The following is a 144,179-nucleotide window of genomic DNA, read 5'->3' as shown; positions in this document are numbered from 1 at the left end:
CACAGCAACACAGCATGGTTATAGCCAACACAGTGCGGTTATAGCCCACACAGCATAGTAATGCCCACAGCCACTCACAGCATGGTTATAGCGCACACAGTGTGCTTAACCCACATAGCGAGGTGATAGCCAAAAACAAAAAATTATTGCCCACACAGCAAAGTTTTAGCCCACACAGTTTGGTTATAGCCCAACCAGCATAGTTATGGCCCACAGCCACAACCAGTGTGGTTATAGCATAAACAGTGTGATGATAGCCCACACAGCACGATTATAGTCCACAGACTGTGGTTACAGCCAACACAGGGTGTTTATACTCCATGGTTATAGTCAATAGAGTGAGATTATAGCCATTGACCACAGATAGCGTGGTTGTGGCTGACAGAGTGTGGTTACAGCCCACACAGCCAGGCTATAGCCAGCACAGTTTGGTTATAGTCCACACAGCAAGGTTATAGCCCACTCAGCGTGGCTACACTGTCATTATAGCCCATACAGTGTGGTAATTGCCCATACATTGAGATTATAGCCCAACCACAGCGTGGTTCTACCCTGCACAGTGTAGTTATACCCCACACAGTGTGGTCTCAGCCTCAACAGTCAGCCAAACAGCCAAAACAGCGTGGTTCTAGCCTACATAGTGTGGTTATAGCACACACAGTGTGATTATAGCAGATGGTCACACATAGCATGGTTATAGGCTAAACAGCAAGATCACACACGGTGTAGTTATCGCCCACATGCTATACCCCACACTACATGATTATAGCCCACACTACATGATTATAGCCCACACAACATGAGTATAGCCTACACAAAGATGATTATAGTCCATACAACATGCCTATAGCCCACACAACATGATTATAGCCCAAACAGTGTGGTTAAAGCCCAAATAGCATTGTTACAGTCCACACAGTGTGGTTATAGTCCACAGAGTGTGCTTATAGCCCACACAGAGAGGCTTATAGCAGATGGTCACACACAGCATGGTTATAGCCTAAACAGCGAGATGATAGAGTGTGGTCATCGCCCACGTGGCATATTTATACCCCACACAGCATGCCTTCGTCCAGGAAAGGCTGCAGGTCCGGACGGCCTCAGCCCCAGAGTGCTGAAAGGATGTGCCACTCAACTGTGTGGGATTTTCCAGCACATCTTCACCTTGAGCCTGAGCCGGATGGTTGTCCCCGACCAGTGGAAAACTTCATGCCTGGTTCCTGTGCCCAAGAAGAAGCATCCCAACACGCACAGTGACTACAGACCAGTGGCCCTGACGTCACATGTCACTAGAGAGGCTCGTCCTTAAGCACCTCCGCACAGTCGTCGGACCATCGCTGGACCCCCTGCAGTTTGCGTACCAGCCCCATATTGGAGTGGAGGATGCCATCATCTACCTGCTGCACAGAGTTTATTCTCACCTGGAGGAGGCAGGCAGCACTGTGAGAGTCATGTTCTTTGACTTCTCCAGTGTGTTCAACACCATGCCCTCCTCGGCAACAAACTTTTGGACATGCAGGTGGATGCTCCACTGGTGGCCTGGATTACCAACTACCTCACAGGCCGCCCACAGTATGTGAGGCTGCAGGACATCACGTCGGACACCATTGTGAGCAGCACGGGGGCACCTCAGGGGACGGTCCTGTCTCCCTTCCTGTTCACACTCTACACCTCAGATTTCAGGTTCTGCTCACAGTCCTGCCACCTGCAGAAGTTCTCGGACGACTCTGCCATCGTCCAAACCCCATCACCATCAACGGATCAGAGGTGGACATTGTGGAGGACTACAAGTACCTCGGTGTCCACATAGACAATAAACTGGACTGGTCTAGAAACACCCACGCCATCTACAAGAAAGGTCAGAGCCGACTGTACTTCCTCAGGAGGCTGAGATCTTTCAATGTCTGCAGGACCATGCTGCAGATGTTCTATCATTCTGTGGTAGCCAGCGTCATCTTCTACGCTGTAGTGTGCTGGGGCAGCAGACTGAAGACAGCTGACGCCAACAGACTCAACAAGCTCATCAGGAGAGCTGGTTCTGTCCTGGGAGTCGAGTTGGAGTCTGTGGTGGAGGTGTCTGAGAGGAGGATGCTGAAGAAGCTGCTCAGCATCATGGACAACACCTCTCACCCCCTGCACGCCACACTGATAGCCTGTCAGAGCACCTTCAGTCGTCGACTCAGACCACCAAGGTGCACCACAGAACGCCACAGGAGGTCTTTCCTACCTGTGGCTATTAGACTGTGTGACGCCTCCTCCACCAGCAGGAGGGACACGTAACGGACTCATTCAGCAGAATCATGTGCAATAACTGTAAAGGTCATTCCCTGTCACTTTGTCTCCCATTTTGCAGTTTGCACTTTGCACATATCTTATTTAATTGTTAAAGTCTATTCTGTACACCTCTGTACACACTTCACCTCACACACTGTGACACTTCTCACAAATTTGTACTTTTCAATCTGTACTTTTTGTTTTAAAAAAGGGACAGACTATTTAATTTAATTGTATTTTATTGTGTCAAAATTTCTGTTCAATTTTGTATTTTAATATTTTGTATTGTTGTGACGACCCAAACTGGAAGGAGATTCCACAGGAGAGGAGCCTGATAGCTGAAAGCTCTGGCTCCTGCACTACTTTAGAGGACTTTAGGAACCACCAGTAGGCCTGCAGTCTGGGAGCGCGGTGCTCTAGTGGGGTAGTTCGGTACTATGAGTTCTTTAAGATATGATGGAGCCTGAACATTAAGAGCCTTGTAGGTGAGGAGAAGGATTTTAAATTCTATTCTAAATTTGACTGGAAGCCAATGAAGAGAAGCCAGTACAGGAGAAATGTGGTCTCTTCTCTTAGTTCTCATCAGTACATGAGCAGTAGCGTTCTGGACCAGCTGGAGAGTCTTTAAGGACTTATTGGGGCAGCCTGATAATAAGGACTTGCAATAGTCCAACCTAGAAGTGACAAATGCATGGACTAATTTTTCTGCATCATCTATAGACAAGATGGGCCTGATTTTAGCAATATTATGCAGATGGAAAAAGGCAGTTCTGGAAATCTGTTTTATGTCGGAGTTAAAGGACAAATCCTAATCAAAGATAACTGCCAGATTCCTCACAGTGGAGCTGGAGGCCAGAGTAATGCCATCCAGAGTAGCTATATTGTTAAAAAAATGTGTCTCTAAGGTGTTTAGGGCCAAGCACAATCACTTCAGTTTTATCTGAGTTTAGCAGCAGAAAGTTGCTGCTCATCCAGGACTTTATGTCTTTAAGGCAGACTTTTAGTCAACTGATTGGATTCATCTGGCTTTATTGATAAATATAATTGGGTATCATCTGCATAACAGTGGAAATTAATGGAGTGCTTCCTGATAATATTACCCAGAGGAGGCATATATAAGGTAAATAATATCTGTCCAAGCACTGAGCCTTGTGGAACTCCATGTCTAACTTTAGTGTGGACAGAGGACTCATTGTTAACGTGTACAAACTGAAATCGATCTAATAAATAAGATTTAAACCAGCTTAATGTGGTTCCTTTTATGCCAATGAACTGCTCCAGTCTCTGTAATAGGATGTGATGGTCAATGGTATCAAATCCAGCACTCAGATCTAACAAGACCAGTACAGAGAGAAGTCCTCTGTCTGATGCCATAAGGAGGTGGTTTGTATCCTTCACCAGTGCTGTCTCTGTGCTATGGTTCACTCTAAGACCTGACTAAAAATCCTCAAATAGATCTTTGAGAGAAAGGGAAGGTTGGATATAGGTCTATAGTTGGCTACCCTGAATCAAGAGTAGACTTTTTCAGGAGAGGTTTAATTACTGCTACTTTGAAGGAGTCCCTCGGTAGTCTATGCCTATAGAAGCATAACTAGGGGCTGGTCCAAGGCCTGAGCCAGCCCTAAACCATAAGCTTTATCAAAAAGGAGGGTTTTTCGCCTACAAAAAAATCCAAAAAACCGTGGTAAATCCAGCTCAATGCTGTGGGCCTCAGGCTGGAGCCCCTGGCTCCACTCATCTCTCCATCCAGTTGTGTCAGCTGCGCACGGATAAAATCACAGAGCTTTAAGGAAGAATCTACAAGACTGTGTTCAAGGCAATCAGCAGTGCTGCAATTGCCAGGCTCAAATCTAGGGGTTCTCAGCCTCCGCCTCCACCACCACCGCTAAGGATGGCCATCAAAATTCATTCCCAGCTATGCCTGGACAGCTGGAAAGAAAATGTGTCAGACCCGTAGCTACATTATCAATGGAGTACAGAATTCAGCTTTGGGTCCATTTGACCGTAGTCAATTCTCCCTTATTAGGATGGCTGCCTAATTTGTGCTCCATCTTGCTGCCCAGTTGTAGAGGGCACAAGGAGGGTGATTACGCACATTCAGTCCCTCGGCTTCAAGGTGACTATCAAGGAGAGCAGCCTCGAGCCCAGGCAGCGGACAATGTTTGTGGGACTTTGTCTGAACATCCCTCACCCCTCAGAGGGCAACAAACATTCTAGTCATGATCGCTTCTGTCTCTGTGGGCAACTAGAGAGGGCAGGCACGTCTTGGTGCAAACAGCTAGTTGCTCTGTTGTGTATCACTTAAATCACCAGGGCGACACCACGTCAAGGATCCCTGACTGAAGCCCCTTATGAACCTATAGAGCAGCCCAATCTTAAGTCTCTGTCTCTCAAGAAAGCTTTCCTCTTGGCTGTATGTTCTACCAAGAGTGGGTGAGTGGGTTACATGTGCTGCCTGTAAGTGCTTGAGATGGAAAGTGAAGAACACAAGTGTGTCTCTCTCACCAAGTCCTTCCTTTTTGCAATCATTCAAGGTGGAGACCGTGGTGACGGTAATCATTCGGGCTCATAGATCCATAGTTAGAATCACAGCCTACATTATAGCCCACATTTGAAAATAAGTGGACAAACTATTGGAAACGGAGACAGTGTGTGTAAATGATGTCAAAAATGACGTCTTTGTGAAACTTCTATTTAACCATGCAACTACTGCAGCAAGTTTGAATTCATGTGCTGCTGTGGATAAGACCAACAACAGGAAAATACACTGTATGAACACTGGGATAAATGAGAGTGCTATATTATATTACAGCTCTTTATTGTTTGAACATCTGACAGTTAGGATGTTGGCCATACAAACAGGCAACCATCCAGATATTATTGGTGATGGTTTCAATAAATTCAGCATGTTTATTTAAGGACAACTAAGAAAAACAACAGTATACAAAATATGACAGACAGCAATATATACAAAATTACAAGCAACTCTGCCAACCAGGACAAAAAGGGCTTTTTGAGAATTCAGTAGAGGTTTCATCAACTGACCCATTCCAACAAATCAAACCCTGATAGACTGCGGCAGATCCTGTGTGGTGGGTGTGAACACGCTCAGTCCTCATCTCACTCCATGTCCCTAGAGTCCAGTTCACTGAGGAACCTCTGACACTTGGCCATGAGGACTTGGATGGCCTCTGTGACCAGGACATCTGGAGGCAGGACACCAGTTGACTCCACAGTAACTGTTTGAGAAAGAGATTTTCACATCACATCATTTCTACACTTTGGTCAATCTGAATGAATGAAAGAATGGAGATGTTGCATGTTCAGTGAACTTTAGAGTTGCTGGGACACAGATCTGGTCTGATCTTTCACAGAGCCCTGTTCTGGACTGATCTTCTCATTTTATTTTAGGCAACAGGGATATTAAGTGTACCAAGTGAGCCTTGGCTTTCACTGTTGTCTTCATTTACTAAGATTCTTTTAGTCTTTTAGAGTGAACGTACAGATGAAATGGTCACGCAGCCTCCCCAGCTTCACCACATTCTTGAGGTCGTCATGTCTGAGGACTTCCCTGCTGCATGTGTCCAGGCGACTGTTCACTACTTTGGCGACTTTCTTCCCTGAGAAGGACAATGCAGAAGTCAGAGGATTACATGCACAGAAATGAGGGACTTCCTGCACACTTAACAATTTCACTCCTCTTCCATCCCAACAACTTCCACTTGGGCCCTGATGAACTGTAACAAACAGAAGAATTATGCAGGATGTCGACTAGCCTGATGACAATTTAGGACTGTCACTGAACCCTTCCTTAATATACTGTCAAACTGTCACATGAAGACAAATCCAGCTGCTGCTGAGGTAGAAATGTGATGCCTGCTTTCAGAACATTGTCCTCACACACACACACACACACACAACATGTACTTAGTGTTTGGTCGTGCCCTCTCAAAACTTTCTTGTTGGCCAGGATAGTTCTTTCTTACCATTCACATCTTCCAGGTCAATAACTCCCCGTGAGAAGCAGCGTTTTAGGCGCTCTGCCTTCTCGCCCTCCACCTCTTCCAGCAGGGTGATCTCTGGGAGGAGGCGGTAGCTGGCTGTTGCCACTGGAGAGAACTTAGCATGGTCCTTACCTAACCAGAGAACACATGTCAGGCAGCAGAACTAGAGCATGGACATCATCAGGGTGTCTGCACTGACAACACCGTGTCCAGCTGGCAGCATATGAAGATAGAACCTTTCCCTTTGAGATGTATGAGCTGCATAACTTATACATCTTACACAACTGTAACAGAGTAACTAGAGACATGTTTCTCTTTGGTTAGTTCAAATCACATCACATCTGTATGTGTGACAGACCTCCATGCACTTCCTAAATCTGGAAACACATTTTAGGTCAGCAAAAAAATCTCCATCACACATGTTCCTACTCCTGTATCTGTATCCTGATCCACATCAAAAGCTTGTACCAATTCCTTTGACACAGTGCATAATAATGTCCAGCTCCTGTCCTGGCCGCAGTTGGGCTATCAGGATGTCATCATGTACTGGTCCAATGCTGGAGTCTGCAAACACATCTGCCTGATTCCCAATGGGGACCCACTTTATGCTTCCAGAATAAACTGAGACAAGACAGGGAGGAGAGAGAGAATGCCATTAATGTTTGATCTTACACAGGGACACAGGTGTTTGGGTGGAAGCAGTAATCCTTGCCCCCTCTGGTGTCCCTGAAACCTACCCATGTGGTTCACATACAGCTCTCGGGGGTCAGAGGAGTCTTTGCTGGCTCTGGGGTTCCTGCTGCATTTAATCTTCAGCTGCAGTTGAATGGTGTCTATTTCTGAACCTTCTTCCTCTGCTGACTCCTCACCTGGAGTAAACAAAGCAGAAGTGAACAGGCTGACCTCTGCTGTGGTCACTGCACTCCGTAACGACACACTAGGAGAAACAGAACGGATGAAATTAAGCACAACATACAGGATGTTCTCCATTTGATGGAACAGTGCCCACAAATGCAGCTTTGGTGTGGAGTTGTCAGAGTAAGCATCACATTGCTTCAATGACCGACTGAATAAATACTGATAAGAGGTGAGTGTTCAAACAGTAGCCAGCATACTATGGGCTGCAGCTTTGTTCATCTTATACTTAGAAATGTTGGCTGATGACCCAATGACTGAACTAACGGCTCAATGTCAGAAGGTTCCAGCTGTTATTTCCAGCTGTTTCTGCAGTACATCTTCTGCTACTGAGCTTTTTCAGGTTGGAGCTCCGGGTCGTCCATGTTAACCAGACTGACAACAGACATGGTTGAGCTGATGACAGGTTCAAACTCAGTCTTTGACTTTTAGGGCTTTTTAACTTACTTGCCAATGTGGAAAGTTACACTTAATGACATTCCACAAGGGACTACAAGGGAGTTGGATAGTTAAACACATTAAGTATGTACACTGAGTGAACTAACTGCTACCATGGTAGCGAGTTTGTGAGAGTTTGTGTGTGTGTGGTTGGCTGTGCTGTCTTACCAGAGTTCCTGTACTCAAACAGGCGGGGGTCAGCTCTGATGGGAATGAGGCCTAATCTGTGGGCCAGGACTTCATCCTGGACAATGGACGTGTTGTTGTAAATAAACACCTTCTCTATAGCCATGGTCGGTACCTAAAATATAAAAATAAAACAGAGCTCTAACAACATATCTGTATGAAGAGATTCAAAGACTGTCCACATGCACCAAATTGGCCATTTCTTCACATTAGGTAACATACAGAAGACAGAGTCAAAACAAACAGGGTAGAAAAAGGCCAAAAACGTCATCTTAGGTCCACATGGTGCATAGCTTTGTTTGGACGTAGAACAACAGTGACAGGACAAGTGAATGGAGCCCCACCTCTGCTAATAAGACTCTCCTGAAGGCGTTCGCAATGGCTGCGTCTATCCCCACCATGTCAAACTCCATGCTGCTCTCATCCAGATGCACAACGTCAATTCTGAAGTTCTGCAAACAGAGTCCAAACCTTCAGCTGACAGTTGTACAGCAGTTTGAGTGCTCACTGGTTCACAACTCTCACCAGACTGACTTTAACTGAGTCTGACAGTCTGAAATTAAAGTAGCATGTTCATGCTTTCCTTTTGGACATAAAATGTGAAATCATGTTTCAGGCTGACACCATTCTTGTACAGACATGTGGCTACATTTCAGAGACCATACACATTTCTTGCCCCCTCCCATTAAAATGACTAAAAGTCAGCTGGTTTGAGCCCCGATCCTTGATTAAAACAATCTGAAGAACAAATCAGCTTTATTGGCCAAGTATGTGAGCACATACAGTGAATTTAAACTTGACATATATCATATAAAAGTATATGAATAGAAATAACTAAATAATGGTGAGCAGGAGGACAGAAGTGCTGGAAAAATACATGTGTGTACACACAGACAGATGTGTGGATGTGTATGGTACATACAGCGTGCTCACATTTACACTACTCACAAAAAGTTAGTGATATTCGGCTTTCAGGTGAAATTTCAGGATGAACCTAAAATGCATTCTCACCTTTCCAGGTGAACTTAATGTGACCTTCTCTAAACCTTTGAATGCACATGTCCAACTGTTCAGTGTCTCAGTACTTTCTGCACAAGTTGCTGTTCTCTAACAAGAAGCTTAACAGCAACATTCACAACAGGTTTGATCCATGAATCCACCAATACATTTCCTGCTTCAGTTAGAATTGGTATTTAAACAGTCCTCCTCATCCTGCTGTTCACATTCTGACATCATGAGACCAAGACGACACCTAACTATTGATCAGCAGCACCTCAACACTGGAGGCTTCAAACAGGAAGTCCTCAGACGGAGGTGTTCACTGAGCTTAGAGGGTCACAGAGTGTCATCAGGAGGTTGTAACAGTGATACAGAGACTGGAAGAGTCACAGAAAGGAGAGGAGTGGACGTCCTTTGGCCACGTCCCAATTTATTGAGACACTGAAAATGTTTTGTTGTGGTATACCTACCACTGTTGGTAGATTTTCTTCAAATACATTGTTTAAGATGAAGAAATGACCATTGCATGCTTCTACTTAAATGCCCTACTTTTGTGTATGAGTATGACTATCCCTATGAATGAATATCCCTAACGTTTTGTGAGTAGTGTATATTGACAATGATGACGTGAACATGTCAAACTGGAGCTAAAGGGATACTGGCTTTGTATTATTACAGTGGGGGTAGTTCATGTACGTGACTGCTAACTTTCCACCCACAGCTTCTGATCTGCTGGCTCTGTTCTATTAAACAATCGAATGTATAAATGAATAAAACAACAAAACAGCCACTGTTATTTTACTGTTCAGTAAAAGCTGGTTCAACATGAAGCATTTCATGTCAGCTGACGATGTTATACGTTAAACAGTGATGATCTGCAAATATTGCCAACACTGGTCCTGAGACGGTCCCAAAAGCCACCCACACGACTCTAATGATAGAAATTTACCTTTTGAAATTTCTGCATATCCCAGGTGTCATCATAGCCAGGGTAGTTTCCTGGGAAATCTGATGTATGGACCTAAAAGCAACAAGACATCCGGTCAGTGAATGAGCAAACAGACTGAGGATGCTGCTGAAGTTTCTCTGTGGTGACTAGTAGGAAAGGCCAGACACACTGTTACATGGGGGGGGGCTTTTTGGCTGCAGCACTGAGACTGTCCCACAATGAGTTTGCTGTTATGCTAGTCCAGGTTGACACACTTTCTGGTTGTGTGCTGTCTGATAGAGAGAGTAGAACAGTGACAGCCTCCACTGTGACCACCTCCACCTGGAGAACATGGGTTTGTCCCGATTCTGGTGTCTCCAGAGCAGGTTTCTGGCAGTCTGGACACGGTGTGTACGAGCTATAATGCTGCTTCTAGGATTTCTGACAGGGGACCGCGACCGAAGGCGCTGAAATGTCCTCTTTTTTTCCTCTCTTCTTTTTCTGAGTGTTTCCTGACGACAGAGAGGCCCTCATCCCACCAGCCTTAAACCTCACTTACGTTATTCACACCAAACTCCCCGAGTATTACACGATTCCGGATTTCTTCCACGTTCTTCATGGCCGCCGCCATCTTGCCCTGTAGTCTGCTTTGCTCCACCCACACTTCCGTTTTCTTCTTCGTCTTCTTTTCGGTTTCCTGGCGGGTGGAAACTAACGTTTACCGCGCATTACCGCCACCTACTGTGTCGGAGTGTGACCCGCATTATATATACATATATTCTTATTACTGACCTTAATCTCTCTGTGTGCTGCTATCCACATAACTGAAACTAAAATATTCATATTTTTAAATCTGTATAGAATTTCCTACATCTCATTTACTACATTTATCTGTGCATCACACATCTCTTTCTAGTAACTATTTTGGTCTTTTTCCTATTATTTACTTGAATACCCACATATCAGACCATTTTTCAACCACATTAACTGCCTCTTGTATTTTTCCCACATAATAATAATCTTCTTGATAAAGCTGACTTCATTGTGACTTGTACAAATCTATCAAATGAAGTCTTTAATCCAGTTATATGTTCTACCTGCAATTCCTATCATATTTAATTTAATCAATAATCCCTCCTTCCAAACCATATCATATGCCTTTTCTTCGTCAAAAAAAAACCAACTGCCTCTACAGATTCTTTATTAACTTGTGCTTTCCTAATCTCTGTTTCCAGACACATTGTTCCTCTAGCCCTCGTAAATTAACTCAGATGAAGTGACAAAAATCTTTCTGTAATTATTCTTTCCATTAGCTGTCCTATATGAGATGCCAGTGATATTGTCCTATAATTTATTGGACTTGGTGGGCCCTTCCCTGGTTTTCTAATAGCTGGCAATTTTCCTCCTTCCTCTACCTTATTATAAAAAAAAAAAAGCAGGTGTCATAGATGCCGAAACACCTAAATGTTTTAACATTGCATAACAACATTGCATTCATTTCTTCCAAAAGCAAATGGAGCATCCATCGTACTGTTGATACCGTCTATCCTCTCCAGTATTCCAGGTCTAGTCATTGTCCTTCCTCACTTCCTCACTTCAGTCAAGTTATCAGAATCACACCTACAGGTGGTGATTTACCAATTCCATTACATAAAGCTTGCCAGCTTTGCCTTTTCGCTTTACGTATCATTTTCCTAACTTTTGCTTGTGCTTGCTTGTATTTAATCAAATTCTGAAAATTGTGAGTTTTTCTTTATTTCCTGAGAGCTTTATTTCTTTCTTTCACCGCTTTCCACACTCATCTGTCCACCATGGAAATGCTTTTCTCTTCATTCTTCTTTAACCTCTGGAAACTTCGAGTAATGTTGTCTGAAACTTCTTATCTCCTCAAAATCTTCATTTCCATCATCAATCAATCTTTAGAGACCCAACGATTCAGGAATTCAAAATGAAGGATTCAAGAATCCTCATATATGAATAATAATAGCAGGACTAATATCAGTAAAAAGTGTGCAGTGATTCATGAAGCCAGAGAACCACAGCAGGAGAACCAGGACAGGATCCACAGGAACCAGAGAACTACAGCAGGAGAACCAGGACCAGGATCCACAGGAACCAGAGAACTACAGCAGGAGAACCAGGACCAGGATCCACAGGAACCAGAGAACCACAGCAGGAGAACCAGGACCAGGATCCACAGGAACCAGAGAACCACAGCAGCAGGACCAGGACCAGGATCCACAGGAACCTGAGAGATGAGAAGAGCACAGAATTTACAGAATTTAATGTCTGTTACTAACTTGGTATCTTCCCCCTGGTCCAAGGCCTGAGCCAGCCCTTAACTATATGCTTTATCAAAAAGGAAGAGTCTTTAAGGACTTATTGGGGCAGCCTGATAATAAGGAGTTACAATAGTCCAACCTAGAAGTGACAAATGCATGGACTCATTTTTCTGCATCATTCAGTGACAAGATGGGCCTGATTTTAACAATATTACGTAGATGGAAAAAGGTATTAGAGTTAAAGGACAAATCCTGATCAAATATTCCTCCCAGTGGAGCTGGAGGCCAGAGTAATGCCATCCAGAGTAGTTATAGTGTTAGAAAATGTGTCTCTAAGGTGTTTAGGGCCAAGCACAATCATTTCAGTTTTGTCTGAGTTTAGCAGCAGAAAATTGCTGCTCATCCAGGACTTTATGTCTTTAAGGCAGACTGTTAGTCAACTGATTGGATTCATCAGACTTTATTGAGAAGTATAATTGGGTATCATGTGCTTAACAGTGGAAATTAACAGAGTGCTTCCTGATAATATTACCCAGAGGAGGCATATATAAAGTAAGCACCGAACCTTGTGGAACTCCATGTCTAACCTTAGTGTGGATGGAGGGCTCATTGTTGACATGTACAAACTGAAATCGATCTGATAAATAGGACTTAAACCAGCTTAATGCAGTTCCTTTTATGCCAACGAACTGTTCCAGTCTCTGTAATAGAATGTGATGGTCAGTGGTATCAAATGCAGAACTCAGATCTGACAAGACCAGGACAGAAAGAAGAACTTGTTGAGGGCATCAGGCTGAGATGGATCTCTTGGGCACTGTGAATCCCTGGTGTTGTAGTGTTGTTGATAGAGAAATGACCCTGGATTTTCTGGGCATGTGTGGCTTTGGCCCTCTTAATGCCTGCAGTCAGCTGTCTCCTAGCTGCTCTGAGAGCTGGTGCAGCACCTGCAGCGACCCTGACTTTGAGCAGAGCTCTGACCTCTGCGTTCAGCCAGGGTTTCTGGTTCAGGTAGGCGGTGGTGACATCCTCTGTCCTCGGCTGAGGATGTGCATTCCCTCCAGATCCACCCCTCCTCCACGTGTAGCTGCCTCTCTGAAGACCTGCCAATCTGTGCACTGAAAGCAGTCCTGCAGCGCTGCTGGGCCACACAGTGATAATCCTTTGTGTTGGTTTAGTCACCTCCACATAACATGAACCACGACAGAAAGCCACCCACCTCTGAGCTCGGTTCTGTGCCTGAGTTGTTCTTGCCATTGCCGCCTGGTTCTTGCTCATGTGGGGATTCTTGAATGTTTACTTTTAAATTCCTGAATGGGGTCTTTCTCTTAATGAAAGAGTTTGGTCTGGACCTGCTCCGTATGGAAAGCTTCTTGAGATAAAACTTGTTATGAATTGGCGCTATATAAATAAAAACTGAGCAATGGGACTGCTGCATGTATGTAAAATAAATTCATTTTCAGCGTATTGATTTAATGGGTTGTAGGCAAGGGAAACAGACATGAATCTTTAAAGCTTGCCTAGCCATCAGATTCTGCATCAAATCCAACTTACTGATGACAGACACCATGCAGCTATTTAGCTACTACTTTACAGAAACTGTGCCGCTGTAGTTATTCCTTTTTTAAAGGTGATCCTGGAATGTTTATCCAGATATGTACTCAGTTCTTTAAATGTCTCTGAAACATTAAATGAATAACATGTTTGTGTTCTAATGTCTTTAAGTATATTTAAGAACGATAGACTCGTGAAGAGAGATCATGTCCCTGTATGTTCACACAGACAAGAAGAAAATATATCCAGGAAATCTCATTTTAATCACATCCAAAATTGCAACAAAAAAAAAACATTTGATGAACAACACTTGTGATAAATATGTAGTAAATTCATTTTTGTCATTGATCGATTTTAGATTCTTCAGATCAGCCACCTTTTGCTTTGATCTCTCTGCATTCTCTCAGTCAGCCTCACGAGGTCGTCACCTGGATGGTTTTCCAACAGTCTTGAAGGAGCTCCCAGAGGTGCTGAGCACTTGTTGGCTGCTTTTCCTTCACTCTGCAGTCCAACTCATCCCAAACCATCTCAGTTGGGTTTAGGTGAGGTGATTGTGGAGGCCAGGTCATGTGACGCAGCCCTCCATCACTCTCCTTCTTGGTCAAACAGCCCTCACACAGCCTGGAGGAGTGTTTGGGCTCATTGTCCTGTTGGAAAACAAATGATGGTCCCACTAAGCCCAAACCAGATGGGATGGCATGTGGCTGCAGAATGTTGTGGAGACCATGCTGGTGTGTCTTTAATTTTGAATAAATCACCAACAACACATCTGAGATGCTGTTCATTTGTGGTTTCTGAGGCCGGTAACTGATGAACTTATCCTCTGCAGCAGAGGTAACTCTTGGTCTTCCTTTCCTGGGGGGTCTTCATGAGAGCCAGTTACATCAGAGTGTTTGATGGTTGTAATGATGGACTGTTGTTTCTCTTAGTGGTTGTTGCCATAAAATGGTTTAACAGTAGTCTAATAGGGCACATTGGTCTCAAACTCATTAAGAAGACAAGAAATTCCACAACTCTTGACAAGACACACGTGTAAAATGAAAACCATCCAGGTGACGACCTCATGGAGAAAAGGGGGCTACTTTGAAGAATCTAAAATATGAAACATACTCTGGTTTGTTTAACACTTTTTAGTTTGCTACATAATTCCATATGTGTTCTTTCATAGTTAAGATGTCTTCAATATTAATCTGTAATGTAGAAAATATAAAAGAAAACCATCAATTGAGAATGTGTGTCCAAACTTTTGACTGGCATTGTACACTGAAACTGCAAACACAAGTAAACAAGTCAATCACAATGAACCTAATACCTAAATGTGTCCATCACTCACTCGTCTCCATAGTCTGAACCCCAAACACACACTGTATGTACACTATCTATTTATTCTGGAGGCCATAAACTATGGAACTCCCTTCCAAAGGACATGATCAATCCATCCCCACTGTATTAAAGAAGCACATGACATTTGTCCACTACTTTCACTTTTCTCACATTATTATTATAATTTTGTTTCCCATTTCAGTGTATGTACATGTGCGTACTTCTACTGTCTAGTTTGTGTTGTGGCTGTGAGAGGGAGGTGCTTCTTTGACCCTGTGGCTGTTTTTGAGGCTGCAGACTGGGATGTGAGTGGGTCTCAGAAAACGGTGGCAGTGCACAGCTGTAGGAATCATGTGATGATACAGTAGTCTGTCGTTAGTTCATCATTGCTTTCCTTTTCATCACTTTTGCATCTGATTTTCCCTTTTTGAGGCTATGAGTATATGAGTACACTGGCTACTGAACACAGTGTTTATCCCGTCCATCAGTCAGCTGGTCCATTAATCGACAGCTGTAGTGGAGCGAGAGCAACAGGCCGGGGGTCGGATGGAGCCCATCATCCTGCTCCTCTTTCTCTGACCACCCATGTCCCTGTTCTGCGGGGAGGTGTTGGTGTTCTGGCGCGTTAGCTTAGCCGCATGGCTTGCTGTCTCCTTGATCTGCAGCTCCAGGTGTCTCTGGATGGCCAGGCCTAACTCCTCGGGGTCCACGGAGGCCCCATATACCTCCCATGTCATCCCTTCAGCATCCCACTTCACCTCCTTCACTGGGGACTTAGAAGCAGCACCCAGCTTCTTGCCTCCATCACTGTTGGTGTTTGGAGTTTGGCAGCAGGAAGTCTCACTCCTATTCTCCTCTGCCAGACAGATCCTGGGGAACACATGAGGTGTGGCAGTCTGTCCAGTCTGCACCCCAACATCCCTCAGCTCTTTGTGGGCTGTCATTGTCCCCATGTCCCGGGTTGTGGTTCTGACATGGCTCCCGAGACTGCTGCAGCACTCCACTGGACCAAAGTGTTTCTGGGATTGTGGCCCAGCAGCAGAAGGCAGCGTGCTGATCCAAGAGCAGTTGAGGTTGCAGCATCGCAGCAGGTGTTTGGCATCCAGGCCGGTCTCACTCACAGAAGAGATGAGGCGAGGCAGAGTGAGGTGGCTCATCGTTGAAGGGGGGGCCACGGCACGCTGGATGTTGTAGCTTGGCTCTACTCCTGCCAGGCGTGGCAGCAGCTGGGAGGGGGCTGGGATGGGTTGGGGGTGGCAGTATGCAGCAAATGTCTCCTCAAAATTGGCATGATGGATATAAGAGCAACAGCAGAGTGCCTTGTCACATTTAGGGGAAAGGTGGCCTTTTTCTTCAGCACCCTCCACTTTGGCTGCTACTTTGGGGGAAGAGCTGCAAACACACCTGCTCTGAGGCTGCTGTGCACCACCCTCCCCAATAGTGGTCCCCCTGCACATAGTCGTGATAATGTTGCACTGCTGCAGTTGCATAGGCTGCTTGCAGGCTAGCTTTGAGTGACTCTCAGCGTCTTGGATACTCTTATCGCCACCATAGCTCGCAAGTCCACAAGCACTGTCTGGAGTTGGGGGGGGCACTCCCTGTTTAAGCAGAGGCAAAGTTTCCGAGTGACTCCTGTGAACAGGCAGGGAGGCTGGCTTTATGTTCTGCACCGTCCTGCCAGCTTGACGGCTGTTATTGATTGCATTCACGGCGACCTCGTGCTGATGTGAGGCTGTTTGCTCAGTCAGACTATGGGGGCGGCTTGACACCCTGGAGGTCGCACAGCGCTCAGACGAGCTTTGATCCTGTTTACCTGGCTCTCCGCTGCCCATCGCACTGCTGCGGTGAATTCCTCTGAGAGAAGAACTTGTTAAATATCCTGTACAGATCTCACTGACAGCTTCCTTTGGCTCCTCCTGGCAGGTGCAGCCTGGTCCTCCAGCCAGCGTGGGAGGGGTTATTGCCTGGGTAGAGCTGTTCGAGGTTTCAAAGAGTGACTGACCAGAGACCATAGATTCCAAGGAAGCAGCTCCCACCGGTGGGTACAGCCCTGACACTGGACGCCCGTCCTCTGCCATGGGAGACCTTTCAGAAATAAAACCCAGAGTATTGATGTCGCACACTTTACCAGCGCAGACACATGACACACACAGCACAGAAAATTCCAAAAACAGTCACTCAATTTTTAAGCAATTTGGTATAAAGAGTGTAAGAATAACTTTTCTTACTGTACTGCCTCATTTATATTGGCCTATTCATCATAATCAAACGAAAAAGCAAAAACAATGATAAAAAAATGATGATATAGATAATTTTTTAGAATCATTTATACATGTATGTGTATATATGTGTACACCTTTCTGTGTGGCAGTAACAGCTAAACAATGTGAATGTTTTTTGTGTGTTTTAATTGCCACCAGTTGCGACACAGTGAATGTGGAGATTTAATGGGCCCTGGGGATCTGTTTGCTCGCTTTTCCCAGCTTGAAGTGCAGTTGGAACATGCATTAGCATTTTTAAAGAGTGACCCTGACAAAATTTTGAAAGGTGAAAAACTGCACTGTCCTGTCGGAGTTGAAAGGTGTAAGTCTGCTGAGCATCACAGGATCACAGGATCACAGGAGCATCACATTCCCTCTGCTTTATGCTAAGCTAGCCTAACCACATCTGTGCTTATCTCATGTTTGAGACTGTTCTCATGTCACTCTCAGAAGGTGGAGAAGTGTACGTCCCACAGCAATGAAGTATTCATTTAAAATAGTTGAAGAGGGTTCTGATCATGTGGATGTCTGAAAGCCAAAGTCATGAAGCAAGTCACAGGATCCAGATGAAAATGTTGGGTCATCATTACTGAAACCTGAATTTTGTAAGTTATATATTTTTTCAGATGCTATTCCAGATGCTAATATTCCTAGTATTAAACGTGTGTATAATTTTTCTAATTTTGAAATCTAAATCTAGATCGACCAAATTCTGGCACACATAGATAACATGGGACATTTTTCTGAAGGTAGGCTGCTGACTCATTCAAGGATGATCTCAGGAAGTGGGCTGAGCCCCCTTGAACCAGAGCCAAAGACATCACACACCCCTGGACAGCGTTCTCACAATCAAATTCCCACCTGTGGTACACACACACACACACACACACACACACACACACACTCAGTATGCTTGCACAAACAGATGCAATAAAGATTGCAGTCAGTGTATTCCCCAGCAGAAAAGAGGTTTTAAAGAGCTTCGTCCACCAGCTTACCTTTCACAATGAAATACTTGCTGCTGAGCCTCTATCCTCCCTTTCCTCTCCCTTTCAGATATGTCGGGTGATGGGAACAGTTCCCTAGAAAGCCTCATCCTCCTTCTCCACCTCCTCCTCACATCCACAGGTGACCTCTCCCTCTCCCTCTCTCTCTATCTTCCACTGCACTCCATTCAGTGAGCTGTGAGCCCTCTGCGCTCTCCTCCACAGCCCGCTCTCCTCTCCTTCCTTTGTCTCGGCAGCCCCCGGCTGTGCACAAGATGGAGGAGACCTTGAGATAATCCTCTGCTACATCTGATTACAAATGTGAGGATGCAATCTTCAAATCCCTGCTCTGTACGAGAGAGTGGAGTTGGTTAGTGGTTGGCTTATCCAGCTATAGTGGGAGAAGGATGGTGGGGGTGGGGGAATGATAATGAAAAGAGAGGCATTTGTCCGTCCACCTGGGAAGAGGGGAGCAGGGCTGACAAACGCGAATGTGACAATAAAGAGAACAGCCTGCTTCTCTTATTTGTCTTTCTTCTCAATTCTGTCTTTCTACCTTCACTCATTCACTCGCTCACACACACACACACACACACACACACTGTTTCACTCAGAACTGAGTTACCGCTTCAGTTTCACACTCTGTCGTTCTCTCACTCAACCTCCCTGCAACCCTCCCACCATCACCAACCCATTCTCCATCACTATCCCTGTTGCTATGGAAACTGCAATACTCAAAGGGCTGGTGTGTTTTTTTTGTTTGGAGCCAACAGACAGACAAAACAAATCAGCTGGGAACTGTTGGTGCTTGTGGTTCGACTCAGCTGCAGTTAATTCACACACTGTTTTCCTGTCCATGTATGTCACAGAGCGCGGAGGACACCGGCGACTGTGACGATGGCGAAATGTTACAGATGGAGATGGTCTATGTGCTCGCACACAGGGTTGTGAGGGGCACTCTGAATCCTGGAGTACATAACCAGCTGCTTTATTGGAGCAAGAATTTCCACATATGGTCAGATGGGAGGAAGCATGTGTGGAGCTTAGTGTGGATCAGTTTATGGTAGCCTCCATGGCTGACTGTGACTGAGCGCACCTGTCGTCAGTCCTGATGTCAGACAGACTTGTCTTTACACGTTCTGGTGCAGTCAGTTTGGAATTTGCTTCTTACTCATTCCTTTGTGGAACAGGGCGAGACACGTTTACCTCTGATGATGCACTGATCTGAACTTTGACACGCAAAGTCATTTCGAGTGGGGGCACGACTGACCTCTGAATCATAGGACAAACATTCTTGTTTTCTGGCTGCAGATGAAATAGTACAAGCAGCGTAAAGAAGGGGAGCTGCTTGTCCGCTCCCAGTGTGAGGACAGTGACAAAGGTTAATGACAGTCAGACATGGGCAGTACTTCAATTTAATGTATTTAGAATATTTCATTACAAAATACAGATTTTCTTATTTGTATTTTGGACAGAAAACAGTGTCGTTATGTTAATTGTAATAAAATACTTAAAAGAGCTAATAAATACTTCAAATACATTATTAATATAATACATATCACAGTTAAATAAATTAATGTCCTGTTAGGTCCATCGCTGTGAGCACTGTCAACTGCAGAACTTCATTTGTGTTCCCCCAGAACACAGAGGCATGTAATCAAGATACTGCAGCTCAGGCAAGATGGCTGAATGACACTAAAACACATCAGAAGCCTTGGCGCAACCCCAACAGCCCCTTAAACCCCCTTGTATTCCCACCGGCATGCTCCACTCTCAGAATGCAGGGCTCCTGTCTGCGGCCACAGTTAAAAAGCAGTCAGCTGCTGCAGGACCTTTTCCTGTGGTGCCCCTCCCTCTGGAATAACCTCCTGTCTCAGTCTGGAAGGCCTTTAAATCCGAACTTACAACTCACCTTTTCACTGTAACTTTCAGTTAGTTGCTCCTTCCTTGAATACTAGAAGCCTTGTAACTGTTACCATTATGGTCTCGACAGGTCAGTCTCAGTCTCAATGATCTATGAAGTCTTGTTCATATAGTGCTTGCTTGTCCTGCCAATGGGAATACTGTAGATTTTGTAAATGGCAAATAGTGTGTATTTGTATAGCTCTCTTCAAGTCATTTAGACTACTCAAAGCAGTTTTACATGACATCCTCATTCACCCATTCACATCCATTCATACAGGAGGAATCTAGGAGACTATTCTTTCATACACATTCACACACTGAAGCTGTGCAAGTTGGAGTTCAGTGTCACTCCCAAGGACACTTGGACATGCAGACTTGGAGGAGGTGGGGGTTGTTTTCACTGCATCTCTCTCAGCCTCTGTTAGTCAGTTTCCTTTCTCCTCTGTGTGAATGATGTGCTTGGGATTTGTCTCTGGTTTGTTTGTGTCCTCTCTCCAGGTCTCCGTGGGGGAGCTTGTGTGGTTCTAGCTACTAAGCATGTGTCGGCGTTCTGTGTCCACCAGAAGCGCTGTCATCATTTTAAATGCTTATCCAGTTTTAAGGCATATTTTATAATACATTTTTAGACCAGGATTGTATATAGGCTCTCTACTAGGTAAAAGATTTTAGTCATCGGGTGCACAGATTTTAAGCATTTCGATCTGCAAAAACGCTTGTTTTGAGCCCTGGAGCATCAAGACAGGTCACACAGGCCCATTTGTTGGGCCCGTGTTAGTTTCGCTGACTTGATGTCCTCACTGTGTCACTCTTACTAAATCCGGATCACCACTGTGGGCTCAAGGCTGGTTCCCCTACGTGTAAGTGCCTGAGCCATAGCATTACTGGCCAGCAGCAACCACTACTCTCCGCAACTGGTCGCTAACCGATGCTATACGTTAAGCAATTTTGGCTCTCGTGCTGGCTCCCTTTTTATTTCTGTTCCCCAGCCACTCCAGTCATAATCCATGGCTCCACTTACCTCTCCATCCGGCTGTGTCAGCTGCGCACAGAATCCAGGAGGCTGAAAAGTTCATGGACGCTATTATCTTCGGACCAGCACAAACCGACATAAACACCTTTATGTTATTCACCCAGGCCTTTACACCCACACCAGTTCTAACTTCATTTTCCGTCAGTGACTTTGTTGACAGTTTCAATTTTAATATCACTAATGGTTAAGATGCCATTGCCCCATTGAAGACTAAAGTGGTCTCTGGTAAGAGGAAAGCACCATGGAGGAATGCCACACTGAAAACGCATAAAAGAGTGTAAAAAGGCAGAACACCTCAGTGATATATAATTACAGACCAATATCAAACTTGCCTTTTCTGGGGAAGGTCATTGAAAGGGTTGTTTTCCTGCAGCTTAATACCTTCCTGGTGCAAAATAATTCCCTCAATCTCCTTCAGTCTGGTTTTAGACCACACTATAGCACTGAGACTGCACTTGTTGAAGTTTTAAATGACATCCATCTGAGTAGCGACACATCAAAAATCTTAGTTCTAATTTTATTGGATCTCAGTACTGCATTTAATACTGTTGACCATGAAATACTGTTGGACTTATTAGAAAAGTGGGTGGGACTGTCTGGCACCGTGTTAAACTGGTTCAAATCTTACTTACAGCATAGGGACTATTTTGTGTCAATTGGTAATTTTAAATCTGAGTGAACAAAGTGGAGTTCCTCAAGGGTCCATTCTCGGACCTCTTCTTTTTAACATCTATATGCTTCCCCCTGCTCAGATCATTGAATCTTACAACATCTCGCATCACACTTATGCAGATGACACACAACTGTACGTGACAGTGTCTCCACGTGAGTACACTCATGTCATTTGCTAAACAAATGTATCAAACACATCAATGAGTGGATGTGCCAGAATTTCCTACAACTAAACGCAAATAAAACTGATATAATTGTTTTTGGTCCCAAACACGAAAATATTAAAAATCAGCACTCATCTTGACACCTTGAAATTAAAGACCACTTATCAAGCCAGAAATCTTGCTGTTATAATGGACTCAGACCTAAATTTCAATTCCCACATAAAAGCAATTATCAAATCAGCCTCCTACCACCTTTAAATTATAACTGTATTAATGACTGACTTATAAAGATGTGAGGTGTCCAGACCCCTCAGGTCACCTGATTTAGGTCTACTCAGCGTTCCCAGAATCAGAACCCAGCAAGGTGAAGCAGCTTTTAGTTTCTATGCTCCCCACCTATGGAACAAGCTTCCTGAACACCTGAGCTCTGCAACTCTGCTAAAATGCTTAAATCAGGCCTTAAAACAATAACGTTTACTGTGGCTTACCAATAATAGAGCTACATAACTGCTTTTAATTTGTAACTATTTATACACATGCTTTTATTGTCTTTTAATGCATCTTCTCTTAAGCTTTAACTTTTTTTATCTTTATGCTTTTATTATCTTTTACATGCAATTTAATGTTTCTCTGTCTTGTTTTTATCAAGGAATCAAGGAACTTTATTTGTCATACCAACACACATTTACACATGGGGTGGTACAAAATTACACTCTCAGGTCCCGGTTTAAGGCACAATAAATATATAGAATAAAATATAAAAAATAGAGGTATTATATAAAATAGAAGCACTAAAGGAAAAAGAGCAGTATAAAATAAAATAAAAATGTACACATCTATGGAGAACAAGATATAATCAATTAACATAATGAAACAATAATGAAACAAGCAAAACGGGCAGCCAAATTTAGCTTAGCTAAATATGTGTGCATGTGCAAAATATGCGGTGTGAGGTAGTCCAGTTGGCCAGGTGGCCTATATTGCACCTGTGAGTAAAGTGTTCATAGTGGGGGGGTGGCGTAGGGTCTACAGAGCACCACCAGAGTTCAGCAGTCTAACAGCTTCCAGAAAGAAGCTGTTCCTCAGCCTGGTGGTCTTGCTCCGGATGCTCCGCAACCACCTGCCTGAGGGGAGAGGGTCGAAGAGAGTGTGTGCGGGGTGGGTGGAGTCCTTCATGATGCAGGTGGCCCTTTTCCTGCATCTGCTAGTGTAAATGTCCGTGGTGGTGGGTACGCCGCTCCCCACAGTCCTCTGTGCAGCTTTCCCCACCCTCTGCAGAGCCTTCCTGTCTGCAGCAGAGCAGCTGCCGTGCCACACAGTGATGCTGGTGCAGAGGATGCTCTCCACTGCACATCCGTAGAACCTCCTCAGGACTGAGCTCCCCACTGGTGGGCCTTCCTGACCAGGCAGGAGGTGTTGCAGCTCCAGGTGAGGTCCTTGGTCAGATGTACACCCAGGTACCTGAAGCTGGAGACCACTTCCATGGCTGCTTCTCCGATGTGCAGGGGAGGGAGGGGTTGTCTGTCCCTCCTGAAGTCCACCACCATGGACCACCACCTTGGTTTTCTCTGCACCAACCCACCAGGTGTTCCACCTCCTCTCTGTACTCAGACTCATCATTGTTGGTGATGCGTCCCACTACTGCTGTGTCGTCCGCAAACTCCACTATATGACAGCTCTGGTGTTCTGCAGAGCAGTCATACGTCAGCAGAGTGAACAGGAGGGGGCTTAGCACAGCCCTGGGGGGAGCCAGTGCTGAGGGTGATGGGAGAGGAGACGGTGTTGTGGATCCTGACGGTCTGTGGCCTATTGGTCAGAAAGTCCAGGACCCAGTTCCTGAGTGAGGAACTCAGCCCCAGAGTGGAGAGTTTCTGCACCAGGGTCTGTGGTATGATGGTGTTTATTGTGTTTTATGTCACTGTAAATCACTTTGAATTTCCTTGTGTCTGAAAGGTGCTATATGAATAAATTTGCCGTGCCTTGCCCAGGTCTGTCTGTGGGGTGTCTGGAAATTGGTTGACATCCTCCCACTTCCATATTCTCCATGTATGTTTCCAATCTGGTCATAGTTTTGTTGTTCTTGATTGTTCTCTTAAATGTTGATTCTTGAATCCTTAATTATGAATTCCTGGATCATTGGGTGAGTTTGGTCTAGACCTGCTCTTTATGGAAAGCGTCTTGAGATAACACTGTTATGAATTGGCATTATATAAATATTGATTGATTGATTGATTCTGACTTTCCATATGGTCATTTTGCATTCAGTCTGTTCTGTCCACACATCTGTTTCCATTCCCTTCTATTTTCCCTGTTAAAGGGTTTTTCCTAATCTGAATGGAGGGTCTAAAATCAAGGGTGTTGTATTGTTGGGCATCACCAGAAATGGTGAGGACTACATGTTTCTTTGTCTTTGTCAAAGTGCTCCTTCTCTGAACTCAGTTTCCCACAGTCCTTTAGTTTTACACATAGGTGCTAAGCACACGCCTGGACCCAGGTTTACAGCCACCATTGGTCAATATGTGACACATGACCCTACAACTTCAGGTCAATAGAACCAGAGCTCCCTCACTGCTCTCTCTCTAATCTCTCATCTGGACTGCAGAGAGTCCAGCTCTTCTCCCAGAGCTCTCTCACACATCTCCTCTGGGCCCCTGAGGATCCAGCTCAGCTCTCCCAATTCTCCTCTGCTCTGTTCCACTTTGGGCTCTGCTGGAGACCAGTTCAGCACTGCACCTCATCTCACCAGGACCCCTGAAAGTCCAGTTCCAGGCCTGCAGCTCTCTCCTCCAGCCCCAGCCTCGGTGTGGCCTGTACCAAGCAGACCACCTTTTTCATGGCAGCGACACGAAGCCCTGCCTGAACCAAGTTTCTCAGCGCCAGTCTGCCAGCTGATATTCACAGCAACAGGAGCACACCAGTAAATTAGCACCGAGCTGATGACTAGCAAGGAACAAAGGAGCAACCAGATTCCTCCAGCCGGCAACCAGGACAGCAAGGACAAAGAACCAGAACCTTCTTCCAGCCTGGTTCATCAACAGGCTGAGAAAGCAGCACACTGAAGGACCTTCTTCTTCTTCTACTGGTAAACTCTAACTGGGTATATATAGCATAGCATTAGTGCATACATGGCTAAGCAATGGTTTAACCTTGTTAATTAATTGGTTTTGATTTGCTTTAATGCTCATCGAGTTTGATTATTGTGATGTGTTCTAGTTTACTGTGCAGCCATAAAGTTTAGTTGATGTTAGTTTGCTCACACAGACACAGAGTCTACATGCAACTAACCATCCTCTCCTAACCTGGTGCCTTTATCCTACACACTCACACATACAGTTCTACAAATGAGCCTTGACTGAGAGACAAAGCTAAGCTAACAGCTACAATACATGGCTTTCCTTTGTCTGCCTCTGACCCACACACCAGGGGGTCTGGTGGCCATTTTGTAGGGAGTCACCATTTGGTTCCCCGTCCTACATCTTATCTTTTGCATATACTCATGTACATGCCACCTCACACACACTCTACTTATTGTTTGTTAGATAGTCACACTTAGATTGTTCATATGTTTGATTTTGTTCTGTTTTAATAAATGTTTTAATCCACCTGTTGTCGTCTTTAATATTGTACAAGTGAATACTGCCAACATCTACTGTCAAGAGCTCAGAAATCCTTCGACTAGCTGTCAGTATGGTAACTGTGGTTATAGTTATTACATTAATTATTAATCACAACTGTATGGCTGTACAGATTGAGTCAAATGTGTGATTTTGTGATGCGTGCTCACCATCTGGCACCTGGCTGCTACCTTTTTTCCATTGTTCCACCCTCACACCTTATGAACTGTTATTGGCTGGGGCCTGCACAGCCATTGCCCAAAGACTGGCGCCCACATAGGCCCTGAATACAGCAAAGTAAGACCACACATACAGACACCACCACATACTTGTAGCAGGTCTCAAGTGATGATTGAGAGGGATTATCTCTCTGAGACATTGTTTTGTTTTTTAGGATGTTCCTACACATTCTGCCTTCAGGGCGTCTTGCGCTAAACCTCTTCTAACACAAAACTGGAAGTCTGGAGCTCGCCATTAGGCTGGGATGTTTTATATCAACATGTATCCTTCCATCCACCCCAAGGCTGGTGCTGGAGGGAAAGGCCATGCAGTCATTAAAACCACAAAGATTCACTCTTTCTTACTCTTTCTTATGCAGGTCACTCAAAACGAGTGTAAACGTCTTCAGTGCTTGGCCTGTTTACAGCTGAAATATCTTCGGCTCATTGTTGACCCGACGACAACAGTGGAGAATTAGAGTTTTGTGGCTGCAAGTACACACAGTGTGTCTATACGGACAGAAGGAATTTATCTTATTGTCTCTGTGAGAGAGAATGTGTCTGCTGGGTGGGGGGGGCAGCTGACAGCTGTGCACAGATTAAGGCTAAGATTTTCTCAAAGCAGCTGTGTGTGTGTGTGTGTGTGTTTCTGTACAATGTTATTTACTAAGTGTTCAGAGTATTAAAGAATGTCTGTGTGTGTGCAGTTGTTTTGGAATGGTAATCCTTAAACTGTGTCTTTCATTATATCTCAATCTGTTCCTGACTCCAGCGTCAGCGTGCAGGTCTTGGGGCTCGGCCCTCCACAGGCCGTCTTCAGGTGTTCCTCTGCACTACCCGCCATCATTCTGCTCCCCCTCTATTGTTCCACCTTTTGGTTGAATATTTCTAACCTTCAATATAACACAAGTAAGATGAGGGTGGGTGAGGTAAAAGAAACGCAGCAGCCATCATGTCCAACCTCTGTGTTTATTAGAGATGATGCAGTGTTGGCCTTTTCACGTTTATAAAACTAAGAGAAACAAGACAGCAGCTTGTCATTGGTCTCCGTACAGGCTCCCATGTCTGCTCTCATTCCTGGTTACTGTCCTCAGGAGGAAACCGGTGTGGGTGTGGGGGTGATGTGTGTTCAGCTTCTCACTGGTATCTGACAATGTGACGGGTCTTTCCTCTGAGGTCGTAGCGCTCTCGCCACCCCTCCCAGTCGAACAGCCCACACTAGGTTTGAAATGGCTCTGGTCCAGGGTTGTACACCATGATCACATCACATCAGGGTCACTGTCTACAGCTGACTGATGAGCACTCTTAAAATGGTAGAACCACCTTTTGACTTATGACAAAATGAATAAAAAGCACATTTTTCCCAAATAATACTGTTGGCACTGTTCAAGCTGGTTAAGTTCACACCACGGTTGGTCCTGCGTCTGAAAACATGTTATAATGTTAACATTAAAATGTTTAACGTTACAACTGACCCTGATAATGTCAGAGTGATGTCACCAGGGTGACCTAGAAACAGGAAGCAGGAATCCCAGCCTGCAGATGTGACGTTTGGAAGATGTGGTTACTTACTAGGCAGGATGGGCGTCAGGACACACTTCTGTTGCATTTAAAAGTCCGTCCTCTGGGAGTCCCCCAAATAACAGTAACAGTAAACAAGTAGAATGAAGCCTCTAGGGAGACATTTGTCTCCAGTGACAAATCTCATTTAGAAAGGTTTCTCATTTAAGAATATAATGGTCCTCATCAGTGAAGACACTTTTGGAAGTTGGCCGACAGCACATACACAGTATGACAGGAAGCCTCATTTAGGAGGCTCCTGTGCTCAGCTCGGGGTTCAGGACCACTCTTTATACTATGCTGCTCAAACAACTAAAAACAACAGCAAGTGTGGTTTGTGTGGCTCGCTCCATTTGTGCCAACATGGATGGTGTCATTCAAAAAACTATGCTATGTTGTAGGTTAAAAGTATAGAAGTGATGTCAAATAAAACCGGGAGAGCGCAGAAAGACGTGAGCTAGAGTGGAAAACAGTCCATCATCACTGAAAAACCACCTTTACCGTGGTGAGGAAACCAATACAGCTGCTCACTGGCAGGATGTTAGTGTGGGCCCCACCAGGGCCACACCGGGGCCCCACCAGGGCCACACCGGGGCCCCACCAGGGCCACACCGGGGCACTAGTTATTAGCCAACTTTAACGCACAATATTTACATTGACCTGTCATCATTTCAGCTTAAGCTAGTTTAACTGTGTGCCCCTACGGTCAGAAAGGGAAACGCAGCACCCAGCTGCTGCTGGACCAGCAGCTCCGTATGTGTGTGTGTGTGTGTGTGTGTGTGGAGCAGAGAAACTCCAGGTACAGACCGTCTGTCCGTCTGTCTGTCTGTCTGTCAGAGGCTGCTGGCCATTTTGTTCTCCCACTGCCCTCCAAGCTGACATACACACTGCCTTTGAAACAGGTCACGGGATGAGACATGTGCATGTCTGTGTGTGTGTGTGTGTGTGTGTGTGTGTGTGTGCCTGTGCATGTTAATCCTGTAACCAGTTACACACTCCACATCCACACACTCGCGTCCTCCGAGTGTCGTTCCTCCTTGCATTAAGGCTGTCTCCTCTGTTCTTTAAGTCCCCACCCTGCTGGTCACCCCATCCTGTGGATCCACAGCAGACAGCCCCCCACCCAGCACACACACACACACTAAGGCTGGGGGCTGCCCAGTGCTCCTGGGAGCTCTGCAACAAAGGGATGGATGGAGACAACTGGGATCCCTGCAGCACCGAGCAGGAGGATGACGTGTTGTCCCGTGTTCTCTTTGCCGTGGAACAGGAGCTCAGGAACATCAGCTGCATTCAGCAGCAGGTAGTCCTCTCTCATCCTGACTCCTGTCCTGGCTTCTCTGTGGCGTATGTCCGTCTGTGTCAGTGTGTGTGTGTGTTTGTGTATGTGTGTGTGTGTGCGTGTGTGTGAGAGGGGGGGAGAGAGAGAGAGAGAGCCCCTGGTCTCAGCTCCAGCTGCTGCTCTGGAGTTCTTGGCGTAGCCAGGACGGCAGTGATTGGCCCAACCGATTCAGCAGACGCAGCAGCTCCATGTTGTGCTCACGGTAGTACTCGGCCAGGAAGGCACGTGACTGCATGCAGGTGCACGCGCACACACACACACACACGCACACACACACACACACACACACACACACACACACACACACACACACACACACACACACACACACACACACAGATATTAGGAGAGGTCAGGGATCAGAGGAACCAGAGAAAAGTGACTGGATACAACACACAGAAGTTAGAAGTCTCTTTGGCCACATGGTCATGTGGTCTCATCACACAGTAGTGGCCCAGTGGCACCAACCTGCCTCCTCAGTGGCTACTGAGGATTTAAAGGATAATTCTGTGTTATTTAATATCTTGTCAACAAACGTGCTAGTTGTAACCTGTGCAGGTCTGAGGGCTGCTTCTGTCCTCTGTGGCCCCGCTGCTCCAACACATCAGGGTTCAAAAGGTTTCAGGCTTCAGCAAGAGGACACTGAGGGGAGCTAGAGGGTCCTAGGACTGACTCAGAGGGGTGACTGAGTGAGCGCTCAGCTCTAGCTTGTAGTCTCATGCACTGTGCAACACACTTTTACAGACTTTGCTTCCTTATTATGTACTTTTATGTGAATGTGCCGTTTTGCAGGAAAAGGATTGGTGTGTTAGACCGACCCACCCATCATTGACTATATACACATGTACTACTGAGCTACTGAGATCACAGCTCCAGTGTTGTCATGGTGACACAGAAGCATCCACAATCGTCAGAGCAGAGAGTGTCTCTGTAAGCAGAGCCTAAAGACTGAGAGCTGCCAGCTGTAGGCTGCTCGAGTGTGCAGCTGCCAGTCCCAGCATCAGCTCTGTGCTAAACACGTGAAAAATGAAGGAGAGGAGGGCAATCACACATGTGGGCTACACTCTCTGTTCCTTTATGTCCTCAGACTCCCAGAAGGGGACTCTTTTACTTTTGACAATGACAGAAGCATTTGGGGTTGGGTGGGGCTGCCATGATAATCACTGGTGCTGTGGTTTAACAATGCTGAACCAGAGCTGTGACGAGTATCTGGGGCACAGATACAGATCTGTGGGTGTGTGTGTGTGTGTGTGTGTGTGTGTGTTGTGTTTTCATGATGGCGAAGGCACATGTCAGCCAGTGCACCAGGAGGCTCATTGATATCTCTCTCAGTTTTTGGACAACAATGGAGAATTCATTCTTCGCTGGGTCGACTCTGCACAAGGGACATGTTGACAAGAATATAGAATATCACCAGACTCATCCACGCAGACATGACCAGCCCAGCTACATGTGCTTACAGGAATGCTCGACTCCAGGACTCCCCCACCTGTCAGACATGTCACTTTATTCCCCAAACTGAGCTATTAACTTGGTGAGCACAGCGTTACTGTGACTAGAGCTGATGTTTAATATGTTCTAGTTGACAACCCTTTAGATCTTACTGCTTGCTTCCAGTCAATGAGGGGAGCAATGTGATGGCAGTGTGAGGTGCACTTATACCTCAGAATTCATCTCTGGGTACTTCCTGCCTTTACTCTTCCCCAGACATTTGGCTCGACCTCCTTCTACCCGCTGACACCAGAAGCCTTTGCTGTCATCGTACCTGCACAAACACAGAGGAGGATCTCTCAGTACAGCAGAACACCTTTCACATGGACTGTATGGAAACACTGCTAGGTTCATCTCTCTTAGTAGTAGTATGCCTTTGCTTTCAAACTAAACGGTGAACTGTTCCTTTACAAACACAGGCAGGGGTTAAAGTTAGCATTAACGTGATGATAAATTAGCGGTGGTCATCACACAGCAGCAGGAACCTTATGTGCATCTCCAAATTCAGAATGGACAATTCCACGACCGTGGTAGAGCAGCGGTACCTTCAATAATTCTTAATGATTGTTAATCGTCCCATCAGAGCGACAGGATCAGTCAGGATCTAATGTTAAATGACATCCTGGGACACAGAGACTCCAGGTTTATCCAGTCAGATCTTTTAGAATAAAGCAGCACAGTCCTGGGCTCCATCAACTCTGTGGGAACTTTATGTTTTACTGGCAGTGAAAGTCTAAACTCTGCATACGACACGCTGGACTGTGGCTATTAGTTTTTATTAATATGATCAGCTCTGTGGGCACACACACAGACTGAGCCAATCCAGCCCACTTTAAGCCCTGTATACAGGCTCTCTACATTAACAGTGTGGGTATATGTGGTGGAGAGAGAGTGAGTGAGTGTGTGTGTGTGTGTGTGTGTGTGTGTGTTACAAACATTAGAGCCTGGGTGTAGTTGAAGATGGGAGTGACACCGAGGAACCTCTGGATTCCCTCCATCACCAGTGCTGGGTTGGACCGCAGCAGAGCCCCGTCCACAATGTGCAACTGCAACAGACACAGACAGACAGACACAATCAGTGTGATCCACAGAACAAGGAACCACAGCTACTTCCATGCATCAGAAAGGTTGACAGGTTTCCTGTCTTTTGGTAAATGGTCCGTTCTTGTATAGCAGCGTTCTGGTCTTTTTTAGTGCTTTAACACTACACTCACGTTCATCCATTCTTCATACAGGAGGAGTCTAATTGGATACGAGGAGACTGTTCATTCAATCACACACACATTCACAAGCTTCCGGTGCAACTTGGGGTTCAGTGTTTGCCCGAGGACACTTTGACATGTGGACTGGAGGAGCAGAGGATTGACCCACCAGTCACTGGATTGGTGGACAACTCGCTCTTCCTCTGAGCCACAGACGCCACGTTTCTATCTAAATGTACATTTTGGAGCCGCTCAGGCAAATACCCAGCCCACATTCCATTCAGTTAACATTTCATTCCGAGACCTCCATTTACCTTTAAAATACCCTTAACTGCCACAAGACGTGTTACTGTGCTGAAGGGTATCCATCACCACAAAGAGCATCAGGCTCCTCAGCTGAGTAGCTTAATATTCTGAGGAGGTTCTGTTATGAGTTTGGGCTTAAATGTGTTGTTAAAAAGAGCTCTGATGCTGTTCTCCCTGAGAGGAAGATATGCAAACATGTTGAACTGTACGTTAGTCATGCCGCCCACCAAAGGCGTGCAGTAACACCAGTGCAAGCAGTAGCACGGTGTTGTCATGGGAACCTACAGGCTACAGTCAGCTGGTGATCAGATGCAGCCTCTTGGTATTTATCACAGACAATATTCAATCAATAAAGAACTGAAGTGTTTTCCACGTGTCCTTCAGTGTGGGACAGAGGCAGACCTGAACGCAGTCTCTTTACAGAGTGCAGCTGCCATGTTAGAAACAAAGAGTCCCTGAGGGGAAAACAAAGATCTTCACAGTGTTGATCCTTCGGTGGTGCCGTCAGGAGGGAGGATGCTGTGCAAACACAATGACCTGGCACATGGTGCTGTGGCGTCTCCAGCCTCCATTTCAGCTGTTCTGCTCTGTTTTGATTAAATCTTCCTCTTTATATCTGGACCACAATCAGTAGTCATGTACAAAAAGGGATACTCGTTGAAACATCACGGAGATAACCACTGCACATTTTGAAGGACCACACAGACCTACCTGCACTCTAGATGTGTTGCCGTTCATACATAGCTACAGAGTAAGCTGCTTTTTACACGGATCTCTACATTAACATGTCATATTTTGACATTGTGTATACTAGATTTGCATCTTACCGTTCACGGGTTAGTACTTATTTCTCATTGCTACAGTTAACTTCCTTAACCACCAGTGTGCATTGAGCACATTAGGTTTTTGCCCCTCACTGACACACTATTTTATCTTAGCTTTCCATTTAGCAAGAAATTCATCCACATTCATCTCGTCTAATTTGACATGTTGTGTAAAACCACTGGATGGAAACCAGCTGCTGACTGTGACAGTGGACCAGACGGCACTGTGCTGATGTAAACACGCTCCAGTGTGTGTTAGCAGCTGTGCTGTGTGGTACCTGGCTGGGCTGGTAGTGTTGCAGCCAGTGCTCCAGGTGTGTTGCATAGGACCCAGGATTAAGGCAGCGTCTCTGAAGGGCCAGCAGGTCCTTGGGGGCCATGGGGCCTGCTGTCACCACTGCGTGGAAGGTGTTGTTGAGGGCTGCAGGGTCCTGGTGGGCCCTCTGGTGCTGTGCTCATTAACACACATACAGACAGTGTGAGTCAGTACTGGATGCTTGCACAGTTTTAGCAACAGAGTAGCTGATGCAGAGTGTGTGACGGTTCTCACCTGGTACCAGGAGTAAGCCCTGTCCGACGGATTGATGAGCACCGCCAGGATCTTGGCTCTGGGAAGCAGGGCGGCAGCTCTCTTAGGAGCCACCTCTGTGTCAAAGTAGTTGGCACTCTTTTCAAACATGAAGTCAGTGCTGATGTTGGAAGGGAATGGGAAGAAGTCCATGTACCTGAAGACAACACAAAACAGTAGTACTAGATAGCTTGTGAATAAAAAACTATTCCTGTCCCCAAATCCTTTCATGGTGCTGCCATTTGAATCAATGCAATTTGTGGCATCAATTAACAGAAAAGACTCTTCAGTGTCCCACAGATCTCCACGACCTGATCTAAACCAACTCCCACTGCTCACTCGTGAACTTAAACACAGTTGTTCTGAAGCTTAAGGTATCTTTGTCCTGTTTAGTGTCTCAGTAACAATCCTGCATGTGACTCTCAGGAGATCTCCACAACTGCAGCTCAAAGGGGGAATTTCAGACTGAAACGACTATAGCGTTGGACTGTGGAGTTTGTCCTCCACCTTTTACAGTATAATTGTCAACTTAACATGTTCAGAGTACATACAATCCATCATGAGAGTAGTGTATTAGGACAGAAGTGAACCTGTCATTTAGAGCACTGCAAGCACCAATTCATCCAGACTGAACCTTCAAAAACATTTAAAGCCATTCTGTGTTCAGGCTGTGTTGGAGTACTGAAGGCAATGTACAGTGTGTGGCAGCCAGGTCTTTACCAGTCAATCCCATTGTCATAGTTTGCTCCACTGAAGAACTGGATCTCCTCGAAGGTGGTGGGGCTGGGGAAGGAGCTGGTGATTGCTGGGTGGAGGCTCAGGAATGAATGAAGCGCTGTTGTGCCTTTGAGTAGAGACCAGACAGGAATAATGAGGACGAGAGAGAGAGACGGACCCTGATATAGACTGCAGACAGAGAAGGACACGGTGTGCTACCTGTTTTCTGTGGTCCAATGACGAGGAACTTGGGGAGACGGTCACATGTCTTTTCTTTAGACCAGATATCTTTGTGTCTCTTGTCATGACAAGGGTTCTAAAAAAAAGAGACACAGTCAGCACCGTGCTCTCAGAGCCATGCTCGCTCCTGCTTCATTTGACTGCCTCACTTCAATCTCACTTTCTCCCTGCCAGCTTTAAGGAGGCTTGACACTTAGTTCAACATAGAATGGAATTCCAACAACAACTTAAGAAGTCTTATTGGTTGTACAGTCATGGCTTTTTCCCCCCATCAGGACAACATGTTAGTCCTACTCAGTTCTATTTCTTTTTTCACATGCTGCCTTCTAAACTGCCTTTCTATTTATTTGTATCTTTTAACTATTATATTTAAATGTGGGCATTCATTGCGGACAGCAATGAAAGAATTTCATTGTACATGGAAACCTGTTTCCTTACTGTGCATATGATAATAAACACTTTGAATCTTGAATCTAGCCTTGTCTTGATTAAATGCTAAATGACTGAATAGTGATTGACTGTGTTTAATGAATGACTAAGATGTAAACTAAGAACAAAACTGTCCAGAGGATTTAGACAAGCACAACTCAATAGTCTTTACCTATTCTCCGAAGAGAGTTGAAATTCCTCTTAAACACAAAAAAGACCAACAAAAAGAACCCTAATCAATATAGTGACCTGCCAGAGCGGGTCTCTCTCCTCAGGGAAGATCTGGAAGTATTTCTCAGCGAGCCGGACAGGGGGCAGCGTCTGCAGCCTCAGGTTGGTCCAACACTGGACAAACTTCACCAGAGACTCAAAGGTGTACAGTCCCAGACGGTCGTTGCCATAGTTGGACAGGTGGGTCATGAAGATACTGATCTGGGGGGAGAGAGGGAGCAATGTACTGTGTAAATCACTTTAAATGGATCTGGAACAAGTACTGAGGCTCAAGCAGCACAAGTGCAGGCTGATGAATGAACCAGATAGGACAGCTGTCAAGTTCAGCCTTTGGTCTTGACAGGGAGCACTGCTGCTTTTTACACAAGAACATGGTGGCTACAGCTGACACCTCCACATCTGCTTCAGACACACACACACGAGAATGATCATTATTTAATTCCCACTAAACGTAACGATATAACAAATAATGAAATCCAGCCCAAATGAGACTGAATACCACAACAAACACACATCAGTGTGTGTGTGTGTGTGTGAGCTTAAGTCTTTCAAGTCAAGTCACAAGTCACATGACAACACATGCCAAAAATCTAGTCATCATTGCTTGCAGAAAAATCCCAACAAACATAATAGGAAGAGACGCAAGTAAGCCCAAAAGCCCACATTCCCAACACAACTACATGAAGTCTGAATTTTATAAGAGACAATTATTCCTGTCTCACCGTTCCTCATCATGAGATATTATGATATAATGATAGATGGTATTATGAATTGGCACTGATTGATTGATTGATTGAGCCGCATACATCCCAGACATTTGTCTGTGACTTCCACTGCTTATTTTTTCTTATTTTTAACGGCAAGTTGTATTAATGTGAATAAAGTATCCTGTCACCAGGAACCAAGCCAATATTGATCTGCACATATGCAACTTTTGATAAATAGCCCAATTTCCATGTTTGTAACCTGACTATGACAAAGTTACATTAGTTCTAATGAAACGGATGAAATGCCACAGAACCACAGCGCCCCCTACTGACCACGGAAAGAAAAGATCTGTGTGTTCATGAGCAGGAACTCAGTTTACTATAGTCAGTCCAAATGCTGAAGCTGCTCGTTAGTGAAATGTAGAATGTGACACTTATTGGATCCAGAATAGTTGAATTTATCATGTGTCATGAATCTCTAACAGTAGGTGATTATATTAGACAGCATTTTTAAATACTGCCATTAAAAGGTGTGTTTAACCCTGTCACTGGTTATTTGTATTGTTCATTATATTATGATCAGTTCAAGAGTTTAACCTGTTTAACCTGTTAGCTGTACTGCAAATCAAACTCTGAGCTGTCAAAGCTGATGTCAAAGTTTGTCTTTGTTTAATTTTTCCAGAGTTGCATGTGTTAATTATGATAATTGATAAGTTTTTACCTACTGATATTGTTTTGAATTTTAGTTTCACTTTTAAATGGTCTTTTCCCACTTCAGTTAACTACAGTTCAGTACTTTCACTTGTCCACTTTCAGAGTTTATATCCGACCCAACGATGGTTCAACACGCCTGACAACAGCAACCTACAGTCGCCTGCTTTTTAACCCACTTGTGACAGCTGAGGTGTTCGCCCAGAGACGTTTCAGAATTTACTGTCTTCATAACCTCATTAGTTTCCTTTGTTTTGTAATGATAAATGTAGCATTTATTCCTGAGGTCGCTGTCTGGGTGTTTTCTTGAGGGGAGACATCAGAGGTCCCTGTCCACAGAAGACACAACTTCTGTTTGGAAGATTGATCAGATTGGTTAACTGTTCAATGTGAACTTCACATTCTTCATTTTCCTTCTATATGAAAGGGGGGCATCTAAACGGGAGCAAAATTACACTAAGTGTAGTGTTCACACTACATGATTAACACATCAGAAAAATGAAAACATACTGATGATGATCTAATAAAACACTAAACAAGCAGCTCTTTCGATCAGAGAGCACGACGTAAATGAGTGATCTGTGTATCAGAATAGTTGTTATGCTGGAGCGGACGAGAGGCTAACAATCTTTGCATAATCTCTCTCATCTCTGCATAAAGACTGACTGATTACAGAGAGGGCTTTAGTACCCCCCCCCTGCTTTATTCTGGTGCCAGCAGCTGCAGCAGGTTGAGGAGACACATGGGCTGATTATATTAATGACTCAGGACAGTCTGGCAGAGCCCCAAAAGGCAAAACACTACAGCAATACTACATTTGTCAATATTCATAGGTCACCAAGTCAAGTCTCCTTAAGCCTCAAGTCCAGTCCAGTCTTCAGGTTTGCAAGTTCCCCAGCAGATGAGTCAAGTCGAGTCACAAGTACTCATTTTTAAGTGTTCTGTGTCCAGCTCTAGTGTGTGCATGGGGGGTGGTCTTCGTACAGGGTTCAGGAGGACAGTGAGGAAGAGTTCTCCTCCTCTGATGCTCTTGTCCAGCTCCTTGGAGCCTCCTGGGTACTCATTGTAGAAGATGGTATGGGTGAACAGACCACAGGTCTGCCTGGGCAACACCTGAAAAACACAAGGAGACCATTAGTTCTTTGATGTGAGCTTGAATAATTCTGTAGGTGTTCTTCTGTCTCTCTTTTTGGACGTTTTGGCTGCAAAGTTCAGGATTTCAGTGAAGGGTAAAGTGGGATTCAGTACTAAGTCAGGGTTAAGCCAGAGGAGTACAGGAAGAGGAATGTCCTGACCTGATCTGCTGGATGCCAACAGTGGCTGAGCCGGGCATTTTTGCTTAAGTACAGCTTTCTAAAGCTTGATCCATGTTTGCTCTGGGTTCCACGGCACTCCATTACAACACTGAAACTACACAGCATTCGAAACTGCATTCATGAGCAGGAACCAGCACTTCTGTTATTTTTATTCAGATATTAGCTATTGTTATTCACTGTTACCATATTGCTCATTGCTTAGTTTGGTCTTTTTATGGAAACCATCTCAAGATAACACTTATCATGAACTGGCACCTTAGAAATAAAATCCAACTGTTGACATGTTACATTCTGACTGTGTATGCTACTGTGTTGCAACAGTGGCTCACTCGTTCTCTGCTATATTGTTGTTTTTATTACACAGCCAATACTTTCACCCCAATTTCATGTCGAGGATGTACAGGAGTTCTTTTGCGCTGCCATCTTTGGGATTATCACAGACTGCCGACAGCAGATATGTAAAATCCCTGAAGAAGTGCACTATATTTTGGGGGTCTGTAAATGGTCACCAGTATTATGCGACAGGAGGATCTCAGCAAATTTTCCAACATGGGAATGGCAGACATTGTAGTTAGCACTCCTGACCACAAGTGGGAGCTAGTGTGCTTTATTGAAAAATAAAATAAAATAAAATATCCTAAAATCTTTTACCTCGTGGAGAGCCTGTATATAAACAATCATGATCTAAGTGTATTATAAAATATGCCTTAAAACTGGATAAACATTTAAAATGATGATGATGTCTGGCGGACAAACAGAACGCAGAGGCATGCGCAGTCAAAAACGTGACAATACCATAGTCGTATATTTAGATCAGAACAGTTGAGTTCACTTTGCAGCTGCAGTACTGTAGGTATAAAAAGAATAAAAAATGAGATCTGTTCACAGCAGATTAGCCTTTACTTAATTTTGAGTGGAATCTAATTTGGTGTCATTTCAGAACTAAGAGTGCAGGCTGAACTCAGCGTACAGAAGCCCTGCATGTATACTCCATGCTGCTGATTGTGCAGCTTTAGTGCACCGGTGCTACCAGTTCTTAAGTTCAGTTCTTATTTATTTGATACTGATGTGTGTGAGACAGTGCAGTTTTACAGCTACGTGGAAAAGTAGGGTTAGGGTTAAGTCGGCTGTGCAAAGCTGCTATGTTTCATTAACTCTACCACATCAACCTTCATGTTGGACCGAAAGGTGCTTGTGCGGAGAAAAGTTTTCCCAGAGTAACATCATTGATGGAGGACTGTGGACCAACCTGGATCCCGTTGTGGATGAAGCCACGACGGTATCGAGCCGGTCTCAGATGGGGGTATTCCTCAGTGCTGGTGACCTTGATGCCCCACACAGACTTCCAGGCCTCATAGAGCTGGCTGTGAACTGGGTAAACCCCAGAGTGGTGCGGAGCCACTGCATAGCCCATATCTGTTGGGATGCCATGTTCCTGGAGAGAGGGAGGCCAGGAGGGAGGACAGAATGTGGGGAGCGGGGGCATGGGCAAAAGGTACGGTCAAAATGATGGTCAGGAGAGAGAGGTGTTAAGGATAGGATCAATATCCAGCATGTCTAGAAACTTTACCCTCTACCAGTGCTCTTTTTACACATGTCAATAACAGCTGTGTTACACAAAGAGAAACCATGAGAATACTGATTGACTCATGGCGCCATACAGTCCTTACAATGGCCATGCAGCACCACATGTTACACCAATATTTTTACAGCTTCACACAGAAATCCTCTTCCTGCAGTTGATCATGTAGACACATAGCTACTACAGCTGAGATAATCTGACAGTCTCCTCAGTCCATACTGTCACCATACTTGGGTGCTGATTTGATATGCATTGTGATTTTCAAGTGTTGCCATTCTACGTACTTCCACAACCATGTGGCTGTACAAGAGTCATGGAGCTACACGCTGTGCTGCTGGTCATGTGTGCAGCTCACCTGAGCAAAGATCTTGTTGAGCCTCATCTGCTCAGCCAACACGCTGACGTTGTGAAAAAGGTGAGGCTGCATGTGGCTCCACATGTGAGGAAACCACCAGAAGTCCATCCTGTGCTGCAGCAGCATGTCATCTCCCCGATCCTCCTCATCAGTACCTATACACACACAGAGCAACAAGCACACACACACACACAGCAACAAGAACACACACACACACACACACACAGCGCAACAAGAACACACACACACACAGAGCGCAACAAGAACACACACACGTCATGTGACCTGATCCACATTAAATACCGTTTCTATGTCAGTGTAAAATAAATCGAGTGTGATCAGTCACAGCCACTCTCTGTGTTTCTGTGTCACAGTGATCTCTGGTCATCACACTGAGGGATGAAACTGCTGCTACTGCTGTCAGACCGGTACTCAGTACAGACAGATACCCTGACATGTCATATCCGTCAAAGTCCTTTAACCATTAACCTGTGTGCACAAGAACTATTCAGTCTTTATCTTTAAAGTTAGTAAATTAGTTTGCAGTAGCAGTTGAATGGAATCATTTAGTCTAATAGCACAAATCTTTCATTTTTTCTGGAATTAAGAATTCAAGGTTTATTAAATGAAACAACGTAAAACTAAACAAAGTTTTGGGGCAGCGGTTGAGTAACGGTCAAGAAGCACACTTGTAGCTCAAAGGGCAACGCTTCCATCTCCATACCAGCACGACGAATCTGAGTGTGGAAAGTGAAAGAGCAGCACTGACCCCTCCTAAATTACCACTGAGGTGTCCTTGAACAAGGCTCCTATCCCCCTACTGCTCCAGTGGAGCTGCTCAGTGCTAACTGATGTGGTGTGAATGGATGGGACTGTGTGTGAACAGGGCTTTCTAGGAGAAGCTTTCCTGGATAAAGAATTACAAATAAATAACTTTGAAAACACAACATTTCAAAGACTGTTGTGTTAAAGGTCACGGCAGCGATGACGGCCCTCACTAATGACAATCTCTCCTATTTCCACAGGCAAACAGACCAAGCTGAATGACAAGAGACCGTTTCAAACAGAAAGCTGTACAGAGACAGTAAAGGCAGATGGTCCAGACCTGTGTGATAGAACTTTCCAGAAAATCCCAAGTTGAAGGTAAAATTAGGCACCAGAGCTCTCAGCTTGTTTTGAGTGTTGAGCAAAGCCTGTGAAATGATAAGAACAAATGTGAGTTCACATTCACTTAATGACAACATTATTTTATTATCTAAATATTAAATATGAATTGTACAATTTTTCTGAAGGACATGATAGCTGTGTCCCATTTCAGGACCTGTCCTTTACTAGACGTGGCTTCACCACGCTGTCAGTGACATTTCTTAGCCAGAGTGTCACAGGGACTGAAATAAGCATGCAATGGGGTGAAAGGCAGGGCGCAGGGCTTTTTTGAAAAGGCATGAGGAGTGTTGAGAATGACATTTAACAAGAGATCAGATTTGCATGAGTGATGTAAAACCAAAGACAGGCTTAACAGTTCAGCATATGATAAGACAAAGATTGTATCTCCTTCACCAGCAGCAGCTTCGAGGAAGAACTCTATATCTGTATATCTATGCAGCTATTCCCTTGATGACCCTGGTCCTATCCAGCTGCTCTTTGTTACACTTTGATTATTTTGGGGAAGCCTTCTACTGTGTGTACTGGTGAGAGATTGTCAGATTTGAAGGAACTAACAGTGGAAAAGACTATACTGGTGCCATGAATGTAGTATCTTAATACATGTTTACGCAAGCGCTTTGCTTGTATAGACATCTGACAAAGGTGTGATTAAAGATGCTCACGACTCTCTTCACACACTTACTTAAAAGGATCATACCAGTGGTTTTACATAATAAGACCATTAAAACCTTCTGTGCTTTTACCATTCCTCATTTCTGTATGGGACTAAAAGATTAACGGACACCTTTCTCAGATTAAGATTAGAGAGCTTGTCATCAAGGTTGCCCTCTCAGCCCTGCCTTTTTCATTCTATTTATTGAACCCTTGGTACAGTAAAATGCGGATGACCAGGTAATACGATGAATAATGGTAAGAGGGCAGAAGAGAGAGCAGAATATTTGTATATAGGTGGGCAACATGTTGCTGTATATTGTTAAACCAAATGTTATCCCTAAATTTATACTTCTTCAGTAAAAGATTTTGGAACTGTAGGGGAATTAATCACCTAGTTAACTTCAATAGAGTTCTTAATCACCCTTAGGCACTTTCTCCAGGAGACTCACCTCCAATCCTTTCATCACTTTAGGCTCAGAAGAGACAGGGATGGGCAAATGTATCACTCCAGGTCTATTTGAGACTCAAATTTGTACAATTGCAAGTAATTGCTGGCCAATACATTGCAGCAACTGGCACACTCTTCTCTTACCCAAATGTTCATGCTCCAAATTGTAACTGTAATACCTTTATATCTTAATATTTGGCCTTCTTCTCCAACCTGCAATCTCACTCACTACTATGGGTCTGGGACCTTCTGTGCTTCCAGCTTGACAGATTCTTTAAAAAAAAGTTAATGCTCTCTTAAAATGTGCTTCTACTATTGACTTCTTTATATAAAAATACGGTATTACAGAGGCATATTTCTTTCAAAAGCCTTAGCAACCTTCTCTCATTCATCAATCCTAATCGCAAATTGACTACTTCTTTCTAGATCATAAACTGATTCTGTAAAAAAGCATTGTGATCCTTGAACCTTGGCCCAGAAACTGAGGTCTTTAAAAGTAGACAAGTAGTATTTTTCTAAAAATTGAAACATTTCTAAACATTAACATGACTTGCGATGTGACCCAATCTACTTTTTTTGGGAAAGTTGAAAAGCCTATCGTAGGGCATTTCTTACTCCTCCCATGGAAACAGAAAATCCCACTCCCTAGCTACCTTTGTAAAGGTCAGCGAATACTATTACAGACACAATATGACCTACTATTCACAGCTGAAAGCCTACTGTTACAGGCTAAATACTGTGTTTACAAGCAGGATGACGGGACAGGGAAACTGCTTGCTAATCAGATCTGCAACGCCCACTTGATTCCACAGCTCAGGTTACCATCGATCCAGACGGTTAATTCTGATGAAATAGGAACACTTTTTGCAATTACCCTCTACCACTGATATTTTACAAAGCTTCTATCTCTTTGCTCCTTTAAAAAGGCACAAAGCCAGTGGATAGTGTTTCTTTCCAGTTGATACTGCTTCCGAATACAGATTACAAGATACTGGCTGAACTGTTAGGTACCAGACAAACCAGAGTGCTCGATCAGACTGCGTTTGTCAGGAACAGACAATACTTTTTTCAATATTAGATGTCTTTTTAATACCCTGTACTTGGCTCAGTTCCACATATCGGAGGTGGTGGTTTCACATGCTGAAAAGGCATTCGACTATGTTGGGTGAGACCAATATCCATATCTCGTAAGATTGGGTTTGGTCCTAAATTTTCCACATGGATAAAAACTCCATATGCTGCTTCTGAAGCTTCTATAAGAACAAACAATAGCAAAAACCATAACAAATAGACCAAAATATTTCTTTAGACCATTTTTTCCCTACATGGAGACACAAGACAGGGACCCCTGCTCTCTCCTCTCTTGGTCCTTTGTGAATTCGGAGAGCAAGTAAAGCTTTGGCAAACCTGCTTCTTTGTCATCTCTTTTGTGTTGATCTATCCCATCCCAACGTATTTACACTAATGACCCTTTTGTTAAGCAAAAATCTTTTAGGGTTTGACTTTAGTTTCACTCATCTCTGGAGCTAAAAGGTCAATGGCTGCACCAAACTCTGATAACATAATATATAGTTTTCTGTTTTCAGGATGTTATCTACAAATCCTGTAAAGCACTTGGCTTGAAATTAAGTTCTCAATCACAATCCAAGCTTTTCAGCATGAATATAAATGTATGTCAATATCTCACAGTAAACCTCTAGACAATGTGAGAGCCAACTTCAGTTAATGTGCGATCACTTGTGTTCACAAGGCTCACCCACCTCCACATCTGACACCTTCATGCGGGTTCCCTCCTTGCCGACAAATATATCATCCACATCCACTAGGATGTGGCGGTCCAAAGACAAACATAGTCTCTTCCCTGTCAGGTAGGCAATGGCATCTACAAACACCAGCTTGTGAAGCCAATAGTTCAGATTATTCCCAAAGAGAACTCTTTGAATGCCATCGTGGAGGCCCAAGTCCTGGACCACTGTGGCGTGAAGGGCCCGCAGGGGGCTCGGTCCAAAATGTGCAAGTGCCTCAGAGGACTTGGTGCTGGCCAGAAGTACTGGTTCGTAGGTAGAGTGGTTTGACTGGAAAATGGTCCAGTCATCCCCTGGTAAAGAGCCCTGCTCCACCTGGTTGGGCTTGGTGATGTAGAGTAGAGGAGCATTGGGGTTAATACGGTAGTCCCTGAGTCCCAGGTGTGAATGTAGAAAGAGGGGAAAACCTTTGAGCTGCGCACTAAGAAGAGAGTTTTCATTAGCTTTGAAGAAGCCAATAACACCTACTCCATACTCCGCACAGTACTTGTCCAGCAAGTCACGGTTCCATGCATCCAGATTGACATATTTCAACACATTTTCATAGATGATCAGTGTGTAACGTCCACGGTTATGCTCTGTCAATGTGGGCATGTCGCCTTTACCAGGAGCAATCTCTGTCCGGTAGTGGAAGCGGCTAGACTCTAATATGGCTACAATCTCCTGGCCTAGCTGGGAGTAGATGCTCTCTACAAACACCAGAACAACTGGCTGCGTCCTGGAATTGTCAACCGCTTTCACTTGCCGTAGTCGGCCCTGACGTGGAGGAAGGAAAAGTGGTGCCCTCTGGACACCTGGTCCTCCTCCATTGGCTCCAGTACTCGCTCCTGGTGATATTCCCCCTCCTCCGCCACAGTCACTGAAGGGTAAAGGGGGTGCCTCCTTGATTTTGGGGCTGTTGGAGACGTAATAAGCTAGGAAGGCCATGGACAGCAAGCAGAAGATGATAAGTGCCAGGATGAGGCGGTGAAGCTCCAGCTGGCGGACACCTCTCATCAGTTTCCACACACCCAAGCCTGCACCTACCATGGTGTTGGAGGGGAGAGGCAGGACTGGGCAGCAAGCAGCAGCGAACAGGGAAGGAGAGCAGAGATGTGGAGTAGGGGGGAGAGGAGGAGGGAGTGGAGGTGGAAGATTGAACAGTAGATACTGGCACTGAGCTGTGCTGAAGAATAGCCATTTACTCTAGGTAACCATGGCCAGCATCATCCATTACCTTCTCTTCACTACTAGAAGCAGTCAGGTGAATCAATGGAAGGAAGAGAGAGAGAAGGAAGGATAAATGATCATTTGATGGATGGAATGTCAAAAACCTGGGAATTGAGAAGGGGGAAATGGAAGTTGGCTGAACGGAAGCTAACAGAGATGATCTGGTCAGTTGGGTCCTGAATGTCAGATCCAACGTCCAGCCTGAGCCATTTGCTGCTTGGTCACTTCCTCTCTTTCAAGCAGCTGCACAGGTGTCTCTACATGTGGATGTGTCCATCTGTAGATGCTTGAGTAGTCTCTCAGTAGTGGGGGTGTCTGTGCTGGAGGCCTGTGCTTCGGGGCTTAACCCCCTCAGGCCACGTGGCCTGGACATCCCAGAAAAAGACACCTAGAGGATGAGGACAGAGCAGGGTGAAGAGAGAGGGGGGAGAACAAAGTCAGGGGTGCAAACTGATAAAAAGTTGTCTATCATCTTCTAAGTGCCTGCTTTAGAATATGCATTTCCAGTTTATTTACCATGAGGATATCTAAGAGCTTAATTACTTCTCACAATGAAAAACATCCCTCAGAGAAGCACACGGGCCTTATCTTACTACCCAATATGTACCAAAACCAAGGGACAGTCAATGACCTAGATACACACAGCACACACACAGCACACACACCAAGCGGGGCAACTGGTGGCACAAAGCAACACGCCAGCCGTACCGTGCCTTCCCAGCTTGTGATAGCAGAAGGAGCTACCACCAAAGCGGTTTATACAACTACCCCACTATAGAGCGAACCACTTAGGACCCAGCTCTACCCCTCCCCTTGTCACACTGTCATTTGCAACATTTTTCCAGGTACTCCCATGTAAGAGTTGAAAGAAACTTTTGACAATTCATAAGATTTAGTTCTCATTTCATTTATTGCGACTCTGCCCCCCCCTACACACTTTTAAAAACTCATCGGATTGAGACGAATCACAGAAATTTTCTATCACAGGAAGGTGACATGTTTGCCACCCTGAAAGAGAACGGGGTATGGAAGGACAAGAGGGAAGGTGGACCTTTCCAATCAACATTCAGCTCTTACAGCTGTACAACTCAGGTCTGCTGCCCCGAATGACAGTGAGACGTCATGCTTGAATTTAGAGAATGCTTTAGTTAAAGAAATATTTCAGCAAAAAGCCAAAGAAAAAGGCTTCTACCTCTGGAAAAAGAACAGAATTGTTGGACTAAATGTGTTGCACATCAGCAAGTCTCACCTGGAAAACTCTGCTGGTCTGAAAAGCTTCTGTTCCCAGTCTGAGACCCCTGCAGGAGAGAAACGGGGAGAGGAGAAGGGGACAAAAGAAAACATGTTGGTTTTACTGCATTCCTTCATGAGCTCTGTTTAGAGATTAAAAAACAAATCCACGAAGTCTCATGCAGCTGAGGAAAACAGACTTTCAACATGAATTGAAGACATTCAAGGCCCTGTCCTACAACACTCTGAGGTAGGCCGAGTTACAGGGCTGATCTGAGGAAAAAGTCACATCCATTGTCTTCATAGATAGCTGACACACATTTGGAGCACACCAAGGCTCAGATGGGCCCCGATTGATCCTGGTTGACAAATCAGCACAAAAGATGAACAACTGTGTTAGAAATTGTTTTTTTTTTTGTCTGAAATGCATCGCAGTCACAGTGTAAGAGTAACTTTTAGCTGTTTAAACTGGTTCACTTTCAGGTTCAGCTCATAAACCTAAGAGTAAAGTCTAACTATCCAGGAGATGGCTGGCTCTCCATGTTGTGGAACGACAAGGAGATTGTTAAAAGAATACTTGACATGGGAATTTACAGGGAGGAAAAGTAGTTAACATACAGAGGTCTACAGCATAGGCCAAAACTTAACTGAAAGTTCAAGTCATTTGTCAAAATAAATACACAAAATAGTCAATATCCCTCTTGAGAAAACAACAAAATGGCGACTGAAGCTTGAAACGACTTGTCTGAATAATGATCTACTGATCAGTGCACTGATCTACCCATTTATATGGAATTCATCAGAGTCAGACAAACAAAGCTGAGGAGGAGCTGTCCCATGTCCCATTTAAATGTGTGTGGCCCATCAACAGCCGTGGTCATCCCGCTTTGAGGAACAGGAAGAATGTGCTGCCTTTGGACGAATGGCTGTGGCTCACGGCTAATTAAAGAAGCTTCCTGCTGCAAGTGGAGGCTGTGAGTATTGTAAGGCATCACACACACACACACACACACACACAGAGCAGACAGCAGAGCCATGCAGTGAACTAGCTACTGTTTGGGCTTCAATTCATGCTCTGTGGTGGTCTCTGTGTGTATGCATGTGTGTATGTGAAGAGACACTGGAATGAATAGATGATGTTTACAAAAGGCTGAGGCGATGAAAAAAAGCGTAATTGGATGGACTGGAGACACACACACACACACACACACAGTCAATGTTCAGGGTAAAGGACAACTCAGCAAACCATTCAGACCCAGTGTGTCTGTGAAACATGTCACTGTAAGGATCAGGTCTGCTGAGGTCAGTGGGCAGGACTTGAAGGAAAATCACATGCTCCTGAAGAAACCTGATGAAAACCATCCAGTCATCTTAATATGGTTGACAACACTTTGAAAACTCATTTCGGAACTGTTACGATTATTTCATGTGCTAGCCCAGTAGACATATCACCAGGACACATGCCTGTCTGTCTGTAGTTTTACTTGCTTTAGAAAAGTTGCTTTTGGGCAGCAGACTCAAATTTTACCTGTTGGAGTAACTTTGGACTCAACTAAAGAAAGATTTTAAAACCACCCTGAGTTTCAATATGGCAATTTGGCAAGTGTAGTTTTATAAGCCGCTTTGAACATTATTCCACATAATAAGACAGAACAACATACGGATTGTTCTTTACTTATGGAGCTAAAACTACTTCATGCCAAAGGAAATGCCACACGGCCGTCTTCATAATGAACAGTTATCTACCTTGTCCAAAAACATGGAAAAAAAAAACGATTTACATTTTTTTGTCCATACTGCCCATGTGTCTGTGTTTTCTGTGTCTGCCAGAAGTGCTGTCATAATTTCAATCATTGATAATCCCAAAGATGGCAGCGCAAAAGAAGTCAACACAGAATAAGGGACATACCTTAGATCAGACATGTCAAACTCAAGTGCCCATAGGACAATTGTATCTGTCCCGCGAGATAATATTTTATATCTATCAGATTTGGCCCGCAGGTATGTCACATGCATACATTGATACTACAAGTCCCAGACTGCATTGCAACAGCTGGCGGTTTGGCGTCAGGTTTGGCGCTGTACAGTTCCCACGTTTCATTACCGAAACGATGCCCCAACTCCACCTACAAGCTGCTCAAACGCTCTGCACGTTTGGCAGCACATACCTGTGTGAGCAACTCTTCTCTGTGCTGAAGATGAACAAAACGTCACACGGGAGTCGTCTCACTGATGCTTCACTCTGTCCTCGGGTTAATGTGTATCAGACCAGATTGCGTGTTTAATTTATTGTCACTAGATGCCATTGCCCCCTTGAAGACTAAAGTGGTCTCTGGTAAGAGGAAAGCACCATGGAGGAATGCCACACTGGTGAAAAAGCATACATGAGAGTGTAGAAAGACAGAACGCAGGTGGCGTAAAACCAAACTCCAGGTGCACTATGATACTTTTAAAGAGAGACTTCACATTTACAACTTTGAATTAAGGGTGAGGGCAAGGCAATCTTTCTTCTCTGAGATTAACAAAAATAAATCAGTAACGCATTCACTTTATTTACTGTTGTTGACGGACTAACAAACCCCTCAGCGTCTGAACTGCTATCCACCAAATCATGCAACAACTTTGTATCCTTTTTTACAGAAGAAAATAGTAAAGATCAGACAGAAAATCTGTAACTCGTCTCTGAGAAAAACTTGTATGTCACTTATGCCTCCACGTAAAAACACTTCTATTAAGTTGACACTTTTTCAAACTGTAAATTGTGCTGCCTTGACAGACATTGTGTATAATCTTAAACCCACTACCTGTTGTCTTGATACCTTGCCTACAACCTTTTTTAGAGATGTTTTCAACTGCTTAGCACCAGATATATTGCAAATTGTCAACAGTTCTCTTCAGTCAGACATTTTTCCTAGGGCCCTGAAGACAGCAGTGATTAAACCTCTCTTGAAAAAGCCTAATCTAGATGCCTTAGTGATAAATAACCACAGACCAATATCAAACTTGCCTTTTCTAGGAAAGGTCATTGAAAGGGTCGTTTTTCTGTAGCAACACCTTCCTGATGCAAAATCCCTCAATCTCTTTCAGTCTGGTTTTAGACCACACCACAGCACTGAGACTGCACTTGTTGAAGTTTTAAATGACATCCATCTGAGTAGCGACGTATCAAAAATCTCAGTTCCAATTTTATTGGATCTCAGTGCTGCATTTAATACTGTTGACCATGAAATACTGTTGGACAGATTAGAAATGTGGGTGGGACTGTCTGGCACAGTGTTAAACTGGTTCAAATCTTTCTTACAGGATAGGGACTATTTTGTGTCAATTGGTCATTTTAAAACTGAGTGAACAAAAACAACATGTGGGGTTCCTCAAGTCCATTCTTGGACCTCTTCTTTTTAACATCTATATGCTTCCCCTTGCTCAAATAATTGAATCTTACTTCTCATATCATCCTTGTGCAGATGACACACAACTCTACCTAACAGTGTCTCCACATGACTACAGCCATGCCATTTGCTTAACAAATGTATCAAACATCAATGCCAGAATTTCCTTCAACTAAACAAAGATAAAAACATTTTTGTCCAACAAAGATAGACCCAGAAAGAATTTATCTTCATCTAGTGTCTTCAAGGGTCTTAATAAAAAAAATCAGTTAGACAACTGCAGTTTGTCCAGAATGCAGCGGCCAGAGTCTTCACTAACACCAAGAAGGTGGAGCACATCACACTGGTTCTTAAATCCCTCCACTGGCTTCCAATGTGGGTAGATTTTAAAAACCCATTACTTGCTTACAAATCAATAAATGGTCTTAGACCCAAATACATAACTGACTTACTTATAAGGTCTGAGGCTTCCAGACCCCTCAGGTCATCTGGTGCAGGTCTACTCAGCGTTCCCAGAATCAGAACCAAGCAAGGTGAAGCAGCTTTTAGTTTCTATGCTCCCCACCTATGGAACAAGCTTCCTGAACACCTGAGCTCTGCTAAAACTGTCAGCGCATTTAAATCAGGCCATAAAACATTACTGTTTACTGTGGCTTACCAATAATAGAGCTACATAACTGCTTTTAATTTGTAACTATTCATACACATGCTTTTATTGTCTTTTAATGCATCTTCTCTTAAGCTTTAACTATTTTGTTGTGCTTTTATTGTCTTTTACATGCAATTTAATGTTTCTCTGTCTTGTTTTTATTGTGTTTTATGTCCCTGTAAAGCACTTTGAGTTGCCTTGTGTCTGAAAGGTGCTATACAAATAAATTTGCCATGCCTGGCCTTGGAACCTACAAGAAAGCGATTCAAGCCTTCTTGTCCATGCAACGAATGGCTGAGCGTAAAAAGAAGAAAACAGAAAACATGAAAATGATAAAACAATTAAATAAATAAAATAAAAATAAATGAAGCATTGTTGATGAGGCACATGAAGACTATGAAGTGCTTTAAAAACCAAGTCAAAGAATTGAAAAATCAATGTGGACAGTGACAGGCAGCCAATGGAGAGACTTTAAAACATTTAGGACTTCTTGGGTGGACCAGATATGATTGGTCTCTGTGTCACTCAGAGAGAGAAATGGTTGGAGTAATTTTAGGTGATAAAAAGCAGACCCGAGCCTTAGAGGTCAGATTTGAGTCAGAGACCACATCAAAGTTTCTTGCTCGTTGGCTTGGTCCAAGGGAATTGAATTTAGTGACCGTTTTCTCCCTGCGAGCTTTAGAACCAAGTACTTAAATTCACTTTTACTGGTTGAGCTGTAAAAAGTTTTGGGACACCTAGCAAAATAGTATCTTAACAGACGTTTAAAAAGGGAATCAATTGGTCCAAGGCCACATGAAGAGGTGCGTCATCGGCATAACTAAGGAGGGTGACGCAATGTCTCTTGGTGACATCACAGAGGGGTACCATAGACAGATTTAAAAGAAGAGTACTTGGAGAAAATCTCTGGCACAGGAGGTCAGAGGAGAGACATTTAAAAACAGTTAAATTACCTCAAACCATAATGACCTTTATGTGCTGGCATTTCTTATTCCTTGCTGCTTTACATATATGCTGTTAGCAGAATGTCAGGATTGAGCTAATATGGGCCTATAAATCGGCCCTGTTGATGGGGACATCCTGACAGGTAAAGGACTGTCTACTATATGGATGAATTGCAGTATGCCAGTGTGTGGTGACAGCACTTGTATGTCTGAAGTGGCTCCCACACACCTCTGGCCTGATGTCTTCATCAGTTCTAAGTTCATATCCACACCTGCAGGGCTGCTGGGTGCCAGGGTCACTTGGTCATAACCTCATTTATCCTACAAGGTGAGAACATCCATGATTCCACCAAAGAACATTTTCCAAGCTAAATGTGACGAAAGGAGTATGGGTGTGCATGTCTGACACGAAGCGTAGTCTGTGCGGACACAATGCCCCCCTGGACAGAGTTGATCTTAATAATGGACTTCTATCACCAAGCTCCATCAATGATTCATGACCTGTACCTCTAACACATGTCCCCCTCTGTATTGCACATAACCATCACCCCGTGGTTAAACACATTGTGATTACCATGCTCCACTGACCTCGTCTTCACTGTGTCTTTTCTTCTTTTTGAATAAGTGGGACTAAATCTGAAGCTTTTTCTCTTTTGAGTTAAACTTTGTACTGAATCCTGTCAGCAACTTTTGTTGGCCAAGGAGTCTGAATAGTCTGTCCATCAGTAACAATCAAAAGAAAACTGTAACTGGACAAGACGCCTCAAAAACCCAAAACCTCAGTACGTGGCAAACTGCTCTGGAGTCACAGGCAGACTGTGTGAAATGTGCTGCACACGGGTAGCAATTACTGCAGGGCTGTACCAACACATTGTTCCCATCATTTGCACCTGCTTTTGTGTGTGAAACCACACAGACACACACAGACACACACACAGACACACACACAGACACACACACACACCTTCTAAACAGTAGAAAGAGTAGCAGCAGTCCATTTGAATAGACACTCAGCCACTCCCTGTCTGAGGCCTGCCAGCGCTGCATAATGAAACAGCAGGCAGACACAGACAGATGGGTTGGAGGTGAGGAAGATGAGAGGGGGGGGAATAGATAATAAATGGAGTGCAGGAGCAGTGTGGGGAGAGTGTGGTCATAATGGTCATTTAATGGATAACAATAGAGCTGAGAGCTCCTCTGGACTCCACAAACAGTAGCCAGCTCTGGAGGACATGATCATCTAAACTTCAGTGGCTGCACAGCTGATCACACAACACTGAGCAACCGAGCTGTTCAATAAACTATCAGGGCAATCTACCCATAGGCTTTTGTGAGCGAGGTGTGAATGGTGTGAGTGGTGTGTTACGTTACGTTCTGTTGTCCGATCCACACAAACTCCATCTTCCACAAACAGTGTCCTGCGTCTGGCCATCTGTCAGCAGCAGCTCCTGGGAGCTGATTGGACAGCAGCTGACCTTCACAAGGCTAAGTGACAGCAGAAAGTTACTCAACCAGAACAGTTTTCATGTCAGTTTGTAAGCAGCTTCGAGTCATTGATTATATTTCCCTGCTCACCGCCGTGATCAATCAAAGGAGACACGGCTAATAAGTTCAAAACACATTTACAGTGGGGCAGTAGTGCACGTGACAAAAGTAGTCTCACTCAGAGAATAAAAGCACAGGAGGGGGGTTCAGTGAATCTGAAAGGTGCCAAAGGTGCAACAGCGTACACACACACACACACACACACACACACACACACACACACACACACACACACACACACACACACACACACACACACACACACACACACACACACACACACACACACACACACACACACACACACACACACCTTCATGTCTGCCTGGTGTTGTTAGGGCTTCAGAGGGGACACACGGCTCAAAGCACCGGACTAATGGAGAACAGGTCCAGTAACACCTCTGTCACATTTTCTGTGCTCACAGTGTGCATGTGGGTGAGCTGAGACTACCTGTGGTAAAGGCTTGAGAGAACCAGCTAAAGCATGCCATGGTCCATCACCGTTACACCCTAGGGACATTCAGAGGTGTTTGGCTTTTTAAAAGTGACTTCAACTATTAAAGCACAGAGTCACAACATGACATTTTTAAATCTTATACTGATTCGTAAAGTTGTGCATGAGGCAGCCATTGCTGCACAGATAGAGCAGAGGGGGAAAAAAATGCAATGCAGCACCCTGACAATCTACAGCACCCTCAGCTACAATTCAAATGAGGCAGCGGTTACAGCGGTTTTGGATGTAATGACTAAATAACTACTTTTGCGAGAGGAACATGAAGTATGAGGTCAACTTTGTGCGCGTCACGCAGAAAATAACACCAGCAGAGTGACGATGAACATCTCAGCATCTTCTACAGCCATGCCTCCTCCCACAGCCAACAGTGCAGCAGAGGGGCTTCTGTCTCTCCACAACTGGAACTAAAACGCTAATGCCCCCCCCCCCGTTACTCACATACAGGCAGCAGGCGGGACGATGCCTTCAAAGTCATTCATTAGTTCACCTTTTAAAATGAAAAGACAGCAGATCATTAATTCCAACTGCTAGTCATGATTCACATTGTATGTCAGTGGGCTGCAGACACCGGTGGATGGTGTGGCACAAAGCATACTGGAGCAAATAGCCTCCCTTTACGACTCAATTAATTGAGAATGATTTTTGATTCGAGAATCGATTCTGAATCGAATCAGCCGGCCAAGAATCAAGACTGGATGGATTCCCAAAGATTCCCACCCACAGACATGGAGCTCACTTCTCAATAAACAGGGTCATTGCAGGTGAGTGTAGGTGTTAGAGCCTCAAGAATCATGCTCCTGGTATGTTCATCCTCCAGGAATATTTCCAAGCATTCGTTCAATGTCTGCCTAACACATCACATCCATGGAGGTGGTGTGCCTGCAGCCTGGACAGAAAACTCTCCTGTATGTGACATTCTGCAACAGTTTCTTTTGTTCACACTACAGTCTGCACTGTGCTTGGCCCGGTGTAACATTTCCAAACTGGTCTAATATCAAGCCAAACACTGGATAAAAAATATAAAATTCCATCATTAGGTGTTGCATGTGACTAGCATAGGCTGTATATAAAGATGGACAACTCAGCTCCACTTCCTCCTTCTGGACAAAGATGAGGCCAAAACACAATCTATGAAACATAATGAGAGGCCATGAATGAGAGTGCAGCGGCACCACAATCAGGACAGCAGAACCGACAGAGCAGAGGCATGACATTTTGCAGGTGGGAATGCAGGTTAGATGAATAACCACCTTTTGCTGTGACTTTTTCCATGCAGTGTTTCATGTTTTTCATATCCAAAATGTTGAAAACATTGGCGCAGTTTTCTTTTTCTTTTATTACCATCTCTGCCATGCCTCATCTCTTAACTCGAAAAAAAATAAAATAAAAACATGAACTCTCTAGTAAACCATACACTGTGTGTGTTCTTTATTCAGCCATGTTTAGAGCTGATGAATTTCAGTAGCAGAACTGTGTAGATTGGTGCCTTCCAGTGTGCTTGTGTTCACAGTAGGAGTCCATATGAGCACCGCCCCCTGGTGGCATTCACTAACTTGAAGTGGAAATTGTGCTCCAAGTTCACAGGTGTTGTTGACATTATCAGAAATGCTGGAGGCCATGAGAGTTAATTATTCGGTGGATGATGAGTTAATATGTCATTTTAGTAATTTAGAGAATTTCAGAGAAATCCAAGACAAATGTCTCACATTTCCTATATTAATGTTAAGTTATCTGCTGCCTCACTGACTAAATAGTTAGCTTGGCTGGCTTCTAGACGCCGACAGCATAGATGTAATATAAGCAAGGAGTGTTTTGGCATCCATGGCAATGTTGCTGTCACTTTGAACACCAAGCATATTGCCGTGCAAATGTTCAGAGGAACAGGAAAAACTCAAGTCAAAGTCAAAGTCACCTTTAACCCTAACCCTGGGACTGATGGAGAAAGGCCTTTCATTCAAAAGCCATTCTAACAGGAGCCACTGAGTGATAGCTCCATTGAAAATAAGCTGGTATGTGTTGAGACATGGCATTTGTTTTGGTGCTCGGTCATCAAAAGCATTAAAGCTCCACGTGAACTGTGCTCCTTACATGTTAGCATGGCAGTTTTTTCTAGCCGTGCACTATTTCATTTCAGTTATTGTTCCCTAATCAGCTTTCATTCTTTGTATGACTTTGGCAGTGAGGTTAAATGAGGAGCTTCACAACCAAGATGTAGTGAAGATTCAAAGGATTTTTATTGTCAATTTCCCTGTATATGACGATCAAAATACTGTTTCTCTCTCGCCTTAACATATATATAAATATAAATAAATAAAAATGAAAAAAAGAAAGAAGATAAAATATAAAGAATAAATAAGAATCAACCTATGTACAACAGGGAGCTGCTTCTGTGGACTGAGCCTTAACAACCCAGCTAACAGAACTGCAAGTGAGCAGCACGTGACCCTGACGTATATATGGTAAAGTGGTGCATCCTCTCATGGAGAATCACTGGTGACTGTCTCACTGTCATATTCTGCCACAGAAGAAGCCCTCGAGATACCGCCCGGCCCCCATAACTTAGTGAGTGAGCCCTTAGAGTAGAACAGTTAGACATCCTCATTTTAACTATGAAATGGAACTTCTAGCAGAAGAACAGAGGGGAATCCTCTGAGCCCGACTGAAGGCAACAGATCACAGACGGACTGCCTAGTGCTCTATTTATTAGAGACACTGCAGCCATACAAGCAACAAACGAAGAAAATACTGGTTAGGAACTTTTTAATTCTCACAGAGGTGTCGGATCCAGTAACCAGTTCATTAGACTCCAGTAACATTGACTGTGTGCTTGGTTATGATGTGCTTACATGTAGTCAGCCAAAGCCACTACTGACGGCTAAACGACTCAACTAACTCAAGTCCAGTAGCTTAACAAGTTAAAAAAAGACAATGAGTCATGTGTGCATCTTTTTAACGGTTCAGCTAGAGCTACAACAACTAGCCAGTTAAATTATTTTACCACTGTTGTAGAGGGTCTCAATCACTGGCTCAGAGAAGCATGTGGACCCTGGCTTCACCTACACATGCAACACAGTCACTTCCTGCTGCTGGTGGCCCACTCTTGTTGCAGTGAAAAGTGCAGAGTGTTTCAGAATAGACGATTCAATACAGAAATAAGAGAACTCCTGTGATTGTCTGCATTGAAAAGTTTCCCTTTTCCCTTCACTGGACTGCGTCAGCAACAGGATAGAATCAGTGCATCGTTACATAACTAAGACAGGGACATCGTCCCATAACTCAGAACGGTAGCATAACACAGGGACATCGTCCCATAACACCTATAAATACCTATAATACCTACGAGGGAAATGCACTTGGGATTAAGAACTGTGGACCTTGACAGGATTGCTGCTCACCCAGCTAGACCACCGAACCAAGCACCTCTCCAGGAGAGGAAGGGGGGGGAGCCCAGGATAAGAGCTAAGCTAAACAGACGTGGATCAGCTGCTCCATGCTGATGTCCGGTCAAGGAATTTACAGAAACCTGCCTCCATCACAATATCATGCTCATGAGCTTTACACTGCCCCAACTGCCCCTCCCCCACCATGGAACTTTTTGAGCACAAAGTAGGCATGTGTAGAGAAAAAACGGCAACTCATTTCTAGAGAAGAGCACCCTGCCAACCGCAGAACTGTGTGCAAAGTAAACAAATTCATACACATTCAGTCTTCAACCAAGCCAGCTTGACCTCGTTCATCGTGGATTTGCCTATATTAGATGAACGAAACAAAAACAGAGACTTTTGAACTTCTAGAAGTCGCTTCTTTTATGATGCCTCGTGCATACACACAGCACAAGGCTGTGCTCCAGTTAACTGTCACTGGGCTGTACAGTTTGCATTAGTGGTTATTGGTTCCATGTTTATTTTGGTTGGTAGTTTTCTTAGAGCGTGATCAATACTAATTTACATTTTAAAACGAGGCAGAAATGAACACAACTTAGCAAGTAACATTAATTTCATAATCCAATCACTTCTGAAGCCCTGTCATCAGACTAAAGACATTTTGAGGCTAAAATTCAGATTATAGAATTTGAGTGTTTAGACATTTACCATTTAATAAGCAATCTGACAATGTGATTAACAATGTTGTGTTAGTTTGGACTACAAACAGTGCCACTAGTGTCTGAGTAAATACCTGAAAACTAAACAAGCAGACAACCAGAGAGACAGAACTCTGTAGGTTTAGTCCACTAAAATCCTCTGCTGTTACCTGACTGGACTTTAGACACTGAGGACTCATGACGCATGACGCTAAAAATCAGCTGGACGGACCAGACACCAGCTGATCACTTTCCCTTTCATCAAGGCCGTGCTGAAAGCCTCTTGTGGGCCTGATTCATCATCCCTTCTAAAGTTCAATATCATTTTTTAAATTTGAAATTAGACTTTAGACGAAGAAAGGTTAAGTCGAATGGAACATTTTTCTTTCTAAGGTCATATTACATGAACTGTATTATTTCCGTTCTCTACTCACTCCTAAAGCTTGCAGTAACTCCAACCTTCACTCGCACAGAGTAATTACGTACATTGGTCCTCAACCCCCGCTCAGTGCTTTTAAAGTTTGTGCACCCTCATCCAGGGGAAACCTACAGAGTCATTTTAAACAAGATTATTTTAGAGGAGTGGAAAAAGGTAAAAAAAACAAGAAGGAGGAATATTTGACCAGTGAAGGAACGTCCGGTTACTGAACACTGAATTCACTTGTTTGTTCTTTCATGTGAAATTATCCCCAGGCCCACTTTGTAGGCGAGGGATTGTCCACCAGCAGAGCTCTGTGTAGTGCCGATGAGGATCCTACTGCAATACCCCAAGCTGACTGAGGGGGGACTTGTTCAGTCATGGCTGATGCTCCCCACCTCTGAAGGCACAGATGCCCTGGCAAGTCCCTCACTGGAAACACAGGTTGTTCATCCAGCACTACCCGACTGTTTGGCACACACACACGCACGCACACACACACACGTCAGTTTACACAGGCAGGCTGATGAGAGGACATGTCAAAAACGTACTGCAGTCTGTGAAAAGGGCTAAATGACTGTTGCTGCTTTCATGTCAGAAAGGTCTCCTAGATGCTGCAACAATCAAACATCAGTATTAGTATGTCTTTGCATGATGGGACATTATTCTTCTTGCCTTGTGTCCCTCACAAACACTTTCCTGCACACACACTGTGGGGGTGCACTTTGCGGCCGAGCCTGGGATTTCTTTACACATGGGAAGGCAGCCACAACAATGTGCTGCGCTGTATGAGAACTGTACCACTATGCCAGGCGTCTGGAACCTACAGGCTGTACTGGTGTTACCACAGAGTCTGCAGAGCACAACATTTGTGTTTGAGGTTGAAGAGGGAAGAAGACTGGAAGCCTCCTCAACTGATCAGTGCATCCTTCACAGAATGCACTGTGACTGATTATTATACCAAGCTCATCTCTGTGTACAGTTTTATCTGGATAATTAGTGAAATCAGCTGAAAATCTTCACACAGCATTCAAACATGCTCTGGTGGCGGTGTCCACAGAGCTCCTTCCTGGCAGGAGGCTGTGGAGGCTCTGGGATGAAGCGCTTTTCTGGTGAAACAAAAAAAGAATGCTGCACGTGTGACAACATATCGCCACTCAAACAAACGCATATGAAAAGCAAAGTGACGATGGTCAGAGTGTTTTTTCACTAAGAGCACCAACCAGAGGATGCTTGCCCTCCTACGGATAAGCTTATTACCCCCGCTGTTACCACTCAGTCTGACAGCCGCAGAGCAACGTGTCTCCATCCAAAACAACTACACAGAGACCGTCATCACCTCATCAGCCCAGTGTTTGGAACAATACCCAGCCCTACATGTAGCATGTCAGTATCATCTGGAAGCAGCGTGGCCACTCGTATCATGTGCACACACCTCTCACTTACATGTGACTCTTTGCTCCTGTGTCAGTGTGGCATTTTATCTGCATCTCATCTGTGTCTTTGGTAATGATGCCTGAATTCCACTAATAACTGTGTCCTTCCTGTGACAGCACCCATAATGACCACACTGCTGGACTACCTGACTCAGGTGGTCTGCACTGAACAGCATTCAGATTTTAGACTAGGAGATGGATTTAATGACAATGACAGACAAAACATGAGTGGATAAAACATCTTTCGGTATATGCTGCTGTTTGAGCAGCTGGAAGGTGGCTCTCTGTGCTTGACTGGGAACAAAACAAAGATGGCGCTCATCTCTGAAGATGAAAAATAAACTATACTAGACACCAGTGGGTAGAATACTGACCGTCTATACTCAAGTGCAAGTGCAATTACTCCAATAGAAAAATTACTCAAGTAAAATTACTATGCAAGAAGCCTCCTCAAGTAAAGAGGACCTGGATAATTCCTGACTCAGAGTACTTTCCATTTTAGTGCAAAATAATGAAAAACAGCCCTTGTTGCTAAAAGATTTTTTCTGAAGTAGTGTTAAAATAAAAGAAAAAACATGCCTCATCTATTTTTTGACAGACGCTGTATGGTCACAGCAAGATGTAGATGGCCTGGAAGCCAGACACAGGAACAGCAAAGAGCATCTGGTCAATTTTCAAAATAAAAACACCCTGGGCTGCCTGATTTTTACATCATCAGGCCAGAGGCCAGCGCTCTATGGATGTCTGACACCATGGCAGATGAGAGGTCCACTTTGGAAAACACCTTCTCCGTTGGTGACAGCACGACAGCAGGAGGAAATCATCACAATAAACACAATTAAAACGGACAAAAAAAGAACCCATTTCACACTGTAGCCTGCTTACTCATGATAGAAGCACAAACAAGTAAAGAATCAGCTGACAAAACTCGTCTCAAAGTGCCTCTGAAACACTCCTGGTGGGGTCTGAAGCCATGCGGTGGACAGGACAGGACAGGACCGGGTCTCAGCTGCAACACAACCCAGCTTCCCCCTCAGACTAGCTGTACTCAAAGGAAAAATGTGAGACGTAGCCAAGTAACAGTGTTAGTAAAGAGAAGAAGCACTGTTTAAAGAAGGAACATTAAGCGTACCGATTCCTTTAAAGAACTCCTTTTTACTAAGTTACTAGTGCCTCTAACAACACTATGACCTAAAATCAGTCTAAACCAAATGTTTCCGAAGTAATCACATCATCATTTTCAAATTAAACACACTCCAAGCACAAGCTCTGTTTTGAAGCAACTTCATCTCCCATGAAAATCCAGAAAGCCCTCGTGTTCGCACCGAGAAGAATGCCTCTAAAGTGAGGTATTACAGTGTGATACCTTCCCCCAAAAGTCCCAGCGAGTGGTCGGAGGCCAGGACAGTCATACTGAGGGAGGGGAGCCCGGGGATTCCTGTACCAACTATTCATTACAGCCTGTCTGTCATGTCTTAACACGTTCTAGCACACATTCCTGCTGCAGTGCTCACATTCACTCAGCTCAGCGGTACCACCATAACCTTCCCAATGCGGCACCTTTGTCAGGTCAGTTGTACTCAGCTCTCATTCGGTCGTGGTCCAGCCAGAGCTACAGCTGGACATCGTCATTCCCACAAACTGACGGGGCTGTTCCAACAGAGAAGTGTGCAGTCCGACTAGCTGAAAACTCTGCATTACTTCCCATTATACCACGGTCTGGGTGAATACTGACATCTGATTGGCTACAGGGTATCCATCAGAGTGATACAGAGCAGATAAATGCTCTGGTGGCATTAAATGAGTAACCATAACAACAGGGACGCAGTCAGAGCCTCTGTTTCCAATGTAATACAACAGGTTAATAAGCTCATTTCCAGCAGTGAGTGTACTCCGCCACAGGCTGCAGGAAGTAGGCTGCCCCTTTCAACTCACTGACAATCTGACCCAGGAGAGAGGGCTTTACGTCCCGAGGGAAAGCAAACATCAAAGTTACATAACATTCTTCAATGATGTTAAGATTCACCATGTAGACACACCCCGGGACCACATTTACTCAGTTTCTTTTACTTGACATTTCTAATTTCTGCAACTTTCTACTTCTGTTCGACTACATCTCTGGGGGAAACGTTACACCTTTCACTGCGCTTCATGGAGAGGATTTAGTTATTCATTCCCTTCCTATCCACAGGTATGTCAAGGTGTGGTGATGGTGAATGTTTGATGAAGTGATGGGCGGAGGTGCCTTTAGGGGCTGAGAAAAGAAATAGTGAAAACCCCCGTTGGATCAGCTGGAAAAAGCATAGTCATGAAAGTGAAAACAGGCTGGTTTTCTGACGAAGAGTTCCCTTTTTAGAGATGCATGGTTCTCACAGGACAACGCTCCACACACATGCTAATCTTCTGGTTCATGATGTATTGCACGTTTAACTGCCCAACAGGGGATGAAGTAGTAAAACTAGCACACCCTTAAACATTTGCAACAGTAAAATGTGACATCCACATGAATGCTGCAGGAATATTACTCCGACAGAAAAGGAAACAATGACAGGAACATTTGATTGCTGCAATACCTCCATACTGTTACCTTAGTACAGTTTAGCATGCAGTACTTTTACTGGTAGTGGAGGATTTCCAAAGTGAGTATCAGTATTTTTCCCACTTGTGGTCAGCTCACCCACAGCCTGACTGTGTCTGGTGGTAAATGCCAATGGCACTTGTATAGCTCCTTTCTAGTCTTCTCGACCAATCAAAGCGCTGCAACACTACATTCACGTTCAGCCATTCACACAGCATTTATTCATGCCATGCTGCTCATCAGGGGGAGACTAACCATTCACATGTGGACTGGAGGAGCCACGGTCCATCTTCCACTTAGAGGACTCGCTCTACCACAGCTGCCCCTCTGGGTGACCTCTGCGTAACCTCTGGGTGACCTATGACCTGGATGACCACCGTCCACCAATTTCACACCATGTCCACATCAGTGAGGTACCTGTAAAAAAGTCTCAAAAAAGTCTCATCTCATCCACCCCAGCGCTGTATAGTAAATCCAGACAGTCCGTCAGATAAATAATCATCATTATTAATCACTTCCCTCCTGAAAACTTCGGGATCGTCAGCGTGTCACATACAGGCTCCGCCATCACTTCTGTTGTCCCTCACATGAGACGGGTGTCATCACTGACACACCTGTCTGTTTTCTCTCTGGTCAGACCACTGGAGTGCACTGCCAGACATCACTGCCGAATAGGAGGGTCAAACAATCAGGAGCGCAAAGAATAAAATGCCTCCTATTACCATCTAATGACTGCCTCCAAAAGGATCAGAGATGGCTCAACAAGAAGTGAACCTTAGAGCTTTACACATGCAGAAGTGCAGCAGGAATGCCGCTGGGTGCTCCTGTGCGGCCACCCCACTCTGGTTCCCACTCAACAGCGAGAACACCATAGACATAGAGCAAATGTACAACAGACAGCAGCAGCCGTGATTCTCAGTGAGAATAATGGCAGCAGCCCCAACACGTGTTGCTCTCGTCCTCACCTTCACATGTGTCCTGTATGTCCCTTCACTGTACTGTGACAACATTCGAGTTACTGCAGCACACTTTTTCCGTTTACTGGATATAGACTGCAGCAACAAGGGCATGGGGAGAGGAGCTGAAAGGGCTGAAGGACACTTCACACTGGGAAGAATATCTGAATATCTGGGCTGTCAGTCAATAAAGCAATTCAATACACTTACATTTTAAATGCAGTTAATTACATTTTTAAAATATTTGCATAAAATGAAAAACTGCATCAATCACCAACCTCATAACACAAAGTGGGTTTTTTGGAGACTTTTGATTTGCTGGTCCCCTGATCTCTCACACACTGTTGTAAGTGCTGCTCTAATTCGGTCACATCAGACAAAAGTGACAGCCTTCATTGCTGTAAGTTTGCAATGATGCAAATCAATTAGCATTTCCAGAGAGTCTGCATCATGGTGGTAATATCCTTTCACTGGTCACATGTTTAATTCCCCGTTTTCTCATTCTATATTCCACGTCTGACACTTTCCTGACAATGTACCATGTACTGTCCACAGCCCTGAAGCTAGGCCCTCGAATTAATTTTAGCAGTGATGTCCAGTGGTGTCCTTCCTCCAGGATCCAGGATTATTGATGGGACTTGTTTCAACAAAGTAAAGTTTAATGACCAGGTACAGTCACTACCAGACTACAGGACAGAGACATGGCACCTGGGAGCGAGCAGGCTTGTTCAGAGGCAGAAGGTCAGCACACTAGTAAGTGAAGCTGGCCCAGGGCTGAGCTGCAGCAGGGGCTGGGAGCTCATAGGAGGGCCAGAGAGGAGGAGCGGGGCACAGGAGCAGGACCTGTCCCGGGTCCCCCCCCCCCGCCCGCTCCGCCTGCTGTGTTCTGGAATGTGACCACAGTGAGGCGCTCTCTCAGTCTCCTTCCTCACAGCTGCAGCCTTCTCTCATTTTCCTCAATTCAATTACCAATTCATTAGTGCGACAACACTGCAGCTCTGGGCCTACAGTGGCATTATTACTATTTCAGCTGTGGCTCAGAGGTACAGCGGGTCGTCCATCAGACGGTTCCACCGTTCGATCCCTGACTCCTCCAGTTCACATGTCAAAAGAATGGTCTTAGACTCCTCCTGTATGCATGATGTGCGAATGTGACCGAGATGTCAAAGTGCTTCGAGTGGTCAAAAAGACTAGAAAGGTACAGACCCAGTTACATGTTTCAGTGACAGTCCCATGTCCGATGACTGAATTCACTCAGGATCAGCATTCGATAAAAGGTAAATGGTCTGTATTTGTATAGCACCCCTCTAGTCATTTTGACTACTCAGAGCGCTTTTACATCACATCCTCACTCACTCTTTCACAGGAATCGAAGTTGGAGGGGACTGCTCATGTTACAGGTCACATACTCTAGCTGCAGCCAAAGCTGAAACACGCACAGCCCACATCCAGGAAAATAAATACAGTGAGTGGACAGAGTGGATGCACCCAGCACACTGTGCACAGCTCCCCAAGAGTGGGACTTCTATACCTTTCATACAGGTGATGTGCATCAGGCCTGTGTCACAGGCTGCCGGCCACTTGTAGTCTGCCACGTAGAACCATACAGAATAACACGGAGTGAGACAACATCACAAGCAAGCCAAAGTCCCTTCAGTCCCCCCCCCCAATCCTTCTGTCCACATACACAACTACACATGCTGCCTCACTTCTATGACTTTAAAGCCAAATAAAGACTCCATCCCTGTCCGACCCCAGTTCAGCCCTGGTTCTGAAAGGTACAGAGAACCAATCCCCACAAGCATTCGGCTCAGTTTGGACTGCAGCACAAGAATGCACAAAGATTTTCACCTCTTCGCATTCCCAAGAATACAAACAGAGAACTATGAAAAAGATGGTTGACATCAGGCCTGATGCTTCATCAGTGTCCAGGTCAACATAACAATGTGGCCTCCCACCGTGTCAACTTTTGCACTTGGACATGTTTAGTACTCATTGGAGACTCAGATTGTCCCACGACCAGACATCACATCATCATTACTGTTTAAGTGTCACAGTGACTGCAGCTTAACCCCCAATACCTTCTTTCTCCAGGCCTCATTCAACGTGTCACTTTCCAGTTATTGCACAGTAATTCACTATAATCCACGCACTCCAAACACCAATAGTTGGCTTCAGTCGCCGTGTGAGCACCAGCCAGACGCTGAGCTCCAGGGTCACCAGAGGATAACTCTGAGAGCGGCCACCCCGCTGATGTTACAGCCGGCGGACAGCAGACCCCTCAGTGACCACCACATCCAGCCTGAAGCCGGGCCGGCAGCTCTGACTGCCCCCGGTCTGAGCACCGTCACAGACCAAAACACTGAGGTTAGCACCGCCGCCTCACGCTGACCATCTCACGGACGGAGCTCCGGTGCTCCACCACACACCTCGCAGACACGCACAGTGGAGGCACACCGGCGTCATTCAGATGTGCCATAACACGAAGAAGAAGATTATTTGAAGAGCAGCACAACACAAGTAGAGAAAACTTTATTTCTCCATCCAGCGGCTCGTCGTGGATCCCAGCTAACTGCTAGCTCCGTACAGCAACACACTGTCTGTCGCTAACGGTAGCATGTTAGCTCACGGCAGCCTTCGGTGGCTCGGGATGACACCTGTACCTGTAAAGTAGCCAGTGACCCGGACCTTCTCTCCACCCCACTGCCTCTCTGGTGCTGCCTTATCCACACGTCCCCCAGTGGCTCCACAAAGCCCTGTCGGTCAGCACTGGGACCTGCTGGAATAAGCCTCTAGCTAACGTTAGCCGCCGAGGCTACGCCAGCTAACCACTTTACTTTAAAGGCTTCCGCTTAGGAAGAGTGTTAGAGTACCGGGACCGGTCGGTGGCTTCGGCCTTACCTCTGTTCGTCCTCTACAGATCGCAATCCGACAGGAGAGAGGGATACATCAAGCTTTGGGGTTTGGAGTTAACAGCCAACTTCAGCACGTCGCTGCTCAGTCCGCCATCTTGGATCTGCTGGAAGCCTGGACCAAACCAAAGTTGACGTACCGGGGGAGGGTTTAAATGTACCCCCCCCTCCCCTCCAAAAAAAAGAGAAATATTTACCTTGTGTTTGCTTTCACAGACCAAAGCAAAGTCCAAAAGAGCACAGGCTGCCCTCCGCTGTAAGGGAACAGTGGACAAAGGCCAGTGCTCATGTGGACATACTTGTTCTCTGAGCTCAGGGATCTGCCGGAGGACCCCTGAACTTTCTGTTGGTGTGTTTCCAGCCTCCAGATGTGCAGCGGACAGAGGTCCTCCTCAGGGCTGTGAGCAGGACACAGGTACAGCTGCACATTATGTATCGGTCTTACACGAATTAACCATCACCAAACAGATTGGCACGTGCCATTCCACGGACCACTGCTGTGGCGTGCGACAGCCTGCAGCCATGCCTGCTGGCTAGTGAGTTCATTCATCCTGCCCCCAGAGTCAGGACGCACACCCCACCTCCTGAGGCCCGAGCAATGGGAACTGCTGCAGGCTCATGCAAACGTCCTGCGTTCACTTCCTAGTGTGTTCACTTGCTGTCCAGAGTGTTTCAGAAAGTTGTTGATTCAGTACTGTGAACATCTGGGAGGGTGGAGTTGGTGAGCCAAAAACAGCTGAGGGAAAGAGTGGGACACCAGATCATTTGTACCTGTTTGCTACCGAGCCATCTAAAACTATGGAGGACAAACAGGACAGAACAAGAAAAGAAGGACAGAGGAAATGTTGGGATCAAAAGAGCACTTCGAGGCCTTGTTGCTAAACCCAGACCTGATGGCCCTCTGCTCTGTTTGTCCGGGTGTGTGTCACGTCAGTCACATTGCATTTATGGATATAAAACCTGGCGTGTAAAATCAGATTCAAAATAAAAAAAACTGACTTTGGTCCATTGAATTGTTTGCATAGAAACACATTGCATGTCTTTACTGTAAATGAATCCCACATCAATCCAAGAATGTTGACATGAATACATCCTAGAATATGAATATAGAGGCAGAACGGTGTCTGTGCCAACAAACCCACAGGATTTACCATTTCTTCACTTCTTTTACAACTTGGTTTGTTGGATGATTTTAAAACATAAGGGACCTGTACCTTTGTTGGTAACAGAAAATTTGTTTTTTTAAAGCCATGTTCTTTCAAATTGATATTTTCAAAGTGACTTTTCCAATAGTGCGTACAGTGTCAGGGCTGCTGTCTGTAACCAGCAGAGATCTCATACGTTTAACTTCTTTATTGTCATGTGCGGACAGTTACAGTAGAATTCTTAAATCTAAGGCTCCCTTCAACAGTGCTCTCACAGATATGTACAGAAAAATATCATAAAGTAAGACCTAAAGTAGTCCAGCAGATGAAATATAGCAATATAATACAATATAATAAAATATCAAATCTAGTAGATTACTGTGATCAGCTGGTGCAGTAATGTGGGAAATGAGAACAGGTTAAAGGGGCCTGGCCTGCACTTCTCTCGTGCGCAAAATGTCAAAATGTTCCTATAATTTTTCAGCATAAGGCGCAGAGTCACATCACCAATCAGTGCCACACTGACTGTATTAATCCCCTGACTGTATTAGTCACATGACTGTATTAGTCACATGACCGTATTAATTGTAACATCATGTTCTGAGCTGCAGTTGAATGAAAATTGTTAACCACAAATGAAAATCAGCTGGACCTCCTCTCAATATAACATTTCCCAGTTTCATTTGAAGGTAAACTATAGTTATTACATATGTAAATATGTTTTCTACTGAGCATTATATATGTGGGTTTTTCCACTTAACTGTACCTTAATGTCCTGCAGGGTCCTGAGTAGCCCCTGCTTCACAGTAACTGACCTATAGTGATGCACCAATTACAGTTATATCCACAGGCGCAGCATCTGTTGATCGACTGAGTCAGGTCACAGAAAAGAACATCCTGATTAATAGCAGATGGGCCACAGGTGGATGAAATAGTACATTATTAACGAGGGAAATATTAAATACCTGCAGGGACCCCCCACACCAGAAACAATAAGCACGTCTCCCCACAGCACAGCAGCTTGACATGATTGATTATTTAAATCTCCAGACACTTACAAAGGACTGGTCTGGTGACACAGACCAGGTTCATACAGTGAGACTGTTTGGAGTAAAGCAGCCGTCCTCCACAGAAGTCCTGAGCTCCATCACCGCTGTCTAAAACATCTGATCTCACAAGCACAAAGTGGAATTCTGTGCCTGGAGACTTTCCTCTGTCCTGTCAAGTTTGGAGCTACACTTTTTAGCTTTGCTGCTTAAATGTCCTATGACATGACTGTTACCATGGAAACAGTTACTGAAAGCAGTCTCTCTAATCTTTTTAGTAAATTGTTAGAGAAATTGTTCAGACATACGAGGCAATAAAAAATCACCTGCTCAGCATTATTTGAAAGGCAACACACCTACATGGAGGGTAGAGGTGGAGCTGTCCTTGTGAGGGTCTTTAAATTGGAGCAAATAATTCATTCCATTTGGGTGGTGGTGGATGATCAATAATACAAATATAATCTGTCATCATCACTACTCACCTTAATTATTTTCTCCAGTCATTCCTCTCAGCAGCCACACTGGGGCCAGTGAGTATGTCGAGTGACTAATTGCTTATCTAGTATAATAGTATACATTTTTGGCTGCCTTTTTATGACCTTTTAAGAGCCATTTGATGTTAATCACTAGGGCGCTGGAAAAAGTGGCATTTTACATTACACTGTATTAAAACTGATGTCCTGGCGGTTGGAACTCTGCTTTGTTGGAATTGGTTGTGGCTCTTGTGAGTGGCTCCCCACTCATCTAGGCCCAAACTCTGAGGCAGAGTGTGAGCTGGTTACAGTTACTGTAGCTTCCTCCCACAGTCCAAATGCAGGTTAATTGACGACTCTAAATTACCCGTTGGTGTGCGTGTGAGTGGCTGTCTGTCTCTAGTGGCCGCTCCTGCCTCTCACACAATGTCAGCTACCCAGAGAGAACCCGCGCAAGCACATGGAGAACGAGCAAACATTACACGGAAAGACCCCGGGTTCAAACTGCAAACCAGCTGGCCAGCAGATTTCTTCTTGCTGTGAGGTGGCAGTGCTAACCACAGCACACCGTGCTGCCCAAGCAGAGTATGAGATTTTGCCGTAGTTTTTGAAGTAGCCCCATTCAGGGGCCACCAAATGCCACGGCCAGAGGGCCAAATGACCACTACCCAGGTGGGAGGAGGGGTCAAGTCTGATAACTGAATGGTTCTGTGGGATTAGATACCAGGGATAAATAGAATAATGTAAAATTAGAAGAAGTTTCATTGTGCAGCCAGAATTTGTAGCCTCGGGGCAGCAGCTGACAAAGCGGCATATGATACTAGAGTGTGGAGTCCAAACGAAGCCTTAGGTGGTCCTGGTCAGGTCCAGTCCAACAGTCCTACAAGGCCAGAATCAATAGTGGGTCATATGGTTAAGGTTAGAACTAAAGGGCAGGGGCCAGGATTCTGCTACGAGATCTTCACATAAGTGATGGATCAAAAATAAGCCACAATGAGAACACACACACATAAAACCCCACATGCAACAATAGCCTGTATCAGAAGGGTGTTGTACTTGTAACAGTAGAAGAGTGAGAAGTGCAAAAACCAAAGGTAACCAGCTCACACTATATATATAGATGAGTGGGGAGCAATTCACAGGAGGCTCGACCAATTCCTACAATACGTACAAAGAGGATGAACAGACCTGCACAGTCTTGGAGGCATCCTCATGACTCAGTCTCATTAAGAAGACATAATTAATAAAATCACATTACTGGGTTTAAAAATAGTGGATTTGCTCTAGGATAGGTCTCACATGCAGTACCAGAGAAAAGTCTGGACACAACTTCTCATTCAACGGTTTCGCTTTTTAATTATTAATTATTATATTTTAGATTCTTCAGGGCAGCCACCTTTTGCTTTACACTCTCTGCATTCTCTGCACTCTGCGTCTGTCCAAGGCTACAGCCTGTCCGTCCTTGGGAGCTGGATCTCTCCTTCACTGTGGTGCTCCTGGAGGTTTCTCTTTTCCCACTGGGTTTTTTGAGTTTTTCCTTCCCGAAGAAGGAGGGTCATAAAGGGCAGGTGATGCCTCGGACTGATCCATCGGACTGATCCATCAGACTGATCCACTGGCCTCATCGACTGCTGGACTCTTTATTAGATTGTTTGTTCGCTTACACTTGTTTATTTCAGTGAACTTTGTAAAGCACTATGAGACACTCTGTTGTGATATTGGGCTATACAAATAAATTGAATTGAATTGAATTGAATTGAATTGAATTCTCTCAGTCAGCTTCATGAGGTCGTCACCTGGATGGTTTTCCAACAGTCTTGAAGAGTTTCCTGAGGTGCTGAGCACACATCTCAGTTGGGTTTAGGTCAGGTGATTGTGGAGGCCAGGTCATGTGACGCAGCCCTCCATCACTCTCCTTCTTGGTCAAATAGCCCTCACACAGCCTGGAGGAGTGTTTGGGCTCATTGTCCTGTTGGAAAACAAATGATGGTCCCACTAAGCCCAAACCAGATGGGATGGCATGTGGCTGCAGAATGTTGTGGAGACCATGCTGGTTCAGTGTGCCTTGAATTTTGAATAAATCCCCAACAGTGTGACCAGCAAAGCCCCCCCCCACACACCATCACACCTCCTCCCTCTAATCTCTAATCTGGACTCATCAGACCAAAATTCAGATTTCCACTGGTCTAATGTCCAGTCTTTATGTTTCTTGGGCCAAGCAATTCTCTCAGTAGTGGCTTCTTTGCAGCAGTTCCACCATGAAGGTGATGATGATGTTGAGATGTCTCTGCTGCTTGAACTCTGTGAAGCATCGATGTGGCTCTAATCTGAGGTGATGGTAATTTGTGGTTTCTGAGGCCGGTAACTGATGAACTTAACCTCTGCAGCAGAGGTAACTCTTGGTCTTCCTTTCTTGGGGGGTCCTCATGAGAGCCAGTTACAGTTTGATGGTTTTCATGACTGCACTTGAGGAAACTTCAGAGTTCTTGAAACTTTCCGCATTGACTGACCTTCATGTCTTTAAGTAATGACGGACTGTCGTTTCCCTTTACTTAACTGAGTGCAGAGAGTGCTCTGAAGAATCTAAAATATAAAACATACTCTGGTTTGTTTACTACATAACTCCGTATGTGTTTCTTCATAGTTCTGATGTCTTCAATAAAGAAACATTGAATACAAAGTGTCCAAACCTTGACTGGTACTGTATGTGAAGGTACTAATGCCTTCATGTAGACTATATTGCTGCAGGTGACAGAAAATGAGCCTAAGGAGGGGAAGGTGGCTCCACCATGTCGACTGTTAATGAATGTCCTGTTTCTGTAGAATTGCTTCAATTGTGTTGGCATACTGTAGTCCTGAGGCAGAGCCTGTCCATCTGGAGAGCGAGAGGCCATGGTGCTGTTTTTGACTGACTTGTGGAATCTTCTGGAGTGTCTTCTCTGTCTGAGCCTCTTGAGTGTTACCTGTGTGGATCGCTGGAAGCTGGAGGAAATGCAGTGAGATAGCAGCTGGCCTCATGTGACACAGTGTGTGAGCCAGTGGTGTTGAAGTAGAACAGTGAAAGAAAACAGTGGACACTACAACGTTGATTCGGTGTGGATTGATGGAATACTTAACCTGAATGGATGGATGGCGGCTATTGAGGGTGTCTATGAAGTCTGAAAGAGTGTGATGTCACGTGGGTCGGAGTGCACACTCTGCGTGCAGCAGTAGGATGGTCATATCTCTGACCCACGGCTGTTCTGTCGACCTGGAGGTAATGTTTGTTATTGAAGGGAAAATCATTACTATTCAGACAGTCTTTGAACAGTTGGATGTTGTCCAGATACCTGTTGAATTTGGAGCGAACACACTTTCAATGCAGTGTTGATACTGGTGCCTCAAAGGGAACTGTCCAGGTTTTTGGGTCCTGGTGGATTTTGGGGAGTAAAAAGAAGTGGCGTGGATGGGCTGGTCCAGTAGCTAATCTCTTTGTTTGGCCGTGCTGAATGTCTTATGGCACAGTGACCTCAGTGTTTCACTGTTTCAGGCTCTGTTCTGTTGCTTTGTAGTATTTGGTATCAGCTAATTGTCCGTTTGTCTTCTGTCCATAATGGTGATTGTGGATCCTAGAGCAGCCAGTTTGATGATGATATAGAAGTTATTGGATAGCTGAATTAAGGCCCTGCTTCAGCCTTTGGCCTGCTGTCATGGCCCGTCTGTCCGACTTCTTGAGTTTTTGTTTTCACCTGTCCAACTGAGACATCACAGGTTTCCAGCTGGAGGAGGACATGTTGTTAACGTATTGTCACCATATTACGAAGGTGCTATATTCAGTTATTGTGTGTATTTGACCTGCTGGGCCGTCCATAACTGAAGAGGCCAGTACACAAATCCACAATGGTACACACTGATGACAGCGCAGACGGCCAAGCCACCTCCCCATTGTTCTCCTGGACTTCCAATTCCCAGAATTCTTCCCAGGAAATGATTCTGTGGGGCGTTTGCATCAATTTGCATCTGGATGACTGTAAACAGCAGCAACATGATGGTGATGATAATGTATTCTTCATCTCCACAGAAACCAAGTGACGTGGTGCAGGCTGCTGCTGGGAACAGGAGAGGACGTTTGGTCCGGCCTCAGGAGGACCTGACAAACGGCCCTACTGCTCCCTCTTGTGTCCACCGCTGAGGAGGCAGGCGGCCTCGGGGGCAACTGCTCTGACCTCCCACTGACGCCCACACATCACCCACAGCAGCTTAGTGTTTTCAGTTATCTTTATTAAGTAAACTCTACACTTTTAGTATTGCTTTTTTTCTTTTTTTTATTCATTTCACTCTAAATTAGAACCTTTTGAAATCATCACATATAGAACTTCTCAACCAAGCTACACTTTTTGAGGAATACAAAAATATCACAGTACATTTTCTACTAAGTCACCTTCACCTGTGAGGTCCAGAGCCAATCAGAGAGGCGGGTTAGACCCACAGCAGCTGCCTGGACACAGATGGAGCATCAACATGTCTTCAAGTGACAGCACCACGGTCTATGAGCTAACCCGGTGAAGACAGGTCAGAGTCCCTGTTTGGACTCCAACATTACACAGCTCAGTGAAACAGGCCTTTCCAGAGCCAGACCGTGGCTGCGTCTCAATTCAGGGGCCACCGTGTTACAAAGTCAAGGTCTCTGAAGGTGGAAAGACTAGTGATCTGTAGCTGCACTCTCCCCGTGTGGGACAGCCGTCAGAGGAGCCAAACGACAACCAGAGCCTCACAGAGACTAGTGAGCTGCACGCAGTGAATTCTGGGATACTAAAGACCTCGACGAGCCTCCAAATCCAAGCACAAGTGTGAACTTTGAAGAACACGGCTGAAAAATGAGACGCAGCCACAGTGTCAGCCCTGCACGGGACTGTGTGATGCAGAGTGTGGGACGGTCCCAGGTGTCTCCCATGGTGGACAAACGGTGGTCAAACCAAATCCTCATTGACAACCACCTTTTCTCTCTCCTGTAAAACCAGAGGATCCTCTCTAAAAACCATCATGATGAAGGTGCTTGTATCTCCGCTGTGTGGTGTTTGGGTGCTTGTGTGTTGTGGGGGGGGGGGGGGGGGGATTCTGCACCTAAGCATGTGCTGGGACAGGCTACACACAGATAATACATATGCAGCAGGTTGTTCAGCAGGCTTTTCATACTGGACTCTGTGGTTTTACAGGAGGGAAAAGACGGGGCTGAGGACTAAATGACAAATTCCACCACGTCCCATAAAGAACATAGCTGCTTCCCTCAGCTGCCCCATGGGAAGCATCTGAGACCGTCACTGCATTTGAACTAGTCAGTGAAAAGAAGGGCTGGGTATGGATTCTCAGTACATTTGGAATTTGTGTTGCTGGACTTCTAATCATGGAAACACTTTGATCACTTTTTTCCTGTATTTGATTTTAGCTGTGATTTTTGCGCAGTTGTCAAGAAGTCTTGTAGAAAAACATATCTATATTTAGCGAAAGTTCTCGCACTGGAACCTCGAGTGGGACAGAAAACTCTTTTGACAGACTGTGGTCAGCACTAGAATCTACTTGGACAAGAAAATGAGACGTTGCTCATGTCCCAGGGGATGTCAGATGATACCCAGCCCTGCTGACGAGTCCTCACTAAAGACTGATCCAGGTGTTGCAGCTGCGGGAGACGGAGCGCCTGGCCCAGCAGAGCTTAGCTGGCCTCTGGATTTGGTCTGGAGCCGTGTTCACATCACTCCTCCAGCAGGCTGAAATGTAAATATGGAACCCACACAACAACAACAGCATCTTTACCATTCGCTCCTTCTCCTCCCATCCCTCTCTGCATACATGTCAGATTCTATACAAAGTATCAAAAAAGATTAAAGAAAATACTGAAAAATCCTCACCCGTACTCACAATATAATTTCTCATATTAAACCTTTTTTCCTTGCAAATCTTCCTGTTCTCCCTCTGCAAAGATTCAGATCCATAGTGATGAGATTTTGGTGAACCGGGCTTCACAGCACCTACCACTCTGGACAGGAATGTTGCAGCATGAAAATGACCCACACTCAGTGGTTTCATTCGAAACAGAACTAGACAAAACCAAACTACAGAACACTGGAAATGAAGTGAGGATGGAAGGTGAGAGATCCCTGTCAGTGTCTTCAGTTTAGGGGAAATGGAAGAGACGAGTTAGATGAAGAAAGGAAAGAGTACATTTTAATTCCACAGTTACACAAACATGAACCATGATAAAATGAGAGTGAGGAGTTAGTCGAGAGCAGAGAACTCTGGGTGGACAAACACACATAAAAAAAGGAAGTCTGAGTGGGTCAGGGTTCGGGAGCTGATTGTACTGCCGGTGTGCTGTATTTGCTTGAGTCCACTTATCAGGGAGCAGGGGCCCCGACAGGAACAGACAGCATGGACATGGCCGGCTCAGTGCAGTGGCAGTAGCAATGCTGGAGGCTGAGTGGCCGCTGGATGGGACTCCCCAGGCCCGGGCCACTTTCCCCCAGAGCGTGCTATTCACGGGGAGAAGGTTGCCATCTCCAGGGAGATACGCTGCCACAGCTCCTTGGTCTGCTTGCCTCTCTTCAGGTTCTGCAGCACGTCGTTAAACTGCATCATGCCCACGGGCGTCAGGCAGAAAGCACCTCGAGCGCTGCGGATGATGTTGACAAAGTCATCGTAGTCGGCAGGCGTCAGGTGGATGAGCCGGTGGTGGATGTACTGCAGAGAGAGGGGGAGGAGTGACTCTACAGGCAGCCTGGGTGGACAGGGACACTCCGGAGAAGCGACCTTGACCATGACTGAAATGTGTTAACCAAAAATCTGCCCAAAGGCAGCCCATTCCTTCCTCTGAGAGTCCATAACCTCAGGAGGTTAATCCCACCGCCCATCACTACCCTTCATCACCTTCAGAGTTATTGTTAAAATAATGTCTAAAAGTCTTTAATCTGATTATTAGAAGAACACATTGTCTTCAATCAGTGGACAAACTAATTGCTCCTCACAGCCTCCAGCACGGCATCTGTGTGGAGGGAAAACGAGCTGTACGGACAGTATGTAGTAACAACTCCCCCGTGTTAGACTGTGCCCCCCACCCACACTGTTACTGAGAGCCTGGAACCAAAGTATGGACGTGCCAATGGAGCCTGATCCTGACTAAGACCAAACTTCCATGCCTGGGATGCTTCCTGACCTGCTGGGACGTTGAACAAACAGGAATGCTTATCTTCACTGATATGTGTGCTGACTCTTCAGACAGGAGTGCACTGTGTGTGTGTGTGTGTGTGTGTGTGTGTGTGTGTGTGTGTGTGTGTGTGTGTCCCTATAGCTTGACCATGTGCCGTACCTGCAGGTAGGCCTGTTGACAGCGCTGGACGAGCTGGTGAAAAGCAGGTGTTCGGAGGTGGGCGTGGATGTGGGCAGGGTTCAGTCTCTGCAGAGCCTCCATGATGATCTCCTGCAGGACAAATGGACTGAGGACACCTTTTGCTGCTCCGACACAGAACTGGTACACATAGTTGACTCCTGAGAGGATGGACAGACAGAGAGGAGGCGCAGAACGTCAGAACATGCATGTGCTACCAGCAGCTGTCAGGAACCCTGCTGGCCCTTTTTACCTCCACCGTTCTTCACCTTCTGCTATGACCAGTGACTTTTATATTACATCAGTTCACTGTGGTTGTGGTTAGTCTTCTACCAGCTAAGGACAGCCCTCCGTTATTGTGTGCTCACTGAAGAGCAGGCTTACCGAGTCTTGCAGCCAGGCCCAACAGCCATTTGACGTCTTCGGTGTACGGTGGGCTCCTGGAGAAGTTGTTGGGGTGGTCATTGTGAGCCCTCCTGCCCAGCATCTCCAGTGCCAGCATCCCTTCACACAAAAGAATGATCACATGAACTCAGTGAACCTACTGCACTGTGTGCACGTCACTTAGAGTCGAACATAGTTATACGACATAAACTCCTCACCAACTCTGTAGGCAGAATGCAGGTAGTGCAGGCCCTGTTGGCTGATTGGCTGGCTGTGCTGCTCATCCTCTACTGGGAAAGGAGTGCTGACCAATGAGCCGGGCTGGGAGGAAAGGGAGGGCAGAGACGCTCCCTGTATGGCCTGGATGGTGGGTCCCGAGTGGACGCTGCCAACTGTCAAACATGGCCGACAGTCATACTGGTTAGCAGTGCCCACGCCGCCCCCCCCATGGGAGCACATTCATCAACAGCCAACATCTCATGAAGCCTACAGTTAGAAGATCATTGCTGGGTTCAAACACACATGTCCTGACCTGCTACAGTAGTACTGAGGGGCAGGCCCGTCTCTGTGTGGTAGGGATGGACGGCGATCTGAGTCATGGACGGTACAGGGACGCCAGGGAAGGTCACAGCTGTGGCTGCCATGGGGGGCTGGGGGCCAGCGGCCACTGAGAATGGATACTGGGCACCAATGAAGGCTGGGTGCATTCCCTGAGGAGATACACACACATATATATATTTATATATATATATATACATACATACACACAGTACTGTCTAAAGTCTTAAGCAGGTGTGAGGAAAAGTTGTAAAGTAAGAATACTTTCAAAACTATAAAATTTAGTTTTTTTTATCAATTTAAAAAATGCAAAGTGAGCAATGAAACCTAATCAATATTTGCTGTGAGCACCCTTTGCCTTCAGAACAGCTTCAGCTCATCAGGTACACTTGTACACAGTTTGAAGGAACTCAGCAGGACGGTTGCTCCAAACATCTAACCACAGATGTTCTGTGGATCCACCAGCTTCACTGTTGTCTGCAGACACTCATTATTGTTCCGCTCTCCAGCCCTTCAGTGAACAAACTGCCTTCTGCTACAGCCACATATTTCAGATTTTGACTCATCAGTCCAGAGCACCTGCTGCCATTTTTCTGCACCGCAGTTAAAATGATGTTTTCGTGCATAGTTTAGCCACTTGGCCATGTTTCCATGTCGGAGGTTTAGCTTTTTGGCCGCAATTCTTCCATGAAGACCACTTCTGGTCAGACTCCTCCGTACAGTAGATGGTGTACCTGTATCCCACTGGTTTCTGCTGGTTCTGAGCTGATGGCCCTGCTGGACATCTTCAGATTTAGAAGAGAAGTAAACATAACGTGTCTTTCATCTGCTGCACTAAGTTTCCTTGGCTGACCGCATTTGATGACTGTGTTCCAACCTACATGTGAAACTGATGATCATCAGCACCTGTTTGGTGTAACTGGTTAATCACACACCAGACAGTGATCCTACAAAATCCCTGACTTTGAGCAAGTGTACCTGAAGAACTGAAGCTGTTCTGGAGGCACAGTGGCCACACCAGATACTGATTAGATTTAGAGTTTTCTTCTGTTCGCTCACTTTGATAAAAATAAACTACATTTTATATTTTTGTAAGTATTCTTACTTTATAGCATTTCCTCACACCTTCCTAAGACTTTTGCACAGTACTGTATACGTGTGTGTGTGTGTGTGTGTGTGCGTGTGTGTGCGTGTGTGTGAAGCCACACACATGTGCACAGACAGACAGCCTGTCTACCCTCACTCCAGTACCATGAGAAATAAAGAAGTGTTAGCTACAGACACAAAGAACAGGAAGCCCAGTGTCTCTACAGGCTTCTGCACTAGTGAGAAAGTCAAAGTCAAAACTGTTCAGCAAATCAGTTGCTTATTTTCTGATTGCATTAATGAATTTGTCTGTAAGAAAATAGTTTAAATCAAGATTTAAAATACAGTTTCAAGAAGTCATTTTGTTGATGTTTGGTTTGCCAAAAGTGTCAAACTCAAGGGTTACTACATTTACTCTGACCCGTCTAGGAAATCTAGCAAACATACACAATTGAGAACTAGTCCTTTGTGCTTAAAAGTCCATGATGAGTTAAGGATGAAGTCACTGTTCTGTTGCTTCACTAACTGTTTAACTAATCACGTCAGAGCTAACAGTTAACATACTGCCTAAAAAAAGCTTTTTGACTCAACTCTTAAAAGTGGACTTCCAGCCCTGCTATGGAGCCGCTCTTAGCGGATTCTCAGTAAAAAGGAAAGTCCACAAAAAGTCCAACAATGGTTCTGACCTGTGGATATGCAGCCCCAGTCACAGGGAAGACAGCGGGTCGGGGGACGTGCTGCAGAGGGTGTCCCAGGTACTGGGGGGTGCACACAGTGGGGAGGTGGGCCTGGATGGTGGTGTAGGGGTGGAGGCCTTGGCTATGGGGGTGAGCGATGGCCTGGCCGGGCATGGCGTGGGACTGGTAGATGGTGGAGCCCACAGAGATGACTGGTACGACGGCTGCTGCAGTGACGGAGGCCGTGACTGCTGCCAACCCTGCAGACTCCATGCTGGCTACACTGTCGAGGACACAGCTGGACTCCGGGGGCCTCCTGCCCGAGCCCCCATTGGCACCACAGCGCCCGGAGGTCTCCCGCTGCTGACCTGAGCCCCCGCCCACTGACTGCTCATACAGCCAGTACCATTGGTGAGCCACCTCAAAGAGAACCTCAGGGTATACACCTCCACCCTTGGCAGCTTCCTCCACTGCCATGCAGGCCTTCTCCAGCATCACATTGTCCTGTGGCGAGACAGACAGGAAGACAGGAAGACAGGAAGTGAAAAGAAGATCACCATGGATCATTAAATTACTTTATTTACAGTAGCATGTCACGTGTTGTGTGCAGCCAGCCGTAGATTCCATTCTGATGAACATAAGCTCAGTCACACTTCACTGTCACCGTCATTGTGACCCTTAAAATCCACCCCCCAGTACCTGCTCTTTGCACTGCACCAGGGCCCGCTGGATTTCATTAGGATTGAGGGCGTGGGCGTGAGGCAGGCAGCTCAGGGCCAGCTCTGCTGCTGCCCGAACCATGTTGGGGTCCCTTGCCCGTGATGCTCGGTCAGCCAGGGATGCCACCTCTGGAGGGGTGAGGTGACCGTCCCAACACTCCACCAAAATGTTGAGGGCAGCGCTGCCAATCTCCATGGCCTGGCCTGAGAGGGGGACAATGGATACAGCATGTGGACAGACAGGAAAGAAGGTGAGTGGGTGGAGGCAAGAGAGCAAAGAAAGCAAAAGAAATGTGAGTCTTAATGCTCCTGTCTGTCTCTGTCTCTGTCACACACTCCTCCTCACCAGTGATCCAGGACACGTGGGAGGAGTAGGTCCTGGACAGCCAGTTGGGTGAGACAAAGTTGTGGAGGCCAAGAGCATATAGGCCAATCTCAAAAGCACACAGGTGCAGGTTTCTGTGGGGCCCCTGATGGCCCCCACTGGCTGAGGGCTGGGTGAAAATGGAGGTGGAGGAATTTCCTCCAGCTTTGATCAGCACAGTCTTGGCCAGCTCAAAATAAAAATGGGCTGCTGCCTCTGACGGCTGGTTGGGCACATGGGGGGCATGGCACTCTGGACGGCGCCCTTTGTACCTGGACACAGGGAAGAAGACGACATGTTAATTAGAATTCAGAATAAACACAGAAATAGAGCTACTGTCAATCTAGTTCAACAAAACCTGCTCAACAAAGCTGTCTGATCTGTCCAGGATCACCACTCTTATTGTTCTACTGTGGATGAGGGCTCAGGCTTTTTGTGGGCCTCTTTGCCTTTGTATGGTTCTTATGTTATCAGTCTCTTCAAAAGAAAATCACTTTCAGAGTTTGCTCTCCTTTAAATTGTCAGGTAAGTAACTGGACATCAAATTCTACCATTTACTGAAAGTGTAAGAACAGCAGCAGCCAATTTATAAGAATGTCAATGCCAAGATGTTCTTTTGTAATTGAATCTATTACTGTTGTAGGTCATTAATCCAGCTGGCGTGCTGGGTTAATGACTCGTCTTAGAGCCCTGATGAAGGAGAAAGGCTGTGTTGACCTGCTGGTGTCGGTGCTCTTGGCTCTGGCCCCGCCCCCTGCCCTGCGGGAGCCGCTGGAGGAGGAGGAGCCCAGTGAATCAGATGATGAACTGCTGATGCTGTCACTGTCCTGACCCCGCCCCCAAGATGTCGCTGCCCAGCCCCCCCGGAGCGGCCGCCGGCTGAGAGTGGGAGAGCTGTCTGAGGTGGTCTCTGGAGCACTGCTGTCGATACTCGCCATGCCTGTCCAAACACCACGCACATCACCAGTTTATTCATGCATGATGTGAAGCACATGGTACAAACCAAAAGCACCTAATCTCTCGCAATAATGTCTACATTTTCTACACAGAACAAAGTGTTCACCGGTGTGTTTCTTCTTCTGCCGGACAGGTGAGCCCCAGCAGCGTTGGCTGTATCCACAGCGCGCCCCCAGCGCCAGCCGACTGGGCACGGTGGCCTCCAGCTTAAACGGAGCCGTCTCATTCTGCTGGTCACTTGATGAAGGAGGCCCATCTGATACTGCAAGGAAAAAAATGCGCAGATGTCTGTTTCCATCAAAGAATACTGCGTTACCACAGAGTGAGCACCTGATGTATTGTAGCATGTGGCATCTAGGTTTCAGAAAAAGTCAAAAATCTGAATTGGCACCGACTGCTGTGGGAATACAGCAGTGTTTGCCATGACATGACATTAAAGTCATATCATCCTAATATCATCATATCATTCTAAATTGGTTTTAAGGTTTTACTGATTACTTTAAAACACAACATGGGCTGGCTCCAAGTTATACTGCTAGACATGCCACTATGTCTTGTCATGTGACCGGTCAGGTGACCCTTTTGTGCAGGTATTTCTGGGTCTGTTTCTGTCTGAAGAGGGTCTGATGCCTGAAATGTCACATGTCGGCAATAAATGTTCACAAGAGCACCATCTAGTGTGCAGACTCTATTTATATGCTTTCATATCTATTCTGTCCAGCACCTGGGATTCCTTAGGTTTGAGATGAGTGCAGTTCAGCAACACTTTTGTTGATTTGCTGACCCCCAACAAGCCAAAGCACATCCTCCTGTTCTGAGGCAGGGCTCTTCTGACTGCTTTAACATCCTGAATCAAGATTAAAGGGGACTGTGCCTCTGCAGTCTGGACCACTCAGCTCTGGAACTCCCTGCCTAAGGATCTGTGGCTGCCTTTCATCTCTGTTACCCGTTTCTTTCTCCTATTTTAATATGTTTCTAATACGGTTCACCTCTTTTTATTCATTTCTTTCTTTTTATCTTGTATTTTATTCTATTTAATTCCTCCTCGCCTCATTTAATGTATAATTAGATGCCAGGCACAAAATTGTAAAGGACAGGTCAAAGAACAGTGACTGGGCTCGGCGTGGCCAGCAGCCTCCATGGCACCTCAAACAAATGTTGGAATACAACTGCTTTGATCTTCACAAAGTTCTGTGGGATCTTTGCTCTCATCACCATACCAAATTTCAGCCATTTTGGATTGTGTGTCAATTTTCATTTAACATATTTTTGAGACCTTTAGGATGTCAAAACCTCACAAAACTTTGTGTCCATGTTTGAATTAGTAAGTATTTCTAATGACATGGCATTTGGGCGTGGGTGTGGCATGCTCCTCTGAAGCACCCCCTAATTATTTTGAACATTTTTGAGGTGCTTGAACAGTTACAAAACTTTACACATGCATCAGGAATCGTAAAACTTAAAATCTGATATGGGTCTTAGTCTTGGCTATTATTAGCTCGCCCAACCAGAAGTGGGCCATTTTGGACACATTATTTGCCAAGAAACATGAAGCCGTTTTTGAGGAACTACTCAATCTTGAAAAATCACCATGTTTGGAACACAGAAATCAGAAAAAATGTGTAATGTGATGTGGTTCATGGCCTTGGGTGTGTATACTACACTAGTGACCACCTGTATGTTTTCAACCAAAAACTGACCATGCAAAGTAGAAAAATTGAGTAGTAAAAAAACAGTCTAGTAGCTATTTTAAAAATATAAGGATGCTGTGGATGCTCTGCTGTATATTAAGACATGACACCCAGAGGGGGGGGGGGCTGGGTGTTCTTACCATGCTCCCTGGTCTCAGCAGTACTCTCCCCTGCTGAGCTGTTCTGCACTGGGTTCAGTTCAGCCTGATGAGCCACCTCTTCACCAGCCAGTACCACAGCAGATGAAGAGTTGGAAGACGAGGCTGCCACAGTGGTCGCAGACGAAGATGAGGGGGTGTGTTTGGAGACGCTCCCTGTGGCCCCGCTCACCCCACTGTGGTTGGTGGTAGTATGTTTGGATGGGCTGCGCTGGCTGCCAGCTGCCGGTTTGCTGGAGTAGAAGGAGCTCAGAGTCTGGGGCTTGTGTGTCTGACTTTCCCTGTCCAACAATTTATCCAGTATCTGAGGATTGGGGGGGGGACACACACACAGGAGAAAACACAGGGAGTGAGAGAGGGGGAAGACAAAGGTGCAAGGAGTGTCAATTAAAGAAATATATCTGTTGCTTGCTGTTAAGGTGGCTTTGCTTGTTTACACTAAACTATACCTGCTTTCTGGAAGCAAAAGAGACATGACATGGAACACAGCAGTGTATCTAGTGGCGTCCTGTCCTGCCGACCCTTGTTCACAGAAGCTTTTTAATGCGGCTCTGTTACTACCTCAGCTGCCGGCTCAGAGGCACAACAGAAATTACCCCCATTTTGGTGACTGATGTCTCTTTTCTAGCTGTTACAGAGGGAATGTTGGACATGTTATTTGTGCGGAATGTTTTATCGGAGTATTTGCACACAAGCCAACATTTTGGACTCATCAAGTGTAAATGCTACATGCATTTAATGCATGCACCTTTCTCTGGGCGCAGCCTCTCTTTCATGCTGTTGTTAAAATCCAGTGACCAACTCGGCTACACGTCAAAGAAAACCTGGATTTGTTTTTTCTTTGCTCTGCCTAGCTTACAGGTAGAACACATCTCACATACAAGTCATTTGTTCAAGATGAAAGAAAATGAGGTTCTTATCAAATGATCACAGTGGTGATACCTTCTTGAGCTTGCTCTGGTCATCCTTGTAGGTGATCATGAGAGCCAGAGCCAAGTCACCTTTCACCCGTCGAGTTCCTTCACACAGCAGAGGATGCTCCGCTTCACTGACTGTAGTCTTCATACCTGCAGACACACACAGGGTGGAGACGAAAGGAAGTTATAGATATATATAAGATATAGATGTGTAAACAGCATAGAGCGGGTTCTCCACCAATCAGGTGGTTTGATCCATGGCTCCTCTGGTGAGTCCAAATGTCTTTGGACACTAAATTTGCTGCGTGTGATTGAATAGGAGAATGTGAATTATTGTGTTATCACTACAGTGATAACGCACTAGACAGGCGCTATACAGTCAAGACCATTTACCACACAGGGAAAGACGAGTGGTGAGAAAAAAAGCACATACTGAGAAACAAACAGTGACAGAATCTACTCCAGACAGAAGTGAAGGAACAGGACAAGAGGAAATTTACCAAGAGCAGCAACAGCAGCCTCAAAGCCCAGCTCCTCATCGCCAGGCATCTCGTTGTTACGGTTTCGGCTTGGTGGACGAGAACCCGTTGGGGACACAACTGCACAAACAATATGGAGAAAAGAGAGAGGGATGTTAATTCTTGAGGTTCCCCTTTAAAATGTTCATTTAGGCCTTAAAAATAATAGTTGAACTTTATCAGTCACTCAGGCAGGCAGTATAATCCAAAGACAAGTCAGTTTGGTTGGAGACAAATGTTGAGTACTACGCTGCAAAAAACTGTATAGGAAAGTCCATCCATCCATTGTCAATACAGCTTATCCTTAAGGGTCGTGGGGGGGCTGTAGCCAATCCCAGCTGACATTGGGCGAGAGGCGGGGTACACCCTGGACTTGTCACCATCCACTCACAGGGCAGACACATAGTGACAGACAACCATTCACACTCACACTCACACCTACGGGCAATTAACAACACTCAACGTTCATGTCTTTGGACTGTGGGAAGAACCCGGAGTACCAGAGAAAACACACACAAGTACAGGGAGAACATGCAGACTCCACACAGAAAACCCCCAGTTGGCCAGCCAGCCAGCAAGATTAAATCTTGTATTATAGTATGAGGCTTTTGCGCTCTGCTTAGAGTCCGTTGTACCCTCAGTCATATCGGAGGACCCGACTGGGTACATTAGGCAGAGGCACTCATTTAGTAACATTCGAAAGATTCTAGATATCCTCTTCAGAGGACCCTGAAGTAGTTCTTCTGTGGAGGCCGAAAATACATGACTTTTACAACAAAAATCAAATCTGACCTTCAAAGATGGAGCACTTATATATATTAATACACTGCCCAGATACCTGTATCTCTTTCAGTGCAGCCTAAATACTCTCTAAAAACTCTATTGACTCTCTAAGAGCCTGAAAATGAGTAAGTTACTTCTTCAGAGGGGAGATGATCAGGTGGTCTGGGGTGACCCAACTTCTTAGGATACTACTGGGCTGCGACTGTTCGTCAGATATTATTCTGGTTTATCTCTTCACACAGCAGTTGGTGTAAACTAGAGGATAACTCGTGTTTCTCCTCCTCACTGCGGGCACTGACCTGAGCCACCCCCCCCCTTCACTCCTTCTCAGTTTACAGCTAACCCCGTTGTTGCTGCTACGTTAAAGATTTGGGCCCAAATAAGGCGACACTGTAAGTGGACAACCAGACCTCGATCAACGCCAATCTGCACCGGCCACCTTTTCCCACCAGCCACCAGCTCCTCAGACAAATTTTACTCCAACTGGCAACCACCGATCAGATACTAACTAACTACAGCTGATAGAGCGCCATAACGCACTATATTGCGTATATATAGTACACCTGTACAGTGAGGCCTGTCTGCCGCCAGCCCTCTGTCTGACCCCTGGTAGGGTTGAAATGTCAGCTCACTAACATTTGATCACTGACCTGTGATCTGCTGGGCATGAGGCCATGTACACATAGAACAATATCACAATGTGTTTCTACTCTTTTATTTTACCTTTTTTTTAATTTTTATTATTTGCTTATTATTATAATTTATATATGTGTAAATAGACAGACAGACAGACAGATAGACAGACAGACAGATAGACAGATAGACAGATAAAAATCTAAATGTTTTGTTTGGCAAACAATAATGTGTGCTTACCTGGGGTACATAGTACATCAAAGATGAAGCTGGCCAACATGAGAGGAAGCACTGGTCTATAATCACAGAAGTTTCCGTCTCTGAGCTGCTCAGCTCTCTCTCTGATCGCCGACATCTCCACCAGACCCAGAGGGATCTTCTTCAACAGAGCCACCACCTCTGACTCCTGGTAGGCCAGCTTCACCTGGTTAATCCACACACACACGGAGTCACCATCTGTGGTACACGTTCATGTCTCCACATTCTACAGGCATGTGTAGTCATAGTTTTGGATACACAGTAAACATCAGCCCTACAGGAGCATCCTGCGTAGGTGCAGCCCACTCCTCTGCCATACCAGGACTACTACTGGGTGCTGCCCAGTAAGGTTTTAGTGGCTGTCATACACTGTCTATCTCTTTGTTGCCCTCTCTGGTCACTCAGCCTAACATGACAGCGTGCTGCCTGTGTGTCCTGACCTGACCTGAGTGGCAGGCAGGTGACCAGTTATGTTATGTGCTGTGGTTGTTGTGTAGATGAGTCAAGCCAAAGCCAGAGCTGATGTCGCTCATGTCAGAGTGCTCTCCTGGGCCATTCATGGGGGTTCAGCCTGAAAGAGCTAAATTCAAGTCAGGCAACTGTGACGACCACTCTGGTATCTTCTAGGACTTTTTATGAAGCAAAGCCTTGGTGGGGCTTTGCTTGGGATCACTGTCCTGTTGGAAGGTCCAATGACGTCCAAGCTTCAGCTTTCTCACAGATAGTGTGACATTTTCCCCTACGATTTCCTGATACTTGATTTCTTCCAAAACGCTGCAGGTTTCCAGTGCCAGAAGAAACAAAGCAGCCCCAGAACATCAGTGAGCCACTGCCATGCTTCATTGTAGGCAGGGTGTTCTCATTCATAGCATTTGTTCCGATGTCTCACTATGGGATGTGCCGCCCTGCATATTCCTCAGAAGCATTTATCTCATTACACCAATACTGATTGGCTGGTGATCGCAATGTCTGAGTCAGGCAGGTACATCCACCCTTAAATAGCTCACGCTATGTTGCAGCATCCATTCAAACACACAGCCTCATGGAGCGAGGATGAGAGAACGCCTGCTCCTGCTCCAAGCATGGGTATGCAGGACGTGTGCAAAAGCACTGCATTCAGGCTGAATATCCGCTGGCCTGCAGTAGTAACAGAGGCTACCAGATCATGTTATGAGTGGATGTGGCTGACCCTTTTGTGTGGGTAGAGATAACTGTGATGACGGACATTTGCCTCTGTGTGCAGCGATGTGCAGTCCAAGCCATAGCTAGCTCTGTGGGGACTATGGTGCTGCAGGAAAGAGCAAGTTGGCTCATCAGACAGGGAGAAGGAGCACATTTTGGACATGCCAATTGTCCCCGATATCATTTTTGGCACTGCATTTTATCAGGGAGACAGAAAGTTCTGTCTTCTCCTTATGTCACACAAGCACACTATCCGATCCTTCAAAAATAAAGCATGTTCCATCGGCACATTCAAACGTACGATCAAGGGTGCAGTTGAAAACACTGAACAGAAAAACAAATGGTGCAGTGACTTATGGGGCTTCTTTAACTTAGCAATACGATGTGCCACCTGGTAAGATGCACGGGGTGCCTGTTCTTGCTTCGAGCCCGAAGAAGTAAGACACTTTTGTGATGTCCTCAGGTCTTGAGGTCATCTTCGAAAGTACTCAACAGGTTTATCTTTGAGAGAAGGGTGTTTTGTTTCCAAATGCCGGCTTTTTACAGCTTCATGCTTTCATGTACCAAAACCTTGCTGCACAAAACACACTGAGGTTTTTGTCCTCATTGCAAGAAAATCCATATCTCATGTAGTCGGTGTCGTACTTGCGTTTCGCCATGCTCAATTAGCATATGAAAACAAACTTTACGGATCTTCTTCTAAACTGTGAAATGGCGGGTGTCAATTAGCATTACAGGGCATTATCACCACCTACTGTTAAGGAGCGTGAATAGACAGCACTCCCCTGCAGATTCTCCTACTGACCTTATGGCATTCTCTTTCTTCATCTGAAAAACAGCGGTCAAGCATGCTGTGTCCAGCTCGTGCTTTGGGAGAGTTTTGATAAATGACCAACTATTCGTATCCAGGTTGACCCCCATTTGGGCAAGCCTGTTACAAAGTGTTGGCTTTCCAACTGGACTGTAGGGGTGATTGCTCTATGAGTCAAGGGTTGCAGCTGCCAGCTGGCCTGCGAGCTCATTCCACTTGTGGCCAAGCTACATCCTGGGCCCTGTTTGGAGGGGTTTCTGTCCAGGACATATGTGCAGCAGCGAGCTGGTCCTCACCCCTCGCCTTTGTCCAGTTCTATAAACTGCCCTAAGTGTGGCCCACGCGGCACTGCACTCAGGGCCCTCATTAGGGCTGACGCTGCAATTACCAGCCAATCAGTACTGGTGTAACAGGATAAATGCTTCTGAGGAATACACAGGGAATACGCATCACATAGTGAGACATTACCATCATTCTACTCTGAGAACCGCGGTTACGCAAGCAATCTAAAGTTCTTTTCAGCGTCTGCCTCATTCTTCCTCCTCCAGACATACCGCTGATCCATAGACCTCAAAGGTTTTGTTTCATCACTCCAACAGAACAGAATCTCAAAACTTCTGTGGCTTATCTATATGGTTTAGAGCATATTGGAACCGACTTGTCTTTTGCTTTTGGGTCAGTAGTGGTGAACGTATTGGGGTTCAGGCATGGAGGCCTTCAGTGTTTATTTTGTGCCTTACTACAGAAATCTGGTGGCAGCCTTTGATAGCTTCCTGTTTCTGCCACATCCAGGTAGTGTAGCTAGAGTTCCTTTAGCTTTGAACTTGTAGAACTTGGCTTCCAACAGCACCTCTAGGAACATTCAGTGCCTTTGCTATTTTTTTGTAACCTCTTCCTTGTTTGTGCAAAGCAATGATCTCCTCTCTTAAAATGAGCAAATGAGTGTTCTATGAAGGATTCAGGGGGTTGTATAATTTTGGAACTGCGGTCATTAAAAGTGGGATATTGTGTTGAATTTGAAGAAACCACCTGTAATATCAGTTGTGTTGTTCATTGAACACAGCTGGAAGTTTGTAAATTTTGCCAATACATCTAATTTTCCCCTGGGGATTATTAAAGGAATTCTGATTCTGATTCTGATTTGCAATGGGGGTTGAATAATTTTGAGTGCAACTGTATATATGTTTTCTATCTCTGGCTATGATAAAGATGATAACGAATGCATTAAAAGCAGTGTTATATGGTATGATTAAATGAATGTAACTTTACAACAATTTTAAGCAGTCTACTTCTGGGGTTGATTTTCAGGTACCGTCGCCTACAGATTATGTGTGTGTATTTGTGTGAGTGACACACCTCTAGAGCTTTGGTAGATGCCGGTGGCCTCTGGAGTTCCAGGGAGAACATGCCGGTGCTGAAGGCCAGGTTGTGGAGCTCCAGTCGTTCACTGAGAACAGTGAGGAGGAAGGCGGCTTTTGACAGTGTGTTAGTGGCTACCTGCGTCTGACGGCTGGTTGACACCTTGTTCTTCTTACCCTGAATCCAACAACCAGGGAAATAATAATGATGTCACACCATGAAACAAAACTTTACATCAACAACACTTTTTTGGTGAACAGTTTATATATTGACAAATATATTGCCAAATTGTCACAGTAACAATGCTGATATAAAACAGACATGAGAATGTGGTGGCTTTCTTTAAAGGCTCACTGTCCCACTACATAGTTTGGAACAGTTTGAGACTGTACAACAGAGGGAGAGAAGAGACATCCAAGGAGATGGGAGAATGGCTCCAGGGTGCCTGTATCTACCTTAGTCTGTGGCTGCTCCACCTTCAAGTCGGGTGGGTTGGCTAACAGGTCTCTGGCCAGCTCCACAGCCAGCCTGCACGCCTCATTACTGTAGCCATGAGCGTAGAGAGCCTCAGCACACGCAAACAGCACCTACACACACACACAAAGCAACAACATGCAGGTCAGTAAGAGAGCAATTTTCACATCTGCTGTGTCTTTTTTGTCCAATGCAGATAGATAGATAGATAGATAGATAGATAGATAGATAGATAGATAGATAGATAGATAGATAGATAGATAGATAGATAGATAGATAGATAGATAGATAGATAGATAGATAGATAGATAGATAGATAGATAGATAGATAGAAGTAAAAGTGACCACCACCATGAATACAAACAAATACATAAGCAAAATAAAAATGTACAAAATGTTGTGAGTAGCAGTTAGATAAATACTCCATATAACTACGTCAGGCCTGGAATTAAGTAATTTTTAGGTCGTGGCCACTTTGGCCTCTGATAAATACAAATTTACTGGGGAATCAGGACCGTAACATATGAAACTAAGAACCAAACCTATGTTGCATAACAATAAGTGATAGTCCACTGTATGAAGACAAAACTGTTTCCAATCAACAATTAAGAGTCAGACAGTGTACTGACGAACACTGACACCATGAATATAGACACACAAACACTCAGGTGATCATGGAGGACATTTAGAATTTTTTGTATTTACAATATAAATATAAATCCATGAAATATGTCAGAAATCACATTAAATTACACATAAAAAACAAGTGTCCAACAGCAGTCTGCCCAGATGAAGCTGTGACCTGACGTGCTGCATTAATCGTATTGTCTAATTCCTGCCAGCGTTTCTGTCACTGGGAGCGTTTCTGCTGCTCTTATCTCAACCCAATTCATTTAGCTGTATTCTTCATAACAATAGCTGTACATTTAAACTATCCCTGCTCAGCACTCACAGCTCTCTCCTCTTGTTAGTGACTTTCTCGCTAATCCCACAGTTGCCAACCTGCCATCAGGAAGAAACTAATCATTCACACCCATTCAGGGGCAATTTGGGAAGCCACCGATCTTCCAATTGGTCAATGACCCACATCAGTATGCAGCGTTCCAAAGAGCCATGTCCTCACTGGCAACATGTTTGTCACCCAAAACACCCTGCGCTGAATTCCAGTCACTAGTCAGACCAGGCTTGCAGTCAGAACTTGAACTTGTCTTAATCACGGGCCATCACTGGCAACTGGATAACAAGCTCATGTCAAATTTCTTCTTTTGATAATCACAATTTTGACCCAGCTGTATGAATCTCTGTGTTGTGTGTGCTAAAACGATGGGAAACAGACATTTTATGTTCAGTGACATGAGAGTTCACTAAGAATTTAAATGTCTACGTCCACTGCTGTAAAGCTCAAGCAGTGAACAACGTAAGTAGCACAATACGTGGTCTTCCTTTCTTACCTCCATGCGCCCCTCCTGCTCCAGTGGTTTCATCCCTGCAAAGATGTCTGGCTCTTCCTCCTGGTGGCTGTCAGCCAGCTGTCTGTCTGCTCCCTCCTCTGAGGCAGCACTCAGGTAGTATGCCTGGTAATCATCCTCACCCATAGCTTCTCCTCCGACAGCTCCACCTGCTGCTGCCAAGCTGCCTGCAGCTGCTCCAGCAGCCGGCACCTCTCTGCGGGCCTGCGGCGGCTTTGCAGACGTTTCAGTGGTGCCTGACCTTGCCGTAGTGGTGGAGGTGGAAGGCTGGTTACTGCCAGCTGAGTCTACATCTTCATCTCTGTTGTGGGCATGCTCCACTTCCAGCTCTGCTTCCTTCTCTGCAGTGCTGGGCATGTCCATAACAACCACCACCGTCTCTTTGGAAGGGAAGACAGCTGGAGCAGGCTCTGCAGCTGGAAGTGCAGCTGTGGCATGATTGGCACGCTTTGTTTCAAAAATCTTGTTCCCCCCACTGCTGTTGCTGTTGCTGTACTTGCGTGAGTCTCTGAGCAGTGGGCTTGGTGAGGGTAGCATCTCTGGTGGCGGGGGGAGAAACTCAAAGGTGTTGCTGGCCTCAGCCCCCAGAGCCAGACTGCAGCCGTCATCCAGGCTGAGCTCAGCCAGGTCAGGCTCCAGGGAACTGTCCTCACTGCTGGTTCTCCGCTTGGCACTGGCATGCTTCCCGCCTCCTAACCCTCCACTTCCTCCAGGACCTCCTACAGATGCGCCCTTCCCACCTCCCTGTGCCAATTTTAGCTTCCCTCCAGAGGACGAGCCCGGCCCTTTGTACATGCACTTCCCTCCTCCGTCTTCCAGTGACAGAGAGACACCCCCTCCCAGACGGACCAGCATGCCTCCCCCTCCACTCACTGACAGACCCTTCCTCTTGGTCAGTATGGTCTCCTTGGGTCGCACAGCCACCTCCATTTGGGATGAGTGACCTCTTCCTTTGTAATCTCCCACACCTCCACCTTCAACTCTCACTCCCCCCCCTGATTCAGAAGGTTCCCCTCCTCCTCCTGCAGCAGCTCTGGCACCTCTCTGGAGCTGCACTGCCCTGGACCAGCAGAATGTGGCGCTCTTCTTGTCAGCGCTGCAGTAGGTGATGCCTTCCAGTGGGTAGGCCACCTCCCAGTTGAAATAGCAGGACTCCACAGCAGGCTTGAAGCCCTGGAACAGTTTGTCCAGGGACTTGCGATGTTGTCCCCGCTTCACTATCTCTATGACTTTCAGGTGCCACTGCTTCAGCTGGCCTGCCAGTTCCAGACGCCTGGAAGAAAGCACACACAGTATTCATTTTTAACCTGAGTCCTTACTTAATATTTACTGCAATCTTCAGAATTCTGTCTAACGAAATCATTCAGTGATAAAGATGCTGTTCCGGAACTTTCCCATGGAAATTCTCACATTCCATGACAACCTTCTGTGACAGTTTAAGAAGTCCTAAGCGGTGTGTAGTCTAACCTGCAGGGGCTCATAGTGGGGTCGAGCACTGCCAGCCTCCAGAGCACCACCATCTCATCACACATGCTGGCGCAGGCGTGAGCCGCCACCTCTGACTGGCCGTTGCTGCGCCCGGTATGGCCACTGGCACTGCTGTGAGATGCTGAGGTCCGAACACTGTACCACCAGCTGATGATCTGCACACACAAAGTAAGACAACTCAGTGAGGGTATAACGAGCACTTAAATACTTAGGAATTTTACATAAGGTCAGAGGTCCGGAACTTTGTTAGCAAAATGCACCGACATCAAGTCAAATTGTCCATAATGTGACAAAAACAACACACATCGTCAGCCCATCATAACAGGACCATAGCTCAATAAATCACACATGCTTTGCTGAGATATGACTTGTGATTCAGTCCAAATCAAGACCTGACCTGGTATTCTTCAAATGTTTCAGTCCTATATACTAGTAATGTAATTGGTGGAAGCACAGACGGAGTGTTTAACGGTTGCTTGGGATGGTGCTGTAAATAAGTACGGTATCTGCTTCAGGAACACACAATATCAAAAGGTCTCAAACTGATTCTGGGCCAAAAGATTAATGCATCTCTAGTTCTGGCTCTGTGACATTTGCATTAATTCATTTGTATTATCTCAATTCAAATGTCACAACAAAGACTGCAAAATGTATTGCAATTCTAAATATGATACTTGCTCTGATGGGTGGTTTCAGTCCTCTTTCCAATCCTTTCATTAACGCCAACATGCTTGTGTCTGTAGTTTTTCATCTCAGCAGTGGTTTGCTTGTGGGGGCTTGTGTCCTGTTGAGGACGTACCTGTTCGTAGGTGAGGCACTGCTCAGTGAGGATCTCAAGCAGTGGGGCGGCGTTGCTGTCTCGTCTCTTGAACATCTCCCTGACGATGGACAGAAGGTTCCAGATGCCCTCTGGCTCTCTGCCCCTCAGAGGTCGCAGCAGACACGCCCACTCAGCGGCGGCTGGAGGCTCGGTAGACGACAGGTACATGGAGTTGACATCACTGTAGAGAACACATGCAGCGCTGCTGTTAGTCAAGTAACAATGAGCTCCATCAGAGGGAGTGGAGTTCAATAAGCCTACAGTAAAAATGACCTACACACAACTGTGCTGAAGGAATATGTCAGCCAGTATGAGGGGGCAGATAGTTTTTGTATTTTGAGTACTTTTGGGACAAGACTGAAGCTCTATGGCAAAGAAGGATAAGCTATACTGTGTTTTGTACACACAGACAATACTAGTTGTAGTTAGTAGGATAACAAGTATTCCTGTAGTCTTCCCTCAATGCTGCATTAACAGATTACCAGTGTTACTTTTACTCTGGATTTGTGTCATTTTGTCCCAAAAGCTCACATGTAAAACTGGCACCATATTTAGTGTGTGTGTTTGTGTGTAGGCGTAAAAGGGATTAGAGAAGTGTTGGAGTACAGCCCTGAAGTTTAGAATGAACTGTTATGTGGAATATGTGGTGTATACCTGAAGACAACAGGGGAGGGCCCACAGAACTTATGCAGGGTCTTCTTGATGTTGTCACTGAGGGTTGACTCATCCAAATACCAGGTACTCTGGTCAGACGCCGAAGGGCCTGCTGTGGGGTCTACACACACACACACACACACACACACACACACACACACACACACACACACACACACACACACACACACACACACACACACACACACACACACACACACACACACACACACACACACACACACACACACACACACACACACACAACAGTGATAATCTGAGATTTCACTGAGCAAGGCATCCATTCCATTTTCATTTGAGGACTTTCCTATTCCTGTTTCACAGTGAAAGTGAATAAACTGAGGAGTAGCTGGGATTTAAAAGGCCAATTTACCAGTTTCTCTCTTTTATCTTTCTACAGAGACATTTTTATGAATGAGATAAAAAAACTACATGTCCTGTCCAAATCTTCCTGCCACAGCAATAACACAACTCTCTGTATGGATGCTATACACAAGACTACAAGTGTAAACACACTGTCCTCTACACAAGTACAGGAAATATATCTAGCTACAGAAATATATAAGCCTGAAACTGGTCCACTTTCTCATTTTCACATAAAAGTGTAAATGAAATGTTCCAAAGTTATCCTCTGGTTCTAATATCAGAAAGTGTACATGAGGTCAGCTCAAGGTGGTTCTCTCTGTATGTTAGGAAAAGCCAAGGTTTTCAGCCCTGCTGCTGTACCTGGAGCTCCACACACGGTGTTGATGGCAGTGGACTGAGAAGACAGCAGCTCATCCAGCAGCCGCTGAGCTGTGGGTAGGATCTGGACACACAAAACTGAATGTGGTAAATGGTCTGTACTTGCATAGATCCTTTCTAGTCTTTGACCTCTAAAAGCACTTGAGCACTACACTCACATTCGTGCATCATTCATACACTGATGGCATGTATGAGAAAGCTAACCATTCACACATTCACTGAGCCCCCAAACCTGTGATTAGTGGGCCTCTGAGCCTCAGCTGTCCAGCAAAAACATTATATCATACTTGCATTTTCTTCAAAGGTTAGATTCATGGAGCAGACAGCTGGTTCGGGACAGGGATGTTACCTGCTGAGGCAGCTCACTGATGAGGTACTGGGCAAACTTTTGGAGCTGGTCCCTCTGCAGCCTTGACAAAGACTCAGAGACTGGAGCCCTCAGACACACTGCTGATGCCTGCGCGAACACACACACACACACTGCAATGAATACCAACACCCAGTGACCTCAGTTAAAATGTAAACATTTGTTTAAACTAGTTGATTCAACATGCTATAGTGCCAACACATCATCTGGCATGTTATGTTATAGCTACATGCTATTTTTATCATGATTTTCCCTCCTTACGTTCAAGAAACTCAAGAAACAAATACATCTCCTGATTCAGCTCAACCAGCTGTGACACCATCACTTACACAGTCAGTAGCGGATACTGTGATACTGTGAAACTGTGAGGTTTTCTGAACTAATCTCATACTGTTGCAACTGTTGCAAGCCCAATGCATCCTGTGGTATATTAATACTTATGTTTGGTCTTCTGTTGATAAAAGGAGATCAGTTGACTTGATGAAAATGTGATACACTTTGCTAGAAGTCCTCACATTGTGGATCCTGAAGAGGCAGAGTGCCACCACATGGGCGCACCATTTGGCCCCCGCACCACAGGTGCAGCTGCAGGAAGTGATGCGGCAGCGATCAAACATGACCGCCACATTGTAGGCTCCTTTAGACTGACCAGCCTGACTGGACACCACCGTAGCACTGAGGTGGAATCCTGGTACACAGAGGCAACCAAAGACAGACAAACAGACAGAATCAGAGAAGACCACAGGGAGAGTTTGAGCAAAGAACCAAACACACTTCTTAGCTTTACACTGGATTTGGCTTAACTAGTCTAGTTGCTGTAGTTTACAACAGGTGTGAAAGCTGTCTCTATGACTCTGTTGAGTGAGAATGACAGTTGAACCCACCAATCTGCAGAGGATCTTTGACAGCTCTGATTCTGTAGAGCTGCTCTCCACGCTGGAATTCATCTGGACTCCCGTTAGCCAGGCAGGAATATAACCTGCAGCAGGACGAAGACAACAGACCACAAAGAGGTGACAGAGTGAGAAGAAGAGAAAACTACAGAGGAAAGATTTCAAGGGAAGACAAAGAGGACCACATCAGCAAGAGAATCACAAAGCCGAGTGTATCTATAATAAATGCGACCCGTTTATCCATCTGTCTCTCTCCTCTCCGAGCCTCTGATGCCGTTCAGAGCTTGTGGTGTTGTAGCGTGATGACAGGACCATGATGAAGAACATATTTCACAGAGGGCTGATAAACTTCTCCCAGAAACCCAGCACTCAGGGGGGACACAATGGAAGAGTTCAATCTTCCAATTTACAGGACTTCTGCAAAGACTCACAAGGATGAGCAACTAAAGTTGAGTGCCAGTTGGTGTCAATTCAAGCCACTTAGTTCATTTACAGTCTGCTTTCAGGTTGTGCCCACCACCACTGAACACCAACTCCCTTTAGTATTTCATCCTCAAAGACTCAAAGGAAGAAAATGACTTTGGTATACAGAAATCAAACATATACTGATATATACTGATCATGCTTAATATTATGTTTAACTAACCAATGCAAGAAATACTGCAGTTGATGCTGAAACAACATAAACTGTGTTAACAGGAAGTTTTTATATTATATTCGTACATTTAATCAAGATAGAGATGCCATGTGTTCAGACTTTTTTGTAGTTAATAAAACAAGAAATGGGAATATGAATTTACAACATGACCAGTAAATTGATCGGAGCTTGCAATGAAAGAAAATCTATCTTGAAATGCCACTCTGCTGACACATAGGTCTTCCAAGTGCCGGTGTGTGTGACAGTGTGTGTGTGTGTGAGCCTCTCTCTGCCCCCCCCTCACAGTCCTTGGTAGAGCCAAAGACGGGCACAGTGAAGCTTCAGTTTATTACACCTACCCTTTTCACATCAGTCAGTTAGTGCACATCCCTTTAGATCCACATTTCAGACAGACACGTATTTTGATCTATTCTACATACCCAAAGGTCCCAAACAAAATGTATATGCACACTAGCGTTCATACCTTTGGTTTATATTTGCTAATCAATCAGTCACTATACGATTATCAAGGCCAGACAAATTCACCAATATGACATTGTCGCGATATCTCCAAAAAATCTGAAATAATACTAATATTACTTATATAATCTGTATACATCCTGTGTGCTTCCAGCCCACTGCATCCCAGCAGCAGGAAGAGTCATCTGCTTCAGCGTAGAGTTTGTCCCAGGACAGACTAAACCCAAAGCATTCATTTACCACCATGCCAGTTGCTAAACCTTTGTGAGTTGTCACCCATTCGGCAAGACAATGATTTTGCTTTGTATAAATGTCTAGCACTGAAGCTGCCTCAGACTATCATGTCCTCTTGACGCCCTGCCAGTAAATTCTGAACCTAGACAGGCTGCCTTCAAGGCATTGTACCATAAAATTGAAAGTCTTGTTGAATTGGATGAATTTAAACTTTTATCTTTGGACCTTTTCAGAGACGTGTGTGACTGTGACTGATGTGAGACTGGCTGTGGTTTGTTGTGTGTCTTTACTGCTGTTCTATGTCTGGTGGACTAGAGATGTGGATCTTAAAAAGACTGCCCGATTAAAGGTTACATGTGTATATCCAAGCCCAACCCCATACAACATTTACTAAGTACTGTTACTCAGGGTTAGCTGCTTTATGCTGACTGGGTTCATTGCTTTATGCCTCTCATACTGAATGTGTTTGTCATTCATGACAGTTACCCTAAAGGACCGACAATGAAGGCAGCATTTTGTCGACTTCCTCGCCTGGTACAGGTCTCTCTGCTCTTTCTGGACTACCTCCTAAAATGAATCTCATCAGAACATTCTCTCTTCATGTGTCTGCAACAACATTGGCATGATTTGTCTGGAGGCATGTTTTCTGATCAGATGTGGTGCTTATGAAGTTTGCTGTGTTGGCAATTAAGGCTGGATCCCAGTGGGGGGGGTCTGCGTTGCATTCCAGTTGCAATGCGGCTGCTGGAGCTGATTGTGCCCACTCTAGTCAATGCTTTAAAATCCACCAGAAGCGGCTCGGCGCTCCGCTAAAGATACGCCTGCTCTATTTTCAACGCAGGCAACGTCAGGCAAACAACAACAGCAAACAACAAATGGCAAAGAGAATCCGGTCAGTTTTAAAAATAAAAGCCCCCGTGCAGACTGGTATATTCCACCATCACATCAATATCATTATATAACATTAATATTATAGTATTGTTAATAAAAATGAATATTAACCAGGCCAGACATTAACCGGTCAGAGGGTTTTTTTAACACCATGATCAACGAGAGGTTCGTCTTAGATGTGGAAAAAAAACAACTTTCACTTTGGCCGCTGTCTGTAGCCACAGCACAACAAACCAGGTAACACACACAAGAAACACCTTTAAAACAGACACAATACAAAATGTAGCTTGTTTGGACATGTTAGAAGCGTGAAAAACAGGACACAAATCCAAAAAAAATCCAAAAAATCTGAGCAAGCCAATTAAATCAGCCACGCAAAACACTCTGCGCCTGACACGCTTCTGAAACATCCGCGCTGAACGCAACAGAGACGTACCCGGTGGGATTTCAGAGTTACACAAGTCAACAACAAGTTAAACATTTCTCATTTTAAATGCAGAAACAATAAAATCAATGTAGGATGTCTACAGAGTAGTTTACATACGCCCTTTGCTGATGTGATGAAATCCTTTTTCCTTTTTAAAGGATGATATCAGCCTGTACGTTATGACAAACAGGACATGTAAGATTCACGGCTTGCTTTGACAATAACATGAAAACAGAATTGACAGTTAAGCGTTCATTCATGTAGACTTGTGTAGGGCCATTAACACAGAGGGAAGCTTTGTCAGCAGGGAGGAAAGACATATTTGTTGCACAGAGCACAGAACCAAGGACTGGTTGGGAGCAGAATAGCTCAGGTTGGTAAACATCACCACTATAGTGATTTTCAGTCAATATCCTAGTAGCCTAATTACCAACAGACTGTGATTTCACTGGATTATTTATGTGAGTGTCTCATCACAGAGAGAGTAGTAGTGGCGGCCAGCACTTGGGGAAACCCTGTCTGATGTGTGAATTATATGAATGGAGCTTAAGCTACTTTGCATTTAGTTCTTCTGATCTTAAAAAGAGAAGAGAGGTTATCTCTTAATAAATAGATTAACAGCTCATAGCTGGGAGCGCATCACCTAATTGTAATTGTCTCTTCAACTGTCAACAGCAGACAAGACACTGGCACATTCCTAAAAGGAGGTGAAGTGAAAAAAATCCAGGCTGGTTTTCAGCATTCTCACCTGATGTCCTCCTCATTCTCTGGGAAGCTCCAGTAGGCGATGCGGAGCTGCAGCTGTTCTGGGACAGGGGGGTAGACTTTCTCCACCACCTCGAATGGGATGTGAAACGCTACCTGCTTTGCTGACAATTCCACCAGTGGAATCACTTGGCCATCTGAGGAAGACCACAGAACAGAGAAAGACCAGCTCAGTCAGCCATATTGAAGAAGAAAGACATCAGGTAGTGTGTGTATTTATGTTCCTTCACTCTGATCTCACATGATGGAGAGATGCAGCTTAAATGACCACAACCTCCTTACTAGGGATGCACAGATACCAGCATTAGCAGTTGGGCGACTCCCTGCCATGCAGGAGAGCAGTGTGCATGGCTTGTCACTATGACAGATCAGCAGTGTTAATCTGTTAAGGATGGTTGGTGGTGATGCACGGGTCGACCCACTGCCATGGGTAGGTTCAGGCAGGTGGGTCCAAAAACTGTCAAAAGAGTGTTTTGAATTTTATAACTTACAGAAACATGAATGCAATAGTCCACCTTCTGTTCCCACTCTCCGTCACTCTCTCTCCCTCATACACACACACTGAGTGTGTGTTGCAGCACTCAGTCCGTCTGGTGCCTCTGTCCTGACAGTTGCTGCTATAATGCATACAGTCAGGTCACATAGTTTTGTGGGTTGGCTCTCATAAGGAGTCCAGTGGCTGAACCTGCTTCAGTGAGCAACCACCACCTACTTTTTTTTGTCTTATACTAATACTACATACATACTAATAATTATCTAAACTAATGATTATCATATATAACAGTTACTCATGTGACATCTGCCCCTCTGTGGTAGCTACTGACATTTAAGCAACAGTAGTCTAACAACTGACACAAGTATAATGGTAATGTGCTGGAAATGGTACAATGAAATGGTCTTATTAAGCACTCATATCGATACTCGGTATCAGCATGCACCCAAATGTAAATACTGTAGGTATTGGTGTGTGAGGAGCAGTGTTTCTCTGCCCCCCGGATTTGAATTATCAGTCTGTTACACAAATATTGAAATGTTAAAAGCAGTGTTACAGTCGCAGTGTGACTATCTCTGGCCTGTTTGGATCAGGTCTGTCTTTGGGCCTGTTTTGAATCTGGTCTCAGGTCTCTGGCATTGCATTTATGTATATGCATGTCAGGCAGGTTTTCCACAGGTCTGCTGCGGACCACTAAGAAATACCCATTGGATTATAACAGTCATCATAGCTTTCCCTCTTGCACCAGCTTTGGGACAAAAAAACTGTGGGTTGAATGTGAGTGGAAACATTGAAATGTCAAGTCAAGATTGAAATGTCAACACTAATCCTATACCGTTAAAAGCTGGTATAGCTCTGACAAACTAGTGCCACACTGGCACGGGCCTAAGAACAGCAAAAATCATCCGTGTGTTGTTCTTTCTATCCAAAACATCACTATAGTGGGGTGGAATGAACCTAGCAGAATGAACCTCTGGGGGCCACAAGTACAACGACAGACTTAAGACTTTGTTATGGGATAAAATATCTATGATACAGAAACTGTGACCAATGAAGAAATCAAATCAAACAACGTGTGTGTATCCTGAAGAGAGGGCAGCATAAGCACAATGACAGGAGTCTTACTGAGAGCACACTGGTCTGCCACTAAGAGAAGAAAAAGTGATGGTCTCAGATTACAGACCTCATTTCCAAGCCACTACTGTTTGCCATATATGGAGGAAAGCACTGTGTTCATAAAATGCCATTCCTGGTGTAAAGGCTCAGGGGCTCATGGTTACAGGCCATGGGAAACACAGCAGGACAAGCAGACTAGCATCACTCATACGTTATATGGGAGATCTCATTCTGCCAAATCATTACCTCATGATGAAAATGACTGGCTTAAATGATGATGATTACAGACCTGGCAAATGAATCTGTGACAGAATAAAGAAGTAGGTAACAATATTGTAGCATTTGCTGCAAAACAATTGATCCCATAAGAAATAGATTTGCTTGTATGCACTCACAGATCATTAAATGGACTAATTCAGGCATCACCTCAGCCCTAACCTAACCCACTAAATGTCAGTACCACCTTTGACATGATGCATAAAGTTAGTTGGACTTCATCCAGGGAGCTGAGTATACATGAAACACACTATGAATAACTTCCAGGAGAGACTTTTTTTTTCACGTTTGTGTGGTCAAGTAATAAAACCTTATTTATAGAGTGTAGTAGCAGAAGGCCAAGTGAATAAACAAGCATGGCCAGAGTGAAGTGTGAGTGTGATCTTCCTGGAGGACCCCTCTGTGAGCAACCAAACAGAACTCAGCGTGTCAGAAGGATCCTCCTCTAGCTATGGCAGCAGTCTGTTGTATTCTTCCAAGAGCTTGACGAGGACAGACTTAAGACAGCCGTAAGCAAAACTAATAACATATCTTTCACCATTTATCACTCCGCACACCACTTAACTGGATTTGCGTGACAATGTGTGTGATCTTATATAAATACACATATCCAAACCCAACTCATTAGAGAGTTTCACTTTAACTTGCTTTATGTTTTTTCACAGTTAAATTACACAATTGTTATTATCAAAATGACATTCCAGGAGCTGTTTCTGATAGTTGTACTGCTGGTGTTTTTATGTCAGAGCAACAGGAGTTTTGGTTGTGCTGCAGAGGTTTCTGCCTCAATAGGATCAGTGTCCAGGTTGTATTGCTCAAGTAATTAGAAAAGTGCAATGATTTCCTTTCATGCAACAGCTCACCAAGGGAAAGCAAATCTTTAGGACTACATTGGAGTCACTATTTGTGGCCATTTTAAATTGGTGGTTTAATTGTTAAACTGAGCCGGACTCATCTTGATGCCTTAATTCAACTGCAAAATCATCCATTTAAAGAGAGCTTTAAATGAGATGAGTGTGAAATCACCAGTTGTACCAAGACAGTCTGACTGCCCGAGTGTAAAGAGCTAGAAGCTGAGGAGAGAGGGGTGGCTGGCTAGTAACAGAGATCACATTTCAAGTCTTGAGATTGGCTGTTGCAGGTGAAGAGCAACAAGATGACCACCAATCAGCTGCCAGCACAGTGGGAAACCACTACAACAGCTGTTCCTTTGTAGCTGGCTGGTAAGGAGCTGAGGACTCATTCACTCTTTTCACTGGCTTCCTCATGTCCACCCTCAGTCCGTTTCTCTCCCCAGGGTGCATTCCATCAATCGGGGCTCTGCATACTCACTTAGTGGTGACAAAGGCAAAGCAATTCTCAAAGAATTTTCAGTGCCCTGCTGTAGAGCACCACCGCCTGCTACAAAAACAGCACTGAACAACACAGCAACACAGCAAACATACAATATGTGGTGCTCTACCATGCCGTAATGTTAATGGCACCAGGCCTGCCCTTGTTCTGGTCCTGGAGGCCCACTGCACTTCAGTTTGAGTGTTTTCTTGCTGGAGCTGTCTGCAGATCAGATTTCTTTCATAGATTAAAGTTCATGCCAGGTCTATTGTTCTTTGGACATTATCAATATTCTATGGTGAGGAAGGTTTTTACAATGCAGTAGCTATGTTATTCATCTCATTTCATCATAACACAGAGGCCTGGCCTGTAGGGAATGTTGACTGTACCCAGTGTTGGTTTGACATTTATTGCTTGTATAGTAAAGGACAGAAGGAAAATGCTAATATATATATACTGTATACTACCTGGGGAGCGAATGTGATGAAGATGTGTGCAGGACTAAACACTGAAAACGTGCGAGGTGACTCTCACGCTGATGACTACACTCCCTTGAGAACTGAACAGCTTGTGTTCATACAAAGTGAACAAAGATTATGAACGAGTCTGTGCCATGCTCTGCTTTTAATTGTCTGCCTCTGTCTCAGGAGAGAACAAAGCTAAAGTTAGCTCAATTTAGTTTAGCTCAGTTGAGCAGCAACATCTAAAACCGTTTGGATCACAAACATGTGGTCTTGCACATGGATTGGAAATCTGATACACTAACTGTCCCGTGAATTCAACTGTAAAATGGTTTAAAATAACCATACTGTGCTTCATCACATTTGATTAGTTTCTTCTTAAATTCTATTTGAAACTTCCACACAAACAGAAACACCTGCCTTGACACTGGAGTTAAAAATAAAACAGTAAAACTAAGAGAGCTTCCAAATGAGAGCAATCATTTCAGGTGTTAGCGGTTTTAAGGTTAACTGGTGCCCATAAAGACCAGACTGACTTCAGTCAGCGGGATGCCTCCTTCTGCTCTGCGTTTACAATCTGACTCTCCTCCATGTCTGCCCAAATCAGCTGGATTCACGAGATCACACGAGAATCGCGAGATCACGCAGTAGCAAGATCATGCGAGACAGTTTGTGAATGGTTAAGTGTGAATGAAATGTTACAGCACTTTGAGTGCTTGAAAAAACTAGAATATAGACTTGCTATACAATTACTGTCCATTTAATTGAAGTTTTTCGATCAACACTGAACGTGGATTGTGAAAATGAAATGATTATGTGCAGTAGTGCTGAAATATAGGTACTTTTCGTTAAAAGCGGTTCGGTACTTAGAATCTCCACTAGTACTATCCAACTCAGGCGCTTGTAACGTCTCTGGTCAAGGCACATCTGCCTGTGAATTCATCCCCACTGAATGAGTGTGAGCCTCAGCTTCGACAGAGAGAGAAGCAATGCCTCTGCCTCAACGACAGCGTATGATCATCAGAAATAGTCCCACGGTAGCTGCTGCAGCCTACACATCCAACACTAAAGGCGAAACCAGTAGCATAACAAAGCCTCCATGCAAAAGGTGTCACACAAGTGAGATAGCACTTCAAATCTCGCCAAGCACCTCAGTGGGTGACACCAAGACCTCTCTGAAGTTTCCGAACATGACAGGTTAGTCAATAAGTTAGCTAGCTAGCCAGCTGGGACTTCTGTAATGTGTCAGCAGCATGGCGTGTCAGCGCCCAGTATTGTTTCAGTTTTAAGTATTGTTTCGGTATCACGTACTGTGATACTAAACTTGGTATTAAGTCAAAATTTGGATATCGTACCAAACACAAATGTGCAATGTGGAAGGGTTCACTCCCAGTGCCAGACCCACAGAGAATGGTCACCAACTCTCTAACTTTTGCCCTGAGCTTTTAAGTCTATTTTAGGTCATTGGTTTGATGGTATGGTTCAGTCTCTGCGCTGTCATCAACCCCATTTCCAGCCACAGCAAATAACTGTTCCTCTGATAAGTTAACAAGTACTGTGCACTGCCTACTCAGCATTGAACAGCAGACAGATTAAGTCAGCTACTAGCTGGTGAACACACTGGAGTATTTAGTAGCTAATGAGCCAGATATTTGGAAACCAGAGTGAATATGGGAATTCCATTGATCCGGTGGACACAATCACACTCCAATGGGACTATAAGATTGACTTGTACCTACTAGATGATTAAGTAGGGAACTGTTTGCTAACAACAGATCTTTGTGATTTAAAAAAGATAAAGATAGCAGCTAAAGCCCAAAGTTACAGATCACAGTGGAGCAGCAAACCACCCCATCACCTGGTCCTCAAGACACAGGACAGTAACATTAAAGGGAGACTTTGCCAGACTTTGTATCATACAATGGTGGTAGTTAAATGAACAATGTTTAACTTTGCTCCATGTTGTCTGTACGAGAGCTCCCAGCGGACTTTTACCGGCTGTAGGGCTCGTGTTCGATTGATTAACTGACCTAGCAATAAGATCACAATAAGAATTTATTGTAAATCAGTTATTCAGTCAAACTACAACAGCCCTAGAGCTGGTTAATGTCGTCTACATGGTTCATTTACATATACTTCCCACACTGTAATTTTATGTTGTTAATTTAATGTTTCCCATTAAAGAGCAGCACTGCTCCTTTAAAGCAGGGTCGGACTTTATTCACTGTTCCAATCATTAAAAAGCAAACACAGCATGTGTATACATTCAGTATCCCTTCAGGAGCTGGCATAGCGTAGAAGTGCTGCTATTGTAGAAAATAGGGTCTGTAAGGCCAAAATGTTAAATGCTAAGTTCATCCCTCTCCTCCTTTCCTCATTGAGAAGCATTTTCTAAATGGTCCACATCATGCATATCTTGAAGAAATCTTCCTTGGTTGGCAGTTTAAAACCCTCATTTTAGTTCACAGGTACATGTTTGATACAATGGGTGGGTTGTGATGCCTCAGAACAGTCACATCAGGATAAAGCTGTCTTTGCAGTGTTTCTTAAACCCTCCACATTTGCATCTGGCCATCTCAAAACCAGAGAAAATTGACAGTACATCCTCATCAGCCACAGAGTTTAGCAACTGACAGGTAAGTCCTTAGTGGACAAAGCAAGATCTGGACGTTTTTCTGCATTTTTCTATCAGTTTTAAATATTGCAGAAAGTAAGTTCAAACAAGAAACAGACACAGTGAGTTGTTAGAGGCGGGGCAGGAGACAGCAGGCGCTTATTGCAGTTTGAGTAAGCCTCAAGTCTCCAACATGTCAGCATACACCCCTGTCAGCAGACATGCATATTAAGTGTATGCAGATGAAGTCAACATGTCAGTCTGAATGGGGGTGTTAGAGACACCTTTTAAAGGTTCGGGCTCAGTGACAGAAGGAGCTCTGGTCTCAGTTACTTAAGCAAGGTATGTAGCAGGCGTCCCAGCAGCAGCTCAGTTATACACTGAACCAATGAATGGAAGTTATTATAGCAAGTCCCCAGGGACATCAATGGGCTCTGCAAGATTTAGGTGCAGTGTGCTCAGTCAGGAGTACAGGTGACATGACACTAGTGGTGGGACAAAAAAAAATCTGATTCAGTTAAGTATCTTTTTTTTTTTAAATGATTCCTTAATGGATCTATAATGCCTGGATCAATATCAAGCCAATGCCAAAGTGGAAAGGCATGACCGACTTTACTGTTGTACTCTAAGAGTGAGGGGACGCCACAGCGCTTCAAGAAAAACAAAGCTGGCACGAGAAAGTAGACGGTGGCACACCTGCACATTTAGATTTCAAATCCAAAGTGGATTCATACACAGAACGCTGTCCTCTGTGGTCACAGCGCTCCGAGCAGGGCACTCAGGTGTCATGGTGGCCAACTGCCCCGGCCCATGATAGCAGGACGGAGCTAACGCCAAAGCATAGCGCTCACGCTCTGGTTTATAGCTCAACCTCACTGGAAAGAGCCTTACGGGGGAGCGTCTACTGTGTCATTCCCCGTTCCACTGCTAGCCGCCGCTGTGTTCTTCCAGGTGCTTCATGTTCCCCGGTGTTAAGAGCATCCTGCAGTGCTGCCATGGACAAGCTCGCTTTTCCCCATGGTACAGTGTTACAGAAAGTCAACTACACAAACTGAATCGGCACCCAAATATCATGATGGTATTGAATGGGCATATCGTTCCAGCCTTATGTGACATCCTGGACCTTTTTACCATTTCCATTCATCACAAAACCAGCTTTAGACCTACAAACACAAACAGAGCATCACATCTATGCAAACCTTTCTTTTTAACCCTCTGAACCACTTGGGTCTAATATCCTGTATACTTTAAAGCCACGTTGCACCGACATGTTATTTTCATGCCAGTCGTGTTTGAAGGCCGCTGACCAGACCCAGCCAGAGAGGCAGACTGATGAATATGACTAACAGACACTCTTTGCCTAGAGGGAGTAGGCTGCCACATCTTAACAGCTCTTCCACCATTTAACCTTTTGTGACATGTCTTGTCACATGATGCCTTTTTAGGCATCATCGAAGACATATTTCTCTTAAGTATTAGCCTGACCTATTCAGAAATGTAGGGATATTTACTTTCGATTTTACAGTTAAGTTCTGCGGGTTTGACCACCGTTCGGCTGTACAGTATGAGCTTCTAACAACTGGCTGGCTGGCTTAATAAACTCAGACTTAAAAATGTCCTTGTGTCAGTAAGCAGAACAGCTCTGTCCTACCAAAAACTAAAGCCAGCTCTCAAACAACAGTAAAACCTCTGACGAAGATGGAGCCAAAACAACTACTAAGCATCATGTGGGCAAGCATAAACATGGGGCATAATTATTAGAAGAATTAACATGACAAATGTTCACCTTTACAACAAATTGCTGTACTGTTAGACCAACTTTTCGTGTGGAACCAGATGAATTTCAGAGTAAACCACTTTATTCTGACTGAAGCAGTTAGAGGAACAGTCATTCTTACTGAGCTCTTATTGTGACAGTTAGCGGAGTAAAAGGCTGCATACGTCTGCTTGTTGATGGGTCATAGTGATGATCATAGTAAACAAGGACATGGAGGCGTCTCTGGAGAGTAACCCCACAGAGGAGCCTGTGGTTGCTGCGAGGCATGTGGAGCCAGTGGGTCCCACATTCCCAGGACTCTTCCATTATATTACATGTCATGGAATGATTAAGATACCCAGTACAAGGAAGGCTGGAGCGGTAGTTTGTCCGCTAACTTAAAAAAGCAAAGATGCCTCTGTGCGGTTGCTGAAGTCTGACAAAACTCATTGACTAATATGCAGGTCCTGCTTTGAAACATAAAGAGTGACAAAGTGAAGTGGTGCAGATGGAGTGCTTTTTTTTTTTTTACTGAGCTGCAACAGCATCAGTTGGAGCCACCAGTGTTAGGAATACTCTCAAGCCACCGTGGAAGTCTCTCTGTATCACTCCAATAGATCTGTATAGTAAACCTACTTATAGTGTATTCATGATTAGGTATAATAGGCTTTCCAGCAACAGGTAACTCTGCCACTCAGGCCATTACAGTCAGTAAAACCTCTCCCACTCACTGTGGAGACCCGCTCATGTATTTCGGATGGGTGGAATTGTGTGTGTGCCCTCCAACCTTTAATCTTGACAGTCGGGGAGTTGGGTCCAGCGGACTGCTTCCTCCACCCCCTCCAGTTCTGACAGAGACTCTCGGCCTCTGAGATGAAGGAGCACAGAGAGTCTTCCTCGAACCTGTCCGAGTCTTCGAAGGAGAACCTCTCTCCATCCTCCCACTCGGCGAACATCAGTTCCATTACATCCACTTTTTCACTCCGTCGGAGTCCAGAGGACCGGCCGCGTCCTTTCTTCGGTCTAGTTATGAAGGGGAGACCCGACAAAGTGTGTCCAACACCCGGGGAGAATCAAGAGTCTCAAGACTGGGGGAGGGGAGGCCACTGGCAACCAAACACAGCTGAGAGGCTTACCGCTGGGCCCTCGCAGCTACATCCTCCAGAACGACGGGGCGGCGGAGGTCTGTAGGGGTACACCCAGCACGAGTACACGTACAGCGGCCCCCCAGGCACCTGTCCTCAGGGTTGTGGTGTGTTCGGGACAGACTACCGGTCACTCAGATGGATGGAGCTGCCCCCTCCATGCTGCCGGGCAGAGTTTCCAGAAGCCCCCGTCTGACTGTAACGTCCCCGTCGCCGACTGCTGCCGCTCAGAGGATAAACCAGCCGAAGCCCCAGCTAGCCGGGAGTGTTGTTACTGTCGGACACGCCGAAGAGCACACGGTGTTACACTGGAAATGTTCACCCTCTGTGCGGCCAAGAGCGCCAATAAAGCGTGGAGCTTTGGAACAACGCTGGCCTCCGTTAGCGGTGTGGTTAAACCTCTAAGAAGTCATTAGGCTGTGTTCCTTCATCAAGACTCTCCAAGCGATCAACTGGATCCTCTGCTCTGGATATCTAGATTATCTGCTGTGCCATTACAGCCGTCCTCAAACTGTTAATTCTCGCCCACAGCCTGTTTTTTTTTTTTTTTTTTAAACGTGCTGGTGTCGAAAACACACGTAGTATTGTCAGATCTCTTATTTGTTCTACAATGAGTGTGCCACTTTAATGTTACTATGCTGGGCTGGGAATGCAAACATACCGCCGACGTTAGCTGAAAGGCTAATTCTGCTAAGAGCAGCTTGCTGAGATAATACAAACAGCTGTCACCTGCTGCCTGACGACTGTACCGGGGTTAAATTTGGTTTTGAAGCGGCGACAGGCTCGTTCAGCTCGGCTTTCCTTCCTTCTGGTCGAACTGCCCCACGTTAGCTGGTGCTATGTGCACTAGCACCGGAGAGCTAACCCCCAGTCGGCTAACTTGAGCTAGCTCCAATAGCTGTTTGTTTACATCCACCGCTGATGCTGTCCACCCGTCGAACGGCGACGACCCCCAGATATTTCTACCGCCTATCTACTGCACTTTGCCATTTTCCTGGGTTATATACGGTTCACAATCCGACATGAATCCCCGCTCCCAGGTCAATGTTTTCCGTTCTTTGTACTGGTGTTAGAGTCGTGTGTGTGCCGTTAAAAGCGGCTGTATTCCTCGGTCAGATGTAGTGCAGAGATTCCTCTGGCTCCTTCAGATACCCTCCGTCCGACTGACACCGGTTGTTGTGGTGTCTTCTAATCGTGTTTGCCTCCGAGTGATTGCGGGGATCCCCGGACCGTTTCCCGTCTCGCTGTCGTCCAGGCTCTGTCAGAGGCTATCAGTCTGCCGGGGGAAGATGGCTCACCTCTCCTACAGCTCCTCCTCCGTCAGCTGATCACAGCTTCCGGCTGCCAGCTCCACACCACGGAGCTCCACACAGGCAGGCGGCCAGTGCCCAGCTCTCCTGGAGAACTAGCTAAATGTCAGCGAACGGCAGTCATTCCTCAAGCCTGAGACTGGGCATTCATGTTATCTTAGTCCTCAAACAGGCCCCAACTACACTCAAATAGCCTCCTCTTTCTGACAACGTGGTGTGTAATGGAGGGCTGTTTTACAGTAGCTTACAGAAGAGTGACAAAGATCCTGTGGCTCCATGACTCACTCCAGGTACCCTGCATGAACAAACCTTGTTATCCTCGGGGTGAGTAGAAGATACTGATGTCAGAGCTTGAAGGAGTACTCAGTTCTTGCACTTAAGTAAAAGTAGGAATACAATGTAGAAATACTCTTACAAGCAAAGGTCATGCATCTGAATGTTTACTAAAGTAAAAGTACCAAAAGGAAAAGTACCCATTATGCAGAATCGCCCATTTCAGAATCAGCACTAACAGCATGAGACTGCTTATCTCACTGAGATCTTTGCCAGATGCCAGTGATGCAGAATAATCAGCAAAAGAAAAGCTTTAGGAAGAAAAGAGGCCCTAATATTGAGCCTTGGAGCACCCCACCACTGGGCTGTAATATAATTCCCTCAAGGATGCTGTCTACTATTCCAATTAGCATCCTAATTAGGCTACACTGTACATCACAGTGTATTTTCCACCTGGAAAGCATCAACAATATATTATCTTCAAGGAAGAAAATGTTGTTGTGGACCAACATGAATAAAATATAAATAAAATTCACCTTTTTCACTTTTTAAATGTTACCAAAAGTTGGGAACATGGTGTCAGAGTAGCCTGGTGCTACAAAAGGCTGCCTGGGAGCTGTGGGGGAGAGCCAGGCCACCCAGAGGCCACCCAGAGCCCCCAGAGCAGGTTCAGACTCCTCAGAACAGGTCCAGAGTCCACGGAGTAGGTTCAGACTCCACAGAACAGGTCCAGAGTCCACGGAGCAGGTCCAGACCCCACAGAGCAGGTCCAGAGTCTACAGAGCAGGTCCAGAGTCCACAGAGCAGGTTCAGACTCCACAGAACAGGTCCAGAGTCCTCAGAGCATGTCCAGATACCGCAGAGCAAGTCCGGAGTCCTCAGAAGAGGTCCAGACCTCACAGAGCAGGTCCAGACCCCACAGAGTAGGTCCAGAGTCCTCAGTGCGGGTCCACACCCCACAGAGCAGGTCCTCAGCCCTCAGAGCAGGTCCAGACCTCACACGGCAGGTCCAGAGTCCCCAGAGCAGGTCCAGACCTCACAGGGCAGGTCCAGACCCCTCAGACCAGGTCCAGAGTCTAGAGAGCAGGTTATGACCCCTCAGAGGAGGTCCAGACTCCACACAGCAGGTCCAGACCTCACAGAGCAGGTCAAGACCCCTCAGAGGAGGTCCAGACCTCACAGAGCAGGTCCAGACCTCACAGGGCAGGTCCAGACCCCACAGAGTGGGTCCAGAGTCCTCAGTGTGGGTCCAGAGTCCTCAGAGCAGATCCAGACCCCACAGAGCAGGTTCAGAGTCAAAAGAGCAAGTCCAGAGTCAAAAGAGCAGGTCCAGAGTCCTCAGAGCAGGTTCAGAGTCCACCAATTGTTGCGATACGGCAACACCATGTAGCAGGGGGGTAACTATATATACCTCCCTGTACTTCAGATTAAATATTGTATGTACATGTCACACACATCCTTGCGGTAACCTGTTTATATCTAACATTGTGTAAACCTGTGGATCTTATGATCCTTGCGAGTAACTTATTCTATGATTTAACTTATTTTATGATGCTTACATCAATCAAACATCATCATTCTAGCATTATGTACGTAGGTTTCTTCAACATAGAGATAGACTTGCTATTCTCAATTCCTTCCACACTCGCCTGCAGCCATCCAGCCAAGACAAGAGACTTCTCAACATTCTGCTACACCACCAAAGTCCCTCCTACAGACTCAGCTGCCTGATAATCCAGACAACAGAGCTCCAACATCCTGGGTTTCACAACCCAATATCCCTGACTTCAGAGAAGGTGTGGTTGCAGAGGATATCCAGAGCCTGGGGGTAGAGGCAGGAAGAATGGACTGTCTATGTAATCACCCAGTGTTCATTTTGACAAGATTTTTTATTCTAATGTTAGTCTTAGCCAGCCACGTTTTAGTCCTTTTGTTTAGTTGTAGTCAAGATTTATTGAGTGGAATTTTTAATTTTAGTCTAGGTTGAGTCAATGTTTTAGTTATAGGTTTCTCCGACAGTGATGGATTTTGCTGAGGGACATTTCTCCTGGCTGGAAAAACCCCAATAAGAAGTGAGCAGACCCTGAACTATGTGTTTAGTCATCTAGACTGAGAATGTCTTATTGACTTGCTCAGCACTTTTCATATCATATAGAAATGAACGGCTGTAACATTGGCTAAACTGATGTTCCAGATGTTCTAGCGGTCACATGATTGGCCTGCGAAGGGCTCCTCTGTCTCTGTGCCATGTGAGAAATGATAGGAAAGGTCACAGCCTGCTGGAGCTTCATGGAGGGGGTGTACGGTGTGGACTCTGCCCATATAGATGGCTGGATGAAGCGCTTGTGCAATGGTTGAAGCTGAACTTGATTCATGTGAATCTTCCTGAAAGGAAAGAGCAGAGGTGTTAAAACTGATGGAGGCACCATGTTACTTCCGGTGGCAAATGATAAATGCCTTAAAAAGGTGGAGGGCACATAAAAAATGTGTTGTAATTCCTACACCGTTCACCTGATTTGGATGTAAATACCCTCAAATTAAAGCTGAAAGTGTGCACTTAAAGCACATCTTGATTGTTTCATTTCAAACAGAGCCAAAATGCTGAGAATCGTGTCAATGTCCAAATATTATGGACCTGACTGTAAGTGTTAGGGTTCCCTTTTCCTGGCCTCTAAAGTAACTGTACTCTTAACAGCATCCAAAGGCATTCTCAGAACAAGGCCAGGGGATATGAACTATCAAATATGGGACCTTTAACTTGAATGAGTTTAAAAAGCAATTAGGATCTAAATTATTCATAACTGTCAACAATACAGAGCAATAAAAAGCGGCCAAAACAAATAAAAACAATACTATCTAATGTTGATTGCTTTACAGTTTCACTGTCATGTATCCTAGAAAGCAATACTTTTCCTTCTTATATCATCTGACCCACAGTTTCAGTAACTGACTTGCCATTCTTTGTCACTGGAACATAATCAGTCAGAAAACTGATGTCATTATTTTTGCCACTTGTGTTAAATGTTTCCAATGTGTAATTCTTTTTACAGGTCCAGAGACACAGAGGAGCCAGCGATGGATGATGAGCACAGAAGAAGAGGTAAGTGTGAAGGAACATGGAACAAGGAACAGTATCCTGGAATTCATTCACATTTTCACATACACTGTCCCACACAGCTTGACTTGGCTTTTCCTCACACATCCTATTGTCCAATAACCTGCAGATAAGCACTGGTGGTCGGATACAAGAACTACAAAGATTGTTGCTGCCTCTACTTATAGTGTAGAGTGTAGTGTAGTGTACTTATGTCTTATCCATCATTGTTTTAACTTGATCATGGCTGTGGACTGATACCCGGTGACCCTGTGAAAAGTGACAATGATATGGTCCAATATTCTGCACCACTACTTCGTACTGAGCAGGCTCTTGCTTGATATGACGCATTCATAGATTGATGACAGAAAAATGTTTTTGTTGTTCTGCATTGTCTTTCAGAGGCTGCAGTGACCATGACAAGGTGCAAAGCAAGAAGAGTGGGAGGACGGTCAAAAAGAAGGCAACATCAGTAAATCTGTATGTCTGCACACTCATCAAGAAGCTCTGTGGCTTCACACACACACACACACACACACACACACACACACACAAGCTCACCCAGCCACTCATTCAAACATGCACTCACTCACTCACTCATTGACTAAAACTCCAGTGTCTCTTGGAACTCCAGTTTTAATGGCCTTTGTCATTTATTATCATCATCATTATTATTAGTAGTGGTAGTAATGCAGTAAGATTCTTTAATGCCATTAAATACAGGACAGGATTCAAATACAGTCTCCATACTGTAAATGTACAGTCATTTACTGATGAAACTATGACCAGTTTTGTGTTGTAAATTGAGAAGAATACAGTGATAAAGTGCACATTTATTTCTAGACACACACTGTCATTCTAAAATACAGTACAAGTGTACAGACCTTTGCAGGCAAAGCTGCTGCCAGTTAATTACTGCTTTTTTACAGTATTTTATATCTGTTTAATTAATCAGGTGATCAAGAATCTCCAGTGGACATTGAATTCTGAGCAAAATCCAGGACAAATTTCAACTGTTTATTCTGACAAGAACGTGAAGTCTTCGTGAATATACGTTAATATTTATTAGCTGAGAAAGTTCCCTCCTCCTCTGTCAGTCTCCTCTGTTTACAACACCTTCTGTTAGAGTCTTCTGTTAAACAGCAGACACTTGTTAAGTCAAAATGTGACAGATTGGTGAGTTCCAGTCTCCTTAGTAAATGACCAGAGGGCAAAGCTGAAGGACATGCATTTTCATTACTTGTTGACCCTTTATTGACCCTGTGGACAGGAAACATCCCAAATCTGCTATGTTCAACTTGGCTTTCATTAGACTAAGCCAAAATAAAGTGCTAATGGACTAGATGTTAGTTCTCTGCATACCAAATGACTAATTTGACTGTCGTAGAAAATCATGAGCAGGCAGTGTTTAACAGATGCTAATGAGTCTTCTGTTAGAAAAGGTTGCTCAGTCATTCGTTATGTGTTGAAAGGGAAACGGGACGTGCTTGCTCGGGCTGTTCTCTGCTGCTGTGAAGTGTGTGGATTTGAGAGACGAGACATCTGCTTGGTGTAAATGCTGCAGCGGTTTCATATGAGCTCTCCACAAATGAACTTACTGGATCATTTCTTTTTTAACTGAGGTGTAATGCAGGTTTAGGTGTATTTAGGTGTACCAGGTTACCAAACAGTGTTGGCCAGGTCCATACTGGTATGTGGAGGTCCTGCTAGAACAGGTTTACATGGTTTACTGTGTTCCTCCTCCAGACACGGCCGCTGCAGCTGTTTCCAGAGCCTGAACACTCTGTTTAAAAAGAGCAGAATAATCTCCCACCTCCTCCATCTTTTTTTAAGCATTAGGGAGGAAACAACAATGGAGGACAGCCAGGTGGACTCAGGTTTAGAGTAGGCAGGGACAGTCAGCCTGCTGAATGTTGAAAAGACATTAAAAAGTGCATTTTACATAATATGGGACCTTCAATATTGTTTGTTGGATGAGGTGTGCGGGGCCTTTCATTAAGTGTCTGCTTTTTAACAACACTATCCACATACAGGAACTGAATGACTTAAAGACTGACAATGAGCTTAACAGCAGTTTGGTGTCAGAGTTTCTATTATTACTAATTGATTCAGAAATAGCAGAGTGAATGACAGTGATCACCATGATCACCGTCTCACAGCACTGCGCTGGGTCCAAAAACACAACCTGAAAACCAAAGCTGACCGCCTGCTCGCTGTATGTGCGCTGCAGCTGTAGCTGGTGAAAAGACAGGTTACCTGCGTGGTGGAGCCAAAGCGTGGGCCACATACAGGCACCAGTAGTCAACTAGGAGACCTGCCTTAAGGCAGAGCTGAAGAGGACTTGCAGCCATTGGGAGGGACACAGGTGGGGTCCACCTGTCCACTGTCTGTCTGGGGGGGTCAACTCAGAGTGGATGGTTTGGGAGGATCCACTCGCAGGACCTTTCCCAGGTCACCATGGTAACGTGTTACTTTGACATGGTAAATGAAATATTACTACTACTGAGCAATGACGGATAATATTTGTTACAGTAGGCGTAGCTTTGGCCTTACTTTTGTAACGCGCTACATTACCAGTGTATGGAGGAATGTTTGGTGCTTTGATAGCAACTGGCTGTGTGTGATTTAAAGTGTTTTAGTGAATGGTGTCAGTCTGGATCTGTGACTAAAGGCTCGTTCTCTAGATGACATACTTTATATTACATTTCCAGAAACGTTGTTACTTCCAGCAATGTTTGTATTTCTCTTATGTGACCATGTAAAAATGAACATTAGTTCAATAAATACAGCTCAACAAAGTTAAATTTTTTTTTTCAAAATAACTTAAAATGAAAACTGCATTGGCAAATGTAGAACAGAACAGAGAAAAAAATCATACCTTGTAGTACACACCGCTGCTGTACACATGCACGTGTAGAGTATTCCAAGAATAAATACAGATTCATGTCAGATTAGCCAGCTTGTAAGCACAATATCAGCTCCCAGCTGCCTGACACTGAATGTTCTGCTACAGACCTGTTTAGTTCTGTTTTAGCAAACAGAAATACATTTAGTGACACGGATGTCATTAATGGTTCTAGTCATAACGAGTAATGATTGACTAGTGCTTTTGATTCACATGCGAACTTGGAATGTTAATAAAACAAATGAAATGTTGGATGCACAAATTCACTTCTATAAGACACATCATTCCTTTAAGGAATTAGTTTTTTCTCCATTCCTGACTCCAGCCCTTCACTGACTCTGGCCTGCATGAGATCATTTCCAGGTGACCTCAGTGTATTTGGTGCAGTGCAGCGCTATCTAACTGAGCCCAGTAGAAGTCTTCATGGATCCACTCAGTTCTGAATTGAACTGACGTGTGTTTTTTTTCAGCTGTGAACATCCGTTTGTGAGATCAGAATGAAAGAGGAAGAAGAAGCTACTTGTATGAAGATGTGCAAGAAAAAGGCACATACTGCAGTTTGGGCAAACATCAAAACTGCAGCAGCTGTGGACTAATCACTCATCATGGTTCCAATCGTGTTATGACACAACTGTGATGTTGGGGACACTTGGCATTGGTTCACACTGTGACAGTAATAAACAATGTCCTTTAGATCTGAGCAGCTCGCTGGAGTCCAGGAACACGGATCATCAGCAGCAGGCTTGATTCTTACCAACACACACCCCTCTGCCACCAGTCCTGAGGCCAGTTGGACTCTGTCACTCAGTGTTCTTCTCCACCATTAGTTCTTGTAGGGTTTGTTGATGACCTTGTCAATCCATCGCAGGAACCTGCTAACACGCGTGTAGGCACCGGGGAAAGAGGGGTCACCGCAGCCGTGACCCCAGGAGATGACTCCTGTCAGCACCCAACGCCCCCCCTCCCCCTGGCAAACCAGTGGACCCCCGCTGTCACCCTGGCAACTGTCCACACGGTGGCGCTCTGAGAGGCTCCCGGCGCAAAGCATGCGGCTGGTGAAACGGGTGCCATATCGCTTCTTACACTTCCAGGCTGGAAGCAGGGGGACCCAGGCCTGCAGCAGAGTCCGGGAGTACTCCGAGTCTGACGGCAGGAAGCAGACGGGACAAAACACAAGACTGGTGATGCTGCCTCCACATGGATCCAGGCTAAACACTAACAAGCAGGACTGCTTGTCGATGGAATGGCAAAAAGGCATGACCATATGTTGCTATGGCGATGTCTTGATGTATGCATTGCATTATTATAATATAGTATTATAGAGAACACTCTGCATTCTTGCATGTTTGGTCCTTGTGTGAGGGAGCTATGTAACATCTGCTTGTAATGCCGTTGTGGATGACTGCAATAATGTCAGATATTTGGACAGCAATGCCGTCTACAGTTCCAGCTGCTAAAAGATGATACCTGGTTCAGTGTCTACCGTCTGCCTGAGTCCAGGTGAACGCAGCATCAGTGCACTCATACCTGTGATGCCCCTGAAGAACTAGACATGAGCTGTGGGTATATGCATGCTGTTAAAGGTATGTTTGCTGATAGCCAAACACTTCATAAAACAAACAAAACATTTTCTTTTAGTTTTACTTGCCTGGTTTGGAGACATTTATTCCTTATATATATATAAATCTATATGTATTGTCACTAACAGTATAATATAGCTGGGATGAATGCAATGCTTTTGTCACCAAGTGCTCGCAGCATCTCAAAGGTCCTGTCCTGCCTTTGACCCCAGAGACCAGGGTCTTATGTACTGCCTGTTGGCTTTGTGCTCATCAGACAGTTAAATACTGACTGGTCAGTGTTTTCTGTCTGTGGTTTCAGTCAGTGTTGATTTTTATGGTTTTAAATGTTTAGACAGACAGACAGACAGACAACAGGAAGTGACATTCACCAGTCAGTTGATGACTTTGAGGACACTGCGAACTACAGTTACCTGTGATGCCCCATCCGGTGATTACACAGGCAGCAGGTCTCTTCTCCCACTTGTTCCCTGGCTCTGGCAGACACACTGCACCAGTGTGGGGGTTGAATGCCACACAGTTGCCCTCTGTGCCTCTGAGCCGCAGCAGAGCGATGTCGTGCTCCCATCCCTGACTGTGGTACTTTCTGTGGATCACAATGCGTTCAGGGGACAAGGTGCGCTCAAAGTCATCCTGCTCCTCGGTGTGGTAATCACCCAAGCGCAGCACGTAGCGGCTCGGGTCTCTGCCAAATCTGGAAGGGCAAAGACAAACTGGAAATAATGATCTTAATAAATGCATATAGTTTCATGTGCAGCCCATAATGAATAGCACACACAGTAGTGTTACTGCAGCTCAGGAGGAAAGTACACAACATTTAAACACCATCGAATGGAACAGAAAAAAAGATGAAAATAAATAATAGAACACTGCCTAAACGTAAAGGTAATTACTTAAACATGATTACAAATCCAATCTTCTCATTTCCATCATTTGAGTGACTCTCAGACCTGACTACCTATTTGATTGTGTGTGTGTGAAATTTACCAAGAAAAATCACAAGTTTCAAAATAAAACACAACGAAAGACATTTAACGGTTTGCAGAGTGGGCAGATCATAAATCCTGCCAAGATTTGTGGTATCAGAAACATAAATGTTACAGTGGCATCACTCATACAGAGACTGTGTGACACCAGCTGGAGGGAAGCATCATGTTTCTGACCGGCGTAATGTTTCCAATGATAACCACTAGAGGGAGCTGTCTCCCACCTCTTGAAGCAGTGGGCAGCAGTGATGACCCAGCAGGGGTTGATGAGCGACGCTCCACACAGAGGATGGTTGCCTTTAGACTGAGACTTAAGCCAGAGAGACACCTGCCAGGGCCACTCACCCCTGAAATCACATACACAGAGGTCTCATAATTCCACTGACTGGTCTGGACAACCGAGCACACACACACACACACACACACACACACACACACACCTATTTCTGTATACATACAGTACAGTGAAGTAGTTATTCTCTGTCAGTATTTCTACTGTAATAACAGCTGTGTTGGCGTTCCATGGCTGAACAGGAGACGGTGAATCAAACTAAGCTCTGATATTTCTGTGTGTCATTTACATACATTCCACTGGAGCCACAGTGAGTTCTGTGGATGCTAACCTCAGTGACTTATCTCCTCCTATGATCCTGCGTCGACGACGCTGGTTATTGAGTCTCAGACCGCAGGTCTGCATGGCCATGACCCCGTCTCCCACAGGATCCAGGGTGTAGTCACAGATGACGCCTGCATCCTCACTGTGGCGACAGTCGTGGCCATCCTGATCCACAGCTGGACACTGGCCTAAAGACGTCTCAGTGCCCGAGCACTGAACATTGTCCAAATGGATGGGACCTCGACCCTCGCCAAAGTACGCCATGGATCGACCTTTAGCCACACCGCTGGAAGGGCAGCACACAATCAGCATCATTATCATTTGGTCCTTTTTGCTCTGAATACATAGATTACATGTTTCTGCATATATGTTTTTTTTTATTTCCAGTACATGCATGCTATTTTGTCTGCTGTGCACTTTTACTACTGTACAAACTTTCTTCATACAACAAAAACTTCTTGTGTTATAAATCATCCGTTTCTTCAGAACACATTCTGGGGTTGAAATTGTATGAAATTAGGACATTAGGACATTTCATATTTTCAGAACTAAATTTGATTTTCTCCACCCTGATAAAACACCCAGCTGGCCTTTGAAACAACTGACAATTGAAAATGTCTGCTGAAATAACAGCTTTTACTGTGGGTGTATCTGTTGATCTGGGTGGCGGGCTGTTTAAAGCAAAAGGACAAAATATGAGTTAATTGAATTTTAATAGAACCAGCTTATGTATCATCTTGAGTATCTTAAAGGTACAATAATTAAGATGCGGACAGAACTGCAGCTTAAAACATTCAAAAATCAGTTCCCAGCATGACCAGAATGTGTAGAAGTATCCGTCTTGACGATATTCACCTGCGTGCTCATTCTGGATGATCTGGTCTGGTCTGTACTACTCCTGTACTACTGGGAGGTGTGTCTATTTGTTCCACCCCATTTATATCAACAAGGCTTGGCTAAATAACAGAGAAACCTCTTTGTGCAATGCCATACAGTTCAACAGCACCACAAACTCCACCCTCCATGTCCAGATGAATCTCCACCTCTGTGCCAGTTTCTACACCAACTATACAGGATTTATGGCTGAGCTGTCGGTTTAGACAGCACTAGTCTTAGATAGGTGGACCTAATAAAAACTGACAGCTGAGTGCATATGACCCTGAATCATAACAAAGGTTAGACATTACAATGTTCTCTGACTGGACTCCTTTGAATCTGAATTGAATTCCCCTGCTCCACACACTGGTTCATGCACACACGTCATCAGAAGATGTTCTGTCGTAGAGGTCGAGTCACAGAGAAAAAGGTCTTGGCATTTTCTGACCAAGCTACTCTGGAAACTCCACACGCTTTTGTCCAGCTTTTTAGGCAAAACAATCAGAGGAAATGTAACCATACTAACGTGAATCCCAGCTGTCTGCAAACTACAGCGGCACTGACGTCATTCCAGCCATCATCACATACGCTTCCCCACTGGCCTTTAATGAAGACCTCCACTCTGCCCTCCTTCCTGCTCTCTCCAGCAACCAGACGCACCAAAGGGCCTGCAAACAAACATTCAGGGAAAAACGTGTGATTAATGAGGTGCTGATAAGTGGTGTCTTGAGGTTTTCAAATCCTTCCACGTTTTGGCATATCCTGAGCTACGGTGACCCATAAACAATTCATCTGCAGGTACAGTAACTACCTACACAAGCCACCAGTGTGTGTACCAACCAGCAGGAGGCGACAGGCCTGGTATCTCACTGGCATCCCCTCTCCTCTCACAGCGGACACCTACATCCTCACTGTGGGAGCAGTCATGTTGGCCCCACTCAGAGTGGGCGCAGGCCAGTAAACCGGGCTCTGTTCCCTGACACTGCACCTCGTCCAGCAGGATCAGCCCACTACCTTCTTCATACACTCCGTCAGGAGCCACCTCTGCTTGGCCGCTGCAGACACAGCACGATTACAGAACATTTTTCCCTCTATTAACAGTCGTTTTAAAGGCATACAGAACAACAGAACATCACCAAAACTGTGAGAAACACTTCTGTGCAAATCCCCCTATTAGCTGAATGGTTATTTCAGTTACAGAAATAGTGTCATTGCACATTCAGTTGATTCAATTTGTAATGCTTTTCTGCAATTTGAAGGATGCAAATTACATTATCTGTGGATTTAAAGCCTCATGCACACTATTAGTTATTATGAAACCACCTTGTACAATGTGAGGAAGTTTACCCTGCGCCATTATTTATATTCAGAAGTCAGTAATAAACAATGTCAAGTGTTTATTTGATCAGAGATATGCAACCATGTGCCACTTTGTATCAACATGTTCTCATTCTAACCAACCTCTACAGACGGATTCAGTAAATCAGCTCATAAAAAGATATGGAATCATCAAACCAGTGAGATTTGTTGATTGTGATGTTGAGAGATTGTGATGTCTGTCTGTCCAACTTCCTGTTTCTGTGCCTCCACAGCAGTGATGGAATGTTGAGGCTCAAAGCAAACCAACGTGTCCTTGAGTACTTAATGATCAAGCAAGAATGATCACTCGCAAACATAATGGCACATGGCCGTTCATCCCTAATTTAGATGTATGTAAAATCCCAGGGTGGTGCACAGGCTCCAGAGGCACAGAGGTGTTCCATAGTGACTCTGATGTAGTGATGCACTGACCTGAAGCCCAGCTGTCTGCATACTACCTGGGCGTTGAGCTCAGTCCAGTTGTCATCACACACCGTGCCCCACTCCCCCTGGTGGTAAATCTCCACGCGACCCTCCCTGTGACTGCCTGCTCCCACCAGACGAACTGCACCATCTGCAGCCACACAGGGAAACACTAAGACTGTGCTGGACCACAGACTCAGTGGAGTGCAAGACAAATCCAATTTTGGTGTTGGTGTTAGTGGTGTCTTTTAGCTCAGTTAAGATCACAATAATGTGCCTGGGAGTATTCTCAGTCATCTAAGTCATACCATATCTAGACGCACTCAGTCAAAGACGCCTGAACTTGCTGTAGATTCATGAAAAGACTGCTTGGTAGGGACAGGCAATTAACGTCTGTCAGGTTGTTAACATGCAGCAAGGCATGCACAGGCCTACACATCAGTGCCACAGAACACCCGCTGAACACAGGAGAGCCGGTCTTTGGGTCAAGACGCAGCAGTGGATCTACGAAATGCAAAATACAGCTGAAGCTTACACTGGAGGCACTGGAGGTTATTAAGTTATTATAATTCATACCAGGGGGAGCACAAACATCTGTACAAGATTTTATGGCAATCAATCCCAACCAAGGCTGTGAACTAGTTGCGATATTTCAGTCTCAGATATAAATGGTCATAGGTGTGCAGAGCAGTGACTCGTACGTGCCAGGCATGTTGCCGTAACAACCCACATGTGACCTCAGTGACTCCCAATGGGTGGACAAACCTAAGGAGCGCCTGGGAACCCCCCCCCCAGTCAGTCTGAACTGAAGAGGCTTTTCAGGTGGGAGGTGAAATGTCTCCAAGAATCTATAGCAAGTCTGATTGCCTTTGACTCAGTACTTCAAGATATTGCAGTGATATGTGTTATTAAATGATTCCTGTGTATATAAGCTATTAATATATTGTATATATTTTGTACATCATACTGGTTTTATCCTCTTAACATTCCAGCCAACCCTAACCCTGCCCTAGCCCACTGACAGGGCAGTGGATTTTTAGGCCAAGGTAGTTGTTAAGTGTCGTCTAATGTGAATATATGAGTGTGTGTGTGTGTGTGTGTGTCCCTCTTTGGCTCTGACCTGTGTATGGGTTGCAGGACACGCCTGCGTCTTCCATGTGGTCGCAGTTGTGTTGCTCCCACATGTTATGAGGGCACTCCTCCAGAGAGAGTTCGTTGCCTGTGCACTGAACCCTGTCCAGCAAGATGGGGCCGAAACCCTGGCCAAAGTGGGCCCACGTCCACGCCTTGGCCACACCCCTGTTGATCAGGACAAACAAAGAGCACCATTTAAGTGTGGCACGAGGTCAATTACAGCCAAGAAAAGTCTGTGTTATATGTATGTTATTAATATGAGGGGGAATGTAATTAGCATGCCTTTGTACAATACAAAAAAGTAAAATCTAATTGTGTACTGTGTGTTAGGATGCCAAATATGGGTGTCTGAATGGAACGATGAATAGTTTTAAGACAGCAGGAGAATACGTATAGATGTTCCTGCTCGAGATGGCCCATAAAAAATGAAGTAATGATCCTTTAATTCTCAGCCACACTGGAAAAGTAAAGGATCTAAATTCCTCTTCCACTGCATTAGACATCGTAAGTACATGAAGCTGTGTCTGTAGTCAACATGCATGTAAACTGAGAGGGTTTTGAATGACATTCTTTGTGTAGCAGCAGCACTTGCCCTTGTTTCTTACCCCAGACCCAGCTGTCTGCACACCACCTCGGCATCAGTGTCATCCCACTGGTCGTCACAAATAGTTCCCCACCTGCCATCATGGTACACCTCGACACGGCCCTCAAAGTCCTCCAGGCCCCCCACCAGCCTCAAAGGGATACCAATGCCTGAGAGACAAAAGGTTTCTGAGCTAATGGGACACATATTACATACGGCCCTATAAAACATAGTGTTGCTTTTGGAACTATTTCAGACCCCAGATCTCTGCGGTGCTCTTAGTCCTGTGTGCCCCTGAGCCATGTATTTCAGTCAGCTGTACGTCAGAGCAAAGACACTGTCATAAGAATCGTCGTCAGGACGTCCACTCAGCTCTGTTACAGATACTGTATGTCACAGTAAGCTGAGGCCTCGTTTGGTGCCTCTAGTCTGTTCACCTATGAATGCATGTGTGTGGACTTGGCTTCTGAATAAGGTGTGGTGTCACCCTGGTCTCACCTTCAGGTTCAGCACAAACCACGCCTGCTTCGTTACCATGGTTGCAGTCACTGGTGACAAACTTCCTGCTGCGGCACTCCAGTATGGAATTCTCATTACCGCGGCAACCCAGGCGTTCGTAGTGGAAGATGGAACCTGGGCCGAAGTAGGAATGCTGCAGGGCTGTCCCAATCTCACTGCACGGACAGCAGACACACAGAAAGGTCCTTTTAAACACACGTACCTTAAAAGCATTACATGACATGCCTTCATTAGCAGCACTGATGGAATGGCCCTGTTGTGCTCAGTACTCTGGGGCACCGATAAATGTTGGGGTTTGCACCATTTCTGGGGCAATTTGGCTGTCAGAAATAATTAATAACTATCAAAGACAATTAATAATTATATTGATTAGTATGGCACCTCGATAAACGAGGAAAAAGAGCCAATTTAACTGATTCAGTCTCATAAAATACTAAATTATCAATGTGGTGTAATGATTAATAATTAACTTAATAACTACTACCACAGTTACCACATTGACAGCTAGGTGAAGGATTTCTCTTGTACACTATTAAAGAAGACAGCATGTGGATTAAAACGTTTATTAAAACATAACAAAATCATACATACAAACAATCTAAGTGTGACTAGCCATTAAACAATAGGGAGTGTGTGTGTGTGTGTGTGTGAACAGGCAAAGGAATGTAGCATGGAGGGCTACAAAAGTTGGGAGAACCAAATGGTGACTCCCACCTTTTGGCAGCCAGACCCCCTGGTGTGTGGGTCAGGGGCAGACAAAGGAAAGCTAAGTGCTGCAGCTGTTAGCTTAGCTTCGTCTCTCGGTCGAGGCCTATTTGTAGAACTGTATGTGTGAGTGTGTAGGATGAAGGTTAGACAGGATGGTTAGTTGCATGCAGGTCCTGATGTGTGCTGTCATTACAAACATGTGTGTCTCTGTCAGACACCCTCACCCCAGTCCGAGCTGTCTGCATATGACGGTGGCGTCATTGTTGGTCAAGTGTGTGTCACATACTGCCCCCCACTGGCCATTCAGATACACCTCCAGACGCCCACCGTTGCCTGATGATCCCCCCACCAATCTGACTGCACCTGCAAATGACACAGGAAGAACTCCAACAGGTAAACCTTCTGGAAAACACTGAGAAACAACAGTTTGGTTGCTTTTAATAATGAGTGCATTGGTCATTGGTGCACTGACTGGAATGCAAGCAGATGTGGGAAAGAGAAAGAGAAAACTGTGGGCTGTGGCTCTTCTGCTGAGCTTACCGCACTGAAGGAAGAAAAATGATGAAGAAATGTCATAAACATGCTAAAGCACACAGACATGTTCATGATTGGCCGTCACACGCTCTGCCAGCGCCCTACATGGCAGCTTGCTGCTGTTGGTGTATGAGTGTGTGTAAGTGAGGGAATGAGCAGCAAAACGTTACGTTGTAAAGCACTTTGGATAGAAGCACTATATAAATATACTCATTTACTGGTCCCTGCCCAACACCCCCAACTAGTAGCTCCATATGCCTTCTTGCACCAGTGGAGGATGTAGATCAGTCCTTGGCAGGCTGCCCTGCAACAGGCTCACCCCCTGTGATGGCAGGTGTTAAATAAATCAACGCATCACAGATTAACATCCATCCATTATACATCCATCCATTTGTCCATCCATCTGTCCATCCGTCCGTCCATCCATCCGTCCTTCCATCAATCCATCCATCCGTCCTTCCATCAATCCATCCATCCTTCCATCAATCCGTCCTTCCATCCATCCATCCATCCTTCCATCAATCCATACATCCATTCATCCATCCTTCCATCTATCCATCCTTCCATCAATCCATCCATCGGTCCATTCGTCCATCCATCCACTCATCCATCCACCCGTCCATCCTCAGATTCCTGGTACCCCCCCCCTTGGCTCACCCTGATGGCAGTCACAGTAGGCCCATCCAATAGCACCGGAGCTCTGTCTGAAGAAGCACCAGGGGTCGGCCTCTCGGTCTGGGTTTCGGCAGAAGCTGTGATCCCCCAGGCCTCGGCCCGGGTACTGCCGCATGTAGTCTGGGAAGTCTGTCCACTTCAGGCAGGGAGAGCCTGAGTCAGTGTGGGAAACTGAGCCATTATAGAAACCCAACTCTGTGAAGCCTTCGGAGCAGGAGAGCCGAGCTGCAGACACAGACCATCACTCAGTCAGTCGTACGCTTTAGCCTACTAAATCACATGACATGAAGAACAGCCAAACTATGAGATATAAGGTATAAGAGAGGCATACGAAAAACATAGACAAGACCAGATCCAGTAAGAAGCCGGTTTCTTTGGTGTCAGTTTAGTCAAATAAATAACAGACTCTTTACAAGCCAATTTTGTCTCAATGAAGAATTAAACAGAGCACCAATTCAGTTTCAGACTCTTCCAAACCTCAAACCTCATTGGCATGCTGGTGGGTCACTGATTACAACGTCATGCTGTGCAGCCACCATGCTTCAAATTCAAAGAACGCGAGTTAAATTCTAGCCAAGACTCCAAAGTGTCCAACATTATTTCACGCTGACATTTGAAGCAAAAATGCCTACAATAATGCAGCTGGCATGTCGAATATTTCCTTCTGATGGAACGGTGAGGCTATACACACAACGGGTCTTGATTTGAATGTATCACTCAGTTTAAACATTATCTATCATGATGAGCTGGAACAGAGAGTCACACAGAGTTGAATACGATGATTATAACAACCTAAAAGGGGAAAACTTAAGGGTTAAACCACTCTGCTCTGTTTAAAGATATCATTTCTGTGAAAATTGGGAAAAACAGAATTGCATATAACATGTATAAATTCTTCATATCTCTTATTCTTCAAGCATAATGGACGTCATTAACAGACATAATGGACACACTACTGCCACAGACAAACCTAAGATTAGCAACTTGCAGTGACATGCAACAATAAATTCAATCCTGTCTAGTAACTACATACATTTACTCAACTACCTGAGTAAGCACTCGATTACAGTTCTGATGACATTAATATTTCCATTTTGTGCCAGTTGTTAGCAGACAATCTACATATTCAGACTTTCCATATGTTGGGTGTCATGCTTCTGTGCATGTAACCGTTGTTCCCCTTCTCTGTCATCTGCTCTCTGCTACCTCTAAAATGGAACCACGGCCTGAGGGAGGACATTTTTCATCCTCTCTGTATTGAAGTGGTGATTTGCTAGACCCTTTATATTAGCAACATTCATTATACATTTGTGTCATTGTTGGAGGTCCCATGATGATTAAGAGCTTACATCATCCTCTGGGATTAATTAATTGACTGTTTCTCTATGGATTTCACACTTCACCAGTGGAATCAGAAGCAGTCTCAGAAATCTTCCTAAGTTTCTGGGATCCTGTGGTGATTGGTAAAATGTTCTATGAACTACACACTCATCTGCTCGGCAGATGGTGGTTTGATAGGGAGAGAGGCAGGGAGGACACCTGAAGCACTGCTAACGGTCTATAAACTGATCTATAAAACTGCTTCGTGGTGAGACGCTCTGTGACTGGTATACACACACACACAGGCACACGCAAACACACAGGATGCTATTTGCTCAGAATCCTACAGTCAATTACCCAAAAGCATGCGTAGATCCTTGCCAACACAGCTTGCAGGCATAAAATCCTCAACAATCAACTCATCCTCTCTCCAACTGAAGTGTCTGACAGGTATGAAGACAGTGTAGCATTAATGGCCCCACTGCCATTAGGCATGGAGCAGGAAAATCAGGTTGATCTACAAGGACTCCACTGCTTCAGTGATCACCGTCAGGAGGATACAGGATAGACACACAGACTGCTGCTAGAACACTAAAGCACAGTGGTTTACTGTGACTAGACAAGCAATGACTGGAGGGGAGAGAGCAGTGCTTATGATAAAAGCTGAGAATATGTACATCGTGCAAATCCTCTCAACCTATGACCATTGTATTCACAGGATTGTCTCACAATGATGCAGCCTCACCTTGGTCTTTTTGAACATTCAAAAAAGACTCTCGACCTACAGGGCAGCAAAGAGGAAACCTTAGGTGAGCGTACGGTTGAAACAAAGCACACACTCACACTCTCCTCGCCAGGTCACATGTTGCTATCAGCGAGGAAATAGCCCCTCACTTGCACACAAACTCAGCCTCTCAGACACATCCTGGTCATGGCTCTAGCCTGCCACTACAGGGCATAGTTGTACTGCAAATCACAATGTTCGGCATGCTGGCCGCAGACGAGGCCTCTTGGCAGGCATGTGTGGCATTGCAATGGATCATAGCTACAGGATCCAAATCAGGAAGCAGCCTCTGTTATTCAGAGGTGTTGTGGTATCAAGAACCCAGTACTGGGAAAACAGCTGTTTCTGGAGACAAGTTAAAGGGACACTCCGTAATGTATATGACTCTTTAAAAGCCACTATTTCTCAATACCAAAAAAAAAGATGATGGTCTCTGCCCTGAAACAGACAGCACTGGTCACAGCTCAGATTATACACTTCCTCCAATACCTGGACCGTTTCTTCATTTTGGCAAAACTGGCTCATCAGGTTGATATCCACGTCGAGGCTGATAGCTCATATGTCGTCTCTGGGATTTATCGTGAACTGGGACGAGACCTGTCTCACCTCCAGTCACAAAGTGCTGGAGTTGGAGTTGGTCGGTCCTCTTGTGTGCCACCACAGACGCATTCAGACGGGTCTGATGAGACATCTGCACAAACGCTCATATCACCGTGTCCTGGTCAGATGAGGACAGGACGTGGCGTTTCAGTCTGCTGGAGCTATACGCTGCGTTTCGGTCTGGATGCCTTTATGTAATCATATATCTTTTATGCCTGATGTGAGAAAGGAAATACTTTTCTTTTCTAAAACTCTGTAGTGGAGATTTGGACATTTATTCAGGAATTACTGGAAAAGAGTCTTTTCTTTTCCCCAATAAAAGTCTGTCAGCTATCTCTGCTTTCCATGTAGGACTTGATGGAAAACCCCCGGGCTCTAGTGGTACATCCTCTCAAAGTCATACTGTGTAAGAGACCATTGCTCAAAAATTCTGGTTCCTCTGTGGGACCTTGTCCTCTGACTGATGTGACGGCTTTGTCACAGTATTAGATTTTCACCACACAATTATCAAGACCAAAAGAATTCATGATAACAATATTATCACCATATTGTTTTCAGAAAAGTGGCAGTGGAAATGTAAATGATCCCGTCGTGGGACTAATAAAGGAATATCTTATCATAACATCTTATCTTGCATTGTTGATCGGTATACACTGGGGGGGGGGGGACTAAAGTGTAGGGGTAGGGCAAACTGCCAGCAGTAAAAGTGTGTGTGTGTCTGTGTGTGTCTTTCTACAAAGTTTGCCCATGTTATGTGAAACCAGCAGAGGTGATGAGCCTGTTTGTTAAAGGTGATGTACCATCCACAGTAGCATCACCATGACACTTCCTGGGGGGAGACAATCCCTCGTCCCTCATAGACGGTAACAGCGTCCACACATAAACAAGCGCTTCGGATGAATGACGTCATCCCACAGAGATGCTGTAGAGCTGGTTGCTCCAGGATCTCTGCTTTGATCTCTGCTTTGTTCTCCCACCAGGTCCTCAAATGGATCCTGACAGAAGCCCTTCACGGCCCCACGCTGCATGATAACACTACATGCTCGTGTGTGACAGGGGTCACCTGTGTTTTGTGACCCTGTACAAGCTGAGCTCATTTTAGGGCCGCAGAGCCAAACCAATTTTACTTTCCTCAATTTTAAACAAACAGCCGTAGCCTGCGAGCACAGATGCTTTCAGCCAACAGTGCATGAGCCTGATCTCACCGAAGTACATGAGATATACCCTCGTGTTCTTAACACTGTGTTCAATGTCAGTGGATTTAATCTATTGATTTGTGTACATGGACACACATTTTTCTTTTTTTTCCATGTCCCTCAGCCCGATTTTCAGACTAATGTATCTCAGTTGGATTATCTTTCTGTCTGCATCACGTCTTCCTGTCAGTAGAACTTCTGTAGGACCTGGAGCACAGAAGCTGTCTGCTTATTTCTCCTTTTACATTTGTTTTGAAACTATAACCGCTCAACATTTAACCACCAGATTTTATCCTCGTTTTCTTCTCTTCATTTTTTCAGTCTGTTGTGGTCTGGAGGGCCTGCTGCTGGTCAAAAACGTGTGTTTGATAAGTCAACAGAGACAGGTTAGTGCTATGACCATCCATTTTTATTCATTTCTCCTCCCATCCTGGAAAATCATGTTTTGTGTCAGTTTTTAATAGTGGAAGTGACTCGATCGTTTCTGTGGATTTCTCAACATAAAAACATGACGGTGTCCTTGACAGCTCAACAATACGGCGAACTACCGTTAAAAAACATTCTTCATTACCAGTGAGCATTACATTACAAATTTTACGCACATCATTTTATCACATTACGTGCCACCGCCATGGAAGGGGTGTGACGAGGTCGTGGTCATACCACGTATTTCTGTGAGATCAGGTTGTAGCACATGCAGGGCAGGGCAGTGGTCATCCTCATCCGCTTTAGCTAATAACTAAAGGTTTTCTTAAAGGGTGGTTTAAAGTCTACAGCGAGCGTCATTTGTCTTCCTCCAAAAAGGGGCGGGAACAAACACACACATACACACAAACACATTTGACCTTCATGGCAAATTTCAGCTTGATAGGGTGAAAACTGTGGCAAGCCAATGGTGGGGACGTTTTTGTGGACCAACCAACAATTACAAATACTTTTAAGTAAATATATTTATTTATTTCTACTTCATTTATGTTAAATAAGAAATATTTTTACATGTGGATTTTTTTTTTACAATGTATACTATTGTTGTGCACATTTAGAAATATGTACTTGGAGAGCAACTTAAATATAAATCCTGAAATACATTTGTGTGTGCATGCATTAATAGTGAAGCTGATCTGACTCCATAGGATGATTCTTACCTGCATTCTGCACAATATGCAAGCCACCTTCATAGGCCTGTGGAAGAAACACAGCAAAATGTAGAAGAGTTAATAAACAACAAAAAGGTGGCACGTATTACACCACAAGGCTTTTACTCTGTTTTCATGCTACATACCCAGCTTTCATCCAAGGTACTGAAAACCCTGGAGTCCATAGGACAAAGATTTCCTTGTTGTTAAATGTGTTATGGAACTGACTACTCCAGCTTTTCATTAAAGCAGCATGTGGTAGGATTAAGAAGACAGAGGACTTGGCCTCAGATTTTGAAAGAGTACAACTTCAGCTCTCTCCCCCTCCCTCTCCACGGCACTTCAGTAATGCCCCCAAAGCCCCCACAGATAATACTGTCCCACACACGCAGGCTGGGTACAACAGCGTCCACAACCGTAACCCTGAAGGTGGTGAGCTCCAGGTAACAGAGCTCCGGCTAATGGGAGGAACCAGCTGCTGCTTCCCCTGACACCCCCCCCCCCCCCCCCCCCCCCCCCCCCCCACATGGCAAAATTACAAAAGCCCATCCACTATATCCATCAGAAAATGGCTAGTATCACTGCTGTTTGTGATTACCAGTTTGATCAACATATTTGTCAGTTGTGTCTTAACAGAGAGCAAGAGAGACCACACACACATCATGCACAAGCAGACAGACAGACAGACAGATAGACGGAGGCACGGTGAGGTGGGGGGGCTTAATGTTTTACATTAATGAGGTTATTGATAAAGATCAGCTCTGTGTGTTATCAGCCAGGCTTCTGCTCACCAGGAATCGACACATCACAGCTCGCCGTGGCTCCTCCTCATCCTGTGTGTGACTGGAGTCAGAGCCAGATACACTCACACGACTAGTGTGTGTCTGTGTCAGCGACTGACACTGCGTTACAGACTCCCCCTGCTCTGATTGGATCCTGCTAAATGACAGCAGGAGCACTGGATAGAGCCTGTGATGTTGTCACAGATCGCCTGTCTCATGTTCTACTGTCAGGACCCAGTGACAGCTTCAGCTTCATATGACACAGAAAAGTTTCCTACTGAACCTGAATGATGGTGTCACCCAGAGTGCTTAGTCCCCTGCTCCCACTCTTGTGTCTAACTTTCACCGAGCGTGTCTGGGTTAGGTTTAGGATCTAAAAGTCCCCGTGAGACACTTGTAGCAGCCTTACCTCAGAGAGCTGTTTCACGTTCACACCTATCTTCATATAAATAAAAATGAAGGTAGACTTTGACCTGCTGATAATATGAAGCAAACAGACCAGCCACCCCTGGAAGAAAGAATGACTCGACAGACCGTACGGGGACTTTCCCTCTGTTCTCTCTGCACTCCGGCACATTGGCTCTGAACTGAGACAGTGACTATGAGCTTTTCTCTGTTGACTCTATTCTTGGACTGTTTAAACACAAACTGGATGATCAGTGCAGGAATTACAGCAGCGTCATTGTTTTCCTGCACTATCCTACACGCCATTGAACACCTTAAAGCTGAAATCCTTGGTGTCTACACACACGTAGAGCTGATGAGCTGATGTTCTCTGCGTCAGTGCTGTGTCTTTATGGACATGTTGACTCAAAGCAGAACAAGTCAGGTCTCCTGATCAGCAACAACTCAGTCAAAGATCTGTTTGCCAGTCAGATCTGTGGGACTCTGGAGTCTCCAGAGCAAACTGATGACATGAGCAGGTGTTGGTTATTAATGTGTGTGGAAATACTCTCACCATGTGGTGATGTACTTGTCCTGTCAGAGGAACACTGTCTGAGATGCTGTGTGATGGTGAGGCTCTGATGTCTGTGGTTTTGGAGGTGACTGTGTGAATGCACTTTTCTCTGGTGTCCACTTTTTAGTAATTCACCTGTGTGTCAGAACAGTGTGACAGTGTTCTGTACTGAGTGCAGCAGCAAGACACGTCTGCATGTCTTCATGAATAAGATGTTAAAATGCACATGCACATATGTTCGGATTGGCTTTGCTCTAACGCTCAGACTCCCCCCCAGTCAGAGTGCCTCACAGCCCGGTAGTCAGAAGGCCACCAAAGTTATTTTCAGGCCGCTTCCTAGAAACCGTAAATGAGAAGGTGTCCCGGAGCCAAAGGGCGGTCCTGCTTACCTCCGCACACACACACAGGGCCAGCAGGAGACAGCAGGGCACGACGCTCCTCCGGTCCATCCTGCTGGAGCTACCATCTCCTCCCCACCTTCAGCACTCCCCCGGACTGTCCCCTCACACAGCCACAAACACCGCCCTGCGCTCCGCTCCGCTCCGGACACACACACACACACACACACACCACACACACACACCTCCCACCGCACGCACAGCTCCGACTGACGCGCTGCTGGGGAGGGAGGGAGGGACACACCGAGAGCCACCCCCCCCCAGCACACCTCTCCACCCTCTCTCTCTCTCTGTCCCTCCCTCTCTCTCTCTCCCTCTCTCTCTCTGCCTCCCTCTCTCTGCCTCTCGCTCTCCCTCTCTCTCCCTCTCTGTCTCTCTCTCTCCCTCTCTCTCTCTCTCTCCCTCTCTGTCTCTCCCTCTCTCTGCCCCTCTCTCTCCCTCTCTGTCTCTCTCTCTCTCTCTCCCTCTCTGTCTCTCTCTCTCCCTCTCTCCCTCCCCCCCCCTCTCTCTCTCTCTATCCCTCTCTGTCTCTCTCTCTCAGACTTTATTAAGGTGTCACCAAAACACAAGCACAAAGAATAATGGAACAGCAGCAGGAGTCATTAGTCACTAGTAGTGGACAAAGGAAAAGGAAAAGGAAGAATTCATAAGAACTTTTATGTCTCCTAAAGCAGATCGTTTATGGACCGACCAACCAGTCTGATGATTATCTATATTAAAAAAAGGCTGGGAGGTGTCAGGTCATACTTAGGTGGTCTGGGCGGTGCTGGGTCGTCCTGAGGCGGTCTGGGAGGTTCTGGGTCGTCCTGAGGCAGTCTGGGAGGTGCTGGGTCGTCCTGAGGCGGTCTGGGAGGTGTCAGGTCTTCCTGAGGGATGGGAGGTGCTGGGTCGTCCTGGGGCGATCTGGGAGGTTCTGGGTCGTCCTGAGGTGGTCTGGGAGGTGTCAGGTCTTCCTGAGGGATGGGAGGTGCTGGGTTGTCCTGAGGCGGTCTGGGAGGTGTCAGGTCTTCCTGAGGGATGGGAGGTGTTGGGTTGTCCCAGACCTAAACTTGACTTTTGACACCACTTACTCATGACTTCACTTAACCTTTAGCCATGGAAACAGTTGGTATCCTCCTCAAGCCCAAACATTTAAAATGATGTTGTAAGTGTTTATTTATATGTGTGTATGTGGCCCAGTACTTAATAAGTAATCAGAACTCCTGTGGAGTATGGAGCTCTTTTTGGTGGTGATTTTTATATCCTGTGAGAGAGAAACCCTGATCTTAACTAGTGACGTGTGGTCATCAATTGACCCACTAATGTTTTGCCGGCTCTTGATATTGGAAGTTGGACTGAGGAACAGCGACAGTGTGACACCTTGGAAACAATAGAGTCTCTGGAAACAACAGCAGTGGAACTCAACATCCTGTCACTGTAACACTGACCAAAGAACTCAGGAGATCAGATGTGGATAAGCAGGGCACGGCCATGGTTTCTCTCCAAATATAACCCTAATGGGCTGAATTTCAATGGGCATGGATTGTTTTTACTGGCGACCTCTCAAACACAGATGATTAGAACGCTTGATCTTGATCGTATCATCAAACAGAGGCCTTGCTTTTCACTCAGGAGATGGATGTCAAAGATAGCAACATTTTCACAGATCGCACTGAAGAGCCTCTTAACAGAGGAGGATTTTCTGCCTAAATCCTAACAAGGCATCACAAGGGGCCCAACAAAAACAGAAAGGCCCCCCAGGCCCTGAGATGGTTTTCAAAGGCAGTCACTGAGTAGCTCCGTGTCCTGTTTACTGATCATTTGGAGGGTCTGAATCAAAGAAATCAAGTAAACTTTGAGACGCCCCTCCCACTGCGGTGGAGACTGTCCCGACGACCTCAGCAAGCAACTGCATAGGCTCGTTCGAGATGATCCAGGCCTGCGCAGGGTCAATCACCGCCGATCACCGCACAATGCATGCCGGTTAGAAGTCAGCTGGGATTGGATAACATAAAAACGAGCAATCATAAAGGCTGACAAAGGATAGAATACAATGGCAGATTAACAGACACATAAATTTAAACAAATCAATCTAAAAAGAGATAAGAGAGTATAAGAGAGTTTCATGATTTCCCCGCAGGCCTCTGTGAGAACTTTTGGTCTGTAAGTTCAAAAAAGTAGATGTATTGTCGTGAGTAGCCTGCAGTTGTTTGTCCCTGCCCCCCCCCCCTACCAGTGAGGCACAGCTCACCTTGAACGAGCCTTGAAGTTTCTGAGGGTCGTCAGCTGATGAAGCTCACCTGGACCATCACGCTATAAAAGCTGCTCTGCATGGTCATGCTGCCCCTCCCTTCCTACAGCTGCCACCCTCTCTGCATCACTGTCTTTTGGTTTAGGCTTGATAATTCAATCTTGTTTTAGACAAAATTTCCTGCATGACTCCCTACACTACTCACATTCCATGAGGACTAGTTGTATTGAACAAGTTTATAAACCCCAGAGTGTATCTTAGTGCAAAATGAGTCCTGAGCTGTGGCTTACAGACGTGACACTGTTACAAGGCACTGGTTGCTGCAGCTTCAGAGGTCAACATTTGGAGGAAATGCCTCCAAACATACCAATGGCTTTGTATTCTTAGAATTTGTGTCTGTGTTTGACCTTACCAGTGGGGGGTGGGGGAGGTTGTAACATGACACATGTGCAACAGCCCAGAGTAGACCTACAGCCTTCCCCTGGTCTCTGGTACTGGGTATGGTTCTTCCCTCCTACTGTTGGACTACAAAAGGACAGAGAAAATCAAGTGACAATGGCTCCTGGTGTTTAGTCCCTACAAGTAAGGCTCTTGGGATCCTACACTTCCCATAATGCAACCAAACAGTATGCTGTCATTAGACTTTCACTGCCTCCTTAATACCCCCATCCTTCAAACTCCACACCTCCAGTTTGCAGTGCATGTGTTCTGGTAGACGTTTGTAGACTTCAAGCCCGTTGACTGAGCTCCTTCAGAGCACAAGATGGTGTTTTCATGGGCTGAATAACACTCCTACTGACTTTGAAATTGGTCGAACTAGACACAGCAGGACCTGATATTATTACCCCTCTGTGTGTCAGCCCTGTGATTTTGATTTGCCAGCTAGATGCTGTGACCTGGCGCGAGTAGAAAGTTAGTTTAGTTTGGTTTGGTGCCCCCTGCAGCCCTTCGTCCGCTCTCCTCACTCCATTCATTCGTAACCTTTTGTACCTGCTTTCAAGTGTGTAAATACTATTCATTTGATCAGTGACAACAAACGGCGATCAGCTCCCCGAACCTCAGCAGGCGACCATCAGCTCCATCATGCCACTCCGTACATTCCAAATGGAGCACGCTTGGATTTCTCGCTCTTACTCAGTTTGGTACGACGGGGTGAATAAGAAGCCTGGAACAGTGAGGGGCATCGCTGCCGTCTGTGGAGGAGTTTCCTCTGCGACGTGGACATTTGGGAGGAAGTGATAAGCAGGGTGGGGAAATGGTTCTGTATAATGAGGCCAGATAAACAGGGACGAAGCAAAAACACCACATTCTGACAATGGTAGGTGCAAACACAGCACAAAATCCTTCCTGTCCTTTAGACAAAACATGAAACCAAATCAGCGTCATTAACAAAATGTCAGTGTTTCTGCTAGAAAGAAACTGACTGGAAGAGAACTGGATGAAGAGCTTTAAAGGAGGGGGGGGGGTCATTAAACAGGGATGAAGTAGGCTGTTAGAAGGGCAAAAGTACAGACAAACATCATGCTGTATTATAACGTGAATGTGGAGGCTTCTTGGATTGTCTGCCGGGCAGCTGTCCAGTTTCACATGTTGGAGCTTCCCATAAAGTGCAGCAGGGGACTTGCTAAAAAAAAAAAAAAAACACCCACCGCTGACGACAATATGATCAGACCGTGATGCACTGTGCAGACTGTTGCAAGCAAGTATTCAGAAATGTAAAAGCTGAGTACCAGCCTTGACAAGACAACGGTTGGTAGGAATGTGTGATGTAGGAGCATGTCTACACATGGAGGAACGCTGGTGCTTCAGTGTGTCAGACACCAATTAAGAGCGTGGTCACGGTCAGCACTGATCCAGGGCTTGTTAAATGTCAAACATTAACCCATGTGTGTCCACGCACGCGACCACATATTCAAATAGAATGCGCTGATTTTAAAAGCTCAATGCACAGAAAGGGCTGTCACAATACCACAATCAGTCACACCGCGCTTTTCACAGTCAGTGGACAAAACAATGTATTTCCTGTATTTTATTGTGCAACATAACACAAAACAAGGTATACATACATCGAACAATCTGCCACTGTCATTTTAAACTTACCAAAGACAAAACACAGTGGTATTCCAAAGATCTGACACTTCTGTTTCCAACATCTTTCACAGGCAGTCTCACCATTATCGGCTACTTTATTTCCAGCAGCTATCGGCTCATATTTCCTTTGTACACTGCACTGTGGAAGAGCAGTGTACATCAGCGGCACTCAGCAATCTACAGTTCTCAGTAGTCACTCTGTATTCAGAGTGTATCAGATGTTGTCACTTCATAGTGTTCAGACTGAAAACCTGCTCTGAATGAGTGTAGAATGGAAGTGGGACACAAGATGGATGATTTGACAGATAAATTCATTCATGTCCAGATCAACACACTGAGCTTACTGGTAATCTATGGAACCCTATCACAGGCTGCCGTTTAAATGTCCAGTGAGAACAGGAAGGAGCCCAGCCAGGAGCCATGATACCCTCCACAATAATTCCATCACATGCCCTAATAACATCTGTGCACTGAATGAGACCACTCTGCTTAATTGAATTGCAACAAAATTGCATCATCGTCATCAAAGCCAGCAGAGGACAGAGGAGGAAGTCTATTTTAAAGCATAAAACTCAGCGTGTTGGGAATACAGAGGCCGTCTCATTACAGAGTATTAGACAGCAGTGTGAAATAATTGAATAACCTTTGGTAACCTGATGTTACATATTAAATGAATGAGCCCTTCAGCATTCTGCTCCTTGCTTTATTCACTCCCTAAACGTGTTTGTGTCCCGTTGTTGAATCGCTTGACACGATGAAGTCCATGATGAATCCCAGGTCCAACACTGAGTGCACTGGCCTCTTTTTAACATGCACGCCTCAAGTGTCACTAAAGCACGAGTCTCCTAGATCTCAGTGCGCAGGTTGGGATATCTCTTCAGCAGGGTGGTAGCTTGTTTTGGGTGCAGACGTCCTTCCTGGGTGCCAGTCTGTTTGGATGCACTCTTCATATCAGCCTGCAGGACAGAAAGATCATTTATTACCAGGGCTTTTTAATGACTAATGTGTTCTTCAAGTACAACTAGGACACTTCTGCACATGGCAGCCCAGAGTGGAACCACCAGCTGAAGCCTGGAGGGGATTTTGTACGTGTGTGTGTGTGTGTGTGTGTGTGTGTGTGGCTCTGAAACTGGCGCCCAGAGAAAGGTCTGGTCTGGTTTTGAACCAGAGTCAACTAAAACTTCAAGTTTTTCACAAGCCATGACCTGGGGGTTCGACTAATACCTGGAACAATCATTACCAGTGAACAGACAGTCTCACCAGAACTATACAGTAAGTGTCCTATATCACTTTTTAATGGTCACCCCGCAGCCAATCAGAATGGAGTATTCACAGAGACCCTGGTATAAGTCATGAATAAATCTGTGTCTGTTGCCTTCACCACCATCTTGACTCAGTGTATACAGCCTGTTACTACATCTGCACAAAGGACCAAAGGTTGGAATAAAACCAGATTAATTAAATATGGTTTAGGGTTAGTTTATGGACAGGGTTAGGTTTAGGTTAGATAACGCTAAAGTTTAGGCTAGGGTTAGGTTTACGTTAGGTGTAGCAGAGAGAGAGAGAAACTCTACTGAGTGCACTTTTCTAGTTTTGCACTTGGATTATACAAGTCAGCCTGATTTAACTGAAGCCTAAAAAGTTAGCCATCCTGACCTCAGACTAGCTCAAAGCTAAGAGGCTTGTTTCCATGACGGTGGAAGTATTCAGGTCTTTTACTGCTGTAAAAGTACTAATACCACAATGTACAAATACTCTGTCCCAAGTTCAAGTCCTTAATTCAGCTGAAGCACTTGAATATAATGAGGAAACTTACAACCAGCTGCAACCTACTAACAGAAAGTTCAATTTATTTGGAAGTACACCAAAGTAACCATTCTGTCACGTGAACACAAAAATCTAATGAAACCAATATCAGTATTTAGAAATGAATGAACATCAGAGCATCATGAAGAAAATTACCAGTACTGTAGTCGTGGTCAGCTGCAGCTTGTATCTGTGTATAAGGAGCTGCTCTGATTGGCTGGCTGGCATGTGGACGAGAGTGAACTTCGTCACAGGGTTCGATTACTTTCACTGTGCTTGTGAGTGTGGGCGCTATCCGCTGCTGTATGAACACTTGCTTTGGCTGCTGTGACCCGTTAGCCAGAGGCTGCTTCATGCCACAGCAGCTGGTCTGTGTGTCTGTACTCCACTCTGCTTCTTCCTTCTACCCCAAGGTTCACGTTCAGGTGACGCCGTCTCAGATGAGTGAACACGCTCCAAACCGGAAGTTTACCCAACAGGAGTGTTCACATAACCACAAGGCTGGGCTGTGCTAAACTACCCACAATCTCTCTGTGGCGCGTGCTTAATCTCTGACATTGCTTCATTGGGTGTGCATGGGCTAAACGACACCCAGCCCTTTGTCAAAGTTACATTTATTTGGGAGGACACTAAATACGGTTCCTCGCAATGGTTATGAGGTTAAAACAGCGCCGTGTTCCTGACTGAAATGAGCATTTTGTTAGGGATACGTGAACCTTTCCACCCCTGGTAACAATCAGTACCACCGAACGACAAAAAGGCTTAAGGAATGAGAAGAGTTCTTAGAGAGCGCTGTGACCTGTTGGAGACATACTGCTGTGAGGACATCATCAGTCCAAACTATCCTGAAACCGACTGACTAGTTAGCAGGCGTACGGAGCCCTGCAACATTAATGCTTATGCTGAGTCACATGACATGGCATAAACAGTGTACACTAGATCACATGACATCCAAAGATCATATCAGTACTGAAGTGACAGTCTGAGGGTTCAGTGTTTCCTGCAGGTCGACAGTTAAGTTACATCCGACGACAGAAATGGCCATCTGCCAATTATCTCAATACAAGGACACAAAACAACTTCAGAATTTCAGTACCAAAGTCATTTCAGTAGATTCTTAAACTTCACAGTTCCTTGAGGACCATTTTACCCACGTTTTTTCAGTATTAGTGAGCAGACACGAATGTCTGTTTTTGGCTAATCCACCAAGTTATTTCATCCATCATATTGATGGATAAAACCACATAAAATCCAATATTGCCATACACAGTCGTGGAAAATCTGGGACAGTCGATAAATGTGTCATCTCAGAGTGTGGGGATCAATACCTGCATGAATGCTTGTAATGTTGACACTAACTGACAGGATTATCAACCTGTTATGTTGTTAGTGACCATTTCTCTCTTTTCCTGCAGCTCTGTCATTTAGTGCAGAGCATTTGGCCGTAGGAGCCCCGTCGCTGGAGTGCTTTCTGACCAGGATGTGAAGCCTCGACTGGGCTTTATTGGTGCAGTGCACTCCGACTGATGAACAGCCGGTGCACTAGAGCAGCTGCTGGCAGCTCCACTACATTTCTCATTTTGACTTGACTTCAAAGTCTCGTGGAATACCTCTGAAGAAGCAAGAAGCAACTCTGTGAAATGGACATACTCAGAGCATTAGTCCTTCATTTTGCCTTTGCCATACAGTCATGTACATTAGGGCAGATCAGGGCTGTGATCGTTTCAATTCCAAATTAAAAAAAACATATATTGGAAAATATTTTGGAAATAAGCTTTTATCCCCCTCGAATCCACAGCTCTCCCAGTATTTTTTTCAATCTCTCCCGCCTACTTGCACAAGTCCAAAGAAGAAAACAAAGATACTTTTCGGTTGCCGTGACCTCTGCCAGAGTTGGTGATGACAGAAACAAGAGGAGTGGAAAAGCCTCCTGCTTCTCTGAACTCACTGGTGTGGCTACATTTTGCCTTTGCCCTGAGCTATGTGAACAACAAAGGTGTCGCTGACAGAAAAACTACAGCGTGCAGGCTACACTACACGCAAGTACCACATGCAACCTCGGGTTACACCACAAATATGACAGCTCGTATTGGCAGGCGGCGTGTGGATCTGGTTGCGTTTTGCAGGTGAGGAAACTCAAGCTGTTGTTGCACCCTTTACTTCCTTTTCTTTTTGTCAGGTGGCAGAAGAAACAAGTTCACGGTGTAAAAACCAACGACCTGTTCATCTATACGAATCGATTCTCGAACGATGACATTAGCGTTGGTGAAAAAAAAGGTTTATATCGAATGAAATTGTGACCTCAGTCTTCAGTCCCCAAGAGAGACGAGTATAGAGAGCTAATCATTTCAGCAATACCCCAAAGCCCTAGTGTGTATTCTGTACAGTGGTACATACCTGAGCCTTCTCAACACAAGAGTAGAAGGCCTTCGTCTCAATAGAGCACAGGCCATCTGCAAAGTTGTTCTGCTTCCAGCACGCCATCAGGACGGACATCTCTGTGATACAGGTGGCCTCTGTGGGGAAAAAGCCTCATGTTAACCCTTTAACACCAACTGGATTTCTAACTTCCATAACGGACGGTGTCTTAACAGGCTGTGGGAGGTGGGGAGGTGGGGAGGTGGGCAGCCTTAAACCCAAACAAAACTCCCACAGCCATCGGCCTCCGTGCCGTCAGGAGGTCACTGGGTCTCTGCTCTACATTTCCTTTCAGAGCCCACATCGCTCCACTGCGAGGAAATGAAAACGTGTTGTTGTACAGCAGAGCCGGGTCCTGTTTACAGCTGGCCCACTCACACCGGCTTTCTATTGGCCGTCTACATGACATCATGATCGGCCCATTTCCTCGTTTAATGTGCCATCCAAACATAATAAGCGGTGAACATTTCCTTTAGCTGGAGCATGTGTGCCGGCCTTTGCAGATGTTTGGATTCAGAACAGAATTACTCAAGAAGTATCAGTCTACACATTTTCTTTAGTTCTATAAAGGATTAGTTCAACCAAAATGCAACCGAATCTGATTCACTGTGTGCCTGAACATCTGACTGAGGAGAAAGAGTCTTTTTATTTTTATTTTCTTGTGTTCGTGGGGCCACAAAACTCTTAACATGACAGTTAAGGTTGGGCTTTGTTGTTATTTGGCACCTGACAGAAATATAAAAAGGATATTGACCTTTCCTGATTTTAAGGCAGTGCATGTTGTGAATAAATCCTCATACTTCAAAAACAGTGGTCTCTGTGTCTTTGCACTACTGTGACGTCCTGATGTGTTTGTTCTGATCAAGGGCCCCATGAATAAGACCAGGGCACCACTATGGCCTTCAGCCTCCTGCAGACTAGTGCATCCTGAGATCTGGCACACTGACATCAGACTCACTGAAGACGTGTAGTGATCAGTTTAACACTTGTTCCTCTGTCCGTGCCTGGGACGATACCTGTCATAAAACAGTAAGTATCACTACGTGACAAATCATCGGGAAGATACAGGGGACAAGGATCACTGATGATCAGCAGATTGAACTCTGTGTGTGTGTGAGAGAGAGAGAAACAGTAACTTGAACTTAACTTGTCAGTTCTCAGATTGGATTCTTTGTTTCAGCAGCATGTTGGTGAATCAATAACTGATCAATAGTGTGATCTTATACAGGCATTTGTTATTGGGGCTGGACACCATGACACCATTCAACATGTTAGACCACGCTGCTTCCTGGAAGTCTTGAATTTACACGAGTGACCAATACACCGTGTCACCCCTCCAGTAGTAATAGTAGTAGTACTACAGTGATGTCAAACAGGAGGCGTGTTGTCCAGCCGTGAGCTCTACTGACAGGACACTGACCCGACCTGTCTGGTCCCCTCTCTCTGGGGGACCCGGCCTGTCTGGTCCCCTCTCTCTGGGGGACCCGGCCTATCTGGTCCCCTCTCTCTGGGGGACCCGACCAGTCTGGTCCCCTCTCTCTGGCGAACCCGGCCTGCCTGGTCCCCTCTCTCTGGTGGGTGAACCCGGCCTGTCTGGTCCCCTCTCTCTGGGGGACCCGACCGGTCTGGTCCCCTCTCTCTGGTGGGTGAACCCGGTCTGTCTGGTCCCCTCTCTCTGGGGGACCCGGCCTGTCTGGTCCCCTCTCTCTGGGGGACCCGGCCTGTCTGGTCCCCTCTCTCTGGGGGACCCGGCCTATCTGGTCCCCTCTCTCTGGGGGACCCGACCAGTCTGGTCCCCTCTCTCTGGCGAACCCGGCCTGCCTGGTCCCCTCTCTCTGGTGGGTGAACCCGGCCTGTCTGGTCCCCTCTCTCTGGGGGACCCGACCGGTCTGGTCCCCTCTCTCTGGTGGGTGAACCCGGTCTGTCTGGTCCCCTCTCTCTGGGGGACCCGGCCTGTCTGGTCCCCTCTCTCTGGGGGACCCGGCCTGCCTGGTCCCCTCTCTCTGGTGGACCCGGCCTGCCTGGTCCCCTCTCTCTGTCCGGACATCTCTATCCGTCCTTCCGCCTCACCTCAGTCTACCTGACAGGCTACAGGCTCAACTGTTCTCACTGTTTTCCATACCTCCTTTCTTCAGCTTGCGGTTCGCTACAGCGTCTTTCAGAGCCAGAGCCCTGTTGGGTTTCAGGACTGGTTTTCCGCCCTGTCTGCTGAGCAGCTTGCTGACCTTCTCCTGGAACTGGACGCCTCCCTGCGCCGCCATATCCCTTCACTAACAACGTGGAGCTCCTCAGTGACCCGGCTCAGCTCTCAGGAACCGCCTGTCAACGAACAGAGAGACGAATCGCCGTCTTCCTGTCGTTCAGTGCCTTTCTCCTTCCCTCCGCTGACCGCGCTGACAGGGCGGCGCCATGTTGGGTCGTAAGACGCTGCTGAGTGTCGTAAAACCGTCGTGCAGCCTGTTGCTGCAGAGGACAGGACTGAAATGTTTGGCAGGGCAGGTTCTACTTTGTTGATGTTAAAGAAATAAGATTGCCTTATACCTAGTGATGTTTATTTTTTTATTTTTTACTGTTAACTATTGATATTAGTATCCGTCCTAAATAAAATCCCGACACACAATATGAACAACATGAGGGGAAAAAATGCATTCCTTCCTCCGGGTCCTTTTACAACCTTTTACACCAACAGACCCCTGACAACCCCAACTCAGAAGACGGAGACAGGCTTCAAACACAGAAAACGCTGCAAAGTGTTTTTCCGGAGTCTGAAATCATTTGAAAGAGATTAGTGTACTGTTTTACCATTAAATATGCACGAACAATTCGAGATACGAGAACAATACGAGACAGTTCAAAAGAAAGAGAGAGAAAAGAAATCATTGCAGAAATAGAGCAGTGTAACAGACAGAACCAGACTGGGCCTGTGACATGCTAAAAAGAGACTAGTGCTTACAATCTAAATGACTCCGTGCTGACAGTACTCATA

General features: G+C 45.3%; 5 protein-coding genes across 6 annotated transcripts; all 5 read right to left on the bottom strand.

Moving 5' to 3' along the window:
• Positions 1 to 5,110: 5,110 nt before the first annotated feature.
• On the bottom strand, positions 5,111 to 10,393 carry polr1c (RNA polymerase I and III subunit C). The gene is made up of 9 exons (XM_070841045.1): positions 10,304 to 10,393; positions 9,766 to 9,837; positions 8,162 to 8,269; positions 7,800 to 7,932; positions 7,016 to 7,147; positions 6,747 to 6,899; positions 6,261 to 6,410; positions 5,778 to 5,894; positions 5,111 to 5,513 (listed from the first exon to the last, which is right to left on the bottom strand). Exons 1-9 carry the CDS (start codon positions 10,373 to 10,375, stop codon positions 5,395 to 5,397), a joined length of 1,056 nt encoding a protein of 351 aa, XP_070697146.1. The 5' UTR covers positions 10,376 to 10,393; the 3' UTR covers positions 5,111 to 5,394.
• A 16,312-nt stretch (positions 10,394 to 26,705) lies between these two features.
• Positions 26,706 to 65,355, bottom strand: ndst2a (N-deacetylase/N-sulfotransferase (heparan glucosaminyl) 2a). Its single transcript, XM_070841324.1, has 15 exons — positions 65,256 to 65,355; positions 45,864 to 45,912; positions 43,361 to 45,002; positions 40,437 to 40,524; positions 39,332 to 39,486; positions 38,644 to 38,829; positions 37,063 to 37,191; positions 34,679 to 34,861; positions 33,980 to 34,076; positions 33,764 to 33,887; positions 33,026 to 33,200; positions 32,754 to 32,924; positions 31,080 to 31,189; positions 30,315 to 30,417; positions 26,706 to 28,881 (listed from the first exon to the last, which is right to left on the bottom strand). Exons 3-15 carry the CDS (start codon positions 44,432 to 44,434, stop codon positions 28,756 to 28,758), a joined length of 2,721 nt encoding a protein of 906 aa, XP_070697425.1. The 5' UTR covers positions 44,435 to 45,002; positions 45,864 to 45,912; positions 65,256 to 65,355; the 3' UTR covers positions 26,706 to 28,755.
• Positions 65,356 to 72,173: 6,818 nt separating this feature from the next.
• zswim8 (zinc finger, SWIM-type containing 8) lies at positions 72,174 to 109,170 on the bottom strand. Its single transcript, XM_070841323.1, has 26 exons — positions 107,542 to 109,170; positions 98,690 to 98,843; positions 95,264 to 95,358; positions 94,895 to 95,067; positions 94,362 to 94,469; positions 93,995 to 94,076; positions 93,248 to 93,368; positions 92,573 to 92,774; positions 91,753 to 91,928; positions 90,268 to 91,558; positions 88,798 to 88,929; positions 88,340 to 88,519; positions 84,973 to 85,156; positions 83,299 to 83,397; positions 82,824 to 82,948; positions 81,864 to 82,185; positions 80,139 to 80,294; positions 79,793 to 80,015; positions 79,058 to 79,347; positions 78,692 to 78,915; positions 78,002 to 78,496; positions 76,204 to 76,381; positions 75,890 to 76,063; positions 75,672 to 75,791; positions 75,270 to 75,448; positions 72,174 to 74,644 (listed from the first exon to the last, which is right to left on the bottom strand). Exons 1-26 carry the CDS (start codon positions 107,717 to 107,719, stop codon positions 74,441 to 74,443), a joined length of 5,865 nt encoding a protein of 1,954 aa, XP_070697424.1. The 5' UTR covers positions 107,720 to 109,170; the 3' UTR covers positions 72,174 to 74,440.
• Positions 109,171 to 113,580: 4,410 nt separating this feature from the next.
• On the bottom strand, positions 113,581 to 132,769 carry LOC139210683 (neurotrypsin). Its single transcript, XM_070840791.1, has 14 exons — positions 132,640 to 132,769; positions 130,520 to 130,556; positions 125,457 to 125,699; positions 124,490 to 124,628; positions 123,537 to 123,712; positions 123,061 to 123,208; positions 122,442 to 122,620; positions 121,331 to 121,472; positions 120,380 to 120,594; positions 120,066 to 120,207; positions 118,671 to 118,949; positions 118,272 to 118,394; positions 117,475 to 117,755; positions 113,581 to 116,624 (listed from the first exon to the last, which is right to left on the bottom strand). The coding sequence occupies exons 1-14, from the start codon at positions 132,697 to 132,699 to the stop codon at positions 116,305 to 116,307; spliced, it is 2,484 nt and encodes an 827-aa protein (XP_070696892.1). The 5' UTR covers positions 132,700 to 132,769; the 3' UTR covers positions 113,581 to 116,304.
• Positions 119,686 to 143,594, bottom strand: chchd1 (coiled-coil-helix-coiled-coil-helix domain containing 1). Of its 2 annotated transcripts, XR_011585268.1 has the most exons (4): positions 143,316 to 143,594; positions 141,173 to 141,291; positions 137,303 to 137,925; positions 119,686 to 119,700 (listed from the first exon to the last, which is right to left on the bottom strand). XR_011585268.1 is itself a non-coding variant. In XM_070840792.1 (3 exons), exons 1-3 carry the CDS (start codon positions 143,452 to 143,454, stop codon positions 137,815 to 137,817), a joined length of 369 nt encoding a protein of 122 aa, XP_070696893.1. In that variant the 5' UTR covers positions 143,455 to 143,594; the 3' UTR covers positions 136,893 to 137,814. The 2 variants fall into 2 exon arrangements, 1 of the variants encoding a protein (XP_070696893.1); XM_070840792.1 differs by lacking the exon at positions 119,686 to 119,700 and having other exon boundaries at positions 136,893 to 137,925.
• Between the last annotated feature and the right edge of the window lie 585 nt (positions 143,595 to 144,179).

Source organism: Pempheris klunzingeri, chromosome 12 (assembly GCF_042242105.1).
Source record: "Pempheris klunzingeri isolate RE-2024b chromosome 12, fPemKlu1.hap1, whole genome shotgun sequence".
NCBI lineage: Eukaryota > Metazoa > Chordata > Actinopteri > Acropomatiformes > Pempheridae > Pempheris > Pempheris klunzingeri.
This window is presented reverse-complemented; position numbering and strand designations above follow the sequence as displayed.

What these genes read in the sequence shown, in the direction of transcription:
- polr1c (XM_070841045.1), bottom strand. Translation starts at nt 10,375, where the DNA reads ATGGCGGCGGCCATGAAGAACGTGGAAGAAATCCGGAATCGTGTAATA. An exon ending in GGAGAGTCTTATTAGCAGAG is followed by an intron (nt 7,933 to 8,161) that starts GTGGGGCTCCAT and finishes TTTATATTTTAG; the next exon opens with GTACCGACCATGGCTATAGA. An exon ending in GCTGTATGTGAACCACATGG is followed by an intron (nt 6,900 to 7,015) that starts GTAGGTTTCAGG and finishes GTCTTGTCTCAG; the next exon opens with TTTATTCTGGAAGCATAAAG.
- ndst2a (XM_070841324.1), bottom strand. Translation starts at nt 44,434, where the DNA reads ATGGTAGGTGCAGGCTTGGGTGTGTGGAAACTGATGAGAGGTGTCCGC. An exon ending in AACACTACCAGCCCAGCCAG is followed by an intron (nt 31,190 to 32,753) that starts GTACCACACAGC and finishes TGTCTGTTGCAG; the next exon opens with TTGCACATTGTGGACGGGGC. An exon ending in ACCCAGAGATGAATTCTGAG is followed by an intron (nt 28,882 to 30,314) that starts GTATAAGTGCAC and finishes ACCTGCATGCAG; the next exon opens with TCACGTGCCTTCCTGGCCGA.
- zswim8 (XM_070841323.1), bottom strand. Translation starts at nt 107,719, where the DNA reads ATGGAACTGATGTTCGCCGAGTGGGAGGATGGAGAGAGGTTCTCCTTC. An exon ending in AGTGCCTCACCTACGAACAG is followed by an intron (nt 91,929 to 92,572) that starts GTACGTCCTCAA and finishes TTGTGTGTGCAG; the next exon opens with ATCATCAGCTGGTGGTACAG. An exon ending in GTCAACAGGCCTACCTGCAG is followed by an intron (nt 74,645 to 75,269) that starts GTACGGCACATG and finishes CTCTCTCTGCAG; the next exon opens with TACATCCACCACCGGCTCAT.
- LOC139210683 (XM_070840791.1), bottom strand. Translation starts at nt 132,699, where the DNA reads ATGGACCGGAGGAGCGTCGTGCCCTGCTGTCTCCTGCTGGCCCTGTGT. An exon ending in TGCAGACAGCTGGGTCTGGG is followed by an intron (nt 122,621 to 123,060) that starts GTAAGAAACAAG and finishes CCTGATCAACAG; the next exon opens with GGGTGTGGCCAAGGCGTGGA. An exon ending in CACCGGATGGGGCATCACAG is followed by an intron (nt 116,625 to 117,474) that starts GTAACTGTAGTT and finishes TCCTGCCGTCAG; the next exon opens with ACTCGGAGTACTCCCGGACT.
- chchd1 (XM_070840792.1), bottom strand. Translation starts at nt 143,454, where the DNA reads ATGGCGGCGCAGGGAGGCGTCCAGTTCCAGGAGAAGGTCAGCAAGCTG. An exon ending in CCGCAAGCTGAAGAAAGGAG is followed by an intron (nt 141,292 to 143,315) that starts GTATGGAAAACA and finishes TTTTCCCCACAG; the next exon opens with AGGCCACCTGTATCACAGAG. An exon ending in CTTGTGTTGAGAAGGCTCAG is followed by an intron (nt 137,926 to 141,172) that starts GTATGTACCACT and finishes TCTGTCCTGCAG; the next exon opens with GCTGATATGAAGAGTGCATC.